At 52.1% G+C, this 139179-nt stretch overlaps 5 protein-coding genes across 14 annotated transcripts; 2 read left to right on the forward strand and 3 right to left on the reverse strand.

The window, feature by feature from the left end:
* The first annotated feature begins 10625 nt into the window (after positions 1-10625).
* Positions 10626-45323, forward strand: WDR48 (WD repeat domain 48). 6 transcript variants are annotated; one of them, XM_040994266.1, is made up of 20 exons: positions 10632-10705; positions 20183-20323; positions 22287-22365; positions 24158-24240; positions 24354-24513; positions 24581-24661; positions 26491-26579; positions 26943-27044; positions 28872-29096; positions 30894-30968; positions 31735-31837; positions 32638-32735; positions 34857-34964; positions 35251-35347; positions 36129-36224; positions 37821-37926; positions 38735-38822; positions 41634-41710; positions 42623-42812; positions 43323-45323. In XM_040994266.1, the coding sequence occupies exons 1-20, from the start codon at positions 10658-10660 to the stop codon at positions 43416-43418; spliced, it is 2142 nt and encodes a 713-aa protein (XP_040850200.1). In that variant the 5' UTR covers positions 10632-10657; the 3' UTR covers positions 43419-45323. The 6 variants fall into 6 exon arrangements, with proteins under 6 accessions (XP_040850204.1, XP_040850200.1, XP_040850201.1 ...); XM_040994270.1 differs by lacking the exon at positions 24581-24661 and having other exon boundaries at positions 10626-10705; positions 22291-22365; positions 24354-24483; XM_040994267.1 differs by lacking the exon at positions 24581-24661 and having other exon boundaries at positions 24354-24483.
* GORASP1 (golgi reassembly stacking protein 1) lies at positions 44979-52308 on the reverse strand. Of its 3 annotated transcripts, XM_040994272.1 has the most exons (9): positions 52186-52308; positions 50124-50204; positions 49518-49721; positions 48393-48479; positions 48147-48277; positions 47773-47977; positions 47109-47262; positions 46685-46837; positions 44979-46491 (listed from the first exon to the last, which is right to left on the reverse strand). In XM_040994272.1, the coding sequence occupies exons 1-9, from the start codon at positions 52246-52248 to the stop codon at positions 46223-46225; spliced, it is 1347 nt and encodes a 448-aa protein (XP_040850206.1). In that variant the 5' UTR covers positions 52249-52308; the 3' UTR covers positions 44979-46222. The 3 variants fall into 3 exon arrangements, with proteins under 3 accessions (XP_040850206.1, XP_040850208.1, XP_040850209.1); XM_040994274.1 differs by lacking the exons at positions 49518-49721; positions 50124-50204; XM_040994275.1 differs by lacking the exons at positions 48147-48277; positions 49518-49721; positions 50124-50204 and having other exon boundaries at positions 47773-47928.
* Positions 52309-52526: 218 nt separating this feature from the next.
* On the forward strand, positions 52527-80814 carry TTC21A (tetratricopeptide repeat domain 21A). 3 transcript variants are annotated; one of them, XM_040994930.1, is made up of 29 exons: positions 52527-52553; positions 52913-53042; positions 53206-53316; positions 53498-53664; positions 55836-55958; positions 56361-56518; positions 59482-59566; positions 61932-62030; positions 62780-62972; positions 65786-65883; positions 66061-66261; positions 66924-67053; positions 69226-69383; positions 69596-69811; positions 72252-72490; positions 73991-74063; positions 74176-74286; positions 74601-74739; positions 74903-75009; positions 76090-76278; positions 77132-77242; positions 77938-78019; positions 78697-78847; positions 79024-79182; positions 79314-79506; positions 79622-79846; positions 80334-80454; positions 80566-80633; positions 80737-80814. In XM_040994930.1, the coding sequence occupies exons 1-29, from the start codon at positions 52527-52529 to the stop codon at positions 80812-80814; spliced, it is 3942 nt and encodes a 1313-aa protein (XP_040850864.1). The 3 variants fall into 3 exon arrangements, with proteins under 3 accessions (XP_040850864.1, XP_040850865.1, XP_040850866.1); XM_040994931.1 differs by having other exon boundaries at positions 74906-75009; XM_040994932.1 differs by lacking the exon at positions 55836-55958 and having other exon boundaries at positions 74906-75009.
* Positions 80815-83724: 2910 nt separating this feature from the next.
* On the reverse strand, positions 83725-94714 carry CSRNP1 (cysteine and serine rich nuclear protein 1). The gene is made up of 5 exons (XM_040994276.1): positions 94584-94714; positions 88525-88765; positions 86640-86899; positions 85903-86220; positions 83725-85805 (listed from the first exon to the last, which is right to left on the reverse strand). The coding sequence occupies exons 2-5, from the start codon at positions 88730-88732 to the stop codon at positions 84828-84830; spliced, it is 1764 nt and encodes a 587-aa protein (XP_040850210.1). The 5' UTR covers positions 88733-88765; positions 94584-94714; the 3' UTR covers positions 83725-84827.
* A 25369-nt stretch (positions 94715-120083) lies between these two features.
* XIRP1 (xin actin binding repeat containing 1) lies at positions 120084-125522 on the reverse strand. Its single transcript, XM_040995091.1, has one exon. The coding sequence runs from the start codon at positions 125520-125522 to the stop codon at positions 120084-120086; it is 5439 nt and encodes a 1812-aa protein (XP_040851025.1).
* Between the last annotated feature and the right edge of the window lie 13657 nt (positions 125523-139179).

Raw genomic sequence — 139179 nt, forward strand, 5'->3', positions numbered from 1 at the left:
GCACTTCTCGCCAGTCATCCCCGACTATAATCTACCTTTATGACACTCATGAGGCCTGAGGCTGGGACCCAAGTGGGAGATGACAGGTGGGTGATATCCTCACCCGAAGCCCCTCCTGGAGGACCCGGCTGAGAGCACCAGTCGGTCTCAACCGCTCCTGATGATATCAAGACATTTGGTCTCGGGCCCAGCCAAATCCCAGATTTCCCGACAAAAAGTTGTCTGCCAGGAGTTTGTCCTGTCCTTGAGGAAACACATGTTTGGATGCAAGGGAGCCCCCTGTGTATTGGCCACAACCCATAAAGCAGCAGCTAAGTGAGCGTATTGCTGTGTGTGGCAGTAGGCTTTAGCGGGCTCTGGCTTCGGCACTCAGGTTGAACACCCAAGGAATCCCTGCATGAGGTCTCACAGGGACCTGAAACTGACCCACCTGGACCCCTAGGATAACATCCCGGGATCTCCCAGTAGGCGAGGGTCTATGGAGGACAGCGGCCCCAGGCGCTGGGGGGCCTCTTTCAGACCAGATATTCATCTTGTATTTAGCTGAAAGCAACAGAAGGCCCTGGGTGGCCTTGCCCCCACCTTGGGTCCACTTGTGTGACCAGTGGTCTACTTTTGCAAACAGGGGGACTCAGCATGGTCAGGATACTGCAGGGCAGTTGCTGCTGCCCTGCTTCAGGCCAGCCTCTTCAAGTTCAACTCTATCATCAAGCTTCAGGGGGATGCCACAGCTTACAGGACACTCACGCTGGCTAACAGCAGGAGGCCTTACTAGACCCCAGGCCCTCCTGGACAGTCACCGGGGATGGCTCTCACAGTAACGCCAAGTCCTCACTCCAGCTACTCTTCCATAGGCTGCAGAGTTTGAAAACCCAACTCGCTCTCGTGCATGGCACTTAGAACTAGTCTACACCCACAAGCCGTGATGCTGTACAAAGCCAATCTTTGGAAAAGCCCGCCTGGTGGGCACCTTGCTGCTGGCAAGGCGTCGCGAGAGCAGGGCTCTCTGGCAAGTAGGATATGCCGAGGAGGTCTTAGCCACGTTGTGGAAGCCCAGGCAGCATCACCCACTGTCTCAGTGAGTGATTACCACCCTGGCTGGATCCTTAGAATCGGACGAAGCCCGGAGAGCCAACTTGTCACAGACCCCAGACACGCATTCCTGCTGCTGCATGAAAAAAGCTAGTCCTGGCGACTGCCGGGCACACAGATGGATGCATCCCTGGCCCTGGCTGTGGCATGTGGCTTGCTCTTTTCTGAGCTTGCCAGGCCCCATCCTCCTGGCATGCAACTGAATCTCTGCTGCCCTCCACAATGTCTCATCCTTGAATTCCTTCTTGCATCAGAGACAAGAGCCTCCAGCCAACCGAGACCAACAGCGAGGACTGGTGAACTCTGGCAGTCCACACATGCACTGCTTTGCTCCCACCCAAGGGAGCCTGCAATTTGCTTGCAGGGACCAGTCATGCTAATGCAAGTTCTGAGAGTCACCTTGGTGGGGGGCACGGGTAAAAGGTGCAGTGCTCGCCTCTCCCCACCTCCAGACCTCACTTCTCATGGGCGGGAGTGTCCTTCGGAGACGGTGTCAAACTTCACATCTTCATGGAGAGGCCGATCAGGAGTAGGGGCTCGCACGCCTCACAAGCCCCTTTGAGACGGGGTAGCAGGCAGAGGGAGGGTGGCCCCGGGCTCAGCAGGCTTCGCTGTGCTATCCCAGGAAGGAACAAGTGCGGCAGAGTTAAATGGCTTAGGAGGAGCCCAACTGGATGACGCCAGGGCCTTGGGCATCCGGCCGTCCTCTGCGGAGTGCAGGGCAGGAGAGATGGGTCCTGACCACAAGACCCTGATCAAGGAGAGGACTGGGGTGTGTGCACTTGACTGCCTGGACTGTATTGGGTCTCCTGCTGATGGGGATAGGATGGTGACAAGGAAGCAGGAAGACACGGCCAGGTGACCCAAGCCCATGCTGGGCCTGTCCGGGACAAGGTGTGCCGTCCACATGCATGGAGGACAGATGTTACAGCTTCCTTTCCAGGAGAAAGAAACATGACCAAGCCAAGGGTTCAGCCCAAAGGCCACCTCCTCCAGGAAGCCTGCCCTGCCTGTGCCACCTACTGTGACCATCTTCTGCTAGCCTCAAATCTCCTTCCTTGTTTCCTGCTTCATCCCCTGCTCCTGTTCCTGGTCCTGCTCTGTCCAGCAGCACCTGCTGTGGCTCTGACCTCACCCGGAGTCAAAGTGTTCATGGCAGCCCTTGGAGCACCTGCTATGCTTGTCCTGTCTCCCAGTCCTGCCCTCCTGTCCCTGGAGCCTGACTTGGCCTCCGCAGTCCTGAGTTCCTCAGTGGTGGCACCATGTCTTGGTCACTGTGCGCGCTCTCCAGGTGTCAGTTCCAAGGAGCAGCAGGATGGGCTTGCTGTTTCTCGGGTCCTCCCTCCCTGCTGGGTCAGACCCCAGCGCACAGAGCTGGGGCTGGGTCCACAGCTCCCACCTGCACCTGAGGCGTTCTGTTGGTAGTCTGCGGCCTTCATTCACCCAGCACTTGCTCACCGAGGCCCTGCCACTGCCAGCCAGGATCCAGACACCAGGGCACAGCACAGAGTGAATCAGGTGGAGCTGTCCGTCCTTCTGACCTGCAGCCTGTTGAGGTGGGGGGAGACAGAGTAAACCTATCAGAGGTGACAAGACTACAGAACTGAGCTGCTGAGCCTTGGCTGGGATGTGATTGTCCTATACTCACAAACTGCATGCACACTTCCACTTTCCCACCAGTGGCCTGGTTGCTTCTGTGAGGCTCTGTGCCCAGGTTGCCCTGAATGGTGCGCAGTGGGCCTCGTTCACATTGGCCATCTGCCAAAGTGCCTTTCCCTCTTCCAGACTCGTGGGAGGGCTAAGCAAAGACAGGAGCCCTGTGCTAATCCCATGCTGCCCTCGAGAAGCCATGGGAGATCCTTAGCCCTGGGTCTTTCTTCCCCACAAACAGGTCCACACTGCGCAAGAAGTGAGAGCAGAGCTTTCCTAGCTTGGGGAGCTCATTGATGTGGAGACTTCTGCAGGTGGTTCCAACAAAGAACAGAGCCCCTATCCAGCATGTGGTCTGGTTATCAGGCGGCATACCACACCTCCAGGAATGGGGGTCAACCTGGTCAGGTCATGTAGAGGTTTCTGGGGACAGCCTGGCCACTTTCACACCATGTCATAGAATTCAGTAGTGGTGACAGATAATGCATGTCCCCAGATACTCACTCTCTGACCAGTTCTAGGGAATGAGTAGAAATCACTTTGCCTAGTAATAACAAGGGCAGCCATAACTTATCCTGGGTGGGTGTCACCTCAAGCCAGCTTTTGCATTTCCCCTCTGTGAATCCTCTCCCTACACAAAGACAGGGGTAGTTCAATATTCCCATTTATGGAAGAGAATGGAGACTCCTCTGATTGTGCAGATGTGATGGCTGGAGCAAGCACAGCCACATTGCAACTGTGGGGGAGATGGCCCAAGCACTGTTAGTGGTGGAGTAAGGAGGTTTTGGGGTCTTACCTCCTCTGTGCTGGCTCACTTCCTCTCAGCTCAATTCTTCCTGTGGGATGTGGGGAAGCAGGCCCAGGAGCTGAATTCCAAGGGAAGTGAGGAAGGTCAGCTTGTGTAGATCTTGTTCCAGACTGGGTTCTCCTACACATTCTGGAAAGGCTGTTGGTGTGCCTGTAGGGAGCATGGTCTCAGAAATCCCACAGGGAAGAACTGTCCCCAGGTGTGCTGGGAGCAGGGTGAGGGGAGAGATGCCTGGGTAGTACAGGACGGCTCATGAGGTGACGTATGACTCTGTCACTGCTAAGCAAAGCCGAGACCTGAGATGCCAGGCTGGGTGACCTACAGAAGGAAAGACATCCTGGGCGAGCTTCGCACCTCCCTCTCCTGGCCTCCCTTCAAAGCAGGTGTGTTTTCAAGCACATGGCATTCCAGACCGCAGGTGGCCAGAGCCTGGGTTTGCACTCCAGCTGCATGCTCTCACTCAGTTCTTGCCTTCTCCCTTCCCTGAGGCTCAGCCTTGAGGTAGGAACATGGGCTGCCCACACAGTTAACCCGAGGAGCCATGTGGTTACCATGGACGGTCCAGCCCGCGTTGTTGGGCTCTTGGCAGGGATGGTTGGAATCCACAGTTACCTTTGGTACAGCAGGTGGCAGCAATATTCAGCCAGACTGCTAGGAACGCTCCTCTGGATGAACGGTCACCAGAAACTCAACTCAAAAGTGGTTCTGGCATGCACACAGAGCTGCGAGAGGGATCCTTGTCACCAGCAAGTCTGAAGACAGGTGGATCCACCTCTCACAACCTCCTGGTTCTGTTGGTAACCCTTCAAGATGGCACCTCAGGCACCAACTGCCTTAACAGCCCAACAGACACGGAGCTTCACTGTCTCCAAAGTTCCACCCCTATGATCTATTCGCTGGGTCCTGATTGGCTATTTGCCCAGGGCCTTAGCTAATCTATGACCTGTGCTGATTGGTCAGCTCCAGGGCATGTGACCACTGTCCTCACAGGAGCTTGGCAGCTGCTCACTCTAGGTCCAGGCAGGTGTTTTTGTGAGGCCTGGGCAAGTGGGGCTGGAGTTCAGTCAGTCCTTGACCATTTTCTAGGAGGTGCCTGCCCACAGCCTACTGGCACATCCTACAGAACTCATGGCAGCAATTCCTCCCTTCCCAACTCCTCATCCCTACCAAAAGCCAGATTTCCTGACTGGGGGCCCATGCTGTGGTGCAACAGGCAAAGCTGCTATCTGCTGTGCTGGCATCCCATAAGGGCACCAGTTCAAGTCCTGGCTGCTCCGCTTCTGATCCAGCTTCCTGCTAATGCACCTGGGAAAGCAGCTGAGGATGGCTCAAATACTTGGGCCACTGCACATATGTGGGAGACCTACAAGAAGCTCCTGGCTCCTGGCTTTGAATGGGACCAGCTCCAGCTGCTGAGGCCATATGGGGAGTGAGCCAGCAGATGGAAGACCCCTCTCTCTTTCTTCCTCTGTCTTTCAAATAAACAAATCTTAGAAAGATGTTATTTGGGGGCCTGGCGTGATAATGTAGCACCTAAAGTCCTTGCCTTGAATGCGCCAGGATCCCATATGGATATCAGTTGTAATCCCGGTGGCTTTGCTTCCCATCCAGCTTACTGCTTGTGGCCTGGGGAAGCAGTCAAGGATGGCCCAAAGCCTTGGGACCCTACACCCATGTGAGAGACCCGGAAGAAGCTCCTGGTTTCAGATTGGCTCAGTTCCAGCCATTGCGGCCACTTGGGGAGTGAACCATTGGATGGAAGATCTTCTTCTTTGTCTCTCCTCCTCTCTGTACATCTGCCTTTCCAATAAAAATAAGTAAATCTTAAAAAAAAAAAAAAAAGATTGAGGTGGGGATTTGAGATTCACTACCAGCTTTAAGGCCTGCTCCTGTGGCCTGTTATCATCAGTTTTTCAATCCACAAACATTCTCTGGGCACCTTGGAGGTGCCAGGTCTGGTGAGAGGGGCCAGGGAAATTAGGAAGACAAACAAGACTACGGATGGGACCCAGAGTGTCCCTGGAGATTCGTGGGTTTGTGAGCAAAGGCAGCCCATGAGAGGAAGCGACAAGTGGGCAGAAGCCTGGAAAAGTAGGGGACAGGCTGTGTATAGGCTGGGGTACAGAGTCCCAGGCAGGGACCAGCTTGTGCATAGCAAGCAAGCAGAAGTCTAAGCAAGCAGGAAGGCATTGGAGAAGGACTGGAGAACTTTCTGGAAGGAGCCAGGTTATTCAGCTTTCAGGCTTCTCAGACTTCGGGGGTTTCTGTCACAACTGCTCCATGCTGTCATTCTCAACAAGAAACACGCAGCCGTGGACAGCATGGGAATGAATGGCAGGCAGCTTCAGCGTGTTCTAGCCCACCTTCATTTATGAACACAGCAACTGAATTTTCATTATTTCCTCCCACGCAAGGAAAATATATACTTCTGGATGTTTTCTCCTGCTCTTTAGAGGGTTAAAACTCCTCTTAGCTTATGGGCTCTGTAAAAAACACTGGGCAAGTTGAGGGTGGGAGACTGGGATGTGCCTGCCTTAGAGCTATGCTTCAGCAGGGGGAGAGGGGTGCCTGGCATCCCCCGGGAAAATGCCTGTCAGTTGCGGAAGCTGGTGGATTTTTTTATGGGAGGGGCTGGGCACCATCCAAGGAGCCTTCCAGAAGTGATGGGCTGTGCTCAAGTAGGCACCTGGAAGCTGCTGCCCTCCTGCTGCTCAGCGCCTTATGTATCAGTGCATGAATCACACAGGCCTGATCTGGGACGGCACCCCTCTTGTGTTTACTGGCCAGGATATAAGGGTGAGGCCGCTCCTACAGTCGAGGTTGCTGGTGTAACAAAATAGGTCAGTGTTTATATATGTGTGTGTGTGGGGGGGGTGCTTTATGATTCCCCACCCCACCCCCCAGTGTTAATTCCCATAGGAAATTAACACTACAGAGGGTCACAAGGTCTTAGTAATACAGACAGGCCAGCAGCTGGGGTCTCGGAAGCACCCCTAGGCTCAGCCAGCCATTTCCGGTGGGGGGGGGGGGGTCTTGCTGAGTAACTGGAGATCAGTCGGTGTAGAGCTTTCCTTGCTGCACTGTGTTTAATTATTAATCAGACAGAGGGTTAGACATTTCATCCACTGGTCTGCCTCTCCAAATGCCCCAAGTGTCCAGAACCTGGGCAAACGGAAACCAGAAGCCAGGAACATTTGCAAGGTCTTCCACGTGATGTCAGGAACCTAAGGACTTGAGCCTACAACATCATTGCCTTTCCGGGGCTGCATTAGCTGAAGCTAAAACCCAGAGTGGAGGCTGGGATCTGAGCCAAGCACCCTGATAAGGGACAAGGACACCTCAAGAGCAGCCCAAACAGCAGCACTTGGCTTTGAACTTCGTGGCTGGCTCAGCGACGGGATTACTGGACACGGTTGTCTTCCTGAGGGCTTTGAATGGTCTTTTCTTTCCTAGACAGAGCAAGCAAACTTGAGAGTAACTCTTACAAGCCCGAGGGTGACTCAACACAGTACCCAAAGGGAGCACCCTAGAAACACTCCTGGGGTAGGGCAAGGTCACCCCTGTGTCATAGGAACTGGTTCAGGACTGTTTTCCATGCAGTGGACTCAGAAACGGCTGAGGCCGTGCTGGAGGTGGGGGATGCGGCTGTCAGATTCCTTGTCTAGAAACCGAGGGGTGAGGATGGGGAGGAGAATGGCAGTGCCTCCCTTAGAAGTAAAACATGATGCTTCAGTTGAACCACAAGGTCAAGTTTGTAATACTCTTAATTTGGAGGCAGCCGTTGCTGATGGAGGACTAAAAGCTTCTCCCAGGACAGTGTACAGTCACTCTCGGTTACTCTGCTGGCTCCTGTGTAAGGCATCAACTCCAGGAGGAAGGGAACCGACCCCCCCACCCCCGACTCACCCCCTGCGGAAGCTCCACCCTGGGGAACACACCTAGCAGGTATTTGGGGTTTCTGATTCACCTATGATCCCTTCTTGCCCTGCCTCGCAAGAGTCTGGATTTCAGCCAGAGAGAAAGCCAACGTCATCCCAGAGGACTGAACCAGGAGGATGAACTTGAAAACCAAGACAAAACAGGAAGAGGGGCAGAGCCAGTGAGCCTCGGCAGGGGGTGTGACTGCAGGTACACAGGTTCCTCTCAGGACATCAGCCATTGCTGCTGCTGCTGCTGCTGGACTGTCCCTGCCCCCACACCACTGCCCTGATCAGGCCACTGGCTCACTCTGTGTGGCCAGATCCTGCTCAGGATTTAACTTTGGTCTGTAGAGTGAGGATTTGGGGTAGTGTTTCATGTGCCACCTGGGATGCCCACAGCCTGAGTTCTGCAGCTGTTTGTTAATGGGCACCCTCAGAGATAACTGGGGGTCGCTCAAAGTGTGGGTCCTCTGCATCCATGTGGGGAGACCCAGAGTTCCTGGTTCCTGACTTAGGCTTGGTGCAGCCCCACCTGTCCTGGGCATTTGTGGTGTGACCCAGTGGAAGAGATCTCCACCTGCCTATGTCTCTTTTGGCTTATCAGGTAATAATACTTTCGGTCTGTTTTGTAACTTTTCAGAAATCTCTTCTGATTTTAGAAATTGGAGAAATGAAGACGTAACATTCCGGTTCTCCTATGATGGCATATTTCCTTGAGTTGGTTCTAAGGCGTTTTTCTACATAGATACATGTGACATTGGTCATATGTTGCCAGGCACAGTTCTCTGTTTCCTTAGATATTTTCGATGCACTTCACTTGGCAGTGACTACATCACAGCTTGCTTGCTGATTGGACTGTAAAGTACTGAACCACTCCCTGTCCTTGGGAATTTGGAATTCTTGGGAGTGTTTCCGGCATTCTCTCACCAGGGTGCAGCTGGACAAGCCCTGGGAGGACAGGCGCTTTTCTCTCCCTGAGACCTTACCAAGGAACTGGGGGCCTCGACTTGCCTCTGTTTTTTCAAACAAGCAGACGCGGTCTGCAGGCTTGTCCTCCCTCATTTATCTGGCACAAGTCTTTCCGACTGAATGTGTCTCTTCCAGGGGGACCCCAGACAAGCCAGAGCCCCGCAACCATCACAGCACTCCCAGATCACACTGCCATCCTGTCACAGACCAACTAAAGATGGCCACAGCGCTGTGGACCAGAGGGCTGTAGGCAAGAGGACCATGTACTCTTTAGCCCCCGACTTCAACTTGTACGGTTTCTTTTCCTTACTGCCCCAGGGAGTTTTGAGAATTGCCCAGTAGCTGCCCAACTCCTTGCTCTCCAATATCTATTTTTTCCAACCTTTCCAGTGTTTCATGACTGCCAGACACACAATGCTAGGGTGAAATCAGCCCTGGTCGTCACACCTCTGTACTTCAAAAAGTTTGAGGAAAAATACACTTAAAGATAAGCTTACTTGTGTCAAAAAAAATTTTTTTTTTAAATTAAGAGTTGTGGCCCGGCACAATAGCCTAGCAGCTAAAGTCCTTGCCTTACACACACGGGGATCGCATATGGGGGCTGGTTCTAATCTCAGCAGTCCCACTTCCCATCCAGCTCCCTGCTAGTGGTCTGGGAAAGCAGCTGAGGATGGTCCAAAGTCTTGGGACCCTGCACCCAAGTGGGAAACTCAAAAGAGACTCCTGGCTCCTGGCTTTGGATTCTTTCAGCTCTGGAATCAAATTTTTATAGACCAAGGGTCACAAAGATAAGGGGGAAGGTATTGATCTGGAAACCAGCAATTGTTTCCATACCCTTTTTTGTATATCCCGTTTTGCATATCTCATTCACATGCTATCCACTCAGTTGTTCTCATACAAATGACATCCAATCATTTTTTTTTATTTTTTTAAGATTTATTTTTATTATTTTTTCATTGGAAAGGCGGATATACAGAGAGGAGAGACAGAGAGGAAGATCTTCCATCCGATGATTCACTCCCCAAGTGAGCGCAACAGGCCGATACTATGCCGATCCGAAGCCAGGAGCCTCTTCCGGGTCTCCCACGCGGGTGCAGGGTCCCAAAGCTTTGGGCCGTCCTCAACTGCTTTCCCAGGCCACAGGCAGGGAGCTGGAAGGGAAGCGGGGCTGCCGGGATTAGAACCGGCGCCCATATGGGATCCCGGGCGTGCAAGGCGAGGACCTTTAACCACTTGCGCCACCGCGCCGGGCCCCAGATCCAATCATTTATACAAAAGGTATCCATGCAGTTGTTCCCATACAAATGTTATCCTATCAATTGTAACCCTATGCTCGCTGACCTTCTAGAGTCACAATGTCCTTCTACAACTTACTTCCTTTTATTATTTGGTTTCTAATGCTAATGCTTTACAGGTTTTTTTTGTCCCCTTATTTCCTGCATTTTCTTCTGTTTTGTTGCTTTCTCTAACGCAACATTTCAGTTCCCTTCCATTTTCTTTCGGGAATAGTCTATAGTTATTTCCCAGTGGTTAACGTGTAATTTCAATAACACACCAAAAAAAAGAAAAAAAAAGGTGAATACTGCGAGTGTACATGTCCAACTTCACCCCCTTCCGGTTACTGATGTTACAAAGTGAGAGGTGGAGCCATTGCGTGTCTACGAAGAAAAACTGAGAAAGCAGTTTCTGGGGGCGAAGGGGCAAGTTTAACTCATTTCGTCTTCCAGTAATATCTCTACGTTTTAGGGGGTGGGTGTGGGGAAGCACCTCGTTTGCAAAGAAATCCTTGGAAGTCGACTGAAAATTCCCTACATGTTTAGCAGGTTCCCTACTCGCCTAGGAAAGGCAGGTGACTCCTCCCAGCACTCCAACCTAGCAAGTGCCTTCCCTTCTTGCCCGCCTGGTCCTCTACAGGAAGCGCCCCGGAAAACCGCGCGCCAGCGGGGCTCCGGAAAGTTATTCCCGCGGAACTGGCTTGGGATCGCTTCCCTTCGCTTTGAAAAGTGACTCCACCTCCATCGGCATCCTACCTGCACAACCGATTGGTTTCAAAGCAGCTACCTTGCCACAGGGCCACAGCCCACCTACAACAAGAGTAGAACGAACTCGCACCTCCAGCCGCCCCATTACACCTGCCCCGGGCCGAAAGGGGAAGAGGAGGGACATCCTCCGGTCCGCTGTCACTTCCGGAAGTGACGTCGGAGTGTCAACATGCAAGATGGCGGCCCATCACCGGCAGAACACGGCCGGGCGGAGAAAAGTACAGGTAGGGGATGCCTGCCTCTCGGCCTTCCGCACGCGGCGGAAAGCTCCCGGTCCATCTGCAGCGAGCAGGTGCCTGGAGCTGCGGCCGGCTTGGGTAGCGCCTTGAGGAAAGGGGGAGTGGAGCGTGGCTCTCGGCGAGGGGTGGGGCCGCGGCGCTAACGGCTTGAGGAAGGAGTGGGGATGGCCGACTAGGTGGACGGGCTCGGTCCTGGGGACGGCAAGGTCAGGGGACCCTGGCTGATAGGGTGCTCGATCGCTGGTGCCACGTCCCCAGCGCCCCCGCAGGAATGGGCTTGCGGGGTCCCAGTGGGGCTCCTTGCCTGCCCACCTGCCTCCTGCATCCGCAGCTTGTCTGGGAAGCGCTGTGGCCTCGCCGTGTCTGCACCAAGGCCTCTTCCCGGGCGCTTTCGGGTGGGTGGGCGGCGGCGTGGCGAGAGGATGGAATGGGGTGTGTGTGTGTCTGCGGGGGCTGCGGCCCCTGGGAGCGCCCCGCAGCCCGTCATTAGGAGGGTTGCGGGTCATGGTGTCTGTTGGTGGTGGTAAGTTTCGCTTTCAGAACTTCATCTTCAGAATGCATCCTGGGGTGTTTTGTGGTCTGTCATTTATTATCCTGATCTACCTGTGTGGCTTCTGACTCGTTCCTCGGGTCGGATCCTTTTAAGAGTGATGGGTATCCGTTATTTTTTCAGCGATGCAAAGAGTTAATGCCCTATGACAGGTATACTGGATGTGGCCACGGGGGTGTGGTGCATTTACTCACTAAACAGTGATGGAGCTTCGATTTATTAGACATAGATCTGTCCCAGCAGGGTTTGTGGGAGGACTGAGAAGATACAGAAATAACTTAATACCGGGCCTTCTCTAGAAAGGATTGCAATACATGTAGTTATACAAGTTGAAATCCGTCAGTGTTTAATAGGGCGAAGGGTACTTGAGTTGGCATCACTTGCTGCCTCCCAGAGTGCGCCATCACAGGAACTGTAATTGGGAGGGAAGCCAGGACTAGAACCCAGCATCAGGAGCCGAGCCGGGCATGCCACGTGGCAGCTTAGTCACTGCCAGATGCTTGCCCCTGCATGTTTGTTTCACTGACCCGGCTCACCAGCACGACAGCCTAAGCCCTCCCCAGGAGTTTGTAGAATTGGGCAAAAATAATAAGAATCTAAAATGGTTTTTCTTCTGTTTTTATTGAAAGATTTGTTTATTTATGATTGGAAGAGCAAATCTACAGAGAGAAGGAGAGACAGAGAAAGATTTTCCATATACTGGTTCACTTCCACATGGCCACAATGTCTGGAACTGAGATGATCCAAAGCCAGGAGCCAAGAGATTCTTCTGGGTCTGCCACATGGGTGCAGGGTCCCAAGGCTTGGGGCTGTCTTCGACTACTTTCCCAGGCCACAAGCAGGGAGCTGGTTGGGAAATGGAACAGCCAGGACAGGAACTGGTGCCTCTATGGGATGTCAGTGCCTTCCTGCAGAGGATTAGCCAACTGTGCCATCCCTCTGGGCCCATAGCTTTGTCTTTAAAACATCTGTTTGAGAAGCAAGGGGAATGACAGAGCTCCCAAGCATTGGGTCGCTCCCCAGCTTCCCACAGCTGGCTGAAGCTGGAAGCTGGACGCAATCTAGATTTCCCCTGTAGACAGCTAGAATTCAGTTCCCTGCATCACTCTGTAATGTAGCTGCAAGGGACTGTGGTCGGGAACTGGAATTGGGAACTAAAGCTACATACTCCAACATGGGTTGCAGGCATTAGCGCTGGCATCTTTTTTTTTTTCCATTTTATGACACAGTTTTGTAGGCTCTGGGATTCCCTCAAACCCTCCCCACATATTGGTTTCCTCCATATTATTACAGTAGTATAGTTCATATCCAGTCATTGCGGGCATGGACCATGCAAAGAATCCAGCATCTTATTGTCCAGATACATTCAACAGTTTCATTGGGAGACCATCCCTGGTCTGAAAGTAGAACTGGCAGAATATCATCCCCTCCAATGAAAAGCCACTGCACAACTTCAACAATAATTTACAACATCATGGAGTTAATTGACATGGCATTGAGTGACCAATATGTTAGTATAGCCGGCATCTTAACCCTAGGCTGAAGGGCCTGCCCTGGGAGGGGAATTTTTAAAATATTTTTACTTATTTCATTTTAGTTAATGAGGCAGAGAGAGAGAGATCAGTATTCCACCCACTAGTTCACTCTCCAAATGCCTGCTGCAGCCTGGGCTGGGCCAGGCCAAAGCCAAGAGCTTCCTCTGTCTGGGTCTCCCACATGGGTGGCAACGGCCTAAGCACTTGGGCCAGTCTCTGCTGCTTTCCCAGTTGCATTAGCAGAGAGCTGGATTGGAAGTGGAGCAGCTGGGACTTCAACTGGCATCCATGTGGGATGCCCACACTGCAGGCAGAGGCCTAACAGGCTACATGGCAGCACTGGCCTTGGGATTTCTTTAATAGAGAAGTACACAGTACATTATTTGTATTCACCCTGCTATGAAATAGAACTCCAGAACTTCTTATTCCTGTTTAAAGTGTATCTTAGTACCTAGAACTGACCTGTCTCCCCTCCCTCTTTATTTTCCTTCCTCGACTCTGGGAACCGCTATAATTTTAACTTCTATTTTAATTGCCTTAGTGACAACATTAAGTAACTTCAGTATCCTCTCTCAAATGTAACTCAGAATTGTGACTTAGTTGCATTCCAGACAGTAGGTGGGATACTCCTTAGGAGAATAGGGGCAGTTAGTCAGGCCTCTCTGTTTCATGCCCAAGACAACTGTAAATATGTAAGACAGGAGAAAGTGTGCAAAAATTGAGCATTTTTAAAAATTTTATTTATTGTTATTGCAAAGTCAGATATACAGAGAGAAGGAGAGACAGAGAGGAAGATTTTCCTTCCATCCAATGATTCACTCCCCGAGTGGCTGCAATTGCCGGAGCCGAGCTGATCCGAAGTCAGGAGCCAGGAGTCTCTTCGAGGTCTCCCACCTGGGTACAGGATCCCAAGGCTTTGGGCCGTCCTCAACTGCTTTCCCAGACCACAAGCAGGGAGCAGGATGGGAAGCGGGACTGCCGGGATTAGAACCAGCGCTCATAAGGGATCCTGGCACATTCATGGCAAGGACTTTTGGCCGCTAGGCCACCATGCTGAGCCCAAAAACTGAGCTTTTTTTTTTTTTTTTTTTACAGACTTATTTATTTAGCTTGAAAATGAGAGTTACAGAGAGAGAGAGGGAGGGAGAGATAGATGTTCCATCTGCTGGTTCACTCCCCACATGGCCATAAAGTCCAGAGCTGGACCGGTCCAAAGCTATAAAGCAGGGGCTTCTGGATATCCCATGGTAGGCTCAGGACTGCGAGGACTTGGGCCATCCTCGCTGGCTTCTCAGGCTGTTTGCTGGGAGCTCGATGGGAATTGGAGCAGCTGGGACTAGAACCGGTGTTTATATGGGATGCTCATACCACAGGTAAAGGATTAGTCTAGTATACCACCACACTGGCTCCAAAACTGAGTGTTTGACTAAGCCAAGTATAAGCTAACACGTGTGGAGTAAGGGAGGAGATAGCTCCGCTCCACTGGTCACAGTATTCATAGGTATAGCAGTCAGGTTGGTGAGGTGACTTCAGATGCCTCATAAGATTTTGAAAGAACCATCTGCTAATCGCTTGCTGAAGGGAACACTGCAGAAGGGCTCAGATTCTGTCCTGAACACACCGGAACCACAGGGATTGATTTGGTCTTTGACTTGGCATCCTGTACGGAAGTGTTTTTCAAGTTAGTGCTTGTTTATTGCACAAAGCCACAAACCAGGTAAAGAGTAAACTCCAGTTGTCCTCCTCCACTGTTAGGGAAGAGATGGCTGCTGTGGGCAGTGTGACATGCAATCCTGGGTCCTGGTGTCTCAGCCCCAGCACTGCCGATGACTCAGGCTTGGTAATCCTCTGTGTGCTGGGAGGGGCGTAGTGAGCTGTGTAACTCCATTCCTGGCTGCAGCCCACTGGATGTAGTAGTGCCTTCCTAGCTATGACGTCAGAAATGTCTGCAGACATGTTCTCTCTCTCTATTCATTTCAAAGGTGCACACACAGACAGGAACTCCTGGGGCCGGTGCGATAGCTCAACTGGCTAAGCCTCTACCTGCAAGTGCTGGCATCCCATATAGATGCGAGTGTCACAGCTGCTCCACTTCCCATGCAGCTCCCTGCTTGTGGCCTGGGAAAGCAGCAGCAGTAGTTCCAAAGCTACATGCAACCAACATGGGAGTCTTCAGATTGGCTTAGATCCAGCCGTTGAGGCCATTTGGGGAGTGAAGCAGTGGACGGAAGTTCTATCTCTCCCTTTTTGTAAATCTGCCTTTGCAATAAAAATAAATCTTTGGGGAAAAGAAATAGCAAGGGAACGTCTATCATTGGTTGACTCCTTCTAAATACTCAGGAGTCAGGAACTCAGTCCAGGTCTCCCACTTGTGTGGCAAGGACCCAAGTGCTTGAGCCAACACCTGTTGCCTCCCAGGGTCTGTGTTAGCAGGAAGCTGGACCAGGAGTAGAGCTGGGACTGAAACCCAAGCCCTCTGATACAGTGGCACTTTCTCCCTGTACCAAATGACTGGCCCTCCTGCAGACATTTTTAGGTACCTCTCAGACAGCACTGTTCCCAGGGGACTCCTTCTGTACTTCTTACTTTACGTTCCTGATTTAAGTGACTTTTTTAAAAACCATAAGTAGAGCCGTAGTATTCAGTTTCATCTTGCTTTGATAAAATTTAAAACAAACATTTCTCTGTGACCTAGAATTTCTTATCTGAGAAGTACATAGACATATATATGTCTGTATGTAGCCCCAGAGTGTCAATTACAGGAATGGCATCATTGTGAATAAGGACATTTCCAGCTGTCCATGGTCAGAAACCTACATGTCTTTGCTTTTTTGAGCAGTGACGGTACCTTCCTGTAGGGGGGTAATTTGCAGTTGTTAGAGGATAAACCAGACCTGTATCATCCTTAGGGAAATGTCTTGGAAGGTCGGCAGCCTGATCTCAGCACTGCAAAGTGACAAATTTTAAATGTCTGGAAGGATGAGGATATTGACAATGATTATCTCTATGGGACTGGGGTAAAATTGTAAAGGATAAATTACTTTTTACTTTAAAGTCTATTTACCTTGTACTTTGAGGCCTTTTTCCCCATTATTTGCTCAGGTTTTTTTTTTAAAGATTTATTTATTTATTTATTGAAAGGCATATCAGATTTATAGAGAGAGACAAAGGTGTTCCATCTGCTGGTTCACTCTGCAAATGGCTGCAACAGCCAGAGCTGGACCAGACCGAAGCCACGGACCAGGAGCTTCTTCCTGGTCTCTCATGTGGGCGTAGGGACTCAAGCCCTTGAGCCATCCTCCAGTGCTTTCCCCAGACATAGCAGGGAACTGGGTTGGAAGTAAAGCAGCCAGATTTTGAACCACTGCCTATATGGGATGTCCGCACTGTAGGCGGAGGCGTAGCCTGCTGTGCTTTGGTTCCAGCCCCCGACTTCATGCTTTCACCACATTATCCAGTCTGACCATGTCTCTTACTTGAGTCCCCACTCAAGTTCTAGGATTTACTTGCCTCACGGAATAATGTTTAAGATTTATTTATTTGAAAGGTAGAATTAATGACAGGGAGGGTTAGAAAGAGAATCTTCCATCCGCTATTCGCTCCCCAAATGGGTTGCAACAGCTAGGGCTACACCAGACTGAAGTTAGGCATTTCATCCAGCTTCCCATATGCGTACAGGGAGCCACGCACTTGGACTGTCCTCTGTTGCTTTCCCAGGTCTACTTGTGGGGAGCTGGATTAGAAGTGGAGCAGCTGGTATTTAAACTGGCACTGCAGGCTGTGGTTTAGTGTGCTGTGCCACACTGCTGGCGCTCAGAATTGCTAATTTTAAGTGACAATTCTGGGTCATTTATTTAATCATTTTAAATAAATAAATACATTTTCATTTGAGAGCCAGATGTACACACATACACACAGAGAGAGGCCAAGAACTGGTTTATTCCCCGCTTGCTGCAATAGCTGTGCCTGAGTTCTGGTCTCTCTTGGAAGTGGGAGGAATAGTTACAGGAGCCATCCCCACTGTCTCCCAGGGTCCACACTGGCAGGAAGTTGGAGTCAGGAGCTGGAGCCGGAGCCGGAGCATGAGGCAGGGGCATCTTAACTGGTGGGCCAAGTGCCTGCCCCTGGTCTGGCTGCAGGATCCTTTTTTCTTTTTTTTCTTTATATTTGACATTCTTTACGTAGTTAATTAGGACAAAAATGTTCAAGTGCTATAGGAAAGTGGGAAAGAGTATTATTTCCACATTTTTTTTCTGTATCTGTGGTAAAGGGGGAGATAAAGGGAGAAGCCCCACCCAGTTCCCACCCATCCCAGGTCCCTGATGTGGGGCATGCTCCAAGGATCTTGCTCAAGTGGTTTTGATAGTTCATCAGTTATGAATTGGCTGCAGGATCTTTTGAATCATGTGAAATAAATACCCTGATGCCAAATCTTGTTTTTTCAAGAAGTCCTTTACAGATTAGCTGCATGTCCCTGGGTAATAAAAATTGGGTGCCAGCATGTGATGTGTTAAGACAGGAATCAACAAACTTTGTCTATAGAGTGCCAGATGGTAAATATTCTAGATTTTGCAGGGTATTCTGTGGATCAGCACCCCTTATGGTAAATATTTGAGACTTTGTAGGGTACTCTATGGATCACCACCCCTTAGTTCTGTATCATAAGCATTTGACTCTGCCATCATTGCTTGAAACCAACAATAGACAAGACCTAAGTGAACAGGTATGGCTCTGCTCCAGTAAGACTAGTTTGATTTATTATTATTAGAAAGGCAGATCAGATTTGTAGAGAGGAGGAGAGACAGAGGAAGATCTTCTGTTCACTGGTTTACTCTCCAAGTGGCTTCAACAGCTGGAGCTGAGCCAATCCAAAACCAGGAGCCCAGAACTCCTATGGGTGCAGGGTCCCAAGAGTTTGGGCTGTCCTCAACTGCTTTCCCAGGCCACAGGCAGGGAACTGGATGAGAAGCAGGGTCACGGGGATTAGAACCAGTGCCCATATGGGATCCCAGTAGATGCAAGGCCAGGATTTAGCCACTAGGATATCGCACCAGGTTCTCTAGTAAGACTGGTTTACATGAATAAACTTTGGGCTGGATTTGGCTCACAGGGAGGTTTTGTTTGTTTTCTATCTCTTGGTTTATAAGATGGCAGGTTAGAAGGTATCCTATTTTTCTTTGCAACACTGCTTTTTCAGTCACTACTGAAATACAGATGTGAGCAGAAAGTCCTGGTCCACAAGGTTAGACAAGAAAAACAAATGCAGGAATTTTAGCATTTGGCTCCTTTCTCTTGGAATAGAGGCTGTTTAGACCGCCTCTTGACTGCCAGAATAACTGTCCTGGAGCCACAGAGGTTGTCTTCCTGGAGCCCTGAATAACTTAATTAATAAGCTCAGATCAAAAGAGTGGCAGCACTGGCATTTAAATAGGCTGAAGAAAAACCTTAAAATGCTTTGCTACTGCAATAAAACATTTGGAAGGAGAGACCATGTCCATTGTAGCTTTTGTTTCAGAGTATTGGTAGAAATTTTCTCTTTCATTGTTGGTAACTGCTCAGCCCTTACTGTGCCTGTTTTGTAAATTAGGCATCATCGTAGGTATGTATTAACAGGAAAAGACATGGCATGCCTCGGGTTGGGTATTGCCTAGGGTTTTGAGCATCCCCTCAGGGCCTTGGGACAGGCAATTAGGGGTGAGGCCTAGGTGTTTGAGTAGGCTCAGACTAGTTGCTGTGTACAGGGCACCAGGGGCCAATGGAGAGATGGGGCAGAAAGCCATGTTAACAATCCAGATACTGTGAATAGTGGTTCCAAGCTCCACAGTGGGAACAGATTGTGTTCTGGGTGACAAGGTGTGCGTCAGGTTGTGAGATGAGAGGAAAAAGAAGTGAGGGAGGCTCTTGGGTTTGAGCCACTTGATGAATGGAGTTGCCATCAGGTGAGTTGGAGACAGCTCTCAGAAAGGCACTTTAGAGACGCTCTCGGCAAAGTGGCTACACTCATGTGGACATGAGTTATCGGGCTGCCTGCGAGGGCCTGGATTAGCCCAGTGTCCCTTTGAAGGTGAGCAAGAAAGACTTTGGAGTTTCTTCTCTTAGCTATTTTCAAGTGAATTATTCCATAGTATGTCCGTAATTGTTTTCATATACAAAAAAGTTGATTACTCACCATGGTAGAATAAGCTCTCCCCGGAAATAGTCATTCTCTACTTCCTGGAATTTATGTCATGTTGTGTTAGTGTAATAAAAAAGATCCCATGGGTATAATGAGGTGAGAGGCCTAAAGTAGGGGAGTCTGTGGCAGGGCTGTTTATCCCAGAGGGGCCATGTTAGTCACAGGAACCCTGAGAAGCAGTTAACTTTCTCTGACTGGAGCAGAAGTCAGAGGGATGGGTGATGTGTGTGTGTCTGCTTGGTGAAACCTGTCAGAAGGTCAAGGTGTTTTCCTTGGTTATAATTCTTTTTTGGTTGATTCTCTTGTGTTTTTCACAAGGAATGGACAGAAACCACCAGTAGGAGTCAAGTAGGGCAAGTGCTTGGGTGGAAAACCTACCATGTTACAGGAACTCAAACTGTCATTTTACTTGGCAAGCCAGGATGCTCTCCCAGGAGTTAGGTAGACCAGTAGGAGGAAGCAGTGGGAGGAGGAACACGTGGGAACCCAGAGGTACTGTGTGTGCAAGGACTGGGGGGGCCCAGGTGAATGGCAGGGAAGCCCACCAAGGCAAATGAGGCTGTCTTCAGGAGTCCACAGCAAGTCAGGAGTCTGGTGGTGAACAGGTGTAGACACATCTATTTTAGAAGACTGCTTTGGAACAAGAATTAAAGCCAGGGCTAGAAGGGCCAGCCAGCCAGCGGGTGGTGGCTGGAGTCTTAGGCAGCAAACTTCCTCAGTTTGAACTAGATTAACAAAATGCCACTCTTCTTTCTTCCCCACCCCTTTAGTTAGTTTGCGGAGCAAGCGCAACATTAAGCTTTTATGAGATTGAAGAATTGGTTTTAAACTTTATTTTTCTAGCTTGATTTTTTAAATTTTGTTTGAAAGCAGAGAGATCTCGCTGCCGATTCATTCCCCAGATGCCTGGGGCAGACCAAAGCCAGGGGACCTGGAACTAGATTGGTTCGTGCTTCGTGCGAGTGGGATGGACCCAGGCACTGCTCCCCAACGTGTGCTTTGGTGGGAAGCTGGGGTCCAAAGCCAGGCAGGAAGTATAACCTAAGCACTGATACCCATACGCACGACAAGCGTTAAATATCTCCCCCAAGCTTGATATTAGAGAGCTGAGCTTGTGAGTATAGACGGGCTGCTAACAGAATCCATTGTGTGGCTGCGTCGTGTGTAACTTCCTGAAAAGCATCTCCGTATGTATTTGGCAGGTGTCTTACGTTATTCGCGATGAGGTCGAGAAGTACAATCGCAATGGCGTCAATGCTCTGCAGCTGGACCCAGCGCTGAACAGACTGTTCACGGCCGGCCGGGACTCCATCATACGGATATGGAGTGTCAGTCAGCACAAGGTGAGGCCTGGCTGGAGTCTCCGTGCCACTTGTGTACTGGGGACACTCGGGTCGGGTGACTTCCGCTGTCCAGAATCAGGCTCTTCTACAGTTTCAACGCTGATTTTCATGTTCAGTGTCCTTAAGAAGCAAGTCATGTGGTCTACTTTACAGAGACACTCCCATCAAGAACTCTGCAAGCCTCTGGAAAAGACGCGTTCCCTAGGGGAGTTTCAGAAGTGTTTTAGTTAAGGCAAGGAACCATCCTCCATAAAGGGACTGAGCAGTTTAGCCAATGGGGGGTTGTTTCCTACCTTTTCTTTTTCTGATTTAAATCTTTCCCAAAAGCTTCCTGGCAACCCTACTTAAAAAGCAACAAGACATTGAAAGCTTATTTACATTTGTAATTAATCTGTGTGAATGCTTGGTTTTGTTTCTTTGAAAGTGATTAGAATTCTCATCAAGCCTATGGCAGCTTATTAGATAATGTAAAGCTGAAGAGAATGTGCTTAAACAGAGAACAAGATGTAAATAAATGTAAACATCTCTCCCCAGCCACGTGGGAAAGCGCCCTCAGTATTCTCTTTGAATGCCTGTATCATGAATGCATGGAAAAGAAGATCCTGGGGCCTGGCAAGGTAGCCTAGCAGCTAAAGTCCTTGGGTTGCATGTACCGGAATCCCATACGGGCGCTGGTTCTAATCCCGGCAGCTCCACTTCCCATCCAGCTCCGTGCTGTGTCCTGGGAAAGCAGCCGAGGATGACCCAAAGCCTTGGGACCCTGCACCCGTGTGGGAGACCCAGAAGAGGCTCCTGGTTCCTGCCTTTGGATTGGTGTAGGCTCCGGCTGTTGCATCTACTTGGGCAGTGAATCTGCAGACGGAAGATCTGTCTCTCCTTCATTGTATCGCTGCCTTTTCAATAAAAATAAATAAGTCTCAGAAAGTAAAAATAGTATTATTTCTCAGACCTGTAGAAAGCCATTCGCTTTGTAAAGCATCTTAAATGTGGCACATTGGAGGTGCAGGGTGTAACAAAACACTCTTAAACAGACTTCTGGTAAGGGAGCCCATTGAGAGGAGTAAAGGCATCTCGAGTTACTGAATTGAAATGCTGATGCGAGAAGTGCCCTCGCAGCGCTGGGGTTCCGTTTCTTCTCAGAAGGACTGTGTGCATCTTGAGAGAGAAGGTAAAACAACAGCAGAAAACTGAAAGCTGGAGTGGCCACGGCCCTTTGTGGTCAGGCAGGCTCCGCCCCACTCACAGGCCTTTCCTGGCTCTGGTGTCTGCTGCTTGCTGTTCCTTCAGGCCCTGCGCTGTCTGGTAAACCCATGCCTGGAGCGATTGTGCTGCATCGGGGCTAGCCCAGAGCTGCTGTCTCACCATTGCAAGACGGAAAGGGTGAGGGCTGATCCCACAGAGTTCGACTTGCGTTCATCATAAAACTGTCCTAATACGCAACTACGTGTGGCCATTGTCTGTGGCCATCACCATTATTGGTGACATTCTACTCTGATTCAATTAATTCTGATTCAGTTATCAATTTTTTTTTCTTTAGGATTTATTTATTTTTATTGGAAAGGCAGATTGACAGAAATATCTCCCATCTGCTGGTTCACTCCTCCAATGGATGCAATGGCAAGAGCTGAGCCGATCTGAAGCCAGGGACCAGAAACTTCTTCCAGGTCTCCCATGCACGTGTAGGGTCACAAGGCTTTGAGCTGTCCTCAGCTGCTTTCCCAGGCCACAAGCAAGGAGCTGGATGGGAAGTGGAGCAGCGGGGACATAAACCAGTGTTCATACGGAATGCTGGCGCTTTCAAGGCGAGGACTAGCCTGTTGAGCAGCCACTCCTGGCCCATTCCATTGTCAGTTTTAAGATCTTACAGCAGTGTGTCACATTCGTTAAAGATCTGAAATATATTTATGTATCATTTCTAATATATTTTGTTGTTAAATATGTGTCTTATGGTTTTTAATTTCAGCAAGATCCATACATAGCATCTATGGAACATCATACAGATTGGGTGAATGACATTGTTCTCTGTTGCAATGGGAAAACATGTAAGTATTTGGATTATTTAACTTCTGGAAGTTTTTGACTCAATTTGGTTTACCTGATCTTTAGAAAGTTCTCAGAAAATGTGTATTTTGAAAATACCATGTCTGAGTTTCAAGATTTTTAAAAATCTTTTTTCTTTTTTTAAGACTTATTTTATTTTCATTTGAAAGAGTTATAAAAAGGAGAGACAGAAAAATCTTCCATCCACTGGGTTACCCTCCAAATGGCTACAGTGGCTGGAGTGAACTGACCTGAAGCCAGGAGCCAGGGGCTTCTATGGGGTCACACGGGTTCAGGGTCCCAAGGACTTGGGCCATCCTCTGCTGCTTTCTCAGGCCATAAAGCAGGGAGCTGGATGAGAAGTGGGACAGCCGGGACACTTACTGGCGCTCGTATGGGATACCAGTGCCACAGGAGGAGGACAAGCCTGCCATCCCACAGTGCCAGCCCTGAGATTTCAAGATTGTTTTACACCAAGATAGATTTCCCTGTTAATTCTGTTTTTCTGCGAACTATTTGAAATATGTGCATATTTTTCATTTTTTATAGGCTTTCTTCGTTACCCTTATATGTGACCTTTTCTTTAAAAACATTTCTTTCTTTCTTTCTTTCTTTAATTGGAAAGGCAGATTTACAGAGAGGAGGAGAGACAAAAAGGTGTTCTGTTCACTGGTTTGCTCTCCAAATAGCCACAGTGGCCAGAGCTAGCCAACCTGAAGCCTGAAACCAGGAGATTCTCCGGATCTCTCATGTGGTGCAGGCGTGCAAGAACTTGAGCCAAACTCCCCTGTTTTCCAGTCTGTAAGCAGGGATCTGGGTTGAAAATGGAGTAGCTGGGATTAGAACTTGTATGCATATGGGATACCAGCATGCAAGGCACAGGATTAGCCTGTTGAGCCACCATATATCCCATATAAATAAGCCTTTTTAAGTTGGTGTGTACCCTGCATATAGAAAATTACACATCTCTTTATACTTAATAAACTTTTGTGAAGGGAAGCAATGCCTGAATTGAATGTGCTATGGAAACCTCCTTGTGCTACCTTTTCAACCTGACCCCAGCCCCGAAGTAACTGCTCCACCCTCAACACCGCCAGTTAGTTTTGCCTGCATTCAAGCTGTTTATGAGTGGACGGTTACTGTAATGCATTCTTTCTGTCCTTGCTAATACTTATTACTTACTTTTTAGCCTTATTGATACTTTGTCCTTAGTTTTATTAAGATCTCTTTCTTGGTTTTCAGGCTTAATTAGAGAAACTTTTCTTAATCGAATTGTTTGAGCCTTCAACTAGCAGATTAAACTTGTTCTCCTGCCTGTTTAAATAACCTGTGGGTGGGCATTTAGTGCTGGGGTTTAGATGCTACTTGAGATTCAGCACCCAGCTTTGGAGTGCTTGGTACAAGCCTCTGCTCTGGTCTTTTACAGCTTCCTGTTAACGTCTCTCCTGGGAAGGCAGTACATGATGGCTCAGCTACCTGGGTCTCTGCCACCCATGTGGGAGACCCAGGAGGAATTTTAGGCTGCTGGTTCAGGCTGACCCAACCTAGTTGTCCTGGGCATTTGGGGAATGAACTCATATATAGAAAATAGCTCTCTCTGCTTTTCAAATAAAATGAAAATATATAAATAAAATACTTTTTGGAATGTGAGGCACTATGCAGTAGATTCTGGAAAGATCTTGCAGATGTATGTGAATATTAATTTGATACAGTGTCATACTGTTTTAAGGTAAGTTTTAAAAAGCTGTTTTAAGTCATATTCTGAAGGGTGTGTGCATTCTTTGCCTCTTCTAGTAATATCTGCTTCTTCTGACACAACAGTCAAAGTGTGGAACGCACATAAGGGCTTCTGCATGTCAACGCTGAGGACGCATAAGGTAAAACACACGAGTGTGACTCTTGGCCTCCTTGTTGTAACCCTGGGGCCCCATCCGTTGTGTGGCTCTCCGCTTTTTGATCTTTAGATCATTGTGTTTCTGTTCTGTTTCAGGATTATGTGAAGGCCTTAGCCTATGCCAAGGACAAGGAGCTGGTAGCCTCAGCTGGATTGGACAGGCAAATATTCCTGTGGGATGTGAATACTCTAACAGCATTAACTGCATCAAATAACACTGTTACAAGTAAGGAGTTTGAAAATAGTTTCTTTGAAAGAGGTGCAAGTTGGTATAGATAACACCTTTGGTAGATTGACCTCGAGGTGGTGGTTTGTATTGGGGGGTGCTTCTGTCTATACCGTTCTGGTCTCCAGGAGTGTGATGGAGCAGCGAGGAACTAATTCCTCATCGCAGTCCAAAAATGGTGACTTCTCGATGTTTTTATCTGCATGCTAAAGTCCCTGCCAGGCAGAATAATCTATCTTGCCATTACTTCCTGTCTCCCACCACGTTGCCTTACTTGAATCTATGTGCTCAGCAGGTGATGTTGAAGGAGATGGGAATTAGCTGGCATAGAGGGTGGTTTTCTGACTTTGGAACACATTATGGTGTCTTATAAGCTTTTGAGTTAGTGGTCAAGTTGGGAAAGACTCAAATAAAAGATAGAAAAAGTTTTCAGTGCCAATTTAGCAAGATCCTAAAGAATCCAGGGATTCTAAAAAACTCAAGAAGATGAGGGGGCTTCTGAAAGAACTCAGACCAAGAGGTCAAACTCCCGTGCACGCGGACTTGAAATCGAACCTCCCACTTGGCCTGACCATTAGTGTCCACAAGGCCCCGTCCGAGGGCCTCTTAGGAACACGTTTGGCTAAGAGTGCCTGAAAAGTCAAAGCTTAGACTATAGAGGCCCATTTGTCATGCTTAGAGCTCACATTGCTGTAGCTAAGATGCTTCTCATATGAGAAGCATGTGCCGGTAAAGGTCAGTTGAGAAACATATTTATGATTTCTTGAATTTTGTTTTTGCATTGTTTGCCAAGAAATGCAAAGTCAAAATGCTACCTCCTGCCTGTTCTTGATTTTTTTTTTCCATCTACTGTCTCAGCATCTGGCCCTTGCTGGGATTGCCACGCCACGTCACTAGGCTGTGGCTGTAGATCTCAGAGCCTGAAAGGAGAGAACAAAACCAGAAAAAAGCAGGCGTGTCACAAGTTCAGAGTCTGCGCTTAGTGGGTATGCGGAATCTCGCAGCTGCATCTTGGTTAGAGCCATTCAAAGAGGATCCACCCCCTTTTTTTCATGGCTATATAAAAAAAAACAATAATAGCTAAGAATTGTCAGTACTTGCTAATAGCAGGCATTTTTCTTTCTCTTTAAAAGATTTATTTATTTTTACTTTAAGGGCAAATTCAAAAGTGAGAGAGAGACATCTTCCACTCGGTGGTTCACTCCTCAAATGGCTGCCACAGCCAGAGCTGAGCTGATTTGCAGGCAGGAGCCAAGAGCTTCCTCCAGGTCTCTCATGCAGGTGCAGGGTCCCAAGGCTTTGGGCCATCCTCCACTGCCTGTATGGAGCTGGATGGGAAGTGGAGCAGCGAGGACACAAACTGGTGCTTACGTGGGATGCCAGTGTTAGCAGGGGAAGAATTAGCCTGTTGAGCCACAGTGCTAGCCCACACTGGCATTTTTCTAAAAGCTGCAAATGTATTAATTCCTTCACTCCTAACTTGGCAACAGCCTTGTTTTTGTGTACTTCCGGTAGAATTCGGATCCTTCCAAATGGACGGTTTGGTAAGCAATTCTTGGCTTTGGTGATGCAGTGGCAGGAATGTGATTGTTGGCCAAATTCATGGCCTGATTCCTTTGTGGACAAGTTGTCCCAAGTTTCTTCTCCCATGAGTAATGTGTGAGAGGGCCGCTTTACTCTTTTCAGAGTTGCCAGCTCCTTTTCGTCTGATGCGCTCTGTGAAAGCCTTGCTTCTGTTTTGATTTGTGTTTTTTCATATTTATTGCCATAAGTCTGTCTTTGAAAATGCGTTACTTACATAGTTTTAAAAATAGCAGTGCCATTTAATTTTGTAAATATGCCCTAGTCTGAAAAAGAGGTCAATTTTTATAATGATCCTGTTTTTTAGAGTTTAAATTTCTTTTGCTTGGAGAATTGCTCAAGATTTTCTAAATTGAACAGTTAAACTTGTAAATTTCTGCTAAGCTGATGATTTTGTTAACATCCAGCTCTATTTGTCCTTAATAGCTTCTTCTTTAAGTGGGAACAAAGATTCCATTTATAGCCTGGCCATGAATCAACTGGGAACAATCATTGTATCGGGGTCCACGGAGAAGGTAAGGGAGCCCTTAGCACAGGGAAGCCAGAACCACTTGCAGTGTAACTGAAGTGTACACACAGTGCTTTGCCTGGAGGGTGCAAAAAGAAGAGGCATTTTGTTTATTTGGGGGGTCTTGATGACTAAGTTGTAACTCTGTGTAGCTGCTGTGTGTGGTGATGGGCGGAGCGTGGGAGAGGGTGCTTACATTTTGGACTTGACGAAGGCTGCCCAAGGTTGGGAGGCTGCAGCCGTGGCCATGGCAGGAGTGATATTTCCTCATCAGAATTTACTGGGAGTTGCGTGATTTATGAGGGTCATCACAACTTAGCTTTGATGGCAGCTATATCCTGTTTGTGTAATATCCTGTTACAATTCACAGGTTTTAAGGGTATGGGATCCCAGAACATGTGCAAAACTGATGAAGCTGAAAGGGCATACGGATAACGTGAAAGCCTTATTGTTGAACAGAGATGGCACGCAGGTGAGCGCTTCAGTGGACATTCACTAATGACCGAGTCAAGGACTCCCCTACGTGATGTACTGTTGTCTGGGTTGGTGTGAACAGCCACAACAATAGAGTTGTGCATTAATGGTCTGCTTTTTGAATCTTTAGTAATCCACATTATGAGACCATTTATTTGCATTGTTTTTCAGAAAAGACAAGGCAAAGAATTTTTGGGGTGCGAATGAACGTGTGTACAGTTAAAAATATATGGTGGCTAAAAGAACTAAAAACATTTTCTGTGTAAAGCAGAGGACATAAGTACAGTCTATAATTTAGTTTCCCAGCGTTGCCTTTAGAGTCTTAGAGGAAAACATTTCCATAGTGCTGTGGCTCAGTTGGCCACACAATAAGTGCATTATACATGATAGTTCTGTTTGTTCTGCAGCAATGGAAAAATGAGTTTCATCGTTGTCAGTGAGAACAAGAACGGGATAACATTCCTTTACCATTCAGCCTTGGTTCCCCCAGCTGTCATTTCCCCAGAGGCAGGAGTAAGTTCGGAGATAGCTGGAATGATTTCTGATTTGATTCTCAATCTGTGCCATAAAGCATGTGACATCTACTCGTGTTATAGAAATTCTAAGGATAAATATATAATAGGAAAAGAGAGAAGAGGATGAGTGGAAAGGTGATGACTCTGAAGACTGCCACCTGTGTGGGTCAGAGGGACCTTTGCGTCCAGAGCTGAGTAGGAAGTCTGCAGAACCACCTGGAGCAAGGAAACTGTCTTTCAGAACGGGGGGAAGGGTGGCCTGAGGCACCTGTATAGGGGTCTTATAGGGGTCTTGGGAGATGTAGAAGGATCTTGTGTTAATGCCTTGTGTGGTCTCAAGGAGAGGACTTGGCTTGACTGTCAGGTGTTCACCTACAGGGTGGAGACCATGCTGTGGAGGTGGGCATGGGAGGTGAGCGTGCACAGAGATGCATGCTCCTGCTGCAGACCAGGGCAAGCTCTGGGCAGCCCCGTGTCCATGTGAGGCAACAGCCGAGCACTGCCAGCTCCTCACTGTCTTGCAGGGTAGTTGCAGGGCTGTCCTTGAGGCGGTTGTCCAGCACTGGACTGGATCCCAGGCTGCCATGGTCTCTGTGTGCTGTGGGCCTGGCACACCTCCTAAAGCTGCTGTTGTCTGCCGTACCCCATGCTCTGTTCCTCCCCTCCCCTCTCTACTCAATGTAAATGTAAGATAAGTAATGCAGTGTATTTATAATAGTGAAGAGATGAACAAAGCAGCTGTCCTAACTACTCACATGGAGAACAGGGCAGGGGGATAGTTGAATTCTTTTTAAAAGAATTTATTTTCATTTGAAAGGCAGGGTTACCAAGAGAAAGAGAGAGAGGGTGAAATCTTCCATTCGCTGGTTTACTCTGCAAGTGGCTGCAATGGCCAGAGCTGGACCAATGCAAAGCCAGGAGCTGCTTCCGGGTCTCCCATGTGGGTGCAGGGCCCCAAGCACTCAGGCTGTCCTCTGCTGCTTTCCCAGGCCGTAAGCAGGAACCTGCACTGGGAGTCCATCTCCTTTAGTAATAGATCAGCCGAATGGAAGTTGCCTGCTGCAGCATTTACCAACCACCTGGTTAGGGAGGACGAAAGGTAGTTTTGCCAGGGCAGGACTTTGGCCCGCCTGAGCCTGAGCCTATGTTCAGTTTAGTCTGTGGCATGTTGTTGTCAGAAGAATGACTGTTCATCTGAGGCAGGAGAACAGGTTGTTTCAGTGGCTGACAGTGCTAGGTCAGGGCAGAAGCCAAGGGCGAACACAGGAAAGCAGGACCTGGCAGGCTTCTCACCTCCCTGTGTCCTGCAGTGCCTCTCCGGAAGTTCAGATGGGACAATCCGCCTTTGGTCCCTTGGCCAGCAGAGATGCATCGCGACGTACCGAGTGCATGATGAAGGTGTGTGGGCACTGCAGGTCAACGATGCCTTTACACACGTGTACTCTGGGGGCAGGGACCGGAAGATTTACTGCACAGACCTGAGGAGCCCCGACATCCGCGTGCTGATTTGTGAGGAGAAAGCCCCCGTTCTCAAGGTATGGCAGCTGTGTGATGGGCACAGCTACAAGGGCAGCCAGGTGCCATCTGTGAGGGCGGGAATCTGTGGTCTCACTGCATTGGCAGGCTGAGGCAGAGCGTCAACACTGGCACTTGGGGTACAGGGCTGGGTAGTTCTGTGTTCTGCTGATATTTGTTTGAAACAAGTTGATATATCTTTCTTTTTTTTTTAAGACTTATTTATTTAGCCTAAAAAAGAGTTACAGAGAGAGAGGGAAGGAGGGAGGGAGAGAAATAGAGAGATGTTCCATCTGCTGGTTCACTCCCCAAATGGCCATAAAGTCCAGAGCTGGACTGGTCCAAAGCTGTGAACCAGGGGTTTCTGGATATACCGTATTAGGCGCAGGACCGCGAGGACTTGGGCCATCCTCACTGGCTTCTCAGGCTGTTTGCTGGGAGCTCGATGGGAATTGGAGCAGCTGGGACTAGAACTGCCCAGGGCAGTAGTAGTCAGAACATTTCTAAGCTTAAAATACAAGCGTGGAGTTAGCTCTAACCACTTTTCTAAGAAATTGTCTCCACATGAGGAAAGCAAGAAATAGCTGCAAATCCCCCAAATGGTGTGTGAGACTGCGTGACAGTGGGAAATCCAGCCCATTGTAAGCATGGGCAGCTGATCAAGGAAACGGAGGTTGAGAGACACTGAGAAGGTGCTAAAGTAGATGACGTACCTTGTTGGACCGCACCAGCAATCTGTTAGAGAAGCAGGGAGTTGAGGCTGCATCAGTGCTCGTGAGTACGCAGCACTTGGGCTGCAGGAGGGCCGTGCAGGGAGGGGAAAGCCGTGTCCCGAGGCCAGCAGCATCCAGGATCTCTTGGCTATGAAAAAGAGGCTTTGAGCAGCAGGCCCACCTTGCCGTGTGTTCCAAAGAGCCCCTGTTCAAACAGCTAGCTAGGAAGCCAGGCCTGTCACTCTTGCCCCACTCCCATTCAAGCCTGCAGTTTCCTGAACAAGGGGAATACTGGTTCTTGTTAGGATCTCCTATAGTATGTGCAGTGGTTTAAATACAAGGAAAATAAAGTGAATAATATACAGAAGCAATACTTGAACTGTACACTGAACTGCTCCAGCATGTCTTATCCACAGGAACATGCTTACTGTGTATTTAGTATGTTTTTTATCACAAACATTTTCAAAGAAGACAGGTGAATTTTCTTCCTAGTAAGAAAGAACATAGGGGCTGGCACTAAACTATAGCAGGTATTGTACCAGCATCGCATACAGATGCCAGTTTGCGTCCCGGCTGTTCTGCTTTCAATCCGGCTCCCTGCTAATGTATCTGGGAGAGTAGTGGAGGATGACCAAGGTCCTAGGACCCCTATACCCACGTGGGAGACCTGGAAGAAGCTCTGGCTCTTGGCTTCAGTCTAGCCTAACCCCAGCTATCGCAGCTGTTTTGGGGAGTGAACCAGTGGTCGGAAAACCTCTGTCTCTGTAACTGGCTTTCAAATAAATAAAATAAATCTTTAAAAAATGCAGAGACATACAAACTGGAACAGCAAAAATAAAAGACTATAGAAAGTCTCCATCCTTTCGACTATATCCATTTTGGTCCCTCAAAGAAAGAAACCACAGTTAAAACTTTGAGGCACTGGGGAGAAGTCAGCTTTTATACCACTGTGAATTCCTTTAGCAAAGAGACCCTCCTGCTCTTCCGGGCATCCCTGGTCATCACTACTGTAAACGGAGGGCTAGATGCTGGCTGGTGCTCACCTGGCGCTGGCCCTCCAGGGAGGTGTGCCCCTCAGAGCTGTGTTCTGTACTTCCTTTTCAGATGGAGCTCGACAGATCAGCCGATCCCCCTCCTGCGATCTGGGTGGCGACGACGAAGTCTACAGTAAATAAGTGGGTGAGTGAGCTGCCACCTCCCGGACGTGTAGGTTGTTACGCACCTGCCCGGCCCCGTCACAAACACCCAGCAGACTTCTGGGTAGCAGTCAGGTATCTCTCCTGGTTTGTGCATCAACAGCCAAGACACACATTGGGGTTACTTACACAGTAAGTGTTAGTACAGCTGCAGGCCTCATGAAAACAGGCAACGGACACTTTTCAGGACTCTTCTCCTAAATGTAAAATGTAGAATGTAAATGACCTTTTCATGGTCATTTTTTTTTTCCTTTTTCATAGCATGAAAACCCAAGATAGAAACCCAGGATAAGGAAAGAAGTTAGGCAAAACATTGTGGATTATTAAAGAAGATTTCAGTTTTTTTGTGTCCCTGATTCTTTGTAAATAACAAAGGAAAAAGTTCTTGCATTCATTCCTGTTTGTAGGCACATCGAGTGCTTTTTCTGTGTCCTTGTGGAAAATGTTATTTATCTTGTCTGGATTTAGCTGTGCCCATTTGTGATCAATATCATTTTACCTGGCTGAGTACGCCTCACCAGGCCCAGCTTCCTCGCTCCCTCTCCCCTGAGATACCATTCCCTCTTTGATGTGTGGTTTTCTTAAATGATGGTAAATAATTATATTGGGACTAAAGGCTTTTGGTTTCTATAGTAAGTTGTTGAAGTCTTCTTGTTTGTTCTTTATTTACTTTTTTTTTTGGTCACTTTAAACTAGATGTCAAAGCTTGTAGAGCAAAAGTGATTAAATAACAACTTTTGTTCCTTTAGACGTTGAAGGGAATTCATAATTTCAGAGCATCTGGAGATTATGACAATGACTGCACAAATCCCATCACACCCCTTTGCACACAGCCTGACCAGGTTATTAAAGGTGAGTCACAAAGGTACAAGTAGTAGGCCTTTCATTGAAGTGAATTGTTGTTGCCGGCAGGATAGCTGAAGTAAAGAAGTGTTTCTTTAATGTATAATCCAATCGTGTATAGATTTATTTCAGCAAAAAAAAAAGGCTATTTTTAAAAATATTGTTTAGTCACTTTTCAGTAAGCTTTGTTGAAATATTATTTTTCGCAAAGTATCATAATAGCCATGGTAATCCCAACAGCCATTTTATAAAATGGGTCGGAGAGGAGGGGTTAATGTTGCCTTTTGGCACAGCCAGAGAAGGAGCAACGTGCTGCCTAAATTCTACATGCTACTACTGTCTGATTGTGGCCAAAAAGAAAAAAAAAAGTGTGTTTAATGTCCAAGTTTGGAATTAGAATCAGGCGTGGCCCTGTGGTTTTGGTGTCTGCTGTCACCATTAGCATAGTGTATCCAGTCAGGAGTCAGAGAGAAAGGAGTGGGAGGCCCAAGTTGACCCAAGATGGGACTCGGTCAGAGATTTTCAGCCTTCATTTGGACTTTTCCCAGTGAATTAAAACTGTTGGCTCTCAACAATTTTCCGCTGGTGCCTCTTGAAGAGTCCCTTACTTTATGAACTGGTGTTTGAATTAGTTCTTCTAAAGTCAGGTCATAGCTGCACATCACTGCTTGGCTTTGAAGTGCCTTGGGTCAGGCAAGCCCTCGGGCTCATTGCCTTCGGTCGGGTTACATCCTGTGCAGGCCAGTGAGCACACTATGCCTAAAATGGGAAGGGACTGGTTAGCTAACTGTGTTTTACTTTTCCTTTAGGGGGTGCTAGTATTATTCAGTGCCACATTCTTAATGATAAGAGACATATATTAACCAAAGATACCAATAATAACGTGGCATATTGGGATGTATTAAAGGTGAGTATCTTTTTAATTAGATCATGCTTTTTTTTCTGTTATATTATGGTAATCTAGATAAAAAAAAATATATAAAATGTAATTGTAATATCTTATTTGGGAAATGACTGGCTTTTTTTTTTTTTTGTAAGATTTATTTATTTTTATTGGAAAGTCAGTGTATCTGACGAGAAGGAGAGACAGAGAGGAAGATCTTCTGTCTGCTGATTCACTCCTCAAGCAGCTGCAACAGCCATAGCTGAGCTGATCCAAGCCAGGAACTTGGAGCCTCTTCCGGGTCTCCCACCAGGATTAGAACAGGCACCCATAAGGGATCCTGGCACTTTCAAGGCAAGCGCTTTAACTGCTAGACTACTGCGCCAAATCCATGACTGCTTTTTTAAATGAGTGTCAGACACAGCTAGAGGTTTTTTGTGCCCAGCACAGTGACCTAGTGACTGGAGTCCTCACCTTGAGCATGCCGGGATCCCATATGGGCACTGGTTCTGGTATCCTAGAGGCCCCACTTCCCATCCAGCTCCCTGCTTGTGGCCTGGGGAAGCAGTCAAGGATGGCCCAAAGACTTGGGACCCTGCACCCACATGGGAGACCTGGAGGAGCTCCTGGCTTCAGATCAGCAGAGCTCTGGCCGTTGCAGTCACTTGGGGAGTAGATCATTGGACAGAAGATCTTCCTCTCTGTTTCTCCTCCTCTCTATATATCTGACTACAATAAAAAAATAAATAAATCTCTAAACAAAAAAACTAGAGACTTTTTCTTTAGTGGTTTATTTATTTGCAAGGTAGGATGATAGAGCGGGAGAGATAAAGAGATACTCCTTTCAACAGTTCACTTCCCAAATGCCTGTAACAGCTGAGAGAGGCTGGGCCCAAGCCAAGAACCAGGGGCCCTACCCAGATCTCCAATGTGAGTGATGGGAACCCAAGTGTATGGGCCATCCTCTGTTCACTGTCCCTCAGCTGTGGTTGGTGCACAGAGCCTGAAATAGACTTGGTGAGATAACCAAAGTTTATTAGTGGCATCAGGCTTTTAGGGTCACATAGGATAAGGGAGGAGGTACTGAGGAGCTTACATAGTTCCCATAAGCCTTTCCACAGAACCCATCAACTGTTTCCACACCCTTATTTGAAACTATCTTTTTGTTTTGTATATCCAATCAAGCATCCTCATGCAAACGATATCCAATCAGTTGTTCTCATGCAAACAATTGTTTGCAATTGTTATATCCTGTGTTCCCTGTCCTTCCACAATGCTCTCTCACACTCTGGGCATATTCACAGGGCACTGGGGGGAAAGCAGAGGTGGGCCTTGATCCCAGACACTCAATTCAAACTGCAGCTTAACCAGCACTACGGTGCCCACCCTGCAGTTTATCTCTTTAATCATCTAAATTGTGAAAATTGAGACATTATGATAAGTGTATTATATGCTGCTTTACCTTAAGTCCATCAAAACATCCCATCCTTTACAGCAGTGGCACTTTGGGCTGGGCTGTGTGGTGGGAGGGAGAGGAACAGTTGTCCAAACGTTTCAGGCATTAGCCAGCATTCCTGACCTTCCCACTCAGTGCTGGCGGCAAGTGCCTCCCTCCCCGCCAAGCTCTGACAACCAGAATTGTCTCCAGGCACTGCCAGCTATTTGGCAGGAAAAAAGAGACAGTAGGGTGAGAACTACGTTGTTGTCTCTGAGGATTCACAGCCAGCCCTGCAAGCATTCTTTGCAGCAATCATCCTTGTGGCGATGGTTCCCTCCGGAACAGTTGGAATGTGCTAAGCTACTCAACTGTATCCTAAAAAGAACCGAGGTGCATGCTTGTTACTTGGGGTTCTGGGTTGTTTCATCTTTTGCATACTTTGGAGTTTCAGTTGACACTGCTTCATTGCAAGTGCGTGGCATATAAATTGGTACCAGCAAAACTGAGTAATTTCCATGAATAGAACGTTTTTTTAAAATTTAAAATTTGAGTACTAGCAGATAGTTATATAAAGGCAGGTACCACATTCTTTTGAAATGTATTTTAGACTCTCTTTTATTCAGAAATGTAAAAATGAAGTTCCAAAGCCAGAATCAGGTCAGTTCCCCACTTACCCTGGATCGCTGTGCTTTCTCTTTGATGTGTAGGCATGTAAAGTTGAAGATCTTGGCAAAGTGGATTTTGAGGATGAAATTAAGAAAAGATTTAAAATGGTGTATGTGCCAAATTGGTTCTCTGTAGACTTGAAGACAGGGGTAAGTGAGCACTCAGTGTTTGTGTGAATATATCCAATATATATCCAGTATAGCTCATAATCATTCTTACAGAGTCCTGTGTTTTTACATGTGAAAGAAAATGCAATCATGGTAATCTTAGAGAAGGCAGTTGATAGTTCAGAATGCTGAATGGCAGTTGCATTGAGTCACACAGAACACGTTTGGTTCCAGAACCTGTGGCCCAGTACTTCAGCCAAAGGGCTTGGAGTGGAGTGCGGAGAACGTGTTCACCTGGAATGGTTGCTCACAGCTTCTCTTTTGACAGATGTTGACCATTACGTTGGATGAGAGCGACTGCTTTGCTGCTTGGGTTTCTGCAAAAGATGCTGGCTTCAGCAGCCCTGATGGGTCAGACCCAAAGTGTGAGTTCAGGTGTCCTCCCCGCTCCTCCCCTTCTGAAAGGGAACATACGGCTGTGTTGTTTTTATTATGTGCTAATTCTAACAGTCCCTTCTCTTTCACTCATTGCATCCTTGGTCAGCATTCCCCCAAGAATGTGGCATGCAGACATGCCTGAAATGTACAAATACAGTCTTAGTGGCTGTGTATGGCATTAGCCTTTTAAATAGTGTGATTTATATTTTTGTTTAGTTTAAACAAATGATAGGGCCTGCTTTGTGGGTTAAACCACAGCTTGCAATGCTAGTATCCCATATTAGAGTACTGAATGAAGTCCTGGCTGTTCCACTTCCAGTACCGCTTCCTGTTAATGTGCTTGAGAAGGCAGCAGATGAAGGCTCAAGTACTTGGGCTCCTTCCACCCATCTGGGAGACCAGATGGAGTTCCTGGCCCTTGGCCTTTCCTACCCAGACCTGGCTGTTTACAACCCTAGTGGATGGAAACATTGTGTTTGTGTGTGTGTTGCTCTACTTCAAAATACATAAATTTTGAAAGAAGGGGGAGAAAGAGAAAGAAAGACAGTGCCTGAACAACGATGTCAAAATACCTGTTTACCCCATATTTTCATCGCTTTATAGTTCTCAGATGAAATTTTAAGACATTTGCCAAAATCTCCAAAGTCTTAATATCATTGTAATGTCAGAACGTGTTAGTTTTACCTACAATTTTTATTTCTTCTATTTTTATTTAATGTTCTCTTACCCCCCCCTCTTTTTTCTCATTCTAATTAACCTCTTTTGCAGTGAACTTAGGAGGCCTTTTACTCCAAGCACTTCTAGAATATTGGCCTAGAACACATGTGAATCCAATGGATGAAGAAGAAAATGAAGTAAACCATGGTTAGTGTTTTCCTATTCATACAATTAATCTTAGATTACTTAGAACAAAAACTCTTAAATTGTTGGCTAAGATGAGACGTAATACATGTGCGTGATGTTTCCATGTCATTGTCCTCCTTTCTGCTAAATAAGAGCATCCCTGCCATCTCACTGCGTCCGAGACGCCAGTGGGGCAGAACACTGCGTGACTTTCACTCAGGGATACTCGTGACAGGTGAAGTCAGCCTTACAGAGGTGCCAGGAGCCTTCACTTCACAACTAGGCACCTCAGCAGCATTATTCCCCAAACAGTCCTTAGAGTGCCTGTGGGCTTACCTGAAGAGCCTGGGTGTTAGCTGAGCCAGAGAGCCAGGGTGTGATGGCATAGCCATACCTGGGATTGATCTGAAATCCTGGCATTGTCTACTCTGATAATCTACCTACTTTTGACTTTAAATGTTTCAAAAAAGAAAATCGAATCCCATCTCCCAAGTGGCAGGGCAAATGCATGTGTGTGTGAAGATTGAATGTCACTTAGGACATAGGAAAGCTGTGTGTGTGGCTCTCCGCAAAGGGTCAAGGAAAGTAGGGTCTTGAGTGGGTCGTTCTGGTCAGCAGTGGTGTAGCTGTGGGAAATGGGTTTCTGGCAAGGTGGGATTGCTGTTAGAAGCCCAGGTGAGTCATCAGGATTCAATCATGAAAAAGCAAAGGTATAGGCATACCCCTTTGCATCCAGTCTGTGAGTAGAGACACGAAGGAAGAAGTCACAGGAAACCCCACAGTCATCTTCAAATCAGAGTGCCCTTGTCAAGGCTGGACAAGGCCAGGCCACTACCCTGTCCAGAGCTTAGGCCAGTGCACACTCTGCAATGTGCTGCACCTGCACCCTGCTCTGTGGGTCCTCGGGATGAGCAGCTCATTGCAATCCAAGGCCCTTAGCAAGTTGCAGGTGAGCTATAAAACCAATGGGTGTGGGTACTGACCCTCAGGGACTGATGCTCTGGTAGGGCAGAGAGCTGCTGGCATAGAGCCTTCTCACTGTGTGAAAAGGTCCAGAAGAGCCACTGGATTTCAGGACTGAAATTGCTTTCAGCCTGATTAGGGAAGGCATGATGAAAGGGCTGACACTGGAGTCAGGGATAAATGCATTTAAAAGGCGACACGACAGAGTGGAAATGAAATGTCGAGAGTGAGAAGTGCAGCTGTGGCCTCTTTCAGGACTTTCTTATTGGGATCTGTTACTGGTTGCCGCTGCCATTAAACTTTTTTCCAACTCAAGGAATTTTTCTGAGCTTGATATTCTTAAAAAAAAAAAAAAAAAAAACACACGAAAACAGAAGCACTAGATGATCGTTTATACTGTTCTTGACTTGGTTGTAGTGGTTTCAAATCTGAAGTAAGTTCCCCTATTTTATAAAGCCTTGCAGTGGACTTTGCTATGCAATATACCCCAAGTTACCAGGTTTATTATTTATCAAGAATTTCCCCTTTTAAATTAATTAATTAATTATTTCTAACTCCATTCGACTTTTGGGACTTTGGACTTTAGAAGGCTTGTAGTATGTGAATTCTGTGGAAATGAACTGTTGTACTTACAGTGCTTGCGTCTCTTCCTAGTGAATGGGGAGCAGGAGAACCGAGTACAGAAGGGCAACGGCTACTTCCAGGTGCCCCCGCACACACCAGTGATCTTCGGGGAAGCGGGGGGCCGCACGCTCTTCAGGTACAGGGAGGAAGGCCTGTGGCTCTGCCTGGGAGGACAGCCTGTTTACTCCAGAGGGTGGCCTTGGAAAGATGTCACAGAGATTTAGCACAAACTGCCAGGCTGCTCAGGACCTCGGGTGTGTTGCTGTGGGTCAGCAAGCTCCATGGGCAGTACTGGTCCAGCACACCATGAGGGGAGAAGGCCTAGCGTCTTTTGGGGCTGCTGTCTCGCCTTCAGACAGCTCCTGGGGTGGTTTCTGGCAGCAAACTCTCCCTCTACCCCTGCCCCCCCATCTCCCTTTGCTAGTGTGACTTCCAAGGTGGGGAGCAGATGACAGCTCCTCAGCCTGCCCTGGGGAACCGCTGTGACCAACACCAGCCTGGCACGTGGGGACCCGCAGGCAATGACGGAGCTGGGTCATCCAGGTTGCTAGCAAGCCCTTGGAGAGCCAGAGGGAAGAGCTTGCCTCTGAGCACAGAATTCTCTTTCTTGATGGTGATTCCCTGAGGGTGGTGGCCAGATCTGTTCTGGTCCCCACTGCGAGGGAAGACCTCTGGCATGCACTGTAGCCATGGAAGGTGGCTCTCCTGGTGCTGTGTGGGCATCTCACAGGAGCTCTGAGGATGCCTGGCCTCCGTGTCTGACCTCCTGAGCTCCTAGAGCCCACTCTCCCTTCTGAGTGAGTGAGTCAGTCTGCCTGGTTCTGCAACACTCCCTCAGCCACCCAGTGAAGCTCTCTGAAGTGGAATCCCAGGGTTGCCCCTGCAGTAGTTCTGATGGTGGTTTTGTCCTCTACTGGCTCACTCCCTGGCGGATTGTGTTTCAGGCTGCTCTGCCGAGATTCTGGGGGTGAGACGGAGTCCATGCTTCTCAATGAGACGGTGCCACAATGGGTCATCGACATCACTGTGGACGTAAGTGTCCTCCGCTGCCCTCCCCGTTTCCGCACCAGGAAATGCAAGACTGTAATAAAGCTAGTCTGCCAGGTGGGATCGTTATCTGCCTCTGTCTGGTTCCAAAGCTGCAAAAGTATCGTTCCATAATTTATGTCTTTTTGTCTTGAGTTATAAAAATAGTATCTGCTGATTCTGCAAAATAAGTAAATGGAGTGAAACTGTTTCTTTCCCAATCACTTTCTCTCACCCATTCATACCCTAGCCCTTCTCACTAACAATGAATACATAGCCTTTAGTTACTTTCACTGCATACATGATGTGTATGCATATGAATGTGTATAGTTTTTTTGCAGTAAGATCCTTTTCTACCATTTTGCAACTTTTCTTTCTTTCTTGTAAATGGGTCTCCCAAATGGCGCCCAGGTGTGTTTCCATGTCTGTGAGCATGTGGGTGATTCTGTGGTATCGATTCCATGATTTACTTAGGCTCCTGTTGGTAGATACTTGGTTGTTCGCAGTGTTTTCTGTTGCAAACAGTGCTGCAGTGAACAGCCTTGTACTTGATTCTTTGTGTGCTGTTTAGCATAAATTCCTAGCAGTGGGACCGCTGGATCAAGGGTGTGCACATTTTAAATTTTGAAAGATTTTGCCAAATTGCCCTATATACAACCTGTGCCGGTTAGCACTCTGTCCAGCTACAAGTGGCCGCTTCCCCACATACACCAACACTGGATGCCTTGAATCTGCTGATATTTAAATCTGTCATTGCTTTAATGCAGATTGTTTTCCTGTCATGATTCATACGTAGTGAGAGTCAGCATCTTTTCGCACTGATCCTCCTATCTTCTTTTCTATGACTCGCCCAGTTGAATTCTTCACCCATTTAAATGATTTGTCCTTCTTTAAAATTAGTAGGAATTCTTTGGTGGTAATGCTTTGATTTCTACTTGCGTCCTTCAGCTGAATGTTGACTTTGTTCATGGTGTTGCTTGCCATGTGATTTTTGCATAAACAAATAGAGCCTTCAGGCTCCGAGTTACATATCTTGTTGTAGGTCTTTTTTGTACCTCACAAAGCAGCAGAAGCGTTCTCCTTTCTTCTTTCTAGAACCTTGTGGTCATCTTTATGTCTGGGTTTTTAGCTGATGCTTCTCTTTGGTGTGAGGCAGGATTCTGACTTTGCAAAAGGGACAGCCAGTTGCCAACATAATCTACTGGATTACTGTCCTTTTTCTACTGATCTGAAGTGCCATCTTCTATCACATGCTACCTTTCTAGACACAGCCATCTGTTTCTAGACTCACACTACTCCTAAAGCCATGTGACAAGGGATTTAATTTCCAAAAGCTTTAGATAATGTTTTTTGTTTCCCAAATAATAGTTCCAAGGACATAAAACCAATGTGACACCAACAGATGCTCTACAGTCCTCTCTTTATGTCCAACTCCCCGTGAACCACTCCTCCATTTGAAACTCACCAAGAACGCCCTGGCAGCCCCGGGCCTGCAGCTTATTCCTGAGAGCAGACAGGTGCACAGGCTGCAGCAGGGAGGCTCAGAAGGGATTTAGACCCTGAGAAGACCAGAGAAGTTGCTCCTTCATCTAAGAATGTAGCTTACTTTTTGGGAGGCTTCCAGGTTGTTGGCTGAAGTTTCCCTTCTTTCTTAAAACCTCAGATCTTACCCTAATGTGGGAAGGAAACAAGGAGAGGTGCTGCTTGGTCTTTCAGCCGGGTGATGGGTCTCTGCAGAGCAGGGTGTACGTCCCTCCTCAAGGTCAATATGTAGGTTCTTCTCACAACACCCTTGTTTCTGTTTAGCCCTTTAGCTGTCAACTCCAGTCTTTAAGTTGAGAGTTGGTTTCTATGGCTTAAGAAAAAAGGAAAGGTTGCACCCAACATGAAGGCTCCTTATCTTGTAGGTGCCGAGATCTTATGTGGGTGTCAGTTTGTGTCCCAGCTGTTCCACTTCCCATCCAGCTCCCTGCTTGTGGCCTAGGAAAACAGTAGAAGATGGCCCAAAGCCTTGGGACCCAGCACCCGTGTGGAAGGCCTGAAAGAAGCTCCTGGCTCCTGGCTCCTGGCATCAGATTAGCTCAGCTCCAACCATTGTGGCCATTTGAAGAGTGAACCAGTGGATAGAAGATCTTTCTCTCTGTATCTCCTTCTCTTCATAAATCTGATCTGCCTTTCCAATAAAAATAAATAAAAGAAAAAAATGGGAGGGGAAAGTTTTTTTCCTTTGAATTCCTTGTAAGAAAGAACCGCACTATAATTTTATACTACCATTGAAAGTATATATAATATTTTTTAAGATTTATTTTTACTTGAAAGGCAGATTTATAGAGAGAAGGTGATGCAGAGAGAAAGATTTTCCATCCACTGTTTTATTCCCAGATGGCTGCAGCAGCTAAAGCTGAGCTGATCCAAAGCCAGGAGCCTCTTCTGGGTCTCGCACACTGGTGCAGGGACCCAAACACGTGAGCCATCCTCACTGCTTTCTCAGGACACAAGCAGGGAACTGGATGGGAAGTGGAGCAGCCAGGACACGAATTGGTGCCCATATGGGATGCTGCCACTTGGAGGTGGAGGATTAGCTTGTTTAGTCACAGCACTGACCCTGAAATTACTTATGTAGCTTTACATGTCTCTTGTATCAAAACTAAATGTCCTAGTTTTTGATAAATTTTTTCCAAGGCTGACTTGGGTAATTTGTAACCTTTAAAAGACTTTTCATTAAAAATAATTATTACTTGACAATCATGTCTTCCTATTGACAGCATTTTGGTTTATCAGTTAATAGAAACTATATGCTTTTTTTCTTTATTTCAGAAAAATATGCCCAAATTCAACAAAATTCCTTTCTACCTCCAACCTCATGCATCTTCAGGAGCAAAAACCTTAAAAAAGTAAGTTCCCATGATAGACCGTTTGATTCCTTGGTCTAGTTCATTACAGGTGAGAATTGGTTTTTCTTCTTGTTGCTTTTATAGTAAAGGAAACATGATCTAAGGCCAACACTCTGATACTGATGAATTTTGTCTCCCATAATTCCCAGCACAGGATACAACCTGCATGTAACTAACTGTTTTTATGGACACTTAGGGAGGAAGCAGAGTGGGGGGATAAATACGTGTTTGATTAGAACTTTTCAGAAAGGCCTCTTGAAGGACTTGGGACTACACTGGACACATGTGGTTGGGTAGAAATTCCAAAGGTCACCAGTCCAGGGCAGGACAGGATGTGGTTGGAGAGGTGGACGTGTGCGCACGAGTCAGATACTGACAGTCTTTAGTGGGAGGCCTGTGTGCCTTAGCCCAGTACAGAGGGCAGCGGGGTAGGGGGGCTTCTTCACAGTGGAGTGCAGAGATTTGGGGGTGAGTTGATGGGGTGGGTCTAGAATACATTGAGTTGGAGGAATCTGTGGGATTCCCACAGTGTGCGGTCGGCTGTTGGGTTTGCGATCTAGACTGGGATGTCATTGTGGAAGCCCGCTCAAGGCATGGTATTGGGAAGGATGGCCAGGGAGGATGGAGAGCCAGGGGCCCTGAGGGCCACCATCCCTTCCTGGGTCCTTTTGTCCATGCTCTGGGAAAGTATGTCAGGAAAGAAAAACCTAGAACGCCATTATGTGTGTATGGGTAACTTTGAAGACTTCCGTGTCATCTCATTTAGTCACACATAACCTGCCTTAGGGTGGCACCATAGAAAAACAAATGCATTGTTTTATGTTTCTGGTGTAGCTTTAAAAATGCAATGTGAACAATCTTGCAGTTGTGTGGTGAGCTCACTGGTGTCACAGAATGCCACTCCTCTTACAGAGACAGACTGTCTGCTAGTGACATGCTGCAGGTCCGCAAAGTCATGGAGCACGTGTACGAGAAAATCATCAACTTGGACAACGAATCTCAAACCACGAGCTCCTCCAACAATGAAAAACCAGAACAGGAGAAAGAGGAGGATATTGCTGTGCTGGCAGAGGAGAAAATTGAACTTTTATGCCAGGACCAGGTAAGTGGCATTGAGGACCACGGCTCCCATGGTGTGGTGTGATGCTGACTTTGGGCCAGAGGCGCTTGGGAAGCAGGGAGCTCTCCTCTTACCCGTGAGAATCGCTTTGTCCTCCCCCAAGCCCCCCGTTCATTCCTGGGTTTTAGGGAACAGACTGGAGTCTTAAACACACCTGTGGACTTGACTGTGCTGGAGACTCAGTCTTGATTTGCAAAATGTCTGCTGTGTGGAAGACCTAGGGTGGAAGGGTTGGAGATGGGGCAGCTGTGTGAGGTCAAGCCACACACCCGAGCATTTCCTCGGAGGAGTGGCTGCAAGGTGGCCTCAGGTTTCTGGCCTAATCATCATAGATGCCCCCCTCTCCCTGTCCCGTCCCATGCCTGGGGACCTGGAGGCTGTGCCAGCATGGCAGGCCAGATCCCTTGATGGGAGCTGCTCGGGTAGGTGCTGAGGGTTTCAGAAAACACGAAGATTAAAGATGACTTATCTGGTTTTTGTTTTTCTGTTCAGGTTTTGGACCCAAATATGGACCTTCGGACAGTGAAACACTTCATATGGAAAAGCGGTGGTGACCTCACCTTGCACTACCGTCAGAAGTCCACGTGAAGGGTGGGCTGACACTCCTGGGTATCATTTGCCACCTTCCTCTCTGGCCCCACGAGTAGTCCTTGGAAGCCCACCAAGCCCCCACAGGAGCCACACTTCTGACGGCCGACTTGGTATGGACCGAGCTTACCTTCCCACTGAAGTGACTAATCGAGATGTACTATAGAAACCAGTCTCCGTGTGTAGCTTAAGCTGTCCCCAGGGAAGCAGAGAGCGAGAGCAGAGGAGCCCCGAGCAGCCTGTCGGGGCGACGGACAGAGAAATGACCACAGACCAGGGTAGACTTGGCTTCCTCTTGTTTCCAAGGACCTTGTCTTTGTTAGCACTTGTTAGAGACACATCCCGTTGGGCTGCATCTGTCACTGTGTTTCAATTTCAAACCCACACGCTCTATAGCTTTTCTAAGAGACTACATTCCATTCATGCAGTACCTAGGAAGGCTTTTTCCAAGTTTGTCATAAAAAAAAAAAAAAAAAACCTTACCAAATTGTTTTCACCAGTTAAGACAGTTATTTTTAACGTGAATTGCTGTTGCACAATTCCAGAGCCAGCCCATTTCGTAATAAACGATTCCTATTGGGCATTTTTTTTTTTAATATTGCATCTCAGATGTGTTCTTGTAGAAAGATCTGGTGCAATTCCAGGTGCCGGATTACAGCCCTTGGGCTGCTGGGCCAGAGCGTGCACAGCATCCTGCCGCACAGTTCCCCTCCCTCCTGCGGCTAGGACCCCAGGGTCTCCCTCCAGGGTGGCAGGAGGACACCATCAGAATGTAAGGCCAGAATGAAATTTCATTTTCATTCATATGCTGCCAACAGCATATGGTGTCCAAGTAGAGGGGCTAGCATAAGTGAGCAAGTTTGACAGGCATGTCCTCAGAGTCTACATATTTGTTTTTCCAAGTTTTATATGCAGGTTTTTGTTTTATCTGTAGCCAGGTCTTCTTTTCACTGTTCTTTCTAACAACCTAAAGCTTTCATAGAAATCATTTGGATCTTGTACAGAATTTAACTTATTGGGGATACACATGACACCTTTTGGCAGGAAATTCTTTGGATTCTTCCCAAGTTATTTGTATTCAAAACAGATCGTTGACACCTTCCCCCCGCTCCTCCCCCTCGCCACACACATGCCCCAGAAAATGCACACACTGAGCCTCCTGTCAGCAGCCAGAAGCACAAGTGCCTTCCAAGGGCAGTTGATTCCAGTCCGGCTGCCTCCCCAGCTCACTTGGGACCTGGGCCCTGGGGCCTGGGGCCAGGGAGGAGTGGGGAAGGTTCTTTCTTTACTCCATCTCCACAGGTTCCAATAGGGGGTGGGTGGGGGGAAAGGGGTTAGCTGACGACCTTGCTCCATCTCTTCCCGTGGCGCTGTCCTGACCCGCACAATTGCAGCCAGGGGTTCCTCGCCACTGGCCAGCTTCCTCTGCAATGTGGACAGGTCACTACCACCTGCACTTTGAAGAGGTGAGCAGAGACGTGGCCGCTCAGCCAGTGAGCTAAAAACGTTCCCTCCCCCCTCCCTCAGAGGGCAACCAGCTGCTGGGTTTTTTTCCTTTTCTTAAGTCCTTTCTATTTGTTGGATACAGCAGTGTGCTTTTGGTGCACATTTTTTTTTAGCAATAGTTGTGAATTAATGGCAAAAAAAAAAGAAAAAAAAAAAAAAAAGAGAAAGAGAAACCTCTCCCAGCCGACAGTTGTGTGTGCTCGAGGGGCCTGGAGCAAAAGGCACGGCTTTGCCTAGGTTGCTCTGCCCCACGTGCCGAGCCTGGGGTGGCTGCACTCACCCCCAGCATGACTTTCTGTCCCTCCAGTCAAACCGTAACACCATTTCCAGAACATTGGAGTCTGCCATGCCAAAAGGGTCAAGTACCGTATTTCACAGTTGTATAGAATAAAAGCTTTAGTTAAAATATTTCAGTGTCTAGTACATGTTTATTTATGTTTTCATTTGTCACTTTCCTTCATAGCAGGTTAGAGAAAGAAACCTCTGGTTCAGTATTCACCCTGGAAGTAATTAGCATCAGTATCCATTTAACACCCCCCCCCCCCCGAGTTTGGAGGGTAGGGGACAGAAAGATGGGGAGGGGAAGAGCTAGGACCTCTGGGCAAGGGCAGCTTGAGGTCACACTGCCAGGCTCAGGCTGAGGGGAGCAGGCCTGGAGGCCTGGGCATGGGAGGAGGGGAAACACGAAGGTGGACCAGCAGACAGTGTGGGACAGGCGAGAGGGCACACAAGAGAAGGGGGCTCCTTCCCTCCAGTACAGATGGCGCTAGTAGAGCTACGTGAAGAGAATCTAAGCAAGCCTACAAAGTGACTGAGCCAATACCGACACTGTGTCCTTCCTCTGTCCCTCGTTTTCACACTGGATTGTGCCCACAGTCTGCACCTCCTGGGCAGGCGTGACGACAGCAGGCACTGGACCTGTGGGGTCCAGTGGGGTGGGAGCCAAGGATGCCCTCCCTCCAAGCCCTTGGCCTCCTCTCGACCCACTGGGGCTGTCCACTCCACCAAGCAGCAAAGCAGCCATTGTCTTCTGCCCAGTGCTGACATGGCATTTAACATGGTGTGCTACTCCAAGCCCTCTCCCACCCCCAGAGCACTTGAGACCCCCAAAGCAGGACTAGCAGGCTGAGTGCTGGGAGCCATCTCCTGTTGCCTGGAGGAAGGTCTGAGCAGACACACAAGCCCAGCCAGCTCCACCTGCCTGGCACTAGCAGCAGTAGCCTGGCCCAGGGAAGGCTGCACAGGGATGGGTTGGCCACACAGTGGGGCTGCCTGCCCTCGAGGTGTCACAGAGCCCGTCACAGCCCAGGGTGTGCGTCCGGGGTAGAGGGGTGGGCCTGGCCAAGCGGCTCCTCAGCCTCCGCCTGGCTGTCAGTACCCTCACTGTGTGCTGGCTCGTCCTCAGCCTGAGCTTCGAGCAGTTCAGCAGACAGCCCGTCTTCTGGGGACGCTGCAGAGGTGAGGCTGTCGGGAAGGCTTAACCGGGGCAGGTGGTCGGCCTGGGCCTGGGCCCCAGGGCTGTCTGGGAAGGACACTTCAAACTCTGACCCGGACCACGTGGCCTCACCTGAAACACAGCAGGGAGCTCAGGAGGCCTGGAGGATTAGGCCATGACTTGGGGGCCAGTCACCCCCACCTACCCCTGCCGCAGGCTTTAACGCCAGGCAGGGGGCCGAGCCCACAGACCCTTCCACTCAGAGGCGGGATTTGGGGCAGCCATGTAGCACCCTGGTGGGCTTCCAAGGGTGTCAGCCACTCACCGCCCCGCTCGTGAGAACTGGTGCTAGAACAGACATCCTCCGGCCCTGAGGTGGAGCTGGCCATGCCGGCAGATGCTGAGGGAGGCGGCAGGCTGGGCCATGCGCTGGCATTGCTGCTGTCCAGGAGCGAAATGCCGGACACGTCCAGAAAGCCTGTGGAAGGGAGCATGTCACTGGTCAGCACAAAACCCGGAGCCCGGCAGAGGCTGGTTCCCTGCTGCAGAGTCCATGGCTGGCCTGGGAGCCAGCCCTGAAGGTTTGCAGACTGCTGCTAGCCGTACCCTAGAATAGATGGGGTGCCACCGTCGGAGCATATGTAAAGTGTGCAAGGTCAGTGGGCCCTGGGGAAGGTGCTCTGGAGCCGGGGGGCCACTCTTCAGCACCAGGAGTCATGGGGGCCCCAGCTTCCAGGGTCTGCCTGTACCTGGGTCCATGACTCGCTGCAGTGGTGGTGGAGGCTGAAGGGAAGTTTCCATGGGGTAAGGAAGTCCTCCTCCAAGGTTAAGAGCACTGTGGCTGGGACTCGTAAGCCCAGGAAGCTGATCCTGTGGGGAGGGGTCAGGGGCCTGCAGCAGGGCCTAGGAGAAGAGAGGGGGGCCATCAGCGTAGTGCCTGCAGTCCAGAGATGCTGCAGTCCAGCCCAGCTACCACCCCTCCTGGCCCTGTCAGCCCTGCTCAGCTTGGTCTGCCCATTCCCTGCCTCTACAGGGGAGTGGTGTCAGACCACAAGGTCGGGCCTGGCCTGGTCTGGTCTCCCTCAGAAAGTGCCAGGGACCCACCTGGCCACCAGTGCATGCCAGAAACCAAAGGTGCCCTCAGGAAACCCACTCATGAGCCATGGAATCAGGGCCGGGGTGTCACTGCCCTAGGCAGAGTCTGTGCCTAAAGGCAAGCAGGACTCCCCTCTGGGTGCCCCCACTGGGTCCCAGAGCACTTGGGCGTGCCAGAAGCACAGCAGCCTCATAGACCCAAAGGAAGAGCTGCTGGAGACACTCCCAAGGGTGGCTTCCGAAGTCTTCATGTCCCAGCTGCCAGACCCCTCTGCCCATACAAAGCTCCCTGCTCCCCACCAGGTGCTCCCCACATACCTCTGTATAGTCACTCTGCCTGGAACCCAGCTCTGGGTCTGAAGACACAGGAAGGTCCTGGGGGGTGGGTCCAGGTGGTGAGGCATCAAGTATGTGGGGTTCAGGTGATAGAGTGCCAGGTGGTGGGGCACTGGGTGGTTTCCTGTGCCTGGGTGCCTGGGTTGGGATCCGGTGCAGATACCCGTAGCCAATGCCACACCCCAGGCTGCCAAAGACCAGAGGCACTCAGTGCAGGAGGCTGTCCCATAGCCCTCCCTACTTAACCACCCAGCCCTCCCTCTCCACCAAGTGACTCTCTAAGTCCATGCCCTCCCACCACAGCCATTCCACCTACCCCCACCCCAGTCCTGCATCTCTCTAACCCTGGGCAGTACCTGCCCTCTCCACCCCACGCCGCATTGGGAGTTACGGTCACCTCCCGGCAGGAGTCCGACTCGCAATTATAAACCATCAGCTTCAAGGGCTTCCCTTCGTGGGACTCGATGAGCGTGAAGAAGTCTTCAGACTACAAGAAACACAGCTCCTGAGGCCTGCTTCTGGCATACCAGATGGCCCCCTTGGGGCACCTCCCATCTGTGACTGGGGTCCCAGGGGAAGGGGCCTAAGCAGAGGCCACTCACTTCCTGGAGGATCTGGTCGGAGCCCACCACGTAGTCTGTGTAGGGGAGCAGGCCTGCAAGAGCGGCGGGAGAGGAGGGTTCCACGTCCTGGTATAAGAGTCACAAGTCACAAACCAACACTTCACACAGCTGAGGGCAGGAGAGGGGCTGGATGGCATGCCCTCTGGTGGGCCTCAGCATGCCAGCAGAGGGCAGCACTGTGGCATGCCATGGCTCAGCACTGCGGCTCTGGACTTTGACCCGGCCGGGCTGCCAGCTGTGGGACTGTGAACACATTACTGAACCTCCCTCTGGCTCAGTTTCCTCACAATTCAAAGGGGAGGCTGAAAATGAACTCACAGGGCTGCTGAGCAGGTGAGAGAACCCCAAACACTGATCACAGTGTGTTTTCACTGGCATGGCTGCTGCTGTGAAGGCACAAGCCCAGAGCCCCGGTGAGGCTGGAGGGAGGCAGTGAGTAAAAGCGGACATAGGGCTCGCTCCTCTCTTGGCATCTCACCCCTCACCCGTCTTGGCATCTCCTGGGCCAGTGGGTAGGGACTGTCACCAGCCCTGACTGCAGGCAGACTGCACATGGAAGAACCCTGGCCAGCCTCCCTCCCTCCAGAGGTCAGTGGGCCACAGAGGTGGCTGGAAAGCAAAGCGGCCACCTGCCAGTTCAGGACGGCCCTCTCGTACCATGCCAAGGGTCCAAGCACTGGAGAGCCTGGACTCTACCAAGGAGCACAGGGCTGTCTGTGGCCAGACATGAACACCCTGCCAGCTTAGTGGCTGAGAGTAACCGAGGCATGGCTTAGCCATCTAACGGTGGGGCGGGAAGCCAGCTTGTGCACGCATATGGTGTGCATGCGCAGATGCAGACACTGGCCACAGTGACAGCAGCCTGGCAGTGCAGCCACTTCCTGTGACCAAACCCCACAGGTGATGAGAAGCAGGACTCAGGGCACATGGCTCAGGAAGCCAGGGACTTGCTCTCTCTGGGTTGCTGGGGTGAAAGCAGACCCCACCCTCAGAATGCTCCAGACACCCACTGGCTGTGCTCCCTGGCACATCCCCACCTGAACCACCTTCAACTCCCAGGCCCCCGGCCCCATTCCCCACCCTGCACCTGTGTCTAGTACTCACCAGAACATGCCAGACATGCTCACTGGCCCTTCGGAAGCTGCAGAAGCGCACGCTGGCACCCAGCAGGCCCTGGCCGCCCCACATGTTGCTGGGCACCACCTCTACCTCGCGCACCTTCATGGTCTTCATGTTGAACACCTCCAGCTTCACGGGCTTCTCCACGTTGGCCCTGAGCAGTGCCTTCAGTGTGTCATTCTCTTTGTTCTGCAGAGGCAGTGTGGCTCACTCCCTGGGCCCCAAGTTGGGGCAACGTCCCGAGCAGGGCCAAGCAGGGGCTTGGGCAGGTGGCCATGGTAACCCCCACCTCCTGCCACCCCCATAAGCACTCCCCCAAGCAGCAGAGTCCTCACAGTGCCTTGCACAGCACCATCAGGTCCTACGGCCGGCAGGGGCTTTCCTTCAACAGACCCTCTAACCCTGGTCCCCCCAGAGTTCTAGAACCAGAACAGGGTCCCAGCCAAGTTCCGAGTGTAGCCAGGAGAGAAGGGGCCACAGGGTTGGTTCGCATCCCATACCAAACCCACAGGAGGCAGGACGGTGGGAGCCTCCTGTAGGACAAGGGGACAGGGGCACACGACAAAGCAGGGGAATGGAGGGGTGTCTCACCAGCCTCGAGTGCCCAATGGTGATGATGAAGTCGAAGTAAGGCTCCAGGCCCGCCTGCTGGGCAGGGGAGTTCTCCTGGACCTGTCCCACGGCAGAGCCCACAGTCATTGCCCAGTGCTGTGATGCCCCAGCAAGCTCCCTACCCCATGTCCTCTCCCAGACACAGGCGTGGGAGGACCCCTGCTCTAGGCACCAGTCAGGCTTTTCTCCTTCACTGCATCTGGTACCTTCCTGGGTACCAGCTTCCCTCTGGGCAAAACGGCTCCATCCCAGTAGGAGGCGGGGCAGGGTACAATCTTGGGGCTACCAGCAGATATCAGATACTATAGCCCAGCCCATTGGAATGCACCCCAGTGAGCTGAGCCGGGGCAGGCTGGAAGGCGGGAGGCACCAGAAATGTTCAGATGTAGATGGGGAGGAACCATTAGGGCTGTGCCTGAAAGGGGAGTGGGAAAAGCCACCTGCTGCCAGACCCCACCAGACCACCTTGACCTCAGAGTGGGCAGGGCCAGGCTCAGCCCAGCAGGTGGGGAGAGCCACTGCAGCCTGCTGGCAGACAGCAGACCCCAGGGGTTGCCTGCGGAGTGGGCAGTACCAACCTCCACAGCCTGGCCCTGGGCTGGAGACATCTCTAGAGCAGCTAGACCCCCTTCCTGGTCTCTGTCCCAGCTTCCATGCCCACACAGAACACTTCTTGGAGATTCCCTGCCCCTTGTGAACTTCCTGGCCTGTGGGCTGTGGCTGAAACCCATCTTAAAGCTCCCAACTGCCACCAGATGGTTTTTGTGCCAAGGACCTGGCCCTGGAGGCAGCCGCTGCTGTCTTCTTCCCATCTCCTCACAGGGAGACCCTAGGCTGCCAGTTCTTCTGGGTCTCTCCTCCACTTAAACCACCCCACCACAGGGTCCCCCAACCTGGGCCAAAAAGCTACACCTTCAGGACCACATGCAAGGTTCTGGGGGCGGGGGCTGGCCTCCTCCTTTTTCCCACCCCAGCCTCACCTGGGTACTGGCTACCCCTTCTGCCAGGAATGCTAATCCTCTAATGACCAGTCCGTCTCTTACTTCCTGCCCAGGCACGGGTTCTAATGATACTCGCCAGCTTCATCCAAAACAGCACTAACCCACCTCTCTTCCATTGCTTCCGGCTCCTGGTGCCCATAGGCGGCTGTGACTACCCACCTGCTGTGGCATCTTTGAGGTCTCCCGGGGGGCCTCCCACCAGGATCCATTACAGGGATGACCTCTTTTCTGCCCACAGCTTTTCTTTCCGGTGCCCAGAACTCTGCATGCCACGGCCAGCTAGCTGGAAAACGGCAGCCACTGCCCATGATGACCCCCCAACCTCTGCAAATCACCATCCTACACTCCCTCTGCCTTCGATCGAATCCGCGAGAAGGACGCTGGCCCTGTCTACACTTCCTGTCCTGGACCAGGCAAGCAACTGCTAGCAACACACCCTCTCCTTGCAAACACAGCAGCTCCATGGCCAGGCACCCAGGTACACACATCTGCGTCTTCGCACCAGGGGACTGGGGGTCAGAGACCCTCCCCGTGGCGTGGCTCTGACCCTCCATCTGGCCTAGGGAGGCCCTCTCCCACCGTCACACTTCCTGGGAGAGGCACCCAAGGGTTCTCTCCCCTGCGTCCCTAGCAGTTCTCTCCGGCCCATTGGCTTGGCCAGTCTTGGGCTTCCACCTGCCTCCCGCGGCACCTGCGTGGGGGTCGGGGGTCCCCAGGACTCCCACCCCGGACTTTGTGACGGACCATGGCACGCACAGGCCAAGTGCCCACGCGCGACCGAGACGGCCCTCGAGGGCTTTTCTCTGGTCACAAGCCCACAGCCTGGGTACTGGACGGGAGCAGGGTCGGTGGTCCGGACAGACCAAGGGTGTCAGGAAGTCCTCCGGGGCCGCGTCTTCGCGCGGCTCTCGCCAGCTGGGACAAGCGCCCGCCACGCAGGCGGCCACACCGGACAGGACACACCGCAGCCGCCAGCCGGCCGGGGACCAGAGGCGGCCGAAGTCAGCGGCGCCGCCGGCGGGAGGAGGGGGACGACTCACTCCGTGCAGGTGGAAGCCTTCGGTACCGCCGGCAGGTTGTTCGGTGCTGGCGCCCAGGCCCATGGCAGCGACCGGACTCGGAAATTGGCGTCCACCACCTCGGCGGGGCTGGCCCAAGCCAGCAGGCCAACTCGGCGCTCGATTACCTGCGCCTTTGTCACGTGGCAGTGTTGTTACGCCCTCTCCCGGCTCTTAGCAACCGGCCGGCAGCCCAGTTTCTAAGGACGCGCGCGCCTGCCAACTTCCGGCCGCGAGAGGCACACCCTGGACCCTGACGCGCGAGTGTGAACCGCGCCTTCCTCAGCCGACCCAGGAACTCGGATCCGCCCCCCCGGCCGGAGATGAACCGCAGTGACTCTTCCCTCCTGGTGCGTGACCTGGCTGCGCCCTCGAGGACACTGGGACTCTGACCGTGACCCCACGTCCTGACTGGTGGCCCGCCCCCAGCCAGTAACTGCAGCCATGTGGTGTGATTTCTCAGATTTTTTTTTCCCAATTGCCTTCTGAAGACCGGCTTCCACAGCCCTGGTCTCACGTCAGTCACGACCTGGTAGCCGTCCCCAGCCTCCTCCTAACTCACTTTTTGGCCGACCTGTGCCCAGGCCTGCCTGAGCCGCTTCCGTCTACCTCTGCTGAGATGAGGAGGAGTGAAGGAGCTGCAGGGAGGGCAGCAGATGACCAGGGAAGGGACTGGGCATGTCTGTAAGAGTTGTCTTCCTCCACGCAGGCCACCATTGTGTACTATAGCCAGGAAAAGTACTTCCGCCACGTGCAGCAGGCCGCAGCGGCGGGCCTGGAGAGATTCAGCAATGACCCCGTGTTGCACTTCTTCAAAGCCTACGGCCTCCTCGGGGAAGGTAAGGGCTGGGCAGTCTCCACCCCTGGAAGCCTCATCTACCCTAGCCAGTGTCTGGGAGCGCCCGGGGGTAGATTTGGTGGGAATGCCCTGGGACCTGCGTGTCTGCCCTCGCGCAGGCACTTGCCCTCAGGGCTCAGCACCCTCATGGATTGTGTTGGCAGAGCGCATCCAGGAGGCCATCAGCGAGCTGCAGAGCATGCGGAGTTACCCGGACGTGACCCTGTGCTCCGTCATGGCCCTCCTCTACGCCCACAAGTGCTGCGAGACCATCGGTAAGTGCTGCTCTGCTCAGCCCCGACTGGGAAGCAGGTGCATGCGCCAGCCTGAGCCAGGGTGTGTGCGGTGCCCCCTCTCCCGTGGCATGCCTGTGTGTGGAGAGAGGTCCCTCCTTCAGGGACCCAGGCATGGCTCCAGGTCCTCATTCACCCTCTTCTTCCACCCTTGGCTTCACAGACCGAGAAGCCGTTGAGGAGCTGGAGCACAGCCTGAAGGAAACCCGCAAGTCAGCCAGTGCGTCTGCGCGGTACTACGCCAGCCTCTTCCTGTGGCTCGCTGGCCACCCCGACAAGGCTAAGGAGTACCTCAACCACAGCCTGAAGGCCTCCAACGGCTCTGGAGAGGTACCGCCGCTGTGGGCCTCAAGGCTTCACCAGCCCCCAGCCTGGCACGTTTCTCCCATCAAAGTTTCTGTAACCCAGGGAGGCCACACTGAGGAATGGACAAGACCTTGGGTCACTCAAGTGCTCCACGCACCAGCTCACATGTCTCAGGGCTTGGTAGAGGTGGCCCGTTGCCATGTGTCTGGATTGTCGTGTCTAGATAGGGTTTTCTGTAGCCTACATGGTATGTTTGTCTCTGGTTTTAAATCCTGAATTAACAGCTCACATTTAGAAACCAGAAGTTTTTACCCAGCAGTCCAACTTCCCTGGTTGTATGTTGAAAATTCCAAATGAGTTGACCAGATTGGGCATTGCCTCCCTCCTGGGAGAAGGCGGAGGTTTCTAGATGGTTCATATGGTGTGGTACTGACACGAGGCGCCCTCACGGTGTTTGTGGAAACTCGGTGTGAGTCTCTAAAACACCTGAACAGGTATGGTCTTCTTGCTCCATTTTCCATGAACTTCTAGCAGGGCTCTCGCGTAATGCATCTGCCCCAGAGGTAGGGTTGGAAGCCTCCCCCTCTTAACTGGGCTGATGGCAGTGAGTGAGGACATAAGTAGATTCCTGGAGGAGCAAATGAAAAGAACGTAGGAAACACAACTATTGTATAGCACATCACACATAGGTAATCTGTGATTTTTTTAAGATTTATTTTTATTGGGAAGGCAGATTTACAGAGAGCAGGAGACACAGAGACAGAAGATCTTCCATCCACTGGTTCACTCCCCAAAGAGCCATAACAGCCAAAGCTGAACCAAGCTGAAGCCAGGAGCCTCTTCCAGGTCTCTCATGTGGCTGTAGGGGCCCAAACACTGCTTTCCCAGGCCATGAGCAGAGAACTGCATGGGAAGTGGAACAACTGGGACAGGAACCAGCACCCATAGGGGATGCCGGTGCCACAGGGTGCAGAATTAACTTGCTGGACCACTGCACTGACCGTACTCTGTGATATAGTTTCCAAAAGGGGGGCCCAGTACAATGGCTCAAAGGCTAAATCCTTACCTTGCAAGCACTAGGATCCCATATGGGTACATGTTCATGTCCTGGCTGCTCCACTTCCCATCCAGCTCCCTGCTTATGGCCTGGGAAAGCAGGAAAGGGTGGCCCAAAGCCTTAGGACCCTGCACCTGGATAGAAGACCCAGAAGAAACTCCTGTCCCATCTCTCTGTTAATATGCCTTTCTAATAAAATAAATAGTTGGAGGGGATAAAAAAATATATATATATATATGCATATATATATATTTTTTTTTTTTCAAAAAGGGCAGTGACTACAAAACAAATATTTGAAAAGGCTCCTTAAAAAATGATAATTGTTCAGGACAGGTTTCTTGCAAGTGCCGCCCCCCAACCCCACCCTCAGTCCCACCTGCCAGATCTGGCCTATCCCAACAGCCTGGAGAGGCTGAGCAAAGACATGTACAAGCACTAGGCCCATGAGCTCAACCTAGCACCTGCTCAGCCTCTCAGATGACATCCTTGGCTTCACACGCAGGGCCTGGCTCTTGCATGGACAACACAGCCCTGTCTGGGCCCCTGTGAGCTGGCCTGACTCTAAGTATAAAAATGGCCATGGTGAACTAGGTGAGAGGGCCTCAAGCAGGTGGAGCACCTGAAGGAAGACCTCCTCCAGGGGCCTCCTGGGTGGAGCTGTCAAGAATAGCAATGGTGCGGGCCCGGCACGGTGGCGCAAGTGGTTAAGTCCTCGCCTTGCACGCCCGGGATCCCATATGGGCGCCGGTTCTAATCCCGGCAGCCCCGCTTCCCTTCCAGCTCCCTGCCTGTGGCCTGGGAAAGCAGTCGAGGACGGCCCAGAGCTTTGGGACCCTGCACCCGCGTGGGAGACCCGGAAGAGGCTCCTGGCTTCGGATCGGCATAGTATCGGCCCGTTGCGGCTCACTTGGGGAGTGAATCATCGGACGGAAGATCTTCCTCTCTGTATATCCGCCTTTCCAATAAAAAAATAATAAAAATAAATCTTTAAAAAAAAAAAAAAAAAGAATAGCAATGGTGAATCAGATGCAGGGACTTGGTCTGCAGGGGGAGCTACAGGGCCAAGTGGTAGGTGAGCAGACGAGTGCTCAGGGCTGTGTGGAGACCGAGGGTTTTGTCTTTCTTGTCCCTCCCTCAGGACTCTGTGCTTAGAGGTTGGGTGGACCTCACCTCAGACAACCCTCAGGTTGTGAAGAAATCCATCAAGTACCTGGAGCAAGGACTGCAGGACAGCAAAGATGTGCTGGGGCTGATGGGAAAGGTGGGCAGTAGAGGATCCCTAGCTGGATCCCACGGGACCCAGAGAGGATCAACTGGGCTATGGGTCACCCAACAGCCCAGGGTCCACTCTAGTTCTCACCTTCGTTGCTGTGTGGTCTGAGTTTCTGTTTCATTTTGGTGGGGAGCCAGAGGTTGAGGGTGGGGTCAGGGTTCGGGGATGAGTGGAGTCCATTGCTTCCTTGTCCATCTGGGCTTTCCACCCTGTTCTCTCAGGGACCCTGCCCTATTCTGCCAGACAGTTGGTTACTCCCGGAGGCTGTCTCCTCAGTGGCCGCCTGCTTGAGCCCATCTGGATGGCGACACTGATGCTTGTTGCCCTCTGTGCACTTGATGACCTTACCCTCTTGGACCACGCCCCCTCACCCCTCACCCACCCTTGCAGGCCAGGTACCTTATGATGCAGTACAACTACTCAGGGGCCTTGGAGGTGGTGAACCAGCTCGCCGTAGCCTCTGCCAACTTCCTGCCCGCCCTCGTCCTCAAGATGCGACTCTTCCTGGCCCAGCAGAACTGGGAGCAGGTGGTAGAGACAGCATACAGGTAAGGGCGGGGCCCCTATACCAGCTGCTTCCTTCCCTCTAAGCCGATGTAAGGGCATTTCAGCAAGCTCATGGAAAATACCATTAAAGCATGAGTCTGTTTTGGTGCCCAAAAGCTTGAAACCCCACACATGGTAAGACTTCTTCCTGTGCTGCTTGCTTACAAGGCCCACTACAAAGATGACTGTGACCCAGCCAGGCAGGCTGGGGGAAGTAAAAATAGGATAGCTTTGGAGAGGGGGGAGGAGGGAGAGAATGGCTGAGAGCCAATCAGATACTCACCCGTGGCCACCCGAGGCCAGGAGCTGTAGTCTAAAATGAATCAAGAGACAGAGGTGCAAGTGTTTGGTCCAGCTGCTGAGAGGCCCGTTGGGAGTCTCACATCCCCTCTCAGAGCGCCTGAGTTTGTATCCTGGCTCTGCTCTCAATCCCAGCTTCCTGCTAAAGCACAACATGGAAGGCTCCAGCAGCCGTGGTTTAAGTAGCTGGGTCCCTGCCACCCACGCAGGAGGCCAGGATAGAGTTCCACAGCTCCTGACTTTGGCCTGGCCTAACCCTGGACTGTAGCAGTCACTTGGGGGAGTGAACCAGGGGCTGCGAGCTCTTTGCCTCCTAAATAAGCAATAAACAAAACAGAAAAAGCTGAGCTCCTGCATTTTGGTGTAGGTGAAATTTATCCACATTATATAAACATCTGTTTTTATTTTTTTTTTTAAGATTTATTTTTATTTTTATTACAAAGTCAGATATACAGAGAGGAGGAGAGATAGAGAGGAAGATCTTCTATCCGATGATTCACTCCCCAAGTGAGTGCAATGACCAGTGCTGTGCCGATCTGGAGCCAGGAGCCAGGAACTTCTTCCAGGTCTCCCACAAGGGTGCAGGGTTCCAAAGCTTTGGCCCGTCCTCAACCGCTTTCCCAGCCACAAGCAGGGAGTTGAATCGGAAGTAGAGCTGCCGGGATTAGAACTGGCGCCCATATGGGATTCCAGTGCGTTCAAGGCAAGGGCTTTAGCCACTAGGCCACGCCGCCAGGCCCTAAAGATCTGTTTTTATTTGAAAGGCAGAATTACAAAGGGAGTAGGAGAGAGACAGAGAGACCTTCCATCTGCTGGTTCACTCCCCAAATGGCCTCAATGATCAGAGCTGGAACATTCCTTCCAGGTCTCCCAGATGGGCACAGGGACCCAAGCACTTAAGCCATCCACTGTTACTTTTCCAGGCACGTAAGCAGGAAGCTGGATCAGAAGTGGAGCAGCCAGGAATCTAACCTGTTCCCATATGGGATGCCAACACCTCAGGTGGTGGCTTGGCCTTATGCACTACAACACTGGCCTCTAGTTTTGTTGTTGTTGTTGCTTTAAATCACAAGGAACACCCCAGGGGGGAAAGAGCATCAGTGACCTGGAGAGTTTTAGGGTCACCTCCACATGGGGTCACTGGGACTGGCGGGAACCGTGCATCCAGTAAAGGTGACCCGGGAACTCTGTGGACAAAAATATAGATAGGTTGCAGAGCAGGAGCATCTGCAGAAGGCTTTGTGATTAAGCCTTTTCTAGACAGCTGAAGCGTATCTCCTCAGGCCTGCAGCACTTGGTTTTCTCACAGTGATTTGAAGGCATAAAAATCCTCATTTTTCTCCCACAGAATCGTTGATGAACTGGGAGTCACCACTCTGCACTTGTTCATGAATTACGTGGTAGCGGGCGGGTTCTTCGGAAAGTTGGTGGGAAGACAGGAAAAGATGAATTCATGTTGGTGCAAAAAAAAATTGCTTACACTGATGCGTATTTTTAGAACACACATTTTCCATGAACTTTTGAAGAAGTCCCTCACACACAGCAGTTCTAAAAATAAAAATACACACACAACAAGCATGCAAAGACTGTCTCCTCCTAGTTCCTCTAATGAGAACTGGAACATGACCCTTTTATTCGTTTTTTTTTTTTTTTTAACTTATTTGAGAGGCAGAGAGAGTTCAAGCTCCCATCTGCTGGTTCACTCCCCAGATAGCCCCCATGGCTGGCACCAAGCTGGCAAAGGCGGAGGGAGAGCCAGGATCTCCACCCAGGCCTCCCATGTGGGTGGCAGAAGCCCAGTTTCTTGAACATCACTGCTGCTTCCCAAGCGTCTACATTACCGAGAAGTTGAACTTGAGAGCCGGAGGGCAGGCATCGAACCCAAGCACTCCTGATGTGGGACACGGGCATCTTCACTGGCAGTTTATTCACGAGGCCAGACTCCCTGCCTTGACCTAGAGGGGCTGGAAGCTGATGGAAAGACAGCTTGCCCTGGCCAGCTCACACGTGCCACATGTTCAGTGCCACTATGAGCCCTCAGCTCCCCTCTCACCGTGGAGACTTGGACAGGGTCCTGAAGGAGCTGGCTTTGGAGTCTGGGCCTCGGGCCAGCAGCTTACCCAGCAGTTCCTGGCAAAAGGCCACACCATGGGCATGCACAGGTTCTCCTGCCCTGGCTCTGGGCACCCATATGCAAGGAGCCAGTGTTTGATGCCAACAGGTCGAGTCTGGCACCGTACACCTTCCCTCATGGGAGCCTTCTTGGTTACCAGTGTTGCTAGGATTCTGTCTTGATTCAAACTCGACTCTGTCTGGGTGTGTTTCCTTTCATCCCTTATTTGAGGGGACTTCCAAAGTTCATGGAAAAGTGGGAGGAGTTTATTTGGGTACAAAAAGTTTGCTGTTGAACACACCTGCACAGCACAGGTATCACTTTCACCTGCTTCTCATTGGCCAAGACTTGGTCACATGACCACACTGAGGCTGAACTGGGAGCCTGGGAAATGTAGTCTTTATTCTGGGCAACCTAGTGCCTGGCTAATTTGGAAATTCTCTTGCTGAAAGCAGAGCGGGAAACAGGTATTAAAGGGCCTTCAGAAGTGCCAGCCTACCATCCCGATCTTGCTTCTTGACCTTCCAGTCCCTGTGGTTCTTCCCATTTCAGAATCCTCGAAAGAGACCAGAACAACATTGATGCCTACCAAACTCTAGCTGTGCATGAGCTTGCAAGAGAAGGAAACATGACCACAGTAAGTTCTCCTTAAGACTCAGATACTGAACCCCGGGACAGAGGGAAGAAGGAATCCCTGGTGACTTGTAAGCCTCCCCATCCTCAAGGCCTTAGAGGGACCCCTGGAGCCTTGCATCCCCCTTTCCACACCACTGGGATACCTGCTCTGATTGGCCCTTTGAGCTGTGTGGCTGGGAAACCTCACTCGGGTGCTGAGATTGATGCCAGGGCTGCTTCATGCTACCCTGGGCAGGTGGCTCTTCTGGGCTAAGCCTCAGGCACCTCACATGTCAGGCGGACATAGTTCCTCACAGCTGAGGTTGTGACAATGACTCCATGAGATAAATGGGAAAGTGCAGAACAGTGTCTGTCAAGCTGTGATAATCCAATCAGAGAGAAGGTGTCATGGTAGTGTCGCAGAATCCAGGACTTGGCATTTAAAAAATGTATATACATATTTATTTTTGTTTGAAAGGCAGATTTATAGAGGGGAAGGAGAGACAAATCTTTTATATTTCTAGATCACTCCCCAAATGGCTACAGTGGCCAAAGCTAGGCCAGTTCCAAAGCCAGGAATTGGGTCTCCCACATGGGTTCAGGGACCCAAAAAGTTGGACCATTTTTCAGTGCTTTCCCAGGCAAAATAGCAGTGTTTTGGGTGGGAAGGGGAGCAGCCGGAACTTGAATGGCACCCATATGGAATGTCCATGCTGTAGGCAGAGGCTTAATCTATGCCATGGCACCAGCCCTGTGGAAATGCCGTTCTGTAAGACAATGGCTGGAATTGCCCAGGCAATACCAAGTAGCACCAAGTCCCAGGCTTGTACTTAAGCCTTGGCATTTCCCAAAGAATCTAAGCCAGATCTCAAAAGCAGAAACACCTAGAATTCCTTTTTATTATTACTAATCTTATTTATTTTCACTTACTCAAAAGGTAGAGCAAGACACAAAGAGAGAAATAGAGATTTACTCACCAAAGGTTTGCAATAGCCAAGACCGGGCCAAGCTAAACAAACCTAGGATTGCAGAACTCCACCTGGGTCTCCTGTATAGGTGGCAGGGGGCCGAGCACTTGGGCCATCATCTGCTGCCTTCCAACATGCATTATTAGCAAGAAGCGAGATGGAAAGCATAGCAGCCAGGGCTCTTTTGACTGGCACATCCCATGTGGTAGCTTAACCGACTGCACTGCAACACAACACCCACTTCTAGAATGTACCATGAAACCTCAGTGCTCAGATGTGTTGTTTAAAAAAAAAAAAAGTTTGTATTTTTAGCCGAAGCATCACCTTTTGAATAAACAAAGTATATTGGTTTGTGGAGAGGAGGGCACATTAAGAGTCTCTAAGGGGTCCTCGTGGGAAGAGGGAACTTCTGGTTTCTTCTGAGATTGTGGGTTTTGTGGGGTGGAGTGAGTTGGAGCACACAATCCGTCTTTAGAAGGAGCTCTCAGCGAAGGCCCCAGCCCTGCCTCTAGGTAGGAACCAAAGAACGGATTCATCCTTAGCACTGGGCAGGCCTGCTGGGGTCCAGCCTGGTGGTCAAAATCCTGGGGTGGATTTAGCACACAGAGCCAGCCCTTGCTTCACCTCCACCCCTATGCCCACCCGTCCACCAGGCTACGCCTGGGATCCAGCTTCCTGCTAATGTGCCTTGGAGAAGGTATGACAGCTCAGGGCTCAAGGACTTGGCTTCCTATCACAGCTGTGCTAGAGCCACATGGAATTCCCAGCCCCGGCTGCTATGGGCATCTGGGAAGCAAGCCAGGGAATGGAAAAACTCTGTTCTTCTTGCTCTCCTTCTGTCCTCCAAGTAGATGGAAATAAGCATTAGGAAAAACAAAACAAAACCAAAGCCCAATAGTCCCTTATCTGCCTAACCCTCTGCCTCCTCGCCTTCAGTGTGGAAGGTTTGGGCAGCGACCCTGACCCACAAGGCTGTTGAAGGGTGTTCTGTACTGATGGAAGCACCGGCCAACATGGTGACCACCACCAACAAGGGGCCAAGGCCTTGCACCAGCCCGGATGGTCTGTTGCGGGCCTGACAGGCTGTGGAGTGGACACTGTGCGACTCTTCTCCTGACTCTGCCTCCTTAGATCTCACAGGGTAGCTTCTCTTCCCAGACTCAGAGTCTGAGGGGGTAGCTCAGGAGTGAATGACATCGCAGCAAGCTCCCCCTATGGGGTTTCAAAATAATTCTTGGGCCGGGGCCATGGACTGCAGTCTGGTTGAGTCTGATTCTCTTGTGTGTGGGTGTGTGGTAGGGAGAGGATGTCTTGGTGTGAGCATTTAAATCTCCCAATGGATGCTGAAGCACAGCCAGGACTGGGAGCTACTGCCCAGTTCTTCTGCATTTGACTATTTCCTCTGTTTTCTCCCGGCAGGCTGTCGAGCATGTTAGTAACCTGATCATAGCACTGGAGATGAGAGAGCCCCAGAATCCAACCCTGCATCTTAAAAAAATCCTTGTGGTCAGCCGACTGGTATGAAGCGTCGCTCCGTTTCGGGAATGGTGCATTACGCTGCTGTCCTTTGGAAACCTCTGCTCCCCTGAGAAACTCCCCTAGCACCTGCTCCTCGCCTTCCATTCCAGATCCAACACCTCCCAGCCTCCCTGCCTCCAACTGGTGCCTGCCTACAGCCTTGTGGACTTAGACGTCCCTCCTGGGGTCTTAAGGCACCTGATCTGGAGAAAGAAGGTGGGGTCTCAGTAGAGCCACGCCCAGCTCTAGCCAATATTGATTTCCCCAGAAGCAACCTGGGACAGCTGCTGGCCTGCTCAGGTCTTTCTGCCATCAAGGAAGGCCCAAGCTAGAGAAGGTTATTATTCAAGGATCTGTGTCTTTGTCAGACCTTGCAGGCCCAGACCAAAGCTGGCTGAGAACCAGAGCAGCTCTGGGGGATCAGGGACCACCAGAAATGTGGCATGCAAGGCAGCCACAGGGAGGGGATGGCCAACCCTGGGCATAAAAAGCTCCTCTCACCCAGCTCTGGGCTTTGAAAAACCTCCTTGTGAGAGTCCTTGCACCAGTTTACTGTAGCCAGACAGGGGGAATAGGTCCCTTGGAGGTCCCTGTAGCTGGAGCCGGGTTCCTGAGCCTACCCAGTTTTGCCAGAGCGCCCCCTCCCCTCCAGCCCCATTCTGTGCCCTCCTTTATAGTGGGACTCCGCTGAGGAGGTCTGGACAAGCTAGATTACCCTTCTTCTCTCTCCCTCCTCCCCATTCCTGCAGTGTGGGAGGCACCAGGCTGTCCTCCACCAGGTGGGGAGCTTCCTGGAGCGCATCTTCCTGGCCAAGCCCTCCTATGCCCAGGTGGCCACTGAGCTGGGCTACCTCCTCATCCTGCGGAATCAAGTGAAGGAGGCATTCCTGTGGTACTCCGAGGCCATGAACCTGGACGGGAACAGCAAGGCTGCCCTGACAGGTCTGTGCTTGCTCCGGGTATGGGTGTGGGGTCAGGGTAGGGGGACAGTGGAGTTGTTCTCCGTAGAGGATTTGTGAGTGTAGGGGTTCAGCATGTGATCCGAAGACTTCCCACAAGCGTAGGTGTGATCTACATGGAACCGTGGCTGTCCAAACGGATGCTGCTGGAAGATTGGCAGCCTGACCCTTGTCCTTGCTGGGCCCTGCCTCTGCTCAGAGCCAGTGTTGGAGACTGTTCCACTCCCTTGCCCCACCAACATACATTCACTCGCACAGGCACGTGCACACCCAACTCACAACTGTGCACACATATACACTGGTATGCACTCACAGGCACACTTACACGCCTGACATATGTATACACACAGGTACACTTACTCATGCACACTCACACACACACACACACACACACACACACACACAGCCCTCAGATACCTCCCTCCCAGATCCCCTAGCTGAAGGGCATCAGACAGTCAGTTGGGGAGTTTTACTTCCCTGTCTGTCCAGATGTGATTTTTTTAATCCCTTCTATAAATGTCAGATAATCTTCCAGATCCCCATTTTCATTTTGCCCGTTTTTTTTTTTTCCCTTCCCCAAAGTACCCCAACATGCCACAGTCCCAAGTGTATTCTGAAATAGCTGCATTGGGCTAGCGGCCAAGGAAGCCACATGCTACAAGCCTGAGAGCTGGTTTGCTCCTGCCCCAGCTTCAGGCTCCTCCTCCACACAGTGTAATTGTCAGCATGGGTGCTCATGGCCTCCAGCAAACTGACCCCTTAAGACCCATGTCCCTCCTGTATTCTCAAATCCCCCGAAAGTGGTGACATTTTGAAAATTTAACAAATTCATCATGACCCAGAAACATGGGAAGTGCCTTATGAGGGTGGGAAACTTTGGAGAACTTCCTGTTTCTAGAAGGTGCAGTGAGCTCAGTGGTCTGAAACTTACGGACACTCTTAAGTAGGGCTTGGGCAGAGATGGAGCAGCTCAGGAAACATCTGACCTGCTTTTACCCGGAAGAGAAGTTTGGGGTCACCATGTTGCACGTTAAGCATGAAGTGAAAAGACCCTGGGAGAATGGGTGCTGCCATGCCCGATCCAGAGGTGGACATCAAGGAGGTGCCCACTCACGTGGGCCTTGAGCCACCCAACCCCCACCCCGCTCCTGGCGACTTCCCACCTTCTTCAGGAACCTAAAGAACAAAGCAGACCTAACTGTTCCACACAGAGCCACAATCCCCTGGCATGTTCCCTGGGCCAGTCTGAATCCCTGCCCACTTCCTCATTTAAGGGAGAAACCCCAATGATCAGTCAGAGGAAAGTCCAGCACCCAGAGAACCTGTGTCTCTTACCCCGGCCCTGGCCCTGGCCCTTGCCCACTCATGTGCCCTTGGGTCACCAGCCTATCTGCTCTGGCAGGACAACCAGCGAGTGACCTTGAGGATTTGGGAAACCTGCCTGATGACAATGCTTTCCATTCTGGTCCTATATCACCAGATCATCCAGCAATCTGAAAGAGTGGCCCGAGGGGACCAGACAGGGCAGTAGCCCTCAGAGCAGCTGAGTTAAGCCTGGATGCATTGAAGACTTTGCTCCTCTGAAACACATTCGGTGTGTTTGGCTAGCCTACTGTACTATGAAAGGGGCAGAGAGAACAAAAGAACATTACTGAAAATGGAAAACAGCATCATGGAGGGAAAGATCCTGTAGGCGGGCCAATCAGTGGGCTGGGCTGTTTGCTGACACGCCAGGTGGCAAGTAGGAAGACGGTGAGCAGTTAAGCATTCTGGACGCAGCTGGGGAGGGTCTGTGAAAGAAAAGTAAGAGGAAACGAGATCGGTCCTCTCAAGGTCAAAGCACAGCACAAAACTGCAGAAACTCAAGTCAGCTTGAGCCCAGTGCTAGGTAAGATCAAGAAACACCTGAGACACGGGCGTCCCCAGTGCAGAGCAGCAGGCTGTTCAGCGACTTAATTAAAAGTCAAGATCACTCCCTACCTCACACCACTCAAATTCCCAGTGTTAAGTGTGTCAACATGAACTTAGAAGATTTTTAAAAACCTGATTAAAAACTCAGAAGCTGCAAAGAAAAATGTCCTATTTATTTGCATAAAAAACTAGAAGCTACCAGATTAGCTAAAGACATGGTAAAAATATACATAGATGGTCTAGAACAATAGCTCAGTGGCTAAACCTTCATCTTGTAAGCGCTGGAATCCAATCTGGGCACCGGTTTGTGACCTGGCTATTCCACTTCCCATCCAGCTCCCTGCTTGTGGCCTAAGAAGGCAGTAGAGAATGGCCCAAAGCCTTGGAACCCTCCACTCATGCGGCAGACCCGGAAGAAGCTCCTGGCTCCTGGCTTCAGATGAGCTCAGATCCAGCCCTTGCGGCCATTTGGGGAATAAACCAGTGAACGGGAAGATCTTTGTCTCTCTTTCTTTCTGTAAATCTGCCTTTCCAAATAAATAAATAAATATTTAAAAACAACCAAACAAATAGAACAGTGTTGAAGGGAACATGCCCCAAATGGTCAATAATGATTTCCACTGGGGACTGTGGGAGAGACACTGTTAAGCCCAGAGCATGAGCGAGGGCCGTGTTTTCTGTGGAGCCCTGTGACTTGTTTTTATTTATTTATTTCCCTGCAAATGCTGTGTTACACTCTGAGTTTGTGAAGCTGTTGGAAGAGCTCTCATGCCCTGGCACTGTGCCCCTCACTTCCTTCCTCTGTCTCCCCCAGGCCCATGAGCCTATGACTAGCTGCTCCCTGCTCTAGAGCTGGCCGCTCAGCCTTGTTCTGTCCCTTCCCAGGGATCATCTGGTGCCAGATCTTGGAAGGCCACCTGGAGGAGGCTGAACACCAGCTGGAATTCCTGAAGGAGGTGCAGCAGTCCCTGAGGAAGTCTGAGGTCAGAGCTCCTGGGGAGGCGGGAAGGAGTGTCAGGGGCCGGGGAGAGTCCCTGGCATCGTGTCCCCTGCCCTCTTGCCCCTGCGTGCTTGCTTCCAACAGAAAGCAGCCAAGACGGCTGGGATCTCCACTTTGCCCAGGTCGGCCTTGCCACTGGGAGTGAACCTTGCTTCCACAGGTACTGGTTTTCCTGCAAGCTCTTCTGGCATCCAAGAAGAACAAGGGGGATCTGGAAGTCACAGCGCTGCTCCAGGAGGCTGTGGAGCTCCACTTCAGTGGCATTCAAGGCCTCCCTATGAGCTGCGAGTACTTCGAAAAGCTGGACCCCCTCTTTTTGGTCTGTGTGGCCAAGGAGTACCTGCTCTTCTGCTCCAAGCAGGTGAACAGAACATCTTTCGGCACAGCAAGGGCCTGATGTGCAAGCTGAGGTGCCGTAACTGAAGGGATAGGGCACAGTCCCCAGGCAGGTGGAACCTTGGAGGGCAGGGGGTTGGGGGAGCAGCGGGTCTCAGAACATGTAGCACACAGATCACCTGGGAAGTTGTTCACGCAGACTCTGGTGGTGAGACCCAAAGCCTTTCAGCTCTAATAAGCTCCCAGGTGATGCTGATGCTGATACTGCTGGGCCCAGGGACCACACCCAAGGAGCAGGTGCTGCTGGCCCATGCCCCACCTTTACCTTACACTAGACCTTGGCTCCATTTCCTTCCGAATCCTCCTAGGCAATATGTTAGCCTAGACTGCTTATCCCACTTTCTTAGCCAGTTAAGATCCCTCGTGGACAAGGGCTACATGCTCACATCTCTTGTCTCCCCTCCACGCCAGGCAGGGTAGCACTCAGCAAGTGTCTGCTAAGTGGTGTGTCACTGGACACCAGGCCTTGTTCTAGGCACCGAAGGGACAAGGGTGGATGAAGCAGGGTCCCCTAGGAGGAATGGGTCACCGGTCAGCGGGGGATATAGTATATATGTGTCCCATGTTGTCTGGTGTTTTCCGAGATGATCTGGGGTATTTTTCAGTCAGTCCCCTGTGCTTCTGCAGCCCCGGGCGCCCGGCCAGATGGTGTCCCCGCTTCTTAAACAAGTCGCCCTCATCTTGACTCCTGTGGTCAAAGCAGCGCCCGCTCTGATGGAGTCCATGTATGTGATGGCGCAGGTCAAGTATCTTTCGGGTAAGCAGTGGATGCTGGCAGCCAGGTGGGGCTGTATCTTCTCTGTTCTTCTGTCCAGGCACCTGCTGGGATTTCTGTTTCTTCCCCGCCCCTCCCCACCCCCAAATCCCTGCCCACAGATGTATCTACAGAGTCCCTGCCTGGGAAACTTCCACCACAGGCACACTGGGCCTCTCACCAGGCCTGCCCACTCCCCCAGAAATCTGACCCTCCACCAGCAGGGGTCTGCCCTTTGTGTCTTGCTAACCTGACCTGTGCAGCTTATAGTTACTGAATTGGGATAAAATGGTACTTCAAATAGTGGGGAAAAAAATCCCTCATAACACTTGCATTTTATTTCCCATTTACCTGGTTTATTTTTAAGAAAATGGATTTCATATATTCCTACTTTTGATTTTTTAAAAAAGATTATATTTATTTTTATTGGAAAGTCTGATTTACAGTGAGAAGGAGAAGCAGAGAGAAAGATCTTCTGTCCACTGCTTCACTCCCCAAGTGGCTACAACAGCTGAAGCTGAGCCAATCCAAAGCCAGGAGCCAGGAGTCACCTCCAGGTCTCCCATATGGTTGCAGGGTCTTAAGGCTCTGGGCCGTCCTCAACTGCTTTCCCAGGCCACAAGCAGGAAACTGGATGGGAAGTGGAAGAACTGGGATACAAACCAGCACCCATATGGAATCCCGGGGCATGCAAGGCGAGGACTTTAGCCACTAGGCTACCATGCTGGGCCCCATTTATCTGTTTTAAATTGTTTATTCATTTGAAGGGCAAAGAGCTAGAGATCCCCCATCCACTGGTTCCGTTCATCAATGCTCACTATAGCCCTGGTTGGACTGGGGCTGGGATAGCGGCACTTGGAATCCTGGGGTTCCATCCGGGTGAGGGTTGCAGGGAGGGTACAGGTGTGGAGCCAACACCTGCTGCTTCGCAGAGTGTCAGGGCAGAGAGTACAGCAGCTGTGGGGCTGTGTGTCTAAGAAGGTTGATTGGGAAGGATTCAGGACCTCTGGGAGGCTACAGCTGTGTCCTTTCAGCTTTCATCTCTTGAAACCCTTGCCCTGGTACCTGGCTCTCCTCACAGACACTCCCTGCTCTGTAGGCTGCCCCACTGCACCCCTTCACCCCATCCAGTGTCCTGGGTGCATCCAGGGGATGCAGAATGCCATGGCTGTGGCCATCCCTCAGCACTGCCCTGGGTGAGATCTCCCCCAAGCCCTGTCTGCAGCCTCAGCCCTTCCTCTGCCCATCTTGGTATTAGGCTCCCCACCCCCGCTTGGAGGTCTCCCAGGGACAAGGCCAGAGAGGGAGGAAGGGAGGGAGGGTGGAGTGTCACCAACAGTTTTGGGGCCAAAGCACAGACTCCAGCTGCTTAAGTTGCCATAGTGACCTCTTTAGGTTTCCACAGCACACAGGAAAGGAGCAGAAGAGTCTGGGAGCTGGCTGCAGGTTCTCCCCACACACCAAGTTATTGGACCGCAAGCAGAAGCTGCTAAGGGATGCAGTTGTAGAGGGAGGGGGCTCCCCTAGCAACACAACACATTCTATACCTAGGCTGGCTGCCCCCGTGCACCCCCAGAAGCACCAGCCTGGCATCAAGGCAGCTCCTCAACCCATGGGGCCTGGGGCTCAGAGTTCAACTGGGCCCAGTTGGAATGCCCACCGTGTACCCTCCCAAGCCAAGTGTACCCTGCATCAGTGGAGCCACAGGCCTCCCATCTAATAGATATGGACAGATGTCATCAAATAAGACATTCTTGGGGCCTTCGAATGTCGCGTACAGAGCAAGTGCTTAAGCTGGCTGCCAGCACTGCCATTGTTACTGTGTTTTGTCCTGCCTCTCCAGGGTGGGGATTAAGGTTTAAGTGGTCCCTGGAGCTTCCGGATGGAACAGCGCAGTGACCAAACCAGCTTCCCCTGAGCCCTCCAGGACCCAGTAGGTTGTCCCACCTGAAGTTGGGTTTCCTAGCTTCTGTCTGAGTCAAGGCAGGAACTGTAGCAAGTTTCAGTTTGAGGCAGGGAACTGAGCCAAGCCAAAGAGAACAGGGGGGAAATGCCCGGCGTGGCTGTTGCTGAATAAGAATAAGAACTCCATTCTGCCTCTGCACCTGAGCTCTCAGGAGTCCCAAGGAGCCCCGCACCCCCCCCTTCAAGGAGCAGTTTCTGTGGTGTTCCTAGGAGAGCTGGAGAATGCGCAGAGCACCCTGAAGTGCTGCCTGGAACTGGACCCCACCTTTGTGGACTCCCATCTCCTCATGGCCCAAATCTACCTGGCTCAAGGCAACTTGGCCATGTGCTCCCACTGCTTGGAGCTGGGCGTCAGCCACAACTTCCAGGTGGGAATCTTTTGTGCCCTGTATCTGCTCAGTACCCCAAAGCCCAGTTGGCTATAGCCCATACTTGCCCCAGCCCCAACCCACCCCTCACTTGCTTTGGTTTCTCTTTCTGGCCCAAAGGGGTAAGGGCTGACCCTGGAGGCTTTCTTCTGTGGCTGTTGTTTTTGTTCCAGCAGCAGAGGCCAGCTGGAACCCTGCTATGATCTCCTTAGGTCCGAGACCACCCCCTGTACCACTTCATCAAGGCCAGGGCACTCAACAAGTCTGGAGACTATGCAGAGGCCATCAAGACCCTGAAAATGATTGTGAAGTTGCCCTCTGTGAAGGTGGAAGAAGGCAAGAAGTGCCGAGGGCCCTCCCTGCAGCCCAGCGAGCGAGTGTCCATCCTCTTGGAGCTGGCGGATGCCCTCCGGCTGAACGGGGAGCTGGTAGGCCATGGTGTGGCCTCTGCCCATGGGTCTGGGGCATGTTGGAAGGCAAGGTTGCTCTGGGAACCCAACTCTTTGGTTCTTCCCTTGCATCTTATTCATGCTGTTATTTGAGCCCTGGTCCACCAGGGAGCATATGTCTTCTCGGCCCTTAAAGGCTTGGGTGACTTCCGTTGTCCTCAAGATAAGTTCAAAGCCCAGAGGGTCCTGTGCCAGGCCTCTGCCCTGTCCCCATGAAGATCTCAAGGAGGTGAGCCAGACCAGCAGGGCTACCACCCGGGGATGATACAGATTTGACATTGCATACCTTGCAGTATCGATCACCCAGTGACCTCTATGAACCATATCCCATTGGAGGAAAGTAAGTAGAGAAGGACCTTCCATCCATAACCAGAGTAGGAGACACCTGTGTACAAGAACAGTTGATTCACAGAGTCATTGATTGGGTCATTAGTTACCCAGGAACTCCCTCCCATATGCCAGGCCTGTGACCAGAGCTGGACCCAAAGGTGAAGAAGCCAGGGAGGCCCCTGCACTTTCAGAGGGGACCCTTGACTGGAGCAAGTGGGAAGCAAGTGCTTGGCATGGGAGCCTGTCTATGCTTGGAACTTTCTGGGCTGGGGATGTGACCACAGCATGGGAAAAGCAGGGGCATTCCTAGAAGAACCCAACTCCCCTCCCCCCCCGGGAGAAGGGCAGGGCTGCTGGACAAGAGCCAGTCCAGGGGCATATGAAAGAGGAACTGAAAGGAGCTGGTGAAAAGCCCGAAACACACATCTGTGATGGTGAAATGAAGTAACTTTGTGTATGCAGTAAAATGGTACTCTTTGTAAACAACCAGGGAATAGAACCCATACTGTCTACACACACACACACACACACACACACACACACACACATCTTGGCAACCTCGGCCCGGGGCTAGGCCAGCAGAGGTGCAGGCCTAGGTTTAACCAAGACCATAACCTGGTAGATTTTAGTGCCAATCACCTTAGCCCAAGAACAGCTTGACCCAAAGTAGGAAAGTACCAGAGGATGTGCCATGGGCCAGACCTAGAGGGAGACTGCCAACAGATGGTGAGGTTCTAGAGGACAGTCAGGCTGTTACAGATGGAGGTTTCTGTACCCCAAATTTAGCCAGACACCTTCTCCTGTCATCCAGGAACAGTGGCCATGAACTTGAGAGATATTTGCTGCTTCCCAAGCTGCCCTGCTGGTCAACTCAGACCATCTTATCCCTGATTTCCCATGCAGCTCCCTGCTTGTGGCCTGGGAAAGCAGCAGAGGATGGCCCAAAGCCTTGGAACTCTGCACCCACGTGGAAGACACGGAACAAGCTACTGGCTTCAGATCTGCTCAGCTCCAGCCATTGTAGCCATTCGGAGAGTGAACCAGCGGACAGGAGATCTTCTTGTTTCTTGTCTCTAAATCAGATCTGCCTTTCCAATAAAAATATCTTTTTAAAGATCTATATATTTTTATTGGGAAAGCAGATTAGATTTACAGAGAGAAGGAAAGAAAGATATTCTATATAACTGGCTCTCTCCCCAAATGGCTCCAACGGCCCGAACTGAACCAGTCTGAAACCAGGAGCCAGGTGCTTCTTCCAGGTCTTCCACATGGGTGGAGGGTCCCAAGCACTTGGGCTATCCATCCTCTACTGCTTTCCCAGGCCATAAGCAGGGAGTTGAAATAGGGCAGCTAGTACATGAACAGGCACCCATAGAGGATACTGGTGCCACAGGCAGGGGATGATCCTGTTGGGACACCATAGCAGCTCTGTGAAATTTTTATGTTACAGCATATCAGGTTAAGCCTTTGCTTGGAACGCCCACACCTCAGAGTGCTGGTTTGAATCCAAGCTATTCTGCTTCTCTTGCAGCTTCCTCCTCATGCATCCTGGGAGGCAGCAGATGATGGCTCAGGCATTGGGGACATCTCTATATTTCCTGTCTCTATAACTTTACCTTACCAAGAAAAAGAAATAAATCTGGGGCAGGAGGAGTTATTTGTATTCATTTTCTTTGAAAGGCAGGGAGGTAGAGATAGGGGGAGAGCTTCCATCTGCTGTTTTACCCACCAAATGCCTGCAACATCCAGGGTTGGACCAGACCAGAGTTAGGAGCCCAGAACTGTATCTTGGCCTCCTGAGTGGGTGTCAAGGGTGCCAATAACGAGCTATCACTACTGCCTCACATGGTGTGCATTCGCAAGAAGCTGGATCTAAAACAGAAGAGCTGGGCATTCAAACCAGGTCTTCTGAGAGGGTACACAGGTGCCCTGAGCAGTGACTTTAGCCACTGAGTCTCTCTCCACATGCTGTTCCTGGGAGAGAGGAGTGTTCTAGGTTTCCCTTAGAGGAAGCGTTAAGTGCCATCAGGCTGCCTGCAGGCTGGTGATGGTGCCAAATGGAGGGTCCATTTGTTTGGCATACCGGCAGCACGAGGCCACCAAGGTCATACAGGATGCCATCAACGAGTTCAGCGGTACGCCAGAGGAGATGCGCATCACCATCGCCAACGCGGACCTGTCCCTGAGCAAGGGCCATGTGGATGCAGCGCTGAGCATGCTGAGAAACGTCACGCCCAAGCAGCCCTGCTACCTGGAAGCCAAGGAGAAGATGGCCGACATCTACCTGCACACCCACAAGGACGTGAGCCTCTACGTGGGCTGCTACCGGTGAGCACCTCCTGCACGCACAGCCCTGGGGAGCATTGCTCACGTGCTAGCTGTTCAGCATGGCATTTCCCATGGATTAGAACGTGACAGGCCTTTGAACCCTGCTCCTGGAATCAACCCCGACCCCAACCCCCTCATCACCCTTTGCCTGGCTTCCATCCTAGTGGGAGAATGTGGGTTTGGCTTTCAGAGCAACCAGGAGATTGCGTCTCCATGCTGGCCACTGGCCCTGCTTGACCTTGAGACGTCAATGATGTGGATGACTACAGGGAGATAGCCAAGGAGGCAGAACAGGCACCTGATGCCTCCAGCCACTGTTCCTTCCTTGCTTGGTCTTAGAAGGTGCCTTTCCAGTCCTTTCCTTCAGGAAAAACTCCAGTTGGGTGATATTGGGTGGGTCGGGGAAGGGAGCATGTTGGGAAGGAAGGGGGAGACTACACGCAGTGGGAAGAAGCCCACAGGCAGACAGCAGATGGCAAAGTCAGTGTGGCTGCCTCCTGGACAGGGGTTCTGGAAGGTCAAGGAGGGGAAGGGGGTTAGGCCGCAGCCTTTGCCACTACTGCAGGGAACTAGTACAATGCCTCATGCCCTGGGTTTCCTGAAGAATTGCGTGATGGAGGAGGAGCCTCAGAGTTGGTAGAAAAGGAGGTGACAGAAAGATGAGGGATTCCTTTTGAGTTGTCTTGTTAATTTTTCATCCGCTGATTCACTCCCCCAAATGGCTGCAACAGCCAGAGCTGAGCTAATCCAAAGCCAGGATCTAGGACCTTCTGGGTCTCCCATGTGGTCGCAGGCATTGGGCCATCCTCTACTGCTTTTCTAGGCACTTTAGCAAGGGGCTGGATGGGAAGTGGAATAGCCAGGGCTTGAACTGGTACCCATACAGGATGCTGGTGCTGCGGGTGGAGGATTCACATGCAGTGCCCCAATGCCAGTCCTCCTATTTTGTTGGTTTGTGTATTTTCAAGCACACTTGTATCAGTGAGAGTGCATCAACCTCACCGAATGTGAACAGTGTACAGAAAAGTAAGGAGCACATTATGGGAGAAATGGGAGAGATTGCTGAAGGACTTTGTTGGGAGGAGGCGGGTCTGTTTTTCTTCCTTTTAAAACCTTTCTTCTTCTTCTTTTTTTTATTTCACAGACATATAAAAATGGTACATAGTTCTGGGGTGCTATGGGATGCACTGTGTCGTTTCCAATCAGGGTCACTGTATGTATCTTTTCAGACCTTGACCATTTCTTTGCAGTGAAGGTATCCTCAATCCCATCTTCTAAAGTTTTTGAAAAGAAAGAACTGTACAGTTCATGATTTGTACCCAGCCCGCTGTACAGTATAACCCCAGAATGTTTTAGTCCTGGATAGCGCTAGTGTAGTCCTCATCCATCAATCTGTCCTTGGCCTACACTCCCTCCCTGCTTCGCGGCCCAGACCCGGGAACAACCCCCCACCCTGCCCTTCGCTGTGTACCTTCTGTGAGCTCTGGGTCCCTCTTGCAGCGAGCTCTGCGAATACCTGCCTGGTCCCCACTCCAGCTTGCTCCTGGGCGATGCATACATGAGCATCCAGCAGGTGAGTGAGGTGCCTCTCAGTCCTGCCCAGTGACAGTCCCCAGCCTTGCTTCTCCAGATGGAGTGAGGAGAAAGACACCTTCTCCCACCCACCCCCCTACTCTTCCTACCAGCCCGAGAAAGCCCTGGAAGTCTATGAGGAGGCGTGTAGGAAGAACCCGCAGGACGCTTCCCTCATCAGCAGGACCGGGCAAGCTTACGTGAAAACACACCAGTACACCAGGGTCAGGCTGGGCTGGGCCAGGGGATGGCAGGGCAGTGGGCAGTGGGGTGGAGGGGTGCCAGACTGAGGTGCACCCTTCTTAGTCCCCTGGCGAAGGGGGTGCCAAAGTCCATGCTGCATCCCACACAAAAGCTCTGTACCCACTGGGAGAGCCTTCCTTTTTTTTTTTTTTTTTTTTTTTTTAATCTTAGCTTTGAGGTTTTGCAGAGGCACACGGGTGTGGGTGGCTGCCAAGGGCAAGGTGACAGTCAGACAATCAAGCATTCGGTGGGGACCCAGACCTGAGGCCAGCATTTCCTGTTTGTTGACACGAAGGCAATTAACTATTACGAGGCTGCACAGAAGATGAGTGGGCAGGACTCAGTGTGCTGTGATCTCGCCAAGCTGCTCCTGAAGCTGAAGAAGTTCAGCCGAGCAGAAAGAGTTCTGAAGCAGGCCCTGGCATGTGATGGGGGTAAGGCTGCAAGCTAAGAAACGTCACCTCCTACTCCCCCTGCTCCAGCCCTCCACAGGCATGCTGTACCATCCTATCGCTCACCCATGGCCCCTGAGTCCCACTCCACCGACAACCCGGCCTCCCAGGAACTGGAGAATACTAAACCTGAGTTTCCATTTAGCAGCCAAAGACATCCCGTCCATGGTCAAGGATGTTGAGTACTTGCTTTTGCTTGCGAAAGTTTACAAGAGCCATAGGAGAGAAGATGTGCTGGAGACTTTGAACAAGGTAATGGACACGTGGCCTCCAGCTGGTCATGTGCTAGTTCCTGTTGGGAACTTGGGCAAATCTGGAAGGTCCCAGACCTGTTCTGGCCTGCCATTCATCCCTCAAAACCCCCCATTCTAGACTCCTGCATCCAATGACAGTAACCAGAGTGCTCCTGGCTGGGCTGGGCAGGGCAAGGAAGGAAGGCAGTGGTGATGATGGTGATCCTCGCACCAGCCAGCCCTGTGCCTTGGAAGCTCCCAGAAGCCTTTGGAGTTCAACACTGTGACATCTACACCTAACAGAGGTGGCTCCCAGAGTTGAACAGGGTGCCCAACATCAAGTGCCAACAGGTGGTAGAGCTGAAATCAGAACTAGGTCTAGCTTGTCCAACCCACGTCCTTTCATGGGGGGATGCCCCGGCATTCCTGGCACATCTGCTTCGCCTTCTCTTCCCAGGGGTCTGGCCTTACACTTGTTCCTGGCATGCACCCAGGGCGACAGAGAGTGGTCTTCCTTCTGACCACTTGAGATTGCCATCGCCCCTGCTCACCACTGGGTTCCCATCCCTCTGCTTAGCCCTGCGCGAGCCAAGCACTGAATCACACCCACCTACTGCAGCTTAACCCAGGCATCTTTGCAGCCTCTTGCCTCTTACGTGCCTGATCATTTTATGCCATGTGTATTTGTGGGAGGCCCCAAAATTCCCAGCAAGACAACACATTCAGAGCAGATGCATCTGTCAAAATGTAGCCTAGACGCATTGGGCACCTGCTGTGTGCTTGCCCTAGCCTGTGGGGCAGCCGAATGCAGTGAAACACAGCAGCAGAGGTGCAACAGAGAACCAGGCCAATGGGGTGACAGAGTGTCTGGTCCCAGTGCCCTTGCCTTGGTTCCTGCCCCAGGTACGGGAAGGCATGCCAGCCTGCCTCCTGGGTACTCAGCAGGTGCCCTTGCCTATCCAGAGTGACCCAAATTCGTCCAAGGGTTCTGGGGTTGCCCCTTTCTAATCCTGTGTTTTGGAAAGAAAGGCTTGAGGCTTTCTCAGCTGGCCCCTCAGTCCCTGAGTTTCCAATCCAGGGCTCTATCGATTTCCCCAAGGCAATGGACGTCCAGGCTCGGATACTGAAGCGGGTTCCCCTGGAGCAGCCGGAAATGCTGCCCTCGCAGAAGCAACTGGCCACCTCCATCTGCATCCAGTTTGGCGAGCACTACTTGGCCGAGAAGGAGTACGTCAAGGCGGTGCGGTCCTACAAGGAGGCCCTGTCTTTCTCACCCATGGATAACCAGGTGGTTGGCGCTCTCAGAGCTAGACACTGTTCCCTTCCATGGGACACAACCCCTTGCTGAACCCCTAGCCTGCCCAGGGGGCCAGGCCTTGCTGTCCCTGCACAGGCCAGCAGCAGTTCCCAGGGTGAGGGTCCCGCTCCAGTTGAACCACGTCCTCACCCACTACAGCCCCTGCAGTGAGACTCAGAAGGCAACCTGCAGACAGCACCCTGTGGAGGTTGGAGCAGGCAAGATGGTGCTGACAGTGATGAAATTTCCTGGTCTCCCTGGGGAGGCAGGGAGGCAACGGAGGCTGTGGCCCCCAGTGTTCAGGTTCTAAGGTGTTGTGAAATTGTGAGGAACAAGTGGCTCCAGGCCAGGGGATAGAGGCTGCAAGAGCTGAGGGACAAATCTGACAAGTCACTTAGTGAACACTCACTCAGTTTGTACCAGGAACTGTGCTAGGCTTGGTCAGAGTTGAACAAGATATGGCCCCAGGAGAGCTCAGGGTGGGCCCAACAGCATGTTATGCATGACCGGGTATCTGTCCTGATACTAGAGGATAGGGTACTCAGACCAAGGGACCCAGCTGTCTCCCCGATGAGCGAGGCCAATCTGGGGCTGGAGGTGGGTTAGTTAGTGGTTCACCTTGGATGTCTGTGATTCTCACCATGAAGAAGAAGGGGAGGGCTGGCGGGGAGTGGGGGGCGGTTGCGGTTATCCTGGGGCATTCTGAGACTTACTTTGAAGGCAGGGGGCCAACAGAACTGGAGCAATGAGCCACTGGGGGCCATCCCAGGATTTGCCCCGCTCAATGTTCACGTGGTGGGTCTGTCACACACCCCCCCACCCCCCACCCCCCGCCTTCTCCCAGGTGATGCTGGAGCTGGCGCGGATCCACCTGCTGCAGGGGCACCTGGATTTGTGTGAGCAACAGTGTGCCGCCCTGCTGCACACAGAGCAGACACACGAGGCCGCGGCTGTGGTAGGAGGCCCCTGAACCTCCTCTCCCCGTTTCTCTTCCTTTCGCTTCCCCTCCCCAGGGTCTCTGTAACCTGGAGTGAGCTGTTTTTTAGCCACCTATCCTCACAAACTTTTGTCAGCCCCCCTCTGAGCTGCCCCTTGCTCTTCAGCCTGGGGAAGCGGGCTGGCCAGCAGGGGGCAGCAGCAGCCTCCCAGGCCAGGCCAAGAGGAGAACAGTGAGGTTGATTCACTCCCAGGAAGAGGGAGGAGGTGAAAGCCAGGGCGGGACAAGTTCCTGCCTTTTTTATGCCTGTCACCCCAACCTTTTGAGGGGAGAGGGGGAACCCTTGCAGGGTTGAGGGGGTCCCTGCTATCCATACTTGTACCACCCAAGTTAGCTGTTCTAGAGAGGAAGTGGAGAGGCCAGCTTTGTGTGTCAAGACCCAGCTGGGCTCTACATCGGGCCTCACCTTCCTTCACTCAACCCAGCATCTCCCTGCCCAAACCCAAGCGCATCTGCCCATGTAGTGCCCACCTCTGTCCATTCCTGTCACCAGTTCTCCCAGAGCCTTAAGGGAGTCTGTCCTTAAGTACTTCCTGACCACCCCTTCTTACTTCACCACCACCACCACAGTGCCCCTCTCCTTGCACACCTGTGCATGCCCATGCATACTGTGCTCGGGCATCCCGCAGCCAGCCTGGTGTGTCTTCTCATAGATGATGGCCGACCTGATGTTTCGAAAGCAGAAGTATGAAGCTGCCATCCACCTGTACCGCCAAATCCTGGAAAAAGTGCCAGGTGCTTCACTCACTTAGCCTGTTGCCACATGGGTTTCCACCCAGCCAGGGCGACTCTCTGAGAGAAGGGTGGGCCCTCTCCCCTCCTTCCTGACCTGGCAGAGGAAGCCCCTTCCTCTCTCTGATTGTTCCCAGAGAGGCAGGAAACTGATAAAGACCCAGTGGAACGTGCCGGCCCTTCCCAAGACCAAAAGGCCAGTTCCTGGTCCCTAGCACTTGGCACCAGACCCAGGACAGCCTGTCTGTCCCCAAGTCACAGCCACCAAAAGCTTCCCCCAGTCCCCTACTGAAGTCACCACCTCCTGGATGGAATGAGAAGTTCCCTGCCACCATGTAGCTCCATTCCCGCAGGGTGGCCACGGACCTGGCAGGCCACAGTGGCTAGATGTGTGGGGCCAGGCTTACCAGGCTGTGAACACTGGCTGGTAACTTCACAGCTGTAGAAACTCCAGCAAATGACTCTGTGGTTCAGGTCTTCATCCTGTAGTTAACCCTTTCTGTCCTGATGACCTGTAAGCATTGCCATCCATTGTTAGATGGTAATGTTGCTGTGTCCATCCCCTGCCCCCTACTCGCTCAGCCCACCCTGGCAGTGTCCAGCCACCTCCAGGGGCCACAGGAACCCCTTCTCCCCCCTTGCTGGACCTTCACACCTTTATGCCTCTGATCTTGTTTCAGACAATTTCTCTATATTGGATAAACTGATCGATCTGCTGCAGAGGAGTGGCCGACTTGAAGATGCTCCTGCCTTCTTTGAGCTGGCCCTCAGAGTGTCCAGTCGAATACCTTTGGAGCCAGGGTTCAATTACTGCAGAGGCATCTACTGCTGGTGAGCTCAGGATGCATGGGTGTGTCAAGGGGCAGGTGGCTGTGGGCAGGGCAGAGCAGCTGAGTCGGCAGCTTAGCAGAAGGAAGCAAGGAGCCCACAGGCAGGGGATCCAGCCTCTGGGCATGCACCTCTGGGCCCTTGGTCTCCTTGATTCATGGTGTTTCCCCTCATTGCAGGCACATAGGACAGCCCAATGAAGCCTTGAAGTTCCTAAACAAAGCACGCAAGGACAGCACTTGGGGCCAGCGTGCCACCTACTACATGGTGCAGATCTGTCTGAACCCAGACAAGGAGATTATGGGTGGAGAGGCTTTTGAGAATCTGTCTGAGAGCAAGTAAGGGCATCACAGTGGGGAGAGGCAGGGGGAGAGGGCTGTGAGGCAGGACCCTTGGGGAGGCGGAGGAAAAGCCCTTGACTCCCTGGGCTGGTGGCCAGGTGGACAGATGTGCACCCTGTGCCCTGCAGCTCTGCCTTGAGGAAGGAGTTGGAGCAGCAAGGCCTGCGCACAGCTGTGAAGCTGCTGCTGGAGTTTGGCCCACACACGGCCACAGCCCACACCCAGCTGCGGCTACTGCAGAACCTCTGCCTGCTGGCCACTAGGGAGAAGGCAAACATGGAGTCAGCACTGAGCACATTCATCGAGATGGCCCAGGCTGAGGTGCAGCAGTGGCAGGCATGGCCAGGCGGGTGGGCAGGCCGTGGGATGAGGGCGGAGGGGGTGGCAGGCAGGGGCCCAGGTGAAGACCAAGGCCAGCTTTCCACCTGCCTCACAGAGGGACAGCGTTCCTGCCCTACTGGCCATGGCGCAGGCCTACATGCTGCTGAAGCAGATCCCCAAGGCACGCACACAGCTGAAGCGCCTGGCCAAGGCTCCCTGGGCGCTGCCCGAGGCCGAGGACCTGGAGAAGAGCTGGCTCCTTCTGGCCGACATCTACTGCCAGGGTGGCAAGTTCGACCTGGCCTCGGAGCTGCTGCGGCGCTGCTTGCAGTACAACAAGGTGAGGTACTGCCTATAGCAGGTGGTGGGGGTGGGTGGGGGGACAGTAAGGGGACAGGCCCGGGGATGGTGAGTGACCTCAGGAACACTGAGCAGGAACCGGATGGAATGGGAATGAGAGAGACCTATCACGGCAGGATTGGGTGACAATGTAAGGCACAGGAGGAGACAGAGGAGGACCACAGCAGGGAGGAGGGAGCATACAGGGTTTGGGCCAGACCACGGGGCCTGCCTAGGTCAGAGCGCAGCACAGACAAGGGCAGAAGGGACAGGAGGGCTGTGCAGACGGGGTTGTGGCAGCATCAAGGCAGCAGAGAAGGGAGCACCTGGCTCATCCCTCGGCACAGGCGGGGTCCCTGGGCAGCTTGACTGGACTCAGCTCGCAACCTTCACACCCACCCCACTTCAGGCCCCATCCTGCACCTGCCCCGATCCCCACCCCCCACCACACACACCACCAGAAGGCTCTGCTGGGCTCTGTTTTGCAGTCCTGCTGCAAGGCCTATGAGTACATGGGCTTCATCATGGAGAAGGAACAGTCCTACACGGACGCGGCCACCAACTACGAGCTGGCCTGGAAGTACAGTCACCACGCAAGCCCCGCTGTGGGTAAGAGAGGGAGGTGGGCGTCAGGCCCCCACACTGACCCTCAGGGCACCAAAGAGGGGCTCCTGAGCCATCAGCAGGCCAACGTCTACACTCCTTCCCACTCCCCAACAGGATTCAAACTCGCTTTCAACTACCTGAAGGGCAAGAGATTTGTGGAAGCCATTGAAGTCTGCCACAGCGTAAGCCCCTCCCCCGCTTCTAGGACGTGAGATGGGAGGGCACAGATGTATGGGTGGGGACCCCCTGCCTGAAGCTACACCCCCGTTCTCTCTCTCCCCTCAGGTCCTGGCAGAGTACCCCAACTACCCCAAGATCAGAGAAGAGATTCTGGCAAAGGCCCAAGGGTCCCTAAAACCCTAGCTGTGGTCAGAGAAGGGCCTGGGCCAACAGAAGCCTTGCCAAGGGCAGGGCAATAGGTGGGCAGAGAAGGGGGGATTCGGGAAAGGGTGTGTTCCCCCATTTCGAAACCGTGTGTGGCTTACCTTGAATCACACCTCACCTGCTTTAAGGGGCATCCCTGAGTGCCACTTTTTTTAAGATTTATTTTTATTTAAAGGCAGATTTTACAAACAGAGAAGGAGAGACAGAGAAAGAAATCTTCCATCCATTGATTCATTCCCCAAATGGTCATAATAGCCAGGGTAGCGTTGATCCAAAGCCAAGAGCCAGGGAACTTCTTATGGGTTTTCCATATGGGTGTAGGGGCCCCAAGCACTTGGGCCATCCTCCACTGTTTCCCCAGGTCATAAACAGGGAGCTGGATTAGAAGTGGAGCAGCTGGGACTTGAACCACTACTCATATGGAAAGCTGGAACCACGGGTGAAGGCTCAGCTTGCTGTAGCACAGGACTGGCCCCAAGCTTCACAATTTTAAAACACAAAGTCATTTTTGAGCTTCTGTAGGGCTAATGGGGCACTTCCCCCACAGACTCTGGGAGGGGCTCAAGTGGACAGAGGTGCCCCATCCACCATGGTAAAGTGCAACGGCAGTGGCAGCTCACAGACACCTGCCAGTGGCTTTTCTTTCCCTCATTGGAGCAGGCTGTCATGTCCTTCCCCGTCCTGGTCGTCCTCAGCATCCTTCAGGGGCTAAAGTGAGGACACTGCTCCCTGGGGCCGGGCCGTGCTACCCACCAGGCCAACCTTGGCAGTGGGCCCAGGCTGCCATGGGCAGAGGGCCCAGACAGGAGGGCCAGCTGCATGAAGCCCCCATAGCCAAGGTTGCAAGGGCCATTGTCCCGCCCTGGCTGTTCAGTTTGCTCCTTCCCTTCCCCATCCCCCTACTCGGGCTTCAGCTGGCTTCTGCCAGTCCTCACCAGTCGGGGCAACTCCAACTCTCTAGGCCTGGTGCAGAGAAACACGGCCCAAGGAGAAACCATCCCCACTTCAGCTTTCGCAAAAGGCCGAAGCCAGCTAATTCACCCTCCAGAAAGCCTCTCCTTATAGCCCAAAGGGGCGCCCCCGCATAGATGAATAATGTCATTGTAACTGGCCAGGGGTGGCAGAGGTCACCTTCCCCGTGTCCCAGTACTGCTCTTCCTGTTTTTCAGGATGGCAGTAATGGGCCTGTCTGGCCTCCGGGGAAGGAACTCTGGAGGCCTAAACTCTTCCCATGTGACCTCCCCTCCTCTCGGTCTCCATCTGTGGCGACCGGATGTTGGGCCAGACCTGTGTCTCAAATCCTAGTGCAAATCTCTGCCACCCTGTGTGGGGTAAACATTCCACAGTTGGTTAACTATAGGTCCATACATTATTAATTTTGCACGTTTTTATTTGAAAGAGACAGCATGCTCCCATCCATTGGTTTACTCCCCAGACACCTGCCACTAGGCTAGATGATCTCTGGTACCAGTGGCCCAACTCCTTGAGCATTAGCAGGAAACTGTAACAAGCCAGAGTTGGGAATTAGACCCTGGGACCCCAACTTTGGGTGCATCTTTGCCACTAAGCATTTATGCCTGCTGTACACCGTTTTTATGTAATGGAAGAAAAAAAAAAAAAGAAAAATTCATAAATTCATGGGTGCTGGTCTGACTTTCCAGTGATGTAGAGTTAAATACGTAGCCCAAGTAGAACTTAGAGCGGTGTTTTCAAGCCAAATGACCTGTTGACTCAGGTCTGGAAACCGTCAGCGTCCCTTCAAGGCCGTGTGATCTCTCCTGGAGACTGCCAAGCCTTGTTTAACACCACGCGGACTGCTGAGCCTGCTGGCTAGTTCACTTCCCAAATGGCCATAACGGCCAAATCTGAGCAAATCTGAAGGCAGGAGCCAGGAGCTTCTTCTGGGTCTCCCATGTGGGTGCAAGGTCCCAAGGCTTTGGGCCATTCTCTACTGCTTTCCCAGGCCATAAGCAGATAGCTGGATAGGAAATGGAGCAGCTGGGACACAAATCAGTGCCCATATAGGTTCCTGGTGCATGCAAGGTAAGGATTTTAGCCACTGAGCCATCACATCAGGCTCTGGTATGGTGTGTGGGTGCAGGTTCAAGTCCCAGCTGCTCTACTTCCAATCCGGCTCCCTGCTAGTATGCAACAAGTACTTGGGCCTCTGCACTCACTTGGGAGAACTGCAAGAAACTCTGTTTCCTGGCTTTGGCCTGGTATGTAAAACCCCCAATTGTTGCAGCTCTTTGAGGAGTGAACCAGTAGATTTCTTTCTGTAACTTTACCTTTAAAAAGAAAAAACACAGCCTCTGTGTGTGTGTGTGGGGGGGGGTGCCCCTTCAGCACCTGCCCCCATACCCCACTCTTCTCAGCACCCTACAGATCCTTCCTAAAGGTGAGGATGGCCATTCTTCTCAGGCTCCCAGACCAGGGCTTCCCAGGCAGGGTGCGGCCTGCTGCTCTGGCCCACAGCTGCTGGGGGACAGGTCCAACAGGTCTGGCTGGTGTAGACCGATGAAGCTCTGTGGCTTCCGGTGCTTCAGTCCCCAGGGACCCCAGCTGCTGGGTCCATGACCAAGGTCAGGCCTCCACCAGCCACAGTGGGAACAGTTTCACCCTGAGCCAGCCCCCAGCTCAAGAGGGTACCTACACTCCACCCAAGTCCCACTGCTGCCCTGGGCAACCAGTGGAGAGGAAGAGGTTAACCTGCAGAAACTGCTCCATCTGCCAGGCTGGCCTTGGCTGGCTTCCTGGCTCCAAGCTGACTGGAAGGAGGCCCAGTGGGCCAGGTGCCCCCTCAACCTGCTGCCTATACTAGCCACCCCTCCACATACCCTCCCCAGGGTGCACCTGCATTCCCCATCTCTCTGATGCAAACCACACCACTTAAAAATAGTCTCTTTATTGGTACCTGTAAGTTCAGGTACAAGGTATTCCCACAAGCACACAGACTGGCAAGGCCTCCTGGGCAAGAGGGCAGGCCCAGAGACTTGGTTTCTTGGCACAGACACACAGAGAAATGAATAAATTACAGTTTTGACACTCAGGGACAATACAGAAATAACAATGCAAAATTCATCTGAAAAGGGACATGAGAGTCTAAGGAGCCAACTACCCACCACCTGGAAACAGGCAGGTGGGCTGGGACGGAGTGGGGTGCCCAGAAAGCCCTGAGATAAGTCCAGGGCATGCTTTGTGCCCCAGGGCAAGTCCCTTGCTCTCTCTGGGCCTCCCGCTTTCCACTCCTCCATCATGGGAATAAAGGACATGGCCTTTGGGGAGCAAGGGAGCTGGGCAGATGGCAGGAAGCAGAGAGAGCTGGGTGGGGCAGAAGGGAGTTTTGGTCACAGCTGGTGAGCCCATCTCCTGCTTGGCTTCTGTGCAGGATCCAGGAGGGTGACACATGATCACGGGGCCTCCAATTCACACCTGGTCTGCAGCAAGGGCCAGGCTCCGGACTCCAAGGCAAAGAGACTTGTCGGGGCTGGTAACCACCTTGCCCCTGGCACTGCCCTCTGCCATCAGAGTCTAATAAATTATGGAAATAAATTAGTCTTCACAGTCCAGAGGATATAGCCACCCTGAGGGTCTAGGGCTTAGGGTGGCAGAAGCAGCCACTGGAAGCGGCCGGATGCAACCAGGTCTTGGGGGCTCAGGAACATCACGCAGAGACCACCAAGGGGTCTGCCTGCCAAGCTCCAAGAACCACCATCTTCTCTTCTTCCCACTGCGCATACGAGTGGTGGAAGGGCACTGGTGGGTTGTGGGGAAGCCCCTTCCCTCATCCCCTCTTCTGTACAAAAGAATGAAGAAAAAAATAAATAAATTCAGAGTGTGGCATGAAAACCAGGGGTGCCCAGTCAACACCTCAGGGCTGAGCCAGCCAACCAGAGCCTTTTACCTCTAGACCTTGTTTTGGGGTGGGGGAGGTCCCCCATGTTAGAGAATAGCAGCAATGGTGCTCTTGGGGCCGGGCACCCCCGCAGTCCTCACACGGGCACAGGCTCCATCAGAGACGCCGGGGCAGCATCCTCAAAGGGACTGTCTACCAACGGGGCCAGAGTTTCAGCACTAGGCTCCGACAAGCCCATGAGAGACTCAAGGAAACATGTGCTGATGTCCCCAGGCGGAGAGAGGCTGGGCAGAGGGAAGTGGGGGGTCTCAAGGTGGTCCAGGCTGTCAGAGACCTTCTGCAAGGTATAGTGAGGTCCCAGGCTGTAATCAGGCAGGGCCTGCAGCAGCTCAAACGAGTCGCAGGAAGACAAGCTGAGGTCCACTGAGCTGCTCTGGGCAGCATCCACGCCAGGCGGCACTGCTGTGCCAGCTAGACCGCCCTCACTCAAGCCCTGCGGGTCACCATTCAGCAAGCAGCTGGCATCCAAGTTGGCGTTTTCATCCAGGATGCCCGATGGGAAGCTACAGCCTGAATAGATCTGAGTCCAGCTGGCCAGGCTACCAGGGTCACCCGTACTGAAGATGTCAGACGGGTGGAAGCAGCTAAGATTGTCCAGGTGTCCCACGCCCACTTCCTCCTCCTCCTCCTCCTCCCCTCCGAGGTCAGAGTCACTTAAACTCAGGATGCGGGCCAGGCTATCATCATCCACGCCGGTCTGGAAGCCAGAGCCAGGCAGGCCTGGGTGGGTGGGCCGACCAGGAGCCTCACTGGTGCCGGATGCCGTGGAGGAATCGGTCATGTCGCTGCTGCAACTGTTATCTCCCAGCTCACTGCTTATGGGGGGCTTGGCCAGTGGGAAGGAGGGCACGAGCGCTTCGTCAGTGGGGTTGGCTGGGCTGCCTTGGGCAGGGGCGTCCACCTCGCCATGGCTCTCAGACCCTTGCTCCAGCTGCAGGCGGGTGAGCGTGTGGATGAAGTGGGTCTGAACTCGGGCCTGGTTAAACTCCACCCGGCCATTGGGGTTCTCACAACCCTCCCTGCAGCAGCCACAGGGGAACCCCGTGTGGTCCATCTGTGAAGAGAGAACAGAGACGTAAGTAGGTGAGGCCTCAAAGACGTGCCCAGCCCCAGGCCACCCCCGCCATCATGTTTCAGTCTCATGCCCGCACCTGACACTTGATGCCCGCTAGGCTGCAGCTGCACGTCTCGGGGTCACAGACCCTGTCACAGTGACAGCCACAGTCCTCTCGGGACCGGCGCAGCGCCTGCAGCTCTCTCTTCTCCTCACGGTCGATCCTGCGCACACCAGCAGCACGTAGCAGGGCCCGCCGTTGCCGGGCCGGGTAAGGCTGCAGGCAGCTCACTTCTTCCAGCCGGCCGCTCGCCACGGCCACTGCCAAGTCTTCCTCCACAGAGGCATCGTCGATGCTGTCCACCGTCAGTGGCGGACCTGCCTCCGCCGCCTCAGACACACCAGCCGTCGACAGCTGTGTGCACAGCAGAAGGGAATGTGAGGGGAACAGGCGCTCAACACAGGTTTCCCCTGGACTACCCGTGTGCTGGGTACGGTGGCCACAGCAGAAAGCCAGCCAGCCAACCAGCCAGGCACATGTACATAAAGCTGTTCTATTCACTTCCACAGCAAGCCCACTATCCCAGCTAGACATTCCCCACCCGCCCCCTGCCTCCATGTCACATCAACTCTCCACCCTCCTCTCTAGTAAGGTCAGGCTGATTCACATTCAACACTCCCCACGCCTCCCCCTGCAAATAACCGAGGCAACCAATCACTGGGCTTGTGGCCTGTTTCCCATACACGTCAAGAGCCAATGTAATAGCCACTCCTGCTCAACCCCTCCCCTCCAGGCTAGGACTCCAGGAGCTACATGCGGAGGGACCCCCCTACCTTCCACCGCAGCACCTCCAGTTTCTCCTCCTTCAAGCGCTGCCGCAGCTTCTCATGCCGTGCCCGGGCCTGCTCTTGGGTGAACTCTGCCAAGGAGAAGCGGCGGCAGGCACTGTGGCGAGATGTCATGCCCAGGGTACAGCCACCACGGCCTGGCACACTGGTGAAGCCCTGGCACCGAGGGAAGTAAAAGACGGTAATGCCATCGAAAGCCACACGACCTGAGCGTTTCCGGGGAGCCCGCTTCAGGATGGACAGAGCTAGAAAGCAGGAAGAGACAAGTTAACCTCCAGAACCATACCATGCTGTCTCCCAGGTCCCCCATCCCACTTTAAGAGAGCAGGTACTGGGCCCGGCTCCGTGGCCTAGCCTTGAATGCGCCGGGATCCCATGTGGGCACCGGTTCTAATTCCAGCAGCTCCACTTCCCATCCAGCTACCTGCTTGTGGCCTGGGAAAGCAGTCAAGGACGGCCCAAGGCTATGGGACCCTGCACCCGTGTGGGATACCTGGAAGAGGTTCCTGGCTCCTGGCTCTGGATCGGCATAGCATCGGCCGTTGTGCTCACTTGGGGAATGAATCATCGCACGGAAGTTCTTCCTCTCTGTCTCTCCTCCTCTCTGTATATCTGACTTTCCAAAAAATAAATAAATCTTTTAAAAAAAAAGAGCAGGAGCTGAATTCAGTGGCCAGCCCAGGACAGAGCTGCTCAAATGGAACACTGCACCCATGTCAACACTGGCTTATTGTGATTCACTAATTCAACTATAAGTACTTATATGATTAAACATATTCCCGTCTTGAGCCATCTATTGGTTCCTTGTCCAACTTTTAGTTATTGATTTGTAGGAGCTCTTTGTATATGACATCAGAGAAAATAATCTTCACTCTCCAAAAGGTCAGTGATATGCTGATCCAAAGCTGGGAGCTGGCTTCTTCTGGGTCTCCCATACGGCTAAAGGGTCCCAAGGACTTAAGCCATCTTCCACTGCTTTCCTAGGCCACAAGCAGGGAGCTGGATGGGAAATGGAGTAGCCCGCGTAGAGGATTAAGCCTGCTACACACTTGGGGAGTGAATCAATGGACAAAAATCTTTCTTTCCATCTCTCTCTCCTCTCTGTATGTCTTGACTTTCCAATAAAAATAAATGAATATTAAAAAAACAAGAAACTTAACAGGAAAAACTAGCGCTGAGGCTTGGGATGGGTAGACCACCCACTGCAACACCTATACTGGAGCGCCATTGAGTCCCACCTACCCTGGGTGTGGGCTGTGGACTCCAGCGGCCCAGGCTATGGGTGTGCGCTGCAGCGATGGAACTGGACAGAAGGGGCAGTCCCTGTGGGAAGGCCCATGCGGCCACTCAGTTGACACAGCTGTGTCCTACACCAGAACTCATAAAGTCCAAGGTCACGATGGCCCCTAGGGAGTCCTGGAGACAAGGTGGGAGCCAAGCATTGGGCTTCAGTCGCAGGGACCCTAACCCTCCAAGAGACCAAGACAGCTCAGTCCAAGGTCTTCTGATCTAATCTTTCAAAAGGGGAAATAGCCCAGTGTGATGGCTCAATTGGCTAATTCTCTCCTTGCAAGCACTGGGATCCCATATGGGCACCAGTTCAAGTCCTAGCTGCCTGGGAAAGCTGTAGAGGATGGCCCAAAGCCTTGGGGCCCTGCACCCACATGGGAGGCCCAGAGGAAGCTCCCGGCTTCAGATTGGTTTAGCTCTAGCTGTTGCAGCTACTTGCAGAGTAAACCAGTGGACACAAGAACTTTCTGTATCTCCTTCTCTCTGTATATCTGCCTTTCAAATAAAAATAACTAAATCTGGGGGGTGGGGGGGGAAGAAGAAGAGGGTCGTGTGGTTTCCAGGGGGAGACAGGACTCACGAGTGAAACTCCGAGGGCTGCAGCAGTTGCGGGCGGGTGGGGGTGTCTGGTCCCAGGGACCCTCCTCATCTGAGTACCATGCCGGGGGGTCTGAGGAGCTCGGGGAGCAGGAACAAGAGTGGCAGCCGGTGGAGGAGCAGGTGGAAGAGCAGAAGGAGGAGTCGTCGTCATCCAGCTGGTCAAACTTCCTCTTGAGCAGCCCAGACATGGTGGGGCAGGGTGTGCTCTGGGACCAGGCAGCCTGGCACAGAAAAGACAGAGCATGAGGTGGCCTGGGGGCAGGAGGTAGGATCACAACCACACTCACCATCCTCCCCTCCTCCTGACCCGGTGAGTTCCAGAGGGTTCCTCAGTCCAAGACCCAGCACCTCCTCTCTTCAAACTCACGTGCAAACTACAACCGGCTGCTCCCATGCTCCCACCCCCAATGCCCAAAGCCCACCCAGGAAACCACCAGGCACCCTCCCCACTGCCTCCCCCTGCCACACACACGCATGCACCCACACCAGCGGGTGCAGGAGGCAGACAGACCGACAGATGGACTGACAGATCTCGGCCAGGCCTCACTCATTCCCCGACAGGAATCCTGGGGGCTGACTCACTGGCTGGGTGATTCACACAGCTCGCATCTGTGCCTTTGTGTGTGGGGGGGCCGTCTGCGCCTTGCAACCCCCCTCCTCCCCACCGGCCAGGGGCTCTCCCTCCTCCGCCTCCTGCACACGCACACATGGCACACACAGCCGGCTTCCGGCCCCTGCTATGAGGCCTGGCTGACCACGCACTGTGCAACCAGCCTGCTTTCGACACGGGCCCTCATGCCCTGCCCAGGCTGTGACTTCTCTAACTTTTCCCCTTAGAAAGTCCCACCAACTGGCAGGAGAGAAGTCCCGTGCCTCCTGGCCTGGCTATGTGACCTAAGCAGCTCATCTTGTCCAGGTACCAAGTTCTGGCCTTCTACTCCACCATCTGATCCTGTGTGCAATAACATCCTATGGGAATTTTTTGCTCCTTTTTAGACCAAAAAAAAAAAACAAAACAAAAAAAACCATAACAAAAAAACCCTTCCATGTGGTGCTGATGGCTTCCTCACCTTAGCTGATGTCCCCTGCCCCTGCCCTCTCTGTAGCTTCGTGCCAAACCCCCAGGGCTGAGCACAGCTGCCTTTGTTGCCAGGTCCTGCTGCATTTGAGGTTGCACACCCCCCCCACCGCCCGTGCTGCCCTCTGCCCGAGGTCACCAGGACTGGCAGTGCTGCGGAGCCCCTCCCCCATGGCCATCACAGGAAATGAGAGTGAAGGGGAAAAAACCTACCACTGGGCTGGCTGGCCCCCGACTCAGGTGTCCTTTCCAAACCCCCTCCCCCTCTCCCAGGCCTCCCATGAAGCCCCTAAGTCCTGGAGGGTGTGTGCTGGTGCAGCCCACCGAGTGGCTACCTGCAGAAAATGCAATCTCAGGACAGACAGGACAACCAGCCTCCCTCCTCCCCAGCTCATCTCCCTCCCACCCCAGGGGCCTGGGGGAAGAGCATGCACAGGTGTTTCCGGGGGCTTCTAGCAGTTGTTTCTCAGGCATGGCAGCATGCACCCCCATCTCCAGGGTCAAACCACAAACACAAACAATCCATCTCCCGACTGGCCTGCAGCGCTCCCAGAAAGCGGACACACAACCTGGAGTCAGTCACACGCATGTGCACTTACTACAGACACAGGGACATCTGCGTGTATGTACACACACACGCGTGGACAAACAACCTCCACACATCCTGTCCCCAAATTCAGGATGCTGTCCGCAGCACACGCACGCAATGCTTCCCTAAAGCCACACCTGAGCCTGCCACCCTTTGGGACCAACCACCCTCTCGCCATCTCCCCTGGGCTGTCCCCTAGAAACATCAAATTCCGAAGCAGGCCCCAAATCGAACCCCTTGTCTCTGTTCCCCACCCCCCACGCCATCTGTTCCTCTTCCTGTATTCCCTATCTTAGTAACAGCACTGCCACCCACCCAGTTACTCAAGCCAGAAACCTGCAGTCACACAGTCATAGCACCCCCCTTCCCCCTCTGCCTCCATCTACATCCAAGCACCCAGCTCCAGAAAGTTCACCTGAATTCATTTAACCCATAGCATGCAGGCCAGGCCAGGCCCAATGCTCAGAAGGACCTTGAAGGCACCTGCCATGAGGTAGAAAACTGGCTACATCAGAACCTCTAGTTCTGCTATTCTTGGCCTGGGCAGCCCTGGACAGGTTCAATATCTCTTGTCTTTGTCTCACAACCTCACAGGGTCAGGAAGTTTCCAGGAATCAGTAACGTGTAGATTCTCTGAACAGAGAGGTTCCTGCAGGGAGGGGTAGGATGGACGGTTCCAGGGAACTGGTCACCACTTCTGTCCACACTCATCTAACTGTACACAGAAACGGCACACACATCATACATGTCACCCATTTTAAACATACCCTACCTTTATCGAGTTTGTTCCCACTGACACCAGCCACAACGAGATGGTGGCAAACCTCTTATCTGCCCACACCACCCTCTGCTTTCCCTTTGCTTCAGCCACTGTGAAAGTCCCCTAGGAAGGCTCACCCCTAGGATCAGGTCCAGAATTCCCAGCAGCTGTAGGTCTGGCCACTGCTTCCCCCTCCAGTCACCGCACCGGGTCTGTCCCCACCCCCTGCACACCCGGGTGAACTTGCAGTTCCGCTAACGTCCCCACTCACTCACCTCCCTCCTGCACTTGCCCGAGCTGGATCAGCCCAGCCTCACGCCCTTTCAGAAGCTATCTCTGCAGAGGCCTCCTGCTACAAACTCAGTGGCATTTGTGGCCTACAGACTGAAACTCAGCTAACTCAGTGGGATGGTGTTTGGAGGCGGGGCCCTGGGAGGTAAGCAGATCTTGAAGGACTAAGATCAGGGCCCTTTCAAGAGACACAGATAGCATCCATGTGCAAAGCAGGAAGAGGATCTTCCTTGGCCTGGCATCTTGATGTAACAGCTCCTCAACCTCTGAAACTGTGTCTCCTTCGCTTAGGCACGCCCCTCAAGGACGGTTTTGCCATGGTAGATCTGATGTGCCGAGATGACCCCTATGCACCCCGCACTGCCCCCTTTTCTTCTGGCCATCCTGCAACAGCCTTGCTGCTGGTCTCTTACACCAGGACACAACTGTCACCTGCCTGTGCCTAAGACAGGACCTGATACCTGATGACATCAGAGGGAGGCAGGGCCTGCCCCACCTGTCATCTTGACCGGACCTCCTCTTGCTCCTGGCCCAGAGGATGAGGGGATCACACACCTGGATCCCAGCCTATGCCAGAAGGCTCTGAGCAAGGAGCAGCTCTGAGAGGAGCAGCGAGAACAAACCTCAGTCTGGAAGCTCCCTGCTCCCCAAGAGTAAACTGATGGGGGGAGCTGCTGGCCTCAGGACTGCCCATTGAAGAACTGAGGGTGAAGGGGGTTGTGACAGCCTTGGCAGCGGTCGGGGGAGGGGAGGAGGGCACAGGTGACAATACTGTGCATGGCCTGCTCTAGTAGGGGAAGCCCTGCAGACCACTCCTAGGAGTGGTAGGAGCTAAGAAGGTACCCCAGAAACCCCCAGGTTCCTCCATCCCAAAATGCAGAAGTAGAGAGAGAGGCAGAGGCAGCAGATGAGACAAAAAGGCCCAAAGACTGAGCCGGGAGACAAGGAGTCAGGAAAAGGAATGAAAGATAGAGAGTCCAAGGAGAGTGTCAGACAGTGAGTCAGAGGGCGGGGGAGGGGCCCTTCCCGCCTACCCAGGAATCAGGATCCTGAGCAGAGGCACTGCGCCCTCCTGGGGTCCTGGAGCCAGAAACGCCACGCCCCCTTGGCCCCTGGAGCCAGGCTCTGAATCACAGCACCAGCCTGCTTTCAGGGTCTCAGCAGGCCCTGGGGAGTGGGCAGCCCTTCTGCCACCCACCGTGTACTGGCATTGCCAGTCCTGGGGCAGGAGTGGGGGGTACCAGCCTACCCACTCTAGTACCACAGCCCTCTCCGCACTAAGCAAATCCATGGAAGGCAATCACGCACGGCATCAAATGGGGGCAAGGAGAGAGTTTCAGACTTCCAAAAAGTCATCCTGAGCCCTTGTGCCCAGCTCAGCAGTGCCACCAAGGCCCCCAGCTCCCAGCCCAAGATGGTACCCCCAGAGGACACATTTAAACTGCCTCTGTTCCCCTCAAGGAATCCCAAGAATGCATCCTTTAACCTCTAAGCTCCCGGTCCCGGCCAGTGCCTTACCCTCCCCTCCCCCTTACACCTGGGGGTGGGAGGAGGGATGTCACACAGTCCCAAGTCCTCAGGGATTACTTTCTGGGAAAAAGAAAGGACACCTCTGCCTGCCCTCCCCCCCACACACAACTGCCCAGAGACAGCAGACAGGAAGCCTGGACACACCCCTCCCCCACCCATCACTCGGGGAGGAGACAGTTCCTCAGCCTTGGCCTCCAGGGCCTGGCACTGGGTGGGTGCCAAATATTTGCTGGCAACAGGAGGCATTGGCTCCTCGCGTTAGGGAGACTGCACCTGACAGCATGTGTATGACTGGGCCCCAGTCTAAGGAAGACTCCACCACCCTCATTCATTCATTCAATCTTTACCGAGCTTCGACGGCGAGCCAAGCACTTCGAGGGGCGCAGGCACAACGGGGAGCAAGACCTAAACAAATCCTGCCTGTTGAGGAGTGTGGATGGGTGGCCCGGCTGGGGGTGCAGCGGGCGGGGTGGGGGGCGGTGCAAGCAGAGAGTCCCCGCAGGGAGGGGCGCTGAGCTGGGGTCATAGGGCAGCCTTTAGCCCGAGGGCACGCGAGGGCTTCAGCAAGGCGTGACACATCAGATTTGCATTTTTAAAAGATGGCTCAGCAGTGGGGACGGGAGGGGGTGTGACCAGCCAGCCGGACCGCACTACTGGGGCCAGGTGACAAGACAGGAAGAGGCGCCAAGGAGAACGGAGTGGGGGATGGATTGGGGAGCCCTAGGATATGGAGACGGAAGTGGCAGGGTTCGTCCGAGATTTGGGGGAAGATGATGAGTAACGCACTGGAGGCCCCGGAGACTTCGGAATGGGGGGATGGGGGTGAGCGGAGACACGGGGTGGGCAGCAGGAACCCACAAGGGACCCTTCCATGGGCCAGGGAGCGGGATGACTAAGTGTGTGATGGTCGCTGCGATGTGGGCATCTCTGCGGCGCAAGCCGCTGCTGGGGTCCCCTCCCCCCGCCGCAAGGCAAGGAGGCAGGTCATGCACGAGAACCCGGGCAGAAGTGCGTGGGAGAGGGCCTACGTGTGCCCGCGGGTGGCCGGTGTGGCTGCGCCCCGTGACTCAGAGCGGTGGCCTGCGCGTGTGACGGCGACTGACAAACAGGTGAGCGCACGACACAATCACCGCCCGCCAGGGGTCCGTGACTCACCCAGCCGCGCGCAGGGATCCTCCTCCTCCTCCCAGCCCCGACCCCGCCTGCCGCGGGGTGCCCCGCACACTCCCCACCACCCCCTCCACACACACGTACACACACACACACACACACACACACACACACGGGCAAAGTGTGTGTGTATGTGCGGGAGGGGGAGCCTAGGGAAGACGACGACAAATGTCACCTGCTCGGGCCACGCGAGGAACTTCTGAAAAGTTCTCAAGCAACTGGGTCAGAAGGAAATTCAGCCCGCAGGCGCGAGCACCCGGTCACCCCTCCAACTCTCCCTCAGCTCGGGCCCCGGGATTCAGCTGCGGGGACACAATCGCGACCTGGTGCGGCGGGGGAAGGGAGTGGGAAGCCCGCGATCCCCGGTCCCATTGCTCCCCGCAGTCTAGCCGCGACTCCGGGCCGTGGCGTGTGGATCTGACGCCGGGTGGGCAAGCCCCGACTCCGGCGCCCGCCCAGAGTTGGGGTGCCAGCGACTGGCAGCGGCCAAGTGTCCCCCCCCCCCATCCCTGGGCCCCCAGCACTGCCCCCCGCGCGCGCGCGCGCACAGACTCACACACACACACACACACACTTCCCCGAAGTCCTGTCCGGCCGAACTCAGGGGCCCTCAATGCTCACCTGAGACCGAGGCGCTCTCCCAGGACACCGACTGCTCCCGCGTCCTGAGGCCGGGACGCTCCTCACCCGCCTCCCCGGCCTCCCAGCGCCCCTGACTCGGTGCGCGACCGGCCGGCAGCCGTCGGTCAAGCCGTCCGCGGCTCTGCGCGTCCGGCAGCGGCGGCGGCGGCGGGAGACTGGCTACGCCGGGGCCCCGCCTGCAGCTCCGCCCTCCTCGTCAGTGGAAAACTCCGGGGCTCGCAGCGCTGACGCACGCCGGGCCTCCCGCCAGGCCGCCCGCAGCCCCGCCCCGGAGGCGCCGCCTCCTCCTCCTCCTCCTCCTCCTCCTCCTCCAGTCCCTCTCTCTCCTCCCTCCCCCGCCGGGAGCCCTGGCGCTGCAGCCTCGGGGCCTCCCTGCGGACTCTGACCGGGCGACGGCGCCTCCGCCGCGCTCCCCGCCCGCCTCCCTCCCCAGCTTCGCGAAGGCGCCCCGGATTCGCGCTGCCGGCGCTAGGCGCTGACAACCCTTGGCCTCGCCGCGGCGTCCCGTTTACAGACTGGCAGACTGAGGCCGCGAGAACCCGACAGAAAACCGGAGGGCCGCTGAGCGAGACCTCTAGCCCGTCAGAAGCAGTTTCTTACCTAATCCCCTCAGGATGTAGGCTTCACCGCCCCCCCCCCCCAACCCCGGGCCCATGGCTGGAGAGGAACCTGGGGGAGGGAGGACGGGGCGATGGGGACACCAGGGGGCTTGAGCCTCCCCTCTTCCCACGGGCTGGAGACCCTGCCTCTGCAGAGGACCCTGAGTCAGGGGGCCCTTAGGAATAGCTTCCCCGCTTCAATCCCACCACCCCTTAAAAATTGATTTATTCCGGCCCAGACTGCCGCCTTCTCTATTCCTTCCCAAACCTGGGCCAGCCCTCCCCGTGGAGAGGGCTGACAAGTGAACCCCGGGAGCCTACCCTCGCCCCTCTTATCTCCCATCCCCATTCCTGGCCCGCCTGGAACCCTTTTCAGCACCATACCTTCGCCGCTGCAGCCGGCCCGTTCCCGGGTGGCCCTGAGAATCCCAACTGCCTGGAAGAGATCAGCTTGCAATGCCTCCTCCGGGCAGCCTTCGTGGGAGCCCGCCCCTCTCCCGCCCCTCCCGGTGCTGTTCCCACTGCCTTCTGGGCTCAGGTGCTGTCCTAGATGAATCCTGTCAAAGGGCTGGCCCAGCCCTGGAGATTCCATTCTATCCTGCTCTGCCCCTACGCAGGGGAAGGGATTTTGCGACCTCTTGAATGGCTTGAGGGCGGGGTGGGGGTGTGCACGGTGGTGGATGCCCTTCCCAAACAGAAACATTTAGGCGGAGAAGGACTTAACGGAGCCTCCCAAAGAGGGAGAATGCAAGAAAGTGTGGCCCGGGGTTTTCTGATGCTTTTTGTGTGTGCCCCGGGTGTGGAGGGGGTGGGTGCTGCAGGAGAAGGTCTGGGCGCTGTAACCAGGCTCCTGTTGCCCTGTGAAGGCCTCCAGGACCCCATGCCCACCTTCACAATTCCACCATTGCAAGCCCCATTCTCCCTCCTTTCCCTTCCCCTCCGTTTCAGTGTCCTCAAAGTGTGCCCCTTTTTGTTTCTTCATGCGCCTCAAAAAAAAAAAGTATTTATTGGAAAGACAGAAACCGTTCCCATCCACTGGTTCCCTTTGCCAACCACCCACAGCAGCCAAGAGTGCGGCAGGCCAGGAGCTAGCAGCCAGGAACTCAATCCAGGTCTCCATGTGGGTGGCAGGAGCCCAGTTTAACTCAGAGCCATCACAGTTGCCTCAGGAGGCTCCACTGCAACTGGGAGCTGGCGCCCAATGAACCCCGGCACTCCTAACACACAACAGCCCTGTGGTCACCACTGAGGTAAGTGCCTAGCCCTGTCGTCTGCTTTTAACATTAGTCCTGCAGCTTGGTACAAGAGGTGTGCTCTGCCTCCAGCTACATCTCCTGACTCCCACCCCACAGCCTTAAAAACTACACACTTGGTTCCTGTGAACCAATGGGCAGTTGGTAGAGTGTGTCTGGGGTTCAACCTCCAACGATGCTGGTCTCCAGGCTGCACTGCCCTTGTGCCCACTCAGTGGCATGGCTTCCTTGTGTTATTAAAGGGCAGTGGATGGCCAAGAAGGCCTGTGCACATGATGGCTGCTAGTAAAGCAGATGTGCTTAGTAAATGGATAGAAGGAACTCAAGGATAAAGCTCTCTGCAAAATAAAGGGGTTTGGGTTAGAACACCCCAAGGGCCTAAATGTTTGCTGACTTGGGCCGAGCCTAGAGTTCATAATGGTCTCTTGGGGACACTGCCTGGGTTTGTATTCTGCAGAATTGTGCCAGGAAAGACAGAAACGTGGGTAAGGAGCTCATGATGGCATCAGTGGGTGCTTAGTATGAGTGAAGCCAGTGGTTCATAGAGTTCAGGCAGCAGGAAGAGAAGAGAGAATAGGAAGATATTGTGGAATACAACAGCTCTGACAAATCGTGTTTTCTCTGGAAAGAAAAGTATCGCCCTGTCCTGGGTTGGGCTCACCAGATGTCCCCCAGATGTTGCTGGTGAAGGCAAACAAGTCCCTGTGGGATCTCAACTGCTGCCCCTTCCTGGTTTGGGGGAGGTGAGGGATCTGTGCCAGGCCGGTAGGGTGGGGTCCGGAACAGCGTCTCTGTATTCATGTCTCCACGGAAGCACAAGTCCTCAGGGAGCTCCCCAAGAGTTGGGGAGGCCCTACGAGTTTCGCAAACATCCAGTGTCCACAGACCACCCATTGTAGGCACACGAACATTGAATATTTACTGATAGAATGACAGAATGAATGACATGCTCACATCAGTAAGGTTAAAATGAAAGGGGCCAAGAATACTTAACAAGGCAAGAATGAGAAATAATCCATCCACCAAATATGGTTGGGGTGACCGGGAATTGATATAGTTGGCAAAATGATTTGTGAGTACCCAATAAGGCTTAACATAAATTCTACTTCATGTTTCCATGTTTAATAAGCATATTTAATTCTACTTAAAATATGTGCCCAAGAGAAACAAGGTGATCACTGCCAAAAGAAATTCACAAGCATGTTATAGCAGTTTTATGTATAAAAGCCAAAAACTAATAGACGAGTAGAAACAAATTGTAATTTGTATTTGTTTCTAATGGAATCCATCATTTGATTTCCAATGGATTACACTGGTACAGAATTAAAAAGAACAAACTTGCTTTATAGGACAATGTGGATGAGTATTTAGCCATTGAACTGAGTAGAAGAATTTAACAACTCTGTTGCATTTATTAGATTTATTTGTATTTTTATTGGAAAGACACATTTACAGAGAGAAGGAAAGACAGAAAAATTGCTATCCACTGTTTGCTCCCCAAATAGTCACAATGGCTGGAGCTGAGCTGATCCAAAGAGTCAGGAACTTCCTCCGGGTCTCCCGTGTGGTTGCAGGGTCCCAAGGCACTGGCCCATTCTCTAATGCTTTTCCAGGTTACAAGCAGAGAGCTGGATGGGAAGTGGAGCAGTCGGGACACAAACCAGTGTCCACATGGCGGGTGCTGGTGCTTGCAAGGGGAGGATTAGCCAATTGAGCATCCACGAGGCCCTACTGCATTTATTTATATGAAGTTTAAAAACAGGCTGATGAAACCTGGTGATGGCGGGTGCTGCCTTTGGGAGAACTGGCTGGAAAAGGACACAAGAGAACCTTCTGGGGATGTTGGAGATGTTTTCCTCCCTTTCATCTTCGCAGTGGGTGGACAGGTTTATACATATGTAAAATCCCGAGTTCTTAAACTTGGCTCACTTTATTAAAAGTGTCACCTTGGACATAGAGAGAGGGAAACATAACAGTCAATGTTGTTGTGAAAGGAGCCAGTGCGATCCGCCACCTGTGGCTTCTGTTCCAGCTCAGTGCTGATACCGCTGGAAAAGCACTTGAAGATGGCCCCAAGTGCTTGGGATCCTGCACCCACATGGGAAACTCGGAAGAAGCACATGGCTCTTGGCTTTGGAGTGGCCCAGATCTAACCATTGCAGCCATTTGGAGAGTGATGTAAGATCTCTCTCACTGTAACTCTTATTTTAAGAAAAATAAAAATTTTTAATGAAACCTTTTTGTTGGAAAATCAGAGTTACAGAGAAGGAAAGACAGAAAGGAAGATATTCTGTCCTTTGGTTCACTCCCCGGTGGCTGCAATGGCCAGAGCTGAGCTAATCTGAAGCCAGGAGCCTCTTCCAGGTCTCCCAAGTGGGTGCAGGGTCCCAAGGCTGTCTTTGACTGCTTTGCTAGGCCAGAACAGGGGTCTGGAAGAGAAGTGGAGCAGCTGGGATATGAACCTGCACCCATGTAAGATCCTGGCATATGTGAGGCAAGGATTTAATCCACTGTGCTGGGTCCAGAAAATAAATCTGAAAAATAAAGTGAGAGTTTTTAACAGAGCTGAATCTCTAGCCCCTCCCCCACTTCCTGAGATCATCAGGTCGATTTTAAAATTCCAGCCTTGCCATTACATGGTGACCTTGATGACCTGCCCTGTCCTGAGACTACAGGCCCTATTCTAAAACACTTCTTTAGCATAAAGCCAGGTGTTTTCCTTATAAGGAACCAAAGCTGTTCCCAACTCGGAAAGGCAATGTGGGGGGTTTTTGGAACTCTGCTGGGGGTGAGGTCAGAGACTGACTTTTTCTTTTTCTTTTTTTTAAGATTTATTTTTATTGCAAAGTCAGATATACACAGAGTAGGAGAGACAGAGAGGAAAATCTTCCATCCAATGATTCACTCCCCAAGTGACCACAACAGCCAGTGCTGTGCTGATCTGAAGCCAGGAGCCAGGAACTTCTTCCAGGTCTCCCACACGTGTGCAGGGTCCCAAGGCTTAGGGCTGTCTTCCACTGCTTTCCCAGGCCACAAGCAGGGAGCTGGATGGGAAGTGGAGCAGCTGGGGCATGAACCATTGCCCATGTGGGATCCTGGAGCTTGCAGGTGGAAGATTAGCCAATTGAGCCATCACATTAGCTCCAAAGGGCTCTTATTATTACCACTATTATTCTATTATTATTATTATCGCAAGATTTATTTACTTGAAAGGCAGAATGATAGGTAGAGGGAGGGGAAAGAAAAAGAAAAAAGAAACTTCCATATACCAGTTCACTTCCTAAATGCTCAGAACAACAGGAGTCTGGAACTTCACCCTGGTCTCCTGTGTGATGGCAGGGGCCCAAGGACCTGGGCCATCCTGCACTGCCTTGGGAGCATAGTCAGGACTTGAACCAGGAATTTCATATGCAATGTGAGAGTGCTAAGTGGAGGCTTAACTGGCCGCACCACAGCACTGGCCCGAGGAGAACTCGGGTGAGGCTAGGAACAGAGATGAAGGTCCAGTTTCCTTAGGGGGTATAAACATTCATCTTGGGACACTCACCTTACTTCCATACTCATCTCCCTAGTCTCCATTAGGTACCTGTCCTTCCAAACACCCTAGTCTTCCCATGGACTAAAGCAGTGGTACAAGTTGTGCCCTCTGGACCATGTGCAATAGCAGCAGCACTTGAGAATTTGTTAGAAATATGGATTCCTGGGCCCGGTGTGGTAGTCTAGTGACTAAAATCCTCATCTTGCATATTCCAGGGTCTCATATGGGTGCCAGTTCATATCCTGGTGGCCCCACTTCCCATCCAGCTCCCTGCTTATGGCATGAAAAAACAGTCCAGAACAGCCCAAAGCCTTGGGACCCTGCACCTGCATGGGAGACCTGGAAGAAGCTCCTGGCTCCTGGCTTTGGATCAGCTCAGCTCCAGCCATTGTGGCTACTTTGGGAGTGAATTATCGGGCAGAAGATCTTCCTCTCTCTCTTCTCTCTGAATATCTGATTTTCCAATAAAAATAAGTAAATCTTTTTTAAAAAAATGCAGACTCCTGGGTCCCTGTTTGATGTGCAGAATCAGAATTCTAAGAGTGGGACTGGCAGTCAGTGCCTAACAAGGCATCCGATTCTGATGCATTCTAATGTTGAGACCTATTCAGTGAAAGCACTGGAAAGCAAAGACCAGGAAGGGAGGTCTTATTTATTTTTCAAGATTTAATTATTTACTTAGGCAAAGTTACAGAGAAGGATAGACAAGGAGACTTCCATCTGCTGGTTTACTCCCCAAATGACTGCAGCCTTTGAAGCTGGGCCAGTCCAAAGTTAGGAGCCGGGAGCTTCTTTCAGGTCTCCCACATGGATGCAGGGGCCATTTTCTGTTGCTTTCCCAAGCACAGTGGCAAGGCACTGGATGGGAAGATGGAGCAGCTGGGATTCAAACCCGTGTCCATATGGGATGCTGGCATTGCAGTCTGTGGCTATACCTGCTAAACCACAGTATTGCCCCCTAATTGGGAGATATTTAAGAATAGATGTGCATTAACAATCCCAGAAGTTACATTCTGGGTCAAAGGATTTTGGACAGATATTGCCAAACTGCCTGCCCCAAATTGCACCAGTTTTACTCTCAGCCAATAGTGTCTGAGGGCAACTATTTCCCAACACCCTCCCTAGCACTGGGAGTTATCAAGCTTATTGATCTCTGCCAATCTGATAGGAGAAATTTTTCAAATCTTACTGTTTTAGTTGGCTTTTATCTTATTATGAGTGAAGTTAAGACTTTCATGAGCTGTTTATATTTTTCTCCAAGCTGCTGGTTTATAGTCTTTAGTTGAGTAGTTTTAAATCTTTGAAGATAACACAGATGAGCTCTAGCATTCTATAAGTTCCTGGTTTGTTATGTTTTATCTGATTGTATTTTAAAGTCAAGAAGAACTACTGAGTTTGTGTATTAATCTTGGAAACTGCCACCATCCTGAGTTCTCTTACTGTCTTTAATAGTTACACATTTTTCAATCACATCATTAACACTTAACTTGGCTTCTTCCTTCCAGTATTTATATTTCTGATTTCTCTTTTTGTTCAGTTGCTGTGGTGTGAACTACCAAAGCCATGTTAGATGATGGTGACGATGGTGATCATTGTCATTTTGCTCTTGATTTCGATTAGGATGAATTTCTGGTTTACTCTTAACCATCACGGCTTTTTGTTTTGTTTGTTTTGTTTTATGCTGGGATGTATGAAACATGCTAGGAAACTGTTAGTCTGCTCTTATTCTGATTTCGCTTATGGGACATTTTCAGATTTACTGTTGACATCAATTGAGACAGTTCCATTGGCTGACATAGCTGACATATTGGCCTAAATTTTGTCATTTTATCTTCTGCTGTTTATTCTAATGCTTCCTCTGCTCTTTGCTTTTTCTATTTGTATTTTTTGTTTTGTTTGATATGCAGATGTGTGTGCACATGTGTTTGTGCTTTTGCTTGATGATATGAAGGCTTATAGTCTGTTTTTAATTTTTCTAGCGGTTGCTTTTATTTTAATTTAAAAGAAGAAGAGGCGAACACTTTCAAGTCTAAGGAAAGTATTATATTCTCAAAGGCCATGCTTTGTACCACAGTTCTGTCTTCAAAAATCTTCAAATCTTTTCTTCCACATGAAAAATGGTGATAGTCTCACCCTGAAGGCACATCTTTGGGTAATCAAGAGAATGAACGTGCCACTGAGACGTTTGAACTAACCACCTACATCAAAGGGCCATTAGTGCCACAAAGGGATGCTGTATCTGCCCTCTTGTCTCAAAACCCCTTAACAGCCAGTGGACTTTGTTCAACAGGGTCTTTTTCTTGCTGTCCATCTCCACACAGGACTCTGAAAAGACAGAGTCAGAGAGGCCATGAATTGAAAGCATTGACTCTTCTTGCTGCCAGTTTCTATATATATCGAGATCAGGAGCCAGTATGTTGCCTGAGAGCTGATCTTTGTGAATACGCTGGTGTGTGACTGACATTCAGAGGCAAGCATTTTATTCTGTTTGTTTGTTTTAAAACACAAATTGATTAGTCAGCATTCTAAAACGTAATGGCACAGTCAAAAATGGAATAACGTTTAGGAAGGCTTATGTATAAATGGGTAAATTTACCCATGTGTGGATGTAGGTACAATAATGTGGGCAAGCAACAGCAGAGGGTAAAGAAAAAGAAAGGGGGTGGGAGACATCATTAGAAAGGAGAGAACTGAAGGAGTTGGCTGCCTCTGGAGCATCCAGCCAGCCTTTGGTGACTCACAGGCCGGGAACCAGCGAACTAAAAGCCCTGATCTCATTCTCTTCCTTCTCCATTTCCTGCTGGGGATCCCCCTGGCCGAAGCCAACCGGAAGCCAGAACAGCTTATTCATCTAGTGATGCAAAGATTCACTGGTAAACACAACACAGAAAGTCATCAAGCACATTTCCCTCATTATTTTTTTTTTTAATCTGTGAAATGCTGACTGTATACCTTGTACGTACATCAGTTGTGTAGCCCCTGGCAAGGCTTCCGGGCGTGAGCCTCTCTGGCTCAGGGTGAAGTGACCACTTGGGAGGCCTGCATCCCACATTGCAGTGATTAATTTGACTCCCTTGTATCCTCTGCCTGAGATCCTTTTTGATAATAAATATCCTGGGAGGAAACAGGTGATCTCCCCTTCCCCCAAGCATGGTTTCCCAACTGGCACATGGGATACCTGGATGAAGTTCTAGGCTCTTGAATTTGGCCTAACCAAGCCCTGGAAGTTCTGGGCATTTGGGGACTGAATCAGTAGTTTCTCTCTTTCTCTCACTTTTAAGTAAAATTAAAGAGAAAGAAAGGAAGAAAAAAAATATTTTAGTAATAGAAAACCCAAGCTACAGTTATTTTCAGTGTAGAGGGGTTTACTTCTGTGCTGCAACCAGAATTCTGGTAGCAGACAACCACTGCCATTGACTACAACGACTCAATAATGTCACTGCAGGTGTCTGCAGACGACAGCCTTTATCTTGCGCTGACTGCTTTATATTGTAAGAAAGCTGTCTAGAACCAGGAGTCATGGCTATGGTCAAGTTAGAAGAATGGTACCAGCAGGTACCTTTTTTTTTTTTTTTTTTTTTTGCTAAGAAAACTAAGGTCTTCATTAAACTCTTGGCAGACTTACCATCAGATCTCATTGGCCAGAACTGAGTTTCACAGCCTACTAAATAGCAAGGGAGACTGGGAAATGGGAAAAGGGCATGATGGACTTGGACCCCTTACCACTAAAGTGCCTGAGACTGGAGAACTTTGCATCTGTTATCAAGAATGAAGCGGTGGCAAACATTTTGGGTTGACAAGAAACAGGGCTTGCCACAGTGGTTTGAATCAACAATAAAGCCAATTGTCTACTAGCACTCACTTGGGCAGCAATTTCTTATTCACAATGTGTGCCATTGATTTGATGTGACATCCAAAAGTGTTGCTTGATCAAGTAAGTTTGCCAAGAGCTTGCTTTTTTCCCCCCTCTGATCATAATATTCCTCAGTAGATTGTGACTCAATATATGAGCCAAAGTATGAATTGTGTTGGTTTTATTTATGAGCTGGACAACTTCAATGTTGTTATGGTTTTGATTTTTTTTTCTTATATTTTTAAAGCAAATACATCAATATTCACATTGAACTTTCTCACTTTGCTTATATTCTGCAGAAACCTAAATGGGATGGTTTCTCGAAAGGGCCTAATGGGAAGAGGATGCAAAAGACTTGATGGGTTTTATACCTTTGTCAGGTATGGGGTTCCTGTTTTGACAAGGTCTCCTACTGGAAGATGCCTGAAGGACCAGAGGAAATGCAATTACAGCTGACAAAACCCCACTTATAGATGTTCATTTCCATGCCAGTCTTTTGGGTTCGCTTTTCTTTTCCTGCTTGAGTAAAAATTCTCTCATTCTACATATTCAATTGCCCTAGTACCTACAATTTATATTGTTACTATTAGTGGTGTTACTTTTATGCTTGAATAAGTCTTTTCTGAACTGCTTAATGGTTTGGAGCCCTGCTGCTATATGATAGTAACAATAAAACAGAAATAAATATACATAGCAGGAAGTTGTGTGAAAGCATTTCAGCAGACTGAAGCAGAATCAATAGCATTCTCCTCACTAAACATGAGCATAGCTGAACTGGCCAACTCAGTGCAAGTGACACAGGTGCACACCACAAAGCCTTGACAATTATTACAAAGGCGATGGATGCTGAAGGAAATTGTCATTGATGTAACATTTCTGAAATATTGTTTGCCTGCATCCATGTGCCGTTCGTAGTCCCCTGACACAAGTCCCTCACACACAGATGGCCTTCACTGCAAACAAAGGCCACTCTTAGCCTGGGGATCTCTGGCCACACCATCATGCTCAGCTGACAAGGCAGGCTGGGAGTGCCTGGAATGCAGCCCGTGACCTGTCATGGACTAGGGTGGGACACTCTGAACATGGGTCCAGTGACACTGAGCCGCAGCTATCCATCACAGAAGTCTCTCATCAATATGTTCTATGTTGGTTTCCTTCTCTGCCCAATCCCTAATCTACCTGCCTTTCTGTCCACGGGTGCTTCCCGGGTTTACTTTCCAAAAAAACCAAAACCAAAACCAAAACCAAAACAAAAAACTTGCACTCCGATTTTTGTCTCTGGCTCTGCTTGTGGGGAAAATCGCTCAAGACAGGTTTTTCCTTCTCCGTATCCCTGTTGACCATGAGATTGCTAAGTCAGGCTTTTGAAAAACCTGCTCTAGGTAGCTCTGTTCACTTCACAGATGAATGGTGGCTCTGAAGGGTCCAGGGTTTTTACCATCAGAGGTAGGCTCAGCTGCCTGTGGTGTTCCCGGTGGTGGGACCAGCACAAGTAGAAGTCCTGATACCCGAGGAGGCTTCTTTGGAGTGTCGGCTTTTGACTGCTCTACCTACACGGTGGCCTCTGCCCTTAGACCGATCTGGAAGAGCCACTTAAAAGAGGACAAAACCTGCTGGCAAAGCTGGGGCAGGAGAGGATAGAGGGACAGGAAGCAAGAGGAGGAACAGGAAGGCTGGGAGGAGCCTCTGGTTGATTGACTGTCCCGCTAAGCCCCTCCTCAGCCTGCAGGCACAGCTCTTGCGTAATATTCCTCCAGCTCTCTGCCCCCACCAAAATGAAAATGAAGGGGTTTTTGGGTCTTTCCTCGAGAAGTCCCCATCCAAACATAGCATGTACATACGTTTGCTTCTCCCTGGGATTAGATTCTCAGCTCTGTGGAGCTCAGAAAAACTCTAGGCAGAGTCTATAGAGATTCCATGTCCTGTACAAGATTTCTCTTGGTTTCGCATTCTGTTTTTATCCCCTATGAGAAGTTTGTGACCCTGAAACCATTTGCAATAAAAGAAATGGGCTTCCAACTCAGCTTTTTAAATAACATGATGATCCGTTCTAATTGTCCAATCAATGGATTTTGGTTTTTTAGATTTTTTTTTGAAGATTTCTTTATTTTTATTACAAAGTCAGATATACAGAGAGGAGGAGAGACAGTGAGAAAGATCTTCCGTCTGATGATTCACTTCCCAGGTGAGCGCAACGGCCGGTGCTGTGCCGATCCAGAGCCAGGATCCAGGAACTTCCTTCCAGGTCTCCCACATGGGTGCAGGGTCCCAAAGCTTTGGGCCATCCTTGACTGCTTTCCCGGGCCACAAGCAGGGAGCTGGATGGGAAGTGGAGCAGCTGGGATATGAACTGGCATGCATTTGGGATCCTGGGGCAAGCAAGGCGAGGACTTTAGCCACTAGGCTACTACGTTGGGCCTGATATTGCTTGATTTGCAAGGCTGTTAAAAATAGTGATATGGCCTCTGTTTGACTTTTCTTGGAACATGCACCTTTGAAACTCAGGCTTCCTGGAGAAGCCATGGATAGGTGGCATTAGTCAGCTTTTCATTACTATAACAAAATACTGTAACAACAGAAAGCGGAAACATTTTTTTTGCGATGTTTAAGATACTGACTGGGATGCCTATATACCACATTAAAGTGCCTGGTTTTGAGTGTTTGCTGGGAATTCCAGCTTCCTGATAATGTGCACCCTGGGAGGCAGCATACAGGAGCCTGCCACTCACACGAAAGACCAGGATTAAGTTCCTGGCTCCTGGCTTTGACCTGGCCCAGCACTGGCTGTGGAGGCTGTTTAGAGACTGAGGCAGCAGATGGAAGATCTCCTTATCTCTTAGTTTTTCAAATATAAAATAAGAAAAGTAGGTTTATTACTGGTTTTGGAAGGTCACAATGTAACATTGATTAGACCCTGTTATTCTGGTCTTGGTGATGGCATTCTTACTGACAGAGTGCTGGAGTGGCACACGGAACCACATGGCAAGAGACAGGAAGCACATATGACCATATGACATATGTTTGTGTTTATCTCTGCGTGTCCACATGGTCTCTCCCTTTCCTTGTAAAGCCACAGGGTTCAGTCATGGGAGTGCCGTAACTTAAACCAATTCTACCACTTCACAAGGACCTTGCCTCCAAACACCATAACTAGTTTGTTTTCACCCTCTTAATATCATTAATTTATGACTTGGTAACTAGACTACTGAGTTCAAGTGCACAAACAGTGAGCATCAGTCTCAGATTCAAGAGTGAATATGGGGCCCAGAATGATGGCTCAGCTAGCTAATCCTCTACCTGCAAGCACCAGCACCATATATGGGCATCAGTTCATGTCCCAGCTGCTCCACTTCCCATCCAGGTTTTTGCTTGTGGCCTGGGAAAGCAGTAGAGGACAACCCAAAGCCTTGGGACCCTGTACCCACATGGAAGACCTGAATTGGCTCAGCACCGGCCGTTGTGGTTATTTAGAGAATGAGCCAGTGAGTGGAAGATCTTTTTCTCTCTGTTTCTCTGTAAATCTGCCTTTTAAATAAAAATAGATACATTTAAAAAATTTTTTAAGTAATGATTAATGGTTGATCAGGATGGGAAGGATCAGGGGTTAGGGACAATTGGGTGAATTCAATGCTTCCAAAGTTGCGGCTACTTCTTGTTTTTACAGAGTGACTACTGCTTTAGACAATACCAATCTCCAGCTCTCCAGATCCTATAGTTAGGGGCTATGTTTACCGAGTTCTGCCCCAATTACAGATTTATGAGCAATATAAATGTTGTGTAAAGGCATTAAATTTGGGGGCTGGTTTCTTTGTGCAGCAATTGATAACTGGAACCATGCGAAATGAAGTATACGGAGTACTCACTAAAAGCCAAATATTGTCTAAACATACTGCAGGATTGTAATTATGAGCAATCCTCCCTATCAGGCTGATCGTATGGGATCTGCATAGTAGAGACTCAGCGCTGTTGACTGATCTGGTTGCACAGAGGTTGTAAATGGCAGGCAAAGGACTGGATGTCGGAGCACGCTGGTCAATGTTTAACAACTAGTTCTCCCGGGTGGGGAGGAATGCAATAGTTTGTTATGTTTGCCAGTTTCCATGGTGTAAATGTTCCCATCGCAGCTGATTTCAGGCTATTGGCAGTGAATATGAAATTGTAAGGAAATGTGCATAACCAGCTGTCCAGGGGTCCAGCATGTCACTGAGTGAAGATGGTCAACCCCAGGACCCACATTTATGGGTTTCTAAAAACAGACAGCTGGATGTGCTGTGAGACATGAGGGAGCTAGTATGTGGGGTGAGGGCTGGTAGCAACCATCTGGGCACTGACTCGCCCACCTTCTGAGCCATGTAGCATCAGACACTGTTCTAGTCTCTGGACACCAGCAGAAAACAACACAGCCAAGCTCCCTGCTCTCATGCAGCTTTCTTTTTTAGCAGGATAGAAGATGGGATACTCAATGGCACAGGGAGTTATCAAGAAATTGGAGTTATTCCGGGTGTGGGTGGGGCAGACGGAAGTGAAGTGACGATCTATCCTAAACTCTGATGGGGGGAGGGGGTTGGCCTGCTGGCTACCTCCCCCTCTTCTGGTCCTTCCCTATTGGACAACTTCTGTGTCAGAAAAAAGCTCCAATCTGTTAAATTCAAGTGCCCTCCTCAAGCTACCTCTGTCCCATCCCACCTGATGGGGAGAAGTTTCTGTAAGTTGGGCTGAGGTTCCTGGTTGTGCCATTGGATGCCCATCTATGGGAATGGCAATAGAAATAAAAACCCAAAGCTTATTTCCCAAATAATTTCCACAAAGCTGAAGCTAATTTTTAACGGAAAGAAAGTAAATCATCAAGAACAACAGAAACAAGGATTCTGTGCTCTGGGGAAGAAACACCTTGTGGAAGGCACAGGTGCAGGGTCCCAAGGCCACAAGCAGGGAGTTAGAAGTAAAGTGGAGCAGCTGGGATATGAACCAGCACCTATATGGGATCCTGGCAATTGAAGGGGTAGATTAGCCTATCAACCCATTGGATTGGGCCCAATAAATAAATTAGATTTTTTTTTTTTGAAAGGGAGACAGGAAGAGAAAAAGTGAGAATCTTCAGTGTACTGGTTTCCATACTAGATGATTACAACAACCAGGCCTGGGCCAGGTCAAAGCCAAAAGTGAGGAACACAGTGTTGGATCCCATATGGGTGCTGGTTCTAATCCCAGCAGCCCTGCTTCCCCTCCAGCTCCCTGCTTGTGGCCTGGGAAAACAGTGGAGGACGGCCCAAAGCCTTGGGACCTTGCACCCATGTGGGAGACCTGGAAGAAACTCCTGGCTCTTGGCTTTGGATCAACTCAGCTCAGACCGTTGCAGCCGCTTAGGGAGTGAATCATCGAACGTAAGATCTTTCTCTCTGTCTCTCTTCCTCTTTGTATATCTGACTTTCCAATAGAAATAAATAAATCTTTAAAAAAAATGCCAAATGGGATGAAATGAGAAGTTGGGTCTCTTTCTGTTTCTCCCTGGGTCCCTCTGCTAGAGGCACTATTAATAGCGATCATCATTTCCCAGAAATAGTTTGTGTACTTTATTCATACCTCTCGTCCTACTTGACTCATCTGCAGCAAGAGGGAACTTTTACAAAAGCTCAGGAAAAAAGAGGAATGACATGGTCTCAATGCTCAATGAAATAAGTCAATCCCCAAAGGGCATGTGCTCTCTCTGATAGAAGGCAACCTTCATGCAAATTCTAAGATCAATAATCCTTTCCATACTGTTTTTGCTGCAACTCATGGATTTTGATATCTTCATTTTCATTTCTTCAAAATGGTTCCTTTTCTCTTACTAAATTCTTTACTGACTCATAGATCACACAGTAGCATCATTTTCCCCAAAAAGATTTTTTGTTTTCTTTTTCATTTCATCATCAACACATTGGTTATTCAGTAGCATGTTATTTAACTCCATGGTGTTTTGCATTTTTTTTAAAACTTTATTCCTGTTGTTGATTTTGTTTTACGGTTTATCATTTAAGGGAATATATAGTAATTGTGCAATAAAGATTATCATATGAAAAAGATGGTATTAAAAAGTAAGTTTATTCAGGAGCAAAATTTCAAATTCATTCATAGTTTTTTTCAAAGTATGCATTTTCCATCAAGTTTCTGAAGGCAGTTTGCATGCATAAATTTTGAATTGTTTTATTTACTGTATATCTTTGTATTATTATTTTATGATACAGTTCCAAAATTGTTTTTTAAAGATTTATTTACTTTCATTGGAATGCAGATCAGATTTACGGAGAGGAGAGACAAGAAAGATTTCCCATCTGCTGGTTTACCCTAAACGGCCATAGTGGCAGAAGCTGAGCCAATCAGAAGCCAGGAGCCCGGAGCTTCTTCCGGATCTCTATGTGGGCGCAGGGTCCCAAGGCTTTGGGCCTCCACTGCTTTCCCAGGCTACAAGCAGGGAGGTGGAAGGGAAGTGGAGCAGACGGAACACAAATTGGCACCTGTATGATATCCTGGGGCTTGCAAGGCAAGGATTTAGTCACTGACTCATTGCACTGGGCCCAGATTTTGAATTTTTAAAAAAGATTTATTTTACTTGAAATAAAGTTAGTTATAGTGAGAGGGAGAGACAGAAAAAGAGATCTTCCATCTGCTGGTTCACTCCCCAAATGGCTACAACTGCCAGAACTGGGTTGGTCACAAGCTGGTCTGAAAAAGCTCTCTTCAGGTCTCCCACAGGGGTTCAGGGACCCAAGGCCTGGGGCCATTCTCCATTGCTTTCCCAGGCCATTAACAGGGAAGTGGATCAAAGTGGAGCAGGTGGAATTATAACTTACAACCATTTTGAAATTGCTTATACATCAAAATAAACTTGTCTTTTGCTTCTATTTCTCCATGGGCTTTTAGAAGTAACCCTGTAGCCAGTGCCAGGCTAATATTCCACCTGTAAGCACCGGGATTCCATATGGGCAACAGTTCATGTCCCGGATACTCCACTTCCCACTTTCCATTCAGATTCCTGCTTGGTGCCTGAGAAGTCAAGGAGGATAGCATAAAGCCTAGAGACCCTATGCCTGTATGGGAGACCCAGAGAGACTTCTGGATCCTGGCTTCGAATTGGCTCAGCTCCAGCCATTGAGGCCACTTGGGGAGTAAACCAGTGGATGGGAGATTTTTCTGTCTCTCCTTTTCTCTGTAATTCTGACTTTCCAATAAAATGAAATAAATCTTTAAAAAAAATGCATCTTTTAAAAAAAAGTATTCTTATATTTATCTGAGCCCTCTCTTCCCCCTCCTATTGTCACTCCTGTGTCACTGCCTGCTTCTACAGGGTCCCTTCCTGTTTCCGTTTTATCTCCCAATGTCTATAACTATTGGATGGCCCAAAGTAGTGCCCCCTTCTCTATCTGTGTGGCTCGCCCCTAGGGGATCCCTGTCCCAGTTTGCGGCCTTGCAGCTTATCTTCACAGTGCTGGCAAGAAAGCAGTATAGGCTACTGATTTGTCGTCCCAGCCCCTACAAATCTTACTCTTCCCACTCTTCCAGATCCTGGTTAAAAATACAAAACAGAAACAGCTCAGTGCTTCTAGCTAGGTCCACACCCCCTTCCTCTTACACTCACCTCTGGTTTATCAGCAAATTCTATCAGTTCCACTGTCACAATGGGACCCAGGAGCAGGTCACTGCCTGCCATTGCCCACGGCCGTGGTGCAGGCGTGACTGTTGTCACACACAGGCTAACTGCTGCAGCTGCCTTGGCTCTCACCCCAGCCCCACCCCCTGAGCCTGTGGATGAAGTCCCCATTCAGCACCATGGGGATCTTGGAGAACCCATTCAGATCAAGCTCCTGTCAGCGCACAGCAAAGACTCCTACTTAGTCCTCATTTTGCTGTTGCTACCCCCCAGGTGTACCCACTTTCTTTGACCATGCTCCCTTGTCCATTCTGTGACAGCCTCTCTGACCTCCCCACTGGCACCCTCCCATGCGGTCTACGGTTGGATCAGCTGGATTGGTGATGTGTCATGTCTTTGGAGAGGTTTGGTATGTTACTTGTCGAATGAATACATGCCTTGCAAAAGTGACCATCCCAGAGAGCACAGGCAGGGCCCGGCCGGGTGCTCCTAGCTGCTACTCATCGCTATATATCTTGTACCCTTAGCTCATACACAGCTGCCTCATTCTCTGTCACAAACCTACTGGCTAAAGTCCTCACCTTGCACGCATAGGGATCCCATATGGGCGCTGGTTCTAATCCTGGTGCCCCCACTTCCCATCCAGCTCCCTGCTTGTGGCCTGGGAAAGCAGTGGAGGACAGTCCAAAGCCTTGGGACCCTGCACCCACATAGGAAACCTGGAAGAAGCTCCTGGCTCCTGGCTTTGGATTTTTTTCAGCTCCGGCCATTGTGGCCGCTTGAGGAGTGAATCAACAGATAGAAGATTTTCCTCTCTGTATCTCCTCTTTTCTGTTTATCTGCCTTTCAATAAAAATCAATCTTAAAAAAAAAAAAAAAGAAAAACCAACTGGTTCCCCACAGTCAGACACATAGGTGTGTTCTAGTCCTTGATACTTCGCACAGGGCTGACCCAAATCCTTTTTATGTATTTTTCGTTGTCGTTGTGTCCCTAGGAGGAATCCCTTTACACAGGGGACGGTCAGGTCAAAGGACAACATGTTTGTTTAAAATTCTTATCATATTTCCGAGTTGTTTTTCCAAGGTGGCACAGTGAGCCGGTTCTTTCCCCCCAACCCCAGCCCGACAACAGAGGAAAAATACTCCCCCGTGACCCCATCTGCTCCAGCACCGCGAAGGTATCAGACCTTGGCATCTTGGTTAACGTGAGATTGACATCTTTGTGTTCGAGTGGCCTTTTTCTAATTGGTAGAGTGAAGCTTCGTTTCCTTGGGAACCTTGGCTAGGGTCAGAGCGGCCCAGACCGGGCTGGAAAGAAGCCGGCCAGGCCCCCGCCCCCTCCCGACGCCGCGCGCTTTCCCCTCGTTTTCCACTTCTGCCCTCCCTCCTCTCCCCCTCTCCACGGGCTCCTGATTCCTGGAACCGGGGCTCGGTGACCTCACGCCGGTGACTTCACATCCGGGACCTTCTGGGAATTCTCAGCAGCCCTTTTTCGTAAGAAACCTTAGCGGGGGTGGGGGCGAGGGGAGGGAGGCGCTGGGGGGGTGCGGTGGGAAGAAGGGAGAGGACCGGGCAGCGCCAGCTTCCTTCTTCCCCGGCGGTGGCACTGACGGGAGGGGGCGCTGACAGGGCCGCTGGGGAGAGGGCAGCTCGTGGCTGGTGGGACACGAGGGTCGCGGCTTTTTGAGGGAGTTCCTGAGGATTCGGTCGGGGTTCTGGACCGCCCGGGGCAGCTCGGTCGTCGCCTCAGAGGCGCTAACGGTAGTGTGGGGGAGGGGAGGGCAAACCAGTTTCCACTGGGTTCTCTCCACCCCGCGCGACAGTGACGCCAGGAGGTGGGGTGGGGTGGGGCGGGAATTAAAGCTGAGGGGAATTAAAGTTGGGGGGGGGGCTGTATGCGCAAAGAAGGCCATTCCCGATGGCTCTTGGCTTCCTGAAAGAAGTTACCTCAGAGCTTAGTCTTTAAATCCTAGCTTTGAAAATGGCAGGATGGAAAATAAGCGGGGTCAGCAGGGGCCCAAAGAGGGGCCCATTGAGTTGTGTGGGCTCCTTCTCCACAAACAGAAAAATAATTATTTTACCATAAAATACTTTTACTGCCTAAAAGTTCTTTTTAAAAAATTGTATTTATTTGAAAGGTTTACACACAGATCTTCCATCAGTTGGTTCACTTCCAAGATGGCCACCACTTCCAGGGCTAGGCCAGTCAGAAGCCAGGAACTTGTTCCAGGTCTCTCCAGGGGCCCAAACACTTGGGCCATTCTCTGCTGCTTTACCCAGCTGCCATCGGCATGGAGTTGGATCAGAAGTAGAGCAGCAGTGACACTAACTAGCTTGTTCACCCCTCTAACAGCTGCTGGGTTGGGCCAGACTGCAGCCAAGTCATCCCAAGCACTCACATGGACATAGGGACCCATGGCTTTGGGCTGTCTGCTGCTGCTTTCCCAGGCACATTCACAGGGGAGCTGGATCAGAAGTGGAGCAGCCAGGATGCCACCCTGCACTCTAGTATGGAATGGTGGGTTAAGCAATAGCTTAACCCATGACGCCACAGCACTAGCACCACATTTTTAGTCATTTTAAACACATGAGACGATGTTTAGAGCGTTGACATTGGAATGGGGGAAGACCCTCCGTGGAGATGGCACTTTTCCAAGACAGTTCCATGTTCTAGAGTTTTGCCCCTGGACCATCACAAGATGATGTCTGACACCTGTTTTCAGTCTGAGCAGACCAGTAGCCCTCTTGTAACCAACAGAATGCAGCAGGTGTGATTGTGTGCGTGTGTGTGTGTGTGTGTGTGTGTGTGTGTGTATGACTTCAAGGCTGGGTCATAAAAGATTGCGTTTTCAGCCTTATTAGAGCACATGTCCTTGGAGTCCCCAAAACTGCCACTCTGTGAGGATGCCCAGGCCACTTAGAGGGGCTGTGAGTGTCTTTTCTGGCCGACATCATGGTACAGAGACAAGCTGTCACCATTGGGTTCAAATTGTGGGCCCAGGAGTATCATAACACGGTGGTGGTTCAAACCACTAAGTTTGGGGTGGTTTACTAGGCAGGAATAGTATCCCAAACTAACAATAAACAAGGAAGTCAGCATGATAATTTCATATTGTGACAGTTCCCAGGGAAAATGGAAAATAGCATGAAGCCATGGAGGAAGAAGGTATCTTTAGACAGCAGGAAGGATCAGGAAAAGGCCTTTCTAGAACTTGAGAAGCAGCTGGCCAGTGATGGTGTGGGATAGGAGGCTGGTAGCAGGTACAAGCCCTGAGACAGGGGTCAGTTCCTGGTTCCTGAAGATCAGGAGAGCCACTGGCATTGGGATGAGAGTGGACAGGCAGGCAGAGGTGGTCATCTCCTGCAAAATACTGAGCAGAACTCAGATTTCATGCTGAGCCATCATGGAAACCGGTGGAGCTGACTTATCTGGTCAGCTTTAAAAAAAAAAAATTCTATTTTTATTTGAAAGGCAGAGTTACAGAGTGAGAAAGAGAGACAGAGAGGAAGATTTTCCATCCACTGGTTCACTCCCCAAGTGGCCGCAAAGGCCAGAACTGAGCTGATCTGAAGCCAGGAGCTTCTTGGTCTCCCACATGGGTGCAGGGTCTCAAGGCTTTGGGCCGTGTTCTGCTGCTTTCTTTAGGCCATTAGCAGGAAGCTGGATTGGAAATGGAGCAGCAGGGACTGGAACTGTTACCCATATTCCGGGATGCTGGTGCTACAAGAAGAGACAGCCTGTTATGCCACAGTGCCCCATCAACTCTTGAAAAGGAGTTGAGGATGAGGGACAGAAGGCCAAGGAGGAGGATCACCTGAGAGGCCATGGTATAGTGTCTCAACATTCAGGAAAGGGACGGATGGTGGGTGGTCTGAGGCGGGGGACAAAGATGCAGATGTGACTTCTGGACCCCAGCCAGACACAAATTCAAGGGCAGAGAGTACCAAGGAGGGAGGAGGCGCCCTGCCCAGCAGCTCGGTCCTGGGCAGGGACGGGACATGGGTGAGGACCGGAACCCAGCATCCGTCTGGAATCAGCAGCGAGGCTCCGAGCAAGGGCCGGCCAGGACGGCGCGTCCTGGCGTCCGGCGTCTGCAGCTTGGAGCCAGCCCTTGGCTGCGCGCCCGCTCGCCGTTTCCTGGCAACCGCCGCTGCCGCCCGATTGTTCCGAACACGGCGCCCTAGTGACGCCACCGTCTCCTTGGCGACGGCCGGTGGGAACACGCCCCACGGGCTCCGGAGGCGGGGCTGCGCCCGAGCGCACGCCCGGTGGCGTGCCCGTCCTCTTCCCGGTCAGGAGAGGCGGGAGACCTCGCTCGGCGGCGGCCGGTGTGGGGCAGGTGTGCCGGGGGCGAGCAGAAGGCCTTGCCCGGTGGGCGCTGCAGGCCTTGGTGTGCGCTGCCAGCGGCGCACTCACCACCAACCCGCCTACTTCTCGGCTACTCTTCCTCCCCAGGCCGCCACCTTCTTTCAGTGGGATTGGCTCCGCCTTCCCGGACTAGCCAGGCTAAAAGGAACCGCCCACCCTCCCCTCCAGGACTGTTTTTTATTTTATTTTTTGAAATTTTAGTCGCAGCATTTTAACCCTTTAAAATGATCTGTGTAATTAGTTGTCTTGCTATTTTAAGCCGAAATTCCCTGAGGTCAGGGATCAATTCTACCTTGTTCATTCTGTTTTGGGCATCCTGAACAGGTTGTAGCATGAAGTGGTGATAAATATTCGGGAGTGGGTTGGCAGATTTAGTCTATCTTTTCACTGAAACGTTTGCTGCCGTTCTCATTTGTCCCGTCTTTGGAGTGCCTTCTGGGCACTTGTGATAAGGAGAGGAACAAGACAGGCACCCCCCCTGGAGGTGAGAAAGGAGATGTGCTTGCCAAGTCCTTACCGTAGCGACCTTGGATTCCAGCTAGCAGTGGAAGCTTGTAGTTTCGCTTCTCTCACCTGTTAAGTCACTTAGGTATTGTGGCTTTTCCTTTAAGGATGAATAGTAACTGTGTAATGGAGACTATCATATCCAGATGTGAGCATACAATGCAGCGTGCATCTCTACTTCCAGGTCGCAGATGGACTCCCGATGAAAGTGTTAACTGCATCTTGACAGTAGAATGCTGGACTCTGTCCCACAGAGATGGATATATGACTGTTTATGAGTAAGTATACTATAGTAATATTGTAGGAGAACTCAGTGAAGGGGAAGGGAACTTGGAGAGGGGACAAGGAAACCCCAGGGCCTATGAAACTGTATCATAAGCTGATAATAAAAATAACTAAATAAAAGTAGGTGTTATAATCACAGCCCACACACGGAGAAGAGGGCTTGTAAGCCCACGGAAGGTGACGGATGGCCAGGGGCTCGGCCCAGGTACCAGTTGGTAGATGTGGGGTCTGTCTTAGGATTGCACACCTCAGCCTCCCTGTCCTGCCCCCTCGTGGTGCTGTCTGGGTCTGCATCTGTGTCCAGCTCAGATCCTCCTGGCTTCAAGGGCATCCACCCATGCCAGCCATGTAGGCACTGCGGGGCTTGTGAGGGGTATGCGAGGCTGAGCCCTGGCAGGGGGTAGGTGGGAGCCTGTCTATTCACCTGCAGCAAAGTACAGGTGAGCCTCCTTGTCCATGTGTGAAGGGCAGTACGGGAGCTCCTTCCGTGGGTGATAGGAAACCCAGGAGCTGTGCTTGCTTCACGCCTGCGGCTTTGTAAGTTCTGCGCCCTTTGCCTATCACACTTTTCCTTGTGATTTTTCACTAGCTGCTTTTATTATTATTTTTAAAGATTTATTTATTTGAAAGAGACGGGGGAGAGATACACAGACATAGGTCATTTGATAATTCATTATCTAGATATCTGTAACAGCCAGAGCTTGGCCTGACCCAAGCTGGGAGCCTAAAACTACATCCAGCTATTGCATGTGGGGGGCAGTGGTCCGGGCATTTGGGCCTTCCCAGGCCCATTAGCAGGGAGTTGGCATGGAAGTGGAGCAGCTGGGACTTGAACCGGCGCTCAGATGTAGAATACTGGGGGAGATACAGGAATAGCTTAACCCACTCCCTTACTCCAGCCCCTAGCTGTTGTTGTTCATTCAGGTCTCAGTTGAAATGTTTATTTATTTAAAGATTTTTAAAAAGATTTATTTATTTTTTATTGCAAAGTCAGATATATATAGAGAGGAGGAGAGACAGAAAGATCTTACGTCTGATGATTCACTTTCCAAGTGACTACAACGGCTGGTGGTGTGCTGATCCAAAGCCAGGAGCTCTTCCTCCAGGTCTCCCATGCAGGTGAAGGGTCCCAAGGCTTTGGGCCGTCCTTGACTGCTTTCCCAGGCCACAAGCAGGGAGCTGGATGGGAAATGGGGCGTCTGGGATTAGAACCGGCGCCTATATGGGATCCTGGCACATTCAATGCAAGGAGTTTAGCAGCTAGGCCATGGTGCTGGAACCCTTATTTAAAGATTTATTTTATTTTTATTGGAAAGTAGGATATACAGAAAGGAAGAGAGACAGAGAGAAAGACCTTCTATCTGCTGATTTACTCCCCAAGTGGCCATAACGGCCAGAGTTGTGCCGGTCCGAAGCCAGGAGCCAGGAGCTTCTTCCTGGTCTCCCATGTGGGTGCAGGGTCCCAAGGCTTTGGGCCATCCTTGACTGCTTTCCCAGGCCACAAGCAGGAAACTGGATGGGAAACAGGGCTGCTGGAATAAGAACCAGCACCGAACAGGATCCCAGGGTGAGCAAGGCTAGGACTTTAGCCGCTAGGCTACCATGCCAGGCTGAAATGTTTATTTATTTGAATGAGTTTACAGAAGGAGAGAGAGAGGAATCTCCCATCTCTGCTTTATTCTCTAAATGTCTGCAACGGCTGGAGTGGGGCTGGTCTGAAGCCAGGAGCTTCTGGGCTCCATGTGGGTGTGGGGGCCCAAGCACTCGGACTTCCTTCGCTGCTTTCCTAGGCACATCAGCGGGGAGCTGGATTGGGAGTGGAGCTACTGGGACTCCAATTGGCACCCGTATGGGATGCTGGTGTCCCAGGCAGCTTTACTCATTACACCATAGTGCTGGTCCCAGAATGTTTTATTCTTATCGAGGTCTCTGCCTTGGCCAACTTCTGTGAGGCGCCATTGTCAAGCCAACATATTTTAAGATTTCTATTTCAGACGGTGAGGTCAGTTCCCTGGGCAGGTGTTTGGCCTAGTGGATACCTGGATAGGATAGCTCAATCCCATATTCCAGCTCTGGCTCCTGAGTCCAGCTTCTGGCTGATGCAGACCCCCTCAGGCAGGAGGAACACGAAGTTGGGTCCCTGCCACGTGGCGTGGGCAGGTTCTGTTGTCACGCTTGGGGAGCGCTCTGTGTTTTGGCCGTTGTGTCTGTGTCACAGTGCCTCCAATGGACCTGGCACATGCTTGATTCTCAGTGTTTTCTTATGGTTACACAGGGCCAAGTCATTCTGGCCAGGATGTGGGCACTCACCTTCCCAGGAGTCCCCCACTCGTGCTGCACGGGAAGAGGTGGATCTTGGGCACTGGGATTCCCCTGGCCTGAATCCTCTCACTAGTCCAGGCCCCACTGGTTGGCTGTCCTGCTCTGGGACAAGACCCAAAACCCCTCTCCCCTCAGGGTGATGTCTGAGACACGCAGGAAGGGGGAGGTCTGAGGTGTGTGTGCTGGGGGAGTAGCGGGGAGACCTGAGGTGTATGTGTGTGTGTGTGTGTGTGTGTGTGCACTCGGGAAGCAGAGGGGAGGCCTGAGGTGTGTGTGTTGAGTGGGGGGACAGGGGGATGCCCGAGGTGTCTCTGGTGGGGAGGGCAGGGGTGAGGCCCCAGGTGTGTGGTGGGTGGAGGGGCAGGGAGGAGACAAGAGGAACAGGGGAGAGGGCAGGAGGCTTATGGTTCTCAGATGGTGAAGGGTTTTTCTAGAGCCTTCTACTATGCCTGTTGCCACCACAACAGTGTACCTAGAGGCATAGGAACAGATGCACACACAGTTAGATATGCAGAGTAGAGAATAACTTGGGTTTATTCAGGCTATGTGTTTCTCATTTGGGGTGCAGAGTCGGAGATAGTGGGGGTTGGAGGAAGGCAGCGTGCACATGGCTGGTTGGGTGATTTTGGAGCCACATGGACAGGCTGCTGAGTGACAGAGAGGAAGGCCCTTGGGTCAGTCCAGAGACCAGTGCGTGCTGTGCACGGGTGGCCAGGTCCTCTCCAGGGCCTGAGGAGCACATGGCTGAGAGCCGTCAGACATGTCACAAGTGACATAAAAGCTGAGTGTGGTGAGCTGCACGGGAGAGGCTTGCGTGCGGGGAAGGGGTGTGCTGACCCACATGTGTCCATGTGTGGGCCAGGCCTGGGTGGGGAGTGGTCCACACCCTCCACATGCAGCCATGTATACTTCCCTGTCTGCACTGCTCAGCTGGCCTCTCCCTGGCCTTTCTCGTGCTTTGTGCAAGAACCAGCTCTGGAACAGAAGCCACACGAGGCATTGGCCCACAGCAGTCCTCTCTTCTTGGTCCTTGCCCCATGTGTGTAGGAGATGGGCACCCATCCTGGGGCCCTGGAGAGTGACACCCCTGTGATGAGTGGGAGACCACAGTGGAAGCAGTGGGGGCTCACTGAGCAGCCGGCTGGGAGGGGATGTGGGGTAACCAGACCATGTCAGCCTCTGCCAGGCTGCTGCTGAACCCGGCAGGGCTATGCAGGAAGGGCCGCAGCAAGGGGGAGACATGGCGCCCCAGCTGGGGGGCCGGGTCCCTTGACGGCTCTGCCTGCTCCGTGACCGTGGTAGAGGACGCAAGGACGGTATTTCCAAACTGGTCCACCTCCTCAAACTGTTCTGTCACAGTTCTGGTGGCTCCGTAGCACTGGGAGCCGCCCAGCTTGGTCTGCAGCTCCAGGATACTCTTTTGCTGCCTGCTGGCTTGGGGGCTGGTGGAAGCAGGTGCAGGCTCGGGCTGCCCAAAGCACTGGGTGACCTCCTCCTTCCTGGCATTGTTCTGGACACCTTTCTGGCATCGCAGGGTCTGGCCCATGCCCTGAGATGATGAGTGTGTGCTTTGCTCAGAGATGTCAGGGCTGCCCTTGGTGTTGGAAGTATCTGGAAACTTTCTACTGGCCGACTGGATGGAGATGAAGGTTGGGGATGAGGGCGAGTTTCTGCTGGAAGGCAAGACTCGAGGGAGGCCCGAATGTGCCCCTGATGTCTGCAGGGAGGAGGTGGGAGGGGTGGCTGCAGCTGCTTGGCCTTTGCCCTCTCTGCGGTTTCGGAGCTCAACTTGACTTTGGATCTCAGTGTGGCTGCCAGCCTGGCCTTGACTCTTTGTTGCAATTTGACCTCCAGAGCTGCTGAGCCCAGCTCCATTGCTGGCCATGACACTGACCTTGTGGACATTGTGGTCCTCCTGAGGTCCCTGGCTGTGGCCCCTGGAGTTAACATCTGGCTGGAGGCTTGACATGGAGCTGAGGGCCTTGCGTATCGCCTGTTCAATGTCCAGCAGCCTGGCCAGGGTCTGTTCTTTGAGCCGGGCAACCTCTGTGCTAACCCGTGTCAGCTCCCCAAAGGCCTGCTCCACCGAGGCTTCAGGCGAGCTGGGGGCCACAGGAGCCTGTGGGGTGGTCCCTGGTAGCTGGGGCACGGCCTCAAAAAACCTCCGCAGAGCCTGCACATCCACGCTGCCCACAGCTGCCTCCTCCAGGGCTTGCACCTCACTCAGGAGGCCTTGGAGCTCCTGCTGCTTTCCTCGCAGAATGTCAGGGCTCTCAGGGGTCCCCTGTTCGGCATCATTCATGAGCTGCCTTCCTGGCGGACTCCTGCCCCACTGGGGTGGGGTGGGGTCACTGCTGATGACACTGAGCTTAGAGGGCTCAGGGCTCCGGGTGTCACTTCCCACAGCCTGACCCTGGCTGGGGCCCAGGGCCATGGTGGCGAGGCCATGTGCAGGGCTGGACTGGCTGTGTCCGCAGGAGCATCCAGGGCCCGCTGTCGCAGGGGCCTGCGTTGCTGGGAGGATGGCTGCCATTGGCTCACCTCTTCCATGTGTTTGCTGTGGTTCTGAGGAGGAGCTGTGGGAAAGAGCTGAGGGCTTGGACAATCTCTGAGGAGGATGCATCTGGGTCAGGTAGGCAGGTTTCGGGGGCACCTGGGGTTTCTTCCGTGGGATTTCTTTTGTCTGTACCTGCCTGGGGGCTTGCTGGCCAGCAGGGCTTTGGTGAGTGTGAAGAAGGGGGTCCTGCTGGGTGGAGTCTTCCTCAAGGCACACTCGGGCTGGGAAGGCAGGTCCCGTCACAGCAGCTGGGAGAGCAGGAGGAGGAGGAACAGAGGCATTATGGGAGTGCAGGTTGGTACCTGTCGCCTGGGGCCCAGAGGCCAGTGTGTGGTGGGCTAGAGGGGCAGTCTTCAGGGCATTCTCTGTGGCTCGGAGGCTCCTCAGAGAAGGGGTCCCTGGAGGGCCCATGGCCCTCTGTGTGTGCCCCTCTGGTGCCTCTGACTGTGACTTGAGACTCTGAGCTGGGCCTCTCTCAAGTGGGCTGGGAGACTGAGCCCCCGGGGCTATCTCCCTGACCCTGGGCTGGGCTTGTGTCTCAGAAGGCTGCACAGCCCTGGCTGGTTCACAGGTCCTCACAGGGCGAGCGCTGTAGACGCTGTCCTGAATCGTCACCCACCCCCTAGGCAGCCCTCTGGATGGTGCTTCCTCTTCCCCACTGACCTTTCGGGGGGCTGTTGGGATGCCGGGGTCACCTGTAGTCACAGGCCCGGTGTTGCTGTGGATGGCCTTGGTGGTGATTGTGGCAGAAGAGGTGGGTGCATGCAGACCATCCTGGGTGGCGGTGGGCACAGAGCCCTGTTTGTGCCGGCTCAGGACTTGCTGGTGCAGATCTTTGGCTTCGGCGGTTGCTATCCGCAGGCTCTGCATGGCGGCCTGGAGGTCTGGGGCCCCCGATCCTGTAGGGGTGGTTGTGGCTGAACCTGTGTTTCCCAAGGTTGCTGTTCCCATTCGTTCAGTGGATCTGTTTTTCTGCCCTTCTGTGCACTGCGGTGGAACTGGGGCTGCATGCTCCCCAGCAAGAGGGGCTGCCTTTCCAGTGGCCTGAGATGGGCCTCTCTGATGCCCCATCCCCATGTCGGGGTCCAGTGGAAGGACCTGGATGATGCTCTCTGTTGTGGGCAGCTTCTGGGCCCCCTCACTGGCTGGCACTGGACTTGGATCAGCTGGTGGCTCCCACCGCAGACTCTGCAGGCTGCTCAGGTCCCCTTTGTCTATGCAGCTGGCCAGCAGCTGCACACTGCTCCTCTCGGGGGCCCTGCTGCTTGGCTGGGGCTGTAGGGTGTAAGCGGTCAGTGCTACCCGGCCCTGCTCCGTCTCCTGCATTACCAGGCCAGTCCTCCTCATGGAGGTCCCAAGGCTGCAAGCCAGCAGCTGCTGCAGCTTGGGGTCCATGTCTTCAATACCCCTGCTGCTGCCTGGAGCTGGCAGCCACAAAGCCTGCAGCTGCAGCTGGCCAGTTGGGTCCTCCTGTACCAACAACCCCTGCTGGTCCACGTCCGGTCTGCGCAGAATTTGGCGGACAATCCTGGGAAGCTCACCCAACACTAGCTCCTCCTTCCGAACGCAGGGGCGGCCCTGCCCCGGGCCCGGGAGCACGTACTTGGTGAGGCAGAGCTCGCCTGGCTCTCGAGTTTCCATGAGGATGCCTCCATGGTGCAGGATGCCAGGTGTGGCATGCAGGATCCGCAGGGTTCGCTCGGCTGCTGTCTCCTGCCTCTCGGGCATCTGATTGTCTGCAGGGCTTCCAGGTTGCTCTTCCTGCAGGCTGTCCCCTCGGATGCTCTCAGCTGCCAGGGAGCCTATGGGGCAGTTCTCAAAGAGCCAGGTGAACTTGTGCACTGACCCTGCGGGGACGGGCTCAGCAGTGGCCCTGGCTGCCTGCTCTTCCCTCTTGCCTGCCTCCAGCGCTTGGAAAACCTCCTTCTGCCGAGACACCTGCCCTGAAGGGATCTCCACCCTGCTACAGTATCTCACAGGCCCCCTTCCGCCTGGGCGGCCTGAGGATGGCAGGGGCTCCGTCTCAAAGACGTGTCTGTCTGTCTGCCTTTCCCCAGCCTGCACCTGGCTAACCTGCAGATGCTGTTCCCCAGAGCCCTCTGCCTTGTCCAGGGGCTGGGGCTTGAACATCCAGGTGCAGGACCGTGCCTTGGCCTTGGCTGTGGCCTCAGGGTCCTCCAGACCTTGCTTCTCCGCTAGCTCGCTCATGGGGTACGTCTCAAACAACCATCGGATGGTCTGCACGTCGCCCTTTGGGGGGGGCTCGGGCTGGGCGCGTGCCTGAATCTTCCCCTCTTCTTCCTGCCGCTCCTGCTGCTCCCGCTGGTGGATCAGCTCCAGGGGCTGAGTTTCAAAGAGCCACCGAGCAGTGGCGACGTCCCCAGCCACCACTTCCTGTCGGGTGATGCCCCGCACCACGTCGATGGTACTGGGACTGCGACCCAGTCGGTCCAGCGGCTGCGTCTCAAACATCCACCTGTAGCCCTGCACATCCCCTCCGACGACCTGCTCTCTGCTGACAGAGGTCAGGGCGTGGAGGTGGCCCCTGCTGTCCTGCATGGCATACACTGTGGACCCTGGGCCCTGGGAATGCCCAGCAGAATTGGTTGTGTCTGCTCTGCTCTCGCTGCCAGGGGTCACAGGCTCACCCTGCCCAATGCTGTCCAGGGGAAGGGTCTCAAACAAATTCTTGAAGGTCTTCACATCTCCCTTCACGCCCTCCCTCAGGGGCCCACTCTGAGAGGGGGGCAGCACAGACCCATGCTCAGGCACGAGCCCTTCGCCCTGCTGGGGCCCCACCCGCTGCAGGTGACCCACTTGGACCTGGTCTCTGGGAGCGTCCAGGGGCTTTGTCTCAAACAGCCACAAGGTGGAGCGGACATCACCAGGGACCACTGCTTCCTTGGGCGGAGCCTCTGCTCCGGGTTCCTCGTCTCCCTTGAGGGTGTCCAGCGCCCGGGTCTCAAAGAGATGCCGCTGCTGCTGCACGTCTGGACCAGGAGGAACGAGGTCTGGAGATGGCTGGAAGTCCTTCTCGTCCACCACCATCTCCCGGATGGCATCCAGGGGCTGCGTCTCAAAGATCCAGCGGGCGGCGCTGACGTCGGGCCTGTCCCCCTCCTCCAAGGAGATACCCCGGATCACCCGCACCTGGCTGGGGTCCCGATTGATGGCGTCGAGGGGCCTGGTCTCAAAGAGCCAGCGGGCGGTCCTCACCGCGTTGCTCTGGATCTCCTCTCGGCACGCGGCCTTGACCTCATGGATGGTGCCCTCTGCGTCCCGGATGGCGCACAGCGGCTCGGTTTGGAACAGCTTCACCGTCTTCTTCACGTCGCCCTTCAACTCCTGGATTTCCGAGCGCAGCTCCAAGGGACTCTGCTCCTGGGTGGAGGGGCGGGAGCCCAGGCGGTCCAGTGGCCGGGTCTCAAAGAGCATCCTGGTGCCCCGCACATCCCCGCTGGCCGTAGGCTCCCTCGCCACAGCCTCCGGCGCCTCACCCTGGCCCAGCTCCCCTAAAGGCGTGGTCTCGAACAGCCGGCGGGCGGCCCGCACGTCCGCTCCGCAAGGCCCGGTACCGGCTGGCGCCGGGTCTGTGCTGTTGGCGAAGGAGCCCTCCTCAAATCTGCGGGAGGTGGCCTGCACGTCGCCGCCTGGCACGGGCTCCCGGGCAGCTGGCCTCTCGTGCTCTCCAATGGCGTCCAGCCGCCAGTTCTCGAAGATCCAGCGCATGCACTGCACGTCGCCCTCCGTGGGCTCCTCCGAGCCCAGGACCTCGGCCAGGTCCTCGGCCACGGCCTCAGCCAGATTCTTGCGGAGCTCGGGGTGGATGTGCCTGTAGAGGCGGCGTAGCTCACTCGCTTGCCGCTGCTGGTGGAACTTGGAGAAAGACTCCTTGGGAGGGGGCAGCGGCAGATCCTCCAGGGCGGGGGGCGGGGGAAGGGGCAGGTCCTGTGCGGTCGCCATGGGAATGACGGGGGCAGGAACCACGTGCATCTGGGCGTCGGCCATCCTCCTGAGGAGAAGGGGACAGAGATGAGACCTGGGTGGGCGTCTTGGGCGGGGCGGGGCTGGCTGCTGGGAGAAGTGGTAGCAGTGAGCAGGACCTGGGAGTAGGGTAGGACTCCTGCCCACTCCAGAAGTCCTGCCTGAGCTGGACTTCCCTTTGCCACCTTTAGGGTTGGTGGGCAACAGGTCTTCAGGTCGGGACCTGTGGACCCATCCATCCAGGTGGGACTGGGCTTCTCTGGGGTCATTGGGATTGCTAGGCAGCAGGCAGGGCACCTTCAACCCCACAAGGAATGTCCAAGCCTTCAGTGGGAAGACAGGACATGTTCCATCCACACTCTCGTTTGGAAAATCCAGTTGCCCCTGGTAGTTTCCCAAGGAAGCGGCCCCAGGGATTCCTGATTTACAAAGAATCCCCCAACCTTGAAGAGTGGCTGCCAACTGGGCTTTTCCACGGAGATGAAATTCCCTGGCAGAACACCAGAGGGCGCGCCTGCATCTCGGCCCGGGAGCGGTCTAAACCTTGGCTTCCAACGCGCTCCGGCCTTTCTCAGACTCAGGGAGGTGGCCACAGTTAATGCCACAGCCAAGCAGTGGAGGCAGAGGGAGGGGATTTGCTCACTGGATGCCCTGTGGCCGCCTGTGCAGAGCCAAATTCTGAATCCCAGCTTAGAGTTTGCTTTGCCGTACTCCCAGACCCGAAAGAACCAGGCTTACGAAGGGATGACCAGGGTCTTTTAGCTTAACCTTTTGTAAACTGGGACCCCAAGTTGGACTGTAGTGAAGGAGTGATGGGTAGTACTGGCTCCGCAGTCTCTAGGCCCCAGTTGGGTCCTGGTCCCCAGGAAAGAAGGGAGGGAATGTGAGGCTTTCCATTTGCCATGGTGCTGCTGTGTTCCCCAGGAGGCTGTCCTAGGGAAATGTGAAAGTGACACCCCCGGGAGTGAGAGACAGTGGGTCCAGGGTCCTTTCTGCAGGCACAGCCCCACCCCTGGCTCGTGGAGATAACCTGTCTGCTCTCATGCCAGCACAGTTCCAGGGTCTCGTTAAGACCTGCCCCTGCAGGCCCTATCGCCACTGGCCCTGAACTTGGCTCCTTGTGCCTCTCTTTCCTTCCCATGTCCACCGGGCTGCTGCCTGGAGGGGGCCTCTCCCTAGTTTACCCCCCAACTCCTCCAGCCCATGTCTGCCTTATCTGCCTTGTGACAGGTGTCTTGATAGTCCCCAGAGACTAGTAGAAGGAATGACAAGTGTGCTCACCCCCCACCGCTGCCCCTGACCCACTGTTCTGCACCACACTTGGTGCTAAATATAGCTGAGGTCCTGGCTTCGGCACGGCAGCCCTGGGCTCAGCTAGGAGGTAGCTGGGTGCCTGAGATCCAGGCCGTCTCCCTGAACCTGCCTCCATCGAGTGGGTGCCAGGTCCCTGACTTGCAGTTCAAGGAGGAGCTGGGGTCAGGCAAGCATCCTTGGTGAAAGGGTATGGAGGTGGGGCAGGTGTGGGGTTCTGGGCAGAGGTGGGTGGGGGCTGAAGTTCCTCCAATGGCTGCCTCTGAAACAGGGGAGGGGAGGCTGAGACCTGCCTGGCTGCCCAGCACATCCACTGTGAGCTCTGGGACCTGCAGTTGGAAACCCACCTACGGCTTGGGGAATGGAGGGTGAATGGGGGGATCTGGGGAAGGGGCCCTTGGAGGTGACTGGCTCCCAGGGTGGCCTCAGCAGATGGCAGGCAGCTCTACCCTGCCCCCACCCCAGGAATCCCCAGCATCCTTGTGAGGGTCACACACAGAGTCCATTGATGGCAGGCAGAAGGACACTCAGAGGTCACTGACTCGGGCTCCTTGTTTCGGACGGGGAGCTGAGGCTCACGGAGGGGCAAGAAGCCATCTAAGGGGCCCACGCTGCAGGGGCAGCTCTCCTGCCTCTCATCCCTTCGCCTCTGCCTGGCCCAAGGCTCCTGGGACAGGGGCAGGGTGAGGCCACAGTGCAGATCTGAGACAAGACTCAGGGTGAGGTGGGTTCCCAGCACTGTCCCAGGGCTGGGCCTGGCTCTCAGAACCACCTCTGCCTGCCCCAGGTCTCCCTCTAACCCCAACAGCACTGGACATCTTTACTTCTAGGTCCCCTGCCCCGATCCCTCAGAGCTACTCTAAAATGTCCCTACCTGACAAGACCGATGGCTTAAGGGGCAGTTCTTGCACCTGCTAGACCACCAGAGAGGAGTTATCCTGGAGTCAGATATGCCAGGACTTTAACCCACAACAGCTGGCATAGGGGTTGTCCAAGCCATGCATGCTTGGCCCATTTGCTGGGCCTGGTGCCCCACACCTTCAACGCCTCTCTGCCCGTTTCCTCCGGACACTGTCTCTCTTGCCTGGCATTTGCCCGGGAGGAAGTCTTAAAGGTGCTATGCACTTGTGTTTTAAAAAGAAACAACCCTAGGCCATCACCGGAAGGACTTTCAGCATTAAGCCTGGGTGGATGTGAAAGCACCTGTTCCTTCTGCTGGCCGCTCGGAGAGCTCCCAGGGGACTCAAGAGGCCGCGGGCTGATCAGAGACACCCTCTCTTCCACACCACAGCCCTCTAGCCTCGTGCCACAGGCTCCAGACGGGATTACCCGCTGTGGAGGGCCGAAGGGGCAGGTCACTTACCTGAGGTCGTGCTTGGCTGATGGGGGGTGTGGGGTCTGTAACAGGGTGGCCTGAGTTTGTCGCCGCTCCTGAGCTTCTTGGTCCTGGGGTATGGCTGCGTTCTGTGGGCTCCGTCAGGTGCCTTCTCGCTACCCTGGTTCCAGGGCTCTGTCCACTGCCAGCTCCAGCAGCTGCCTTTATCTCACTGGCTGGAGGCAGGGGGCGGGGGGGGGGGCAGGGAGGAGAACCTGGGTGGGGCGGGCGAGGCTATGTTCAGAGCATTAAGTGGTTTGGTTATTTTTAGGCTGTGGAAGTCACTCTTCTATCCCGGGGAGTCAGTTACATGTCCTTCGGGCAGGGGAGGAGGAGAAGAAGGGGTGGCGCGTGGGGGGCTTCATTCATCCCACGGCTGTGTCAAGGAAGGGCTTGGTGACTCAGCAGGGGCGCCCCAGACTGCGTTGAGGAAGTGAGCAAGGAGGGACATCTGACACCTGGGCAGTCCCAGTGCCTCGTCAGGTGCCCCATCTCCCTTCTCTGGACTGGTGTCTGCCTCTTGCTGACTTGAGTACCCACTGTGCTGGGAGACTAGAGACCTGGAAAGGCAGGGCCTGGTCTCCCCATCCTGCGTCTCCAGCCCGAGTAGGGCTCATCTCTCATTTCCTCGTGCCCCCAAACTTCCATCCCCAGAGAAGGTGCGTGGCAGTGCCCAGGCCCCTGATTTGTCCAGGAACTCCACCGAGTGGTTTTGGATTTCCTCTGGTGATCCTTTGGGCCATCGTCGACTTCTGGATTCTGCTGTCTGACTCAGGGCCCAGACTCTCTGGGAATGGAGAGGGAAGGGTGGCCTGTGGGGGCTGGTGGCAGGGGGTTATTTCTGGCCCTCGAGTCATCAGCTTCCCAGTCACAGATGGAGTGTGCATGGGGGTGGGGGGAGGGGTGTCACCTGCCGTTGCCTCTGCTGCCCGGAGCCCAAGAGGCCTGGCAGCCTCAGGTTCCCACATTCAGTCTGGGGCGGTGAGGATGTCAGGGGACCACATACAGCAAATGGGAAATGGGCTTTTTGTCCGAGGTGGGAGGTCTGGCCCCAGAGCCATGTCCAGGGATATATGGGTACCCTCCCTTGCCTGGCAGCTGCAGTCTTCCTGTTGATGCCCCCAATGCCCTCTGGTGCCCTTGGGGGTGACACTCCACTTGGCTCACTTTTTCCATGCCGTGTCGGTCACATGGCATCAGTGGCTGGGGCATCGGGAACCCCTTCTTCCCGGCCTCCCTCCCTCTTGTTCTTATCCTCCACCTGTTGCCCAGGAGGTCAACTCTTCCTGGCAGGGCAAGGAGATGAGATTTACCCTGCTTCTTTCCCAGGAAGGAGCCCCTGTTCAAGGGAGAGCCCCAAGGCAGAGCCCGGGCTCGCTGAGGTGCAACCTGCTAGGGTGGCCTGGAGACTTACGAATGACTGTGCGGATGGGGTTGATGACTGGACAGAGGAGTGGGCACAGGCTGTGGGCCGCGTGCAGGTGGCAAGGAGTGGGCACAGGCTGTGGGCCGCGTGCAGGTGGCAAGGAGTGGGCACAGGCTGTGGGCCGCGTGCAGGTGGCAAGGAGTGGGCACAGGCTGTTGGCCGCGTGCAGGTGGCAAGGAGTGGGCACAGGCTGTTGGCCGCGTGCAGGTGGCAGGGAGTGGGCACAGGCTGTTGGCCGCGTGCAGGTGGCAGGGAGTGGGCACAGGTGGCAGTGGCCCAGCGTGCAGGTGGCAGGGAGTGAGCCCAGGCTGTTGGCTGCGTGCAGGTGGCAAGGAGTGGGCACAGGCTGTGGGCCGCGTGCAGGTGGCAGTGAGAGCACAGGCTGTGGGCCGTGTGCAGGTGGCAGTGAGAGCACAGGCTGTGGGCCGCGTGCAGGTGGCAAGGAGTGAGCCCAGGCTGTGGGCCGCGTGCAGATGGAGAGCTCGCAGGTGCGTCTCACTTTTGTGTTCACTGACAGGGCCGTAAATCCTGGGAGGAAACCCCTCAGGCCCCAAGGTTAAGGGAAGAGGCCCATCCTGTGCATGCGGGGTTGTTCTCTCACACAGCTGCCCTGTCTGGTACCACGCTGTCAGCCATGTAGAGTGAAAAAAGTTCAGTTTGTTGGTTATACTAGCCACATTGCAAATGTTATGTAGACACAGGTGCCTGGTACAGACCACAACAGATAGCTTTACACATCTGTACTTCCGCACAAAGTTCTAGTGGATACTCAGTGTTAAACTTTGTTACATGGAGCGGTTCCTCCTTTGCCTTGGCTGCTAGGAAGCGCCAAGTGATTGTTTTTTTCTTCTACTTTAGTGGCTTAAGTCCTGTGTACTGAGGATGCCAATGATCTCAGTTGCCTGTTTCTGAAGAGTCACCCAGGACAAAGGACTTCAGTTTTAAAACTCAGATATGTGTAACATATATTTGCTGCTCTCCACACACACACACACACACACACACACACACACACACACACACACACCAGAAAGTTCTAAGAAAAGCAAGGCTAGTTAGTTACTCTGAGTGTATTGATTCCATAGCAGCACCCCATCAAGGTATCAGTTATGAGGCTGCAAAGGCTCTCACCCAGGCCTTGTTTATGGGGTTCCTTCAGTGTATAAAAAAAGGTAAACTGAGGCACAGTGCATGTGTAGTGTATTTGAGCAAGCTGCGTTTTGTGGGCCCACAGTTCCACACCAGAAGTATTCAGGAGCTTTGCTATGGAAATGTGAGTGGGGAGGCTCTTACTGGAGGGACTGTGAGGTGAGGCCGGGGCAGCGTGCTGGCTTAGTTACACAGGGGCCTTAGCTGGCCTGTCCCACGGGCAACTGACCTGTTAGAGGAGTTTGCCAGCTGCTTCTAACTGGTTACACTCAGGTCATTGTTTTACTTTAATGCAGATGATTTTTAAGGCCAGGCTGAGGTCCCCTAGGAGACCTGAACGGCTTTGTCGGCTCTGGGGTTTGTCTCGCACGCCATTTGGGAACAAGGTTGGGAATGAACATGTATACTGGGCACATTTCTTTCTTCTTAATATTGATTGTATTTTCATTGTAAAGTCAAATATACAGAGAGGAGGAGAGACAGAGAGGAAGATCTTCCATCCACTGTTTCACTTCCCAAGCTGCTGCAACAGCCGGAGCTGTACCGATCTGAAGCCAGGAGCCTGGAGCTTCATCTGGGTCTCCCATGCAGGTGCAGGGACCCAAGACTTTGGGCCATCCTTGACTGACTACCTTCCCAGGCCACAAGTAGGGAGCTAGATGGGAAGAGGGGTTGCTGGGATTAGAACCCATGCCCATATGGGATCCCAGCACATGCAAGGTGAGGACCTTGGCTGCTAGGCTACCGCACCAGGCCCTGGGCACATTTCTTAAGCTCTGTGTACCTCAGTTTGCTCATCGATGAAGTGAAAATTGTAGTTGTGCAGCCTGCAAAGCACTGCTGTAAGAATACATGCACATGACCTTTTTGCTGCCCCCAGCAAGTATGCAAGAATGTTCACACACAGTGCACACTGCATTGCATCTTCATGAACTTACAAATCAGTGAGGTAAGCCTAGGTCAGGGAAGTGCTGGGCCTAATGTGCTGGTGTTCGATTCCCAGCTCCGGCTTCCCCTCACCCTTCCTCGTGCCCTGGAGGTTGTGGTGCTGGCTCCAGCAGCTGGGTCCCTGCCACTCACGTCGGAGACCTGGACGCAGTTCCAGGCCCCTGGCTTTAGCCTGCCGGAAGTTGTGGACACCTGGGTAGTGAGTCAGCAGACGGGCACTTTGTCTGTTTGTGCTGAATAAATAAATGAAAGCCAAATTAGCTCTGTAGGTCCTCCCCTGGGTCCTGGCATTCCCTCCCCCACGGATTTCGGGGCCCCAGATCCTCCTGTGTCCTGTTGGTCCCGAGGCGAGTGCCCTTCAGGGCCCCAGCTGGCAGGCATCCCAGATTCCTTCTGGCGCTGAGACCGACGCTGGGTGCCAGAGCACAGCTTAGACAGGCCAGACTGGGTCTGTCCCTGGCACACGGGGGAAGAAGAACTTGGCCTCTGCCACCCAAGAATCCTCTGAATCCAGAAAAGGGGTCTCCTGCTCCGGGGTCAGCCCCCAGGGGAGTGGCTGTGCCCACGTGCCCTCAGAACGCCTGTGGCTGCTTGCCCGGCAGCTTTCCGGAGACAGCGAGGACTGGTGTCAGGCCGCCTGCGCTCACACTGGCTCTCGCTGCTGCCTGCACTAAGCATCTGGCTTTGGGATAGTCAAGGGACAGAATGTGGGAGGGGCGGTGAGCTCACCGGGAGGGGATCCCAGGAATGCAGGGGCAGTGTGTGAGGGAGGGGGCAGTTCAGCCTCTGGAAGCACCTGTGGCTTCCTCTCCCTGCTTCCTTCCCTTTTTAAAACAATTTATTTTTATAATTGAACTGTTGTGGGATGGCCGGAAAAGCCACAGCCCATGTCTATAGGGCCGCCAGTTCATGTCCCAGCATCTCCACTTCTGATCCAATTCCCTGCTCATACATCTGGGAAAGTATGGACGATGGCTCAAGTGCTTGGGCTCCTGCACCCATAGGGGAGATCTGGAGGAGGCTCCGGGCTCCTGGCTTCCTCCTAGACCAGCCCTGGCCATTAATAGCCATTTGAGTGTGTGAACCAGAAGGTGGAAGCTCTTTGTCTTTTCTCACTTCTCTGTAACTTTGCCTTTGAAATATATATAATTTTTAATGCCTGCCATCTGGGCCCAGCGCAGTAGTCTGGTGGCTAAAGTCCTCGCCTTGAATGCTCCAGGATCTCATATGGGTGCTGGTTCTAATCCCGGCGGCCCCACTTCCCATCCAGCTCCCTGCTGGTGGCCTGGGAAAGCAGTTGAGGATGAACCAAAGTCTTGGGACCCTGTACCTGCGTGGGAGACCCGGAACAGGTTCCTGGCTCCTGGCTTCGGATTGGCATAACTCAGGCTGTTGCAGCTGTTTGGGGGAGAGACTCAACGGGACGGAAGATCTTCCTCTCTGTCCTCCTCTCTGTATATTTGCCTTTCTGATAAAAAAAAAATAAATAATAATAATAATAATAAAAAGCCTTCCATCTTCCAGGGCACCATTCTACACTTAGGAAGCTGTCTGGATGCTCGTAGGAAAAGAGCAGTTCTAGAGGGACTTCCTTCCCTGCTTCTCAGATCCTGGCTCTCTGGGCCTCAGTTTCCTCATCTGTGCAATGGGTATGGTATGCTTTGGCTACAAGCATCTGAGGGAAGAGAGTAGGCGAAGGCACGGATGTGGTAGGTGTGCCATGGGTGAAGAGAGCATGCGGATGGGCAGAGCAAAGAGTGGTTCGGGCATTGGTTTGGGGCCCCATTAGGAGGACTGGGTGCTGTGCCGGGAGGACAGGCTCCTTAGCGAGGCTGTCTGTTTTGGTGTGGTTCTCGAACTCTTCCAGTGATTCTGGAGGCGGCCGGCAGGGGACACTCACAGGGCGCTCCCCGGGCTCGGGGAAGGGCGTGCGGTGGGAGCCTGGGGATGTCGGGTGGGGAATCAGGGTACCTGGACGAGCGCGGACTGCCGAGGTTACTTTGGACAAGATGCACACGAGGTGTCAGGGTTTTGCAAGCCAGAGTTGGGCTGCAGGTAGCCGACCGTCTCGCTGGGTTGCGAGCTCTAGGGAGAAGCCTGGGCCGGCGCCGTTTGTGCGCAGGTGAGACTTGAAGCTGGGAGGGCAGTGTATTTTCCTTGGGACTGGGAGGTACCTGGACTTAGGACCAGGCCCAGGAGAGCGGGGCTCGCAGCAGCCTGAGGGCAGGTGAGAACCTGGAAGAGGCGGGGGCGGTAAGCATGTGGAACCCAGGGCAGATGGCTCATTCAGCAGCCCCTTCTCTCCTTAGAGGCCTCGTGGGTCTAAATGGGATTCAACAGAGGGGTGGGATTGTTGTTCAAGACCTGTAAGTAAGCCTGTAAGAGATTGGGCGTGGCTTAGTTGGTGAGGGACCGGTGTTCTTGTGGCTTGCACTTTCCCCAGTGGCCGCAAGGCGGCAGCACGTCACCGGGTGGCATTCCGTGGAGCCCGGCACAGGTGCCTGGGTGCTGGACTGTGCTAAGCACTTGGAGATTTTACACATGTGCACAAATTATGCATGTACCATCTCATGACAAACCAGTGTGCTAGTCTCAATTTCTGCTCAATACACTTGGTTCAGGGAGGAAAGGACATGTGTCAAGTTTCAGAAAAAAACTCTCCAAATCAAAGCAATCATGAGAATATTTCATTTCTTTGTGTCCACTGCATCTGACTAAAATGTGCTCTCTATGAGATGATATGGAAACCACAAGCAGGGAGCTGGATGGGAAGTGGAGCAGCTGGGACATGAACCGGTACTAGTCCTTGGAGTGAAGGGTTATCCAGTTGAGCTGTTGTGACAGGCCCTCCATGAACTTTTAAAAATTTTTAAATTTTTAATGATGTTTACATAGTTGGTCAGGGTGGGAAGGATCGAGGGTTAGGGGAAAGTAGATGAGACCATTGTTTCCAAGATGTTCTTGTTTTCTTCCTCCTGTATCGGAGAAGGGAGGGGATAAGGGGAGAAACTTCCCAACCCCCTCAGTGCCCTGGGATGGGGAACAGCCACCTGATGTCATGCCAGGGTACCCGAAGTGGAGCATGCCCAAGGGTACTGCTTAAGGTTTGATAGTTCTGAAATGCTGTCGGTCTCTTTGATCCACGGATGGGGAAATCCTCCCAAGGTGCATTGGCTGACACAGTCCACCTTAGAGTTTCCGTTTGCCTCTGTATTCGCTGTCAATGCTTGGCTTGGGTAGTTGTCTGATTTGTTCTGCTCTCATTCCTCTGTTATATTACCAGATGTCCATGCCCAGTCTGCTCCCATCCCTGGCTCATGCAAACAGGCAGGTGTGATAGCCTAGCCCGGCATGGTCTGCACTTCAGCCTGGCTCCTGCACATGCCAGTGGGCTAAGTGTGCTGGCCTGAGCTGCCCACATATCCGCCACATACTCTGCCCCCAGACCTGGTTCTGTCTCATGCTGGTTAGTGTCCTGGCCCAGCCTGACATTACCCATCTGCTGTTCCAGCTCTCACTGGCAGGTACTGTGGTCTAGCCCTGCCAGGTTGCCCCGCTGTGCACACTAGCTAGAAGCTGGAATGGGAAACAGAGCCAGAATTTGAACCCAGCCACTCTAGGATGGGGGTGATCATTTTAACCTGTGTTGTTACCACCAGAGCAAATGCCTGTTCCAAGCCATTTCTTGCTTGGGTGTTCTCCTACGAACATGTGAATGCTACATGTTAACTCCAGCCCAGAATGGGGAGTGATGGAGGGAAAATGATTTTTCCTTCCTTATATTACTTGTGAATATAAAGTTGCTTTTCTTCCTGCTTAGCTACAATGAAATGTGTAGGCTGGGCCTGGCGGCACAAGTGGAATGCTGTCCTGTTTTCAAAGTTAATGGCCAGAATCGCGGGAGCAGAGGAGTCTTGCTTGTTTGTGCTTTGTCGGGTGTAACTACATTTGAGTGGATACGTCACCAGGTGGCTGATTACACAGTGACTAGAAAAAAAAAAGTTGGTAGCTTGCTTAGGTTACCAAAGTGAAATATCATAGAGCGGTTGAAATATTAGGCATTTATTTCTCCTGGATAAAGTTCTGGAGGCAGGACCAATGTGCCAGCAGAGTCAGTCCAGGATATGCTGGCTCATCCTCTCCTAAGTGCTGCGATCCCATATGGTGCTGGTTCATACCCAGGCTGCTCCACTTCCAATCCAACTCTTGCTCATAGACTGGGAAAACAGTGGAGGATGGCCCAAAGCCTTGAGACCTTGCACTCACGTGGGAGACCCAGAAGAAGCCCCTGGCTCCTGGCCTCAGATTGGCTTAGCTCTGGCCATTGTGGCCAGTTGGGGAGTGAACCAGCGAATGGATGATCTTTGGGTGTGTCTCTCATCTCTGTAACTTTACCTTTTCAATAAATATATTCCTTGTATTTTTAAAGATTTATTTATTTTTATTGCAAAGTCTGATATGTAGAGGAGGGAAAAAAGAGAGGAAGATCTTCTGTCTGCTGAGTCACTCCCCAAGTGACTGCAATGGCGGGTACTGTGCTGATCTGCAGACAGGATCCAGGAGCTTCTTCTACGTCTCCCACGTGGGTGCAGGGTCCCAAGGCTTTGGGCCGTCCTTGACTGCTTTTCCAGACCACAAGCAGGGAGCTGGATGGGAAGCAGGGCCACTGGGACACAAACTGGTGCCCATGAGGGATCCCAGTGTGCAAGGCGAGGACTGTATTCGCTAGGCTGCCATGTCGGGCCCAAATTTTTCTTAAAACAAACAAACAAAACAAAACTCTTCTTTGTGTATTTTCAGAGAGAGTTTGAACTCTGTTCCCTACTCTTCTTGGAAGCGGGTCATTGACCTTTCTCCTGAAAACTGCCTTGGCCACCCTTTCCCACTGCTGACAGCTGCCAGTGGTATTTCTGCAATCCAGCTGAGACCGGGGAAGCCCGGCTTCAGGGCCTCTTCCCAGCACAGACCTCACGTGGGTCGTAACTTCTGGGTTCATATGGTGGCCGCTCTTCAGATGCTCTCTACCTGCAAGTGACAGTGGCTGTGGTATTGTATGGCATTGTTTTAGCAGTGCCCCATGCAGCTACAATTCCTAGCCCTCTCGAAGCTTACGTTTCTATGCGGGAGAGAGAGACTACCAAGCCTGGGGTTGACAGTGACACTCCCATGGTCTTGATGTCCCCTGCTGTGTGTGTGTTTGTGTGTGTGCCCAGATCCATTTCCGGGTCTCCCACACAGGTGCAGGGACCCAAAGCCTTGGGCCATCCTTGACTGCTTTCCCAGGCCACAGGCAGGGAGCTGGATGGGAAGTGGAGCAGCCAGGATGTGAACCACTGTGCACATGGGATGCTGGTACTGCAGGGTGGGAGATTGGCTTGGCTTGTGGAGCTATCATGCTGGCTTCAAGAACTAGTTTTCCTAATGAGCACTCCTTCCTCATTTAGCTCTGAAAGAGAGAGGGCGAGAGAGAGGAGTGAAGCCATTTGGTAAAGGTTTTATAAATCTGAAAATCAAGTCTCCCTTTGGTTTCCTGGACCAGTTATTGGCAAACACTAACCTAAGGCTAGCACTTTGATTTCTCAGATGAATTGACCAAGGCCCAGAGAGCACGACACACTTGTTCCTGGCCTGTCAGTGGCAGAGCTGGGATTAGAAACAGGGTTGGCACTAGGGTGAGCCAAGCAAGATGCCATAGATCCAAACTCTAACGAGGTACTCCTGCCCAGGACCATGCAGGTGCTAAAGGTGCCTCCCTTGCCTCAGGTAGGCACAGCCCAGAGTAGAGCTGTAGGGTCCCAGGTGCCAGGAGGGCCCCATCTGGCTTGGGGAGTTTGGGTGAGGGAGATTTGCCTCTTTCAGGGTTCCTGTGGAAAATGGGTTAGTCTTGTTCCTCCCTGTCGGGCGAGATCTGGTGCCTGGGTTGGTTACTCACCTGAGAAGCAGGGATTACATTGCACACGCAGGGCACTGAGCTCCTCCAGGGTGGATGGAGAGTCCCTTGCCTGGGTTATCTTTAGTAACTTGCTGAGGTCTGCAGCATTTTTGAGCCCTACTAGTGGACACTTCTCTCTTATAAAAATAAGTCTTTGCTCCAACCGGATCTGTCTCTGGTCTGGTGTCTGATTTCTTTAAGTAGAACTGCTTTGTAAGGATTTTGCCATGGGAGGAGTTTCATGCGTGAGCACTGGCTTTGTTGTTGGTTGGTGGTGGAAAGAAAACATCACCAAATGGCTAACATGAGGCGTAAAAGAGAGGAGAGGGGACAAGAACAGAAATGCCTCTTTTTTGGTTTTTGTTTTTAACCTCTGAGATTATTTTATTTTATTTGAAAGGCAGAGTTTCAGAGAGAAGAGGGATAGAAAGAGATCCTCCAACTGCTGGTTCTCTCCCTAGATGGCTTCAGTGGCTGGAACTCAGCCGGGAGCTTTTCCTGGTTCTCCCGTATGGGTGCAGGGGCCCAAGGACTCAGGCTCTGCTGCTTTCCCAGGCCATCAGCTGGGAGTTGGATTAGGAGTGGAACAGCTGGTCCAGAGTGGCAGCCTAGCAGCTAAAGTCCTCGCCTTGCACACTGGGATCCCTCATGGGTACGAGTTTGTGTCCCAGGGGCCTGCTTCCCATCCAGTTCCCTGCTTGTGGCCTGGGAAAGCAGTTGAGGACGGCCCAAAGCCTTGGGACCCTGCACCCATGTGGGAGACCCAGAAGAACCTCCTGGATCCTGTCTGCAGATCAGCGAAGCACCAGCTGTTGCAGCTGCTTGGGAAGTGAACCAGCACATGGAAGATATTGCTCTCTGACTTTCCTGCTGTCTGTATATCCGACTTTTCGATAAAAAATAAATATCTTGGGCCCGGCTCCGTGGCCTAGCGGCTAAAATCCTTGCTTTACACACGCCGGGATCCCATATGGATGCCGGTTCTAATCCTGGCAGCCCCACTTCCCATCCAGCTCCCTGCTTGTGGCCTGGGAAAGCAGTCAAGGATGGCCCAAGGCTTTGGGTCCCTGCACCTGTGTGGGAGACCCGGAAGAGGCTCTGGGCTCCTGGCTTCGGATTGGCACAGCACAAGTCATTGTAGTCACTTGGGGAGTGAATCATTGGACAGAAGATCTTCCTCTCTGTCTCTCCTCTTTTCTGTATATATCTGACTTTGCAATAAAAATAAATGAATCTTAAGTAAGTAAGTAAATAGATAAATAAATAAATAACTCTTTTTTTAAAAAGTGAAACAGCCAAGGCATGAACTGTAGCCCATATGGAATCTTGGTGCCAAGGACAGAGGCATGACCTAAATTGCCACAGCAGCAGCCCCAGGTAGCATCAGTGAGAATAAAATATATAGGAATAATTAGCAAAGGAAGTGTGTAATACATACATGCAGAAAACTATGCATGATTGTTAAAAGCAATGAAAGATGGTGTTAAAAAAATGGGAGTGTATTCCTATCCGTAGATTAGCAGATTTTTTAAAAGGATTT

Source organism: Ochotona curzoniae, unplaced genomic scaffold (genome assembly GCF_017591425.1).
Source record: "Ochotona curzoniae isolate NIBS_2020 unplaced genomic scaffold, NIBS_Ocur_1.0 contig_908, whole genome shotgun sequence".
Lineage (NCBI taxonomy): Eukaryota > Metazoa > Chordata > Mammalia > Lagomorpha > Ochotonidae > Ochotona > Ochotona curzoniae.

Bases quoted from the DNA above. Each gene is read 5' to 3' on its own strand.
- WDR48 (XM_040994266.1), top strand. From the start codon at position 10,658: ATGGCGGCCCATCACCGGCAGAACACGGCCGGGCGGAGAAAAGTACAG. The intron at 26,580-26,942 runs GTAAGGGAGCCC...TACAATTCACAG, and splicing joins TATCGGGGTCCACGGAGAAG to GTTTTAAGGGTATGGGATCC. The intron at 30,969-31,734 runs GTGAGTGAGCTG...TTGTTCCTTTAG, and splicing joins AGTCTACAGTAAATAAGTGG to ACGTTGAAGGGAATTCATAA.
- GORASP1 (XM_040994272.1), bottom strand. From the start codon at position 52,248: ATGGGCCTGGGCGCCAGCACCGAACAACCTGCCGGCGGTACCGAAGGC. The intron at 48,480-49,517 runs GTGAGTACTAGA...CTCTTATACCAG, and splicing joins AGCATGTCTGGCATGTTCTG to GACGTGGAACCCTCCTCTCC. The intron at 47,978-48,146 runs GTACTGCCCAGG...GGTCTTTGGCAG, and splicing joins GCGTGGGGTGGAGAGGGCAG to CCTGGGGTGTGGCATTGGCT.
- TTC21A (XM_040994930.1), top strand. From the start codon at position 52,527: ATGAACCGCAGTGACTCTTCCCTCCTG. The intron at 52,554-52,912 runs GTGCGTGACCTG...TCCTCCACGCAG, and splicing joins GCAGTGACTCTTCCCTCCTG to GCCACCATTGTGTACTATAG. The intron at 62,031-62,779 runs GTATGAAGCGTC...CCATTCCTGCAG, and splicing joins TCCTTGTGGTCAGCCGACTG to TGTGGGAGGCACCAGGCTGT.
- CSRNP1 (XM_040994276.1), bottom strand. From the start codon at position 88,732: ATGTCTGGGCTGCTCAAGAGGAAGTTTGACCAGCTGGATGACGACGAC. The intron at 86,900-88,524 runs GTGAGTCCTGTC...CCTGCTTTCTAG, and splicing joins CAGCCCTCGGAGTTTCACTC to CTCTGTCCATCCTGAAGCGG. The intron at 85,806-85,902 runs GTGCGGGCATGA...CTCTCTTCACAG, and splicing joins TAGCGGGCATCAAGTGTCAG to ATGGACCACACGGGGTTCCC.
- XIRP1 (XM_040995091.1), bottom strand. From the start codon at position 125,522: ATGGCCGACGCCCAGATGCACGTGGTTCCTGCCCCCGTCATTCCCATG.